General features: G+C 41.3%; 1 protein-coding gene across 1 annotated transcript; it reads right to left on the minus strand.

Moving 5' to 3' along the window:
- Positions 1–119,473: 119,473 nt before the first annotated feature.
- Positions 119,474–121,400, minus strand: LOC142991416 (SCAN domain-containing protein 3-like). The gene is made up of 3 exons (XM_076141548.1): positions 120,679–121,400; positions 119,694–120,460; positions 119,474–119,478 (listed from the first exon to the last, which is right to left on the minus strand). The coding sequence occupies exons 1-3, from the start codon at positions 121,398–121,400 to the stop codon at positions 119,474–119,476; spliced, it is 1,494 nt and encodes a 497-aa protein (XP_075997663.1).
- Between the last annotated feature and the right edge of the window lie 22,779 nt (positions 121,401–144,179).

Below are 144,179 nucleotides of genomic sequence, written 5' to 3' on the forward strand. Positions count from 1 at the left end.
GCTTCTTCCTTGTCCAAGATATGGGCTTTTTAAGGAATTGGAAATGGGACAAAATTGTCAAAATGACTCCAAACTTGCACCAAAGAATCCTGGAGCCATGGGGATGTTGTGTGTGAATTTGGGGCTTTTTATGTGTTTCCTATGCCAAGATATGGCCCATCCAAAAAAAAGTCAAAGTGGATAAGGGTCCCCCCTTACCTCCTCTGAAAAAAATGACCAAAATCTATATTTCTTCAAACGCATATCAATGAATCATCGTGCCCCCCAGAGTGTGTTTGTGTATTTTTTGAGCTCTTAAGCTTCCTCCTTGTCCAAGATATGGGCTTTTAAAGGAATTGGATTTCGGTCAAAATTGTCAAAATGACTCCAAACTTGCACCAAAGAATCCTGGTGCCATGGGGATGTTGTGTGTGAATTTGGGGCTTTTTATGTGTTTCCTATGCCAAGATATGGCCCATCCAAAAAAAAGTCAAAGTGGATAAGGGTCCCCCCTTACGTCCTCTGAAAAAAATGACCAAAGTTTAAATTTTCCTTAAACTCATACCAATGAATCATCTTGCCCCCCAGAGTGTGTGTGTGGATTTTTTGAGCTCTTTAGCTTCTTCCTTGTCCAAGATATGGGCTTTTCAAGGAATTGGATTTCGGTCATAATTGTCAAAATGACTCCAAACTTGCACCAAAGAATCCTGGTGCCATGGGGATGTTGTGTGTGAATTTGCGGCTTTTTATGTGTTTTCTATGCCGAGATTTGGCCCATCCAAAAAAAAGTCAAAGTGGATAAGGGTCCCCCCTTACCTCCTCTGAAAAAAATGACCAAAATTTAAATTTTCTTTAAACTCATGCCAATAAATCATCGTGCCCCCCAGAGTGTGTTTGTGTATTTTTTGAGCTCTTTAGTTTCTTCCTTTTCCAAGATATGGGCTTTTTAAGGAATTGGATTTCGGTCAAAATTGTCAAAATGACTCCAAACTTGTACAAAAGAATTCTGGTGCCATGGGGATGTTGTGTGTGAATTTGGGGCTTGTTGTGTGTTTCCTAGGCCAAGATATGGCCCTTCCATAAAAAAGTCAAAGTGGATAAGGGTCCCCCCTTATCTCCTCTGAAAAAAATTACCAAAATTTAAATTTTCTTTAAACTCATACCGATGAATCATCGTGCCCCCCAGAGTGTGTTTGTGGATTTTTGAGCTCTTTAGCTTCTTCCTTGTCCAAGATATGGGCTTTTAAAGGAATTGGATTTCAGTCAAAATTGTCAAAATGACTCCAAACTTGCACCAAAGAATCCTGGTGCCATGGGGATGTTGTGTGTGAATTTTGGGCTTTTTGTGTGTTCCCTAGGCCAAGATATGGCCCATCCAAAAAAAAGTCAAAGTGGATAAGGGTCCCCCCTTACCTCCTCTGAAAAAAATGACCAAAATTTAAATTTTCTTTAAAGGCATACCAATGAATCATCGTGCACCCCAGAGTGTGTGTGTGGATTTTTTGAGCTCTTTAGCTTCTTCCTTGTCCAAGATATGGGCTTTTAAAGGAATTGGATTTCGGTCAAAATTGTCAAAATGACTCCAAACTTGCACCAAAGAATCCTGGTGCCATGGGGATGTTGTGTGTGAATTTGCGGCTTTTTATGTGTTTTCTATGCCAAGATTTGGCCCATCCAAAAAAAAGTCAAAGTGGATAAGGGTCCCCCCTTACCTCCTCTGAAAAAAATGACCAAAATTTAAATTTTCTTTAAACTCATACCAATAAATCATCGTGCCCCCCAGAGTGTGTTTGTGTATTTTTTGAGCTCTTTAGTTTCTTCCTTGTCCAAGATATGGGCTTTTTAAGGAATTGGATTTCGGTCAAAATTGTCAAAATGACTCCAAACTTGTACAAAAGAATTCTGGTGCCATGGGGATGTTGTGTGTGAATTTGGGGCTTGTTGTGTGTTTCCTAGGCCAAGATATGGCCCATCCATAAAAAAGTCAAAGTGGATAAGGGTCCCCCCTTATCTCCTCTGAAAAAAATTACCAAAATTTAAATTTTCTTTAAACGCATACCAATGAATCATCGTGCCCCCCAGAGTGTGTTTGTGTATTTTTTGAGCTCTTTAGCTTCTTCCTTGTCCAAGATATGGGCTTTGTAAGGAATTGGAATTGGGACTAAATTGTCAAAATGACTCCAAACTTGCTCCAAAGAATCCTGGTGCCATGGGGATGTTTTGTGTGAATTTGGGGCTTTTTATGTGTTTCCTATGCCAAGATATGGCCCATCCAAAAAAAAGTCAAAGTGGATAAGGGTCCCCCCTTACCTCCTCTGAAAAAAATTACCAAAATTATAATTTTCTTTAAACTCATACCAATGAATCATCGTGCCCCCCAGAGTGTGTGTGGGTATTTTTTGAGCTCTTTAGTTTCTTCCTTGTCCAAGATTTGGGCTTTTAAATGAATTGGATTTCAGTCAAAATTGCCAAAATGACTCCAAACGTGCACTAAAGAATCCTGGTGCCATGGGGATGTTGTGTGTGAATTTGGGGCTTTTTGTGTGTTCCCTAGGCCAAGATATGGCCCATCCAAAAAAAAGTCAAAGTGGATAAGGGTCCCCCCTTACCTCCTCTGAAAAAGAAGACCAAAATTTAAATTTTCTTTAAGCTCATACCAATGAATCATCATGGCCCCCAGAGTGTGTGTGTGGATTTTTTGAGCTCTTTAGCTTCCTCCTTGTCCAAGATTTGGGCTTTTAAAGGAATTGGATATCGGGCAAAATTGTCAAAATGACTCCAAACTTGCACCAAAGAATCCTGGTGCCATGGGGATGTTGTGTGTGAATTTGGGGCTTTTTGTGTGTTCCCTAGGCAAAGATATGGCCCATCCAAAAAAAAGTCAAAGTGGATAAGGGTCCCCCCTTACCTCCCCTGAAAAAATGACCAAAATTTAAATCTTCTTTAAACACATAACAATGAATCATCGTGCCCCCCAGAGTGTGTGTGTGGATTTTTTGAGCTCTTTAGCTTCTTCCTTGTCCAAGATATGGGCTTTTTAAGGAATTGGATTTCGGTCAAAATTGTCAAAATGACTCCAAACTTGCACCAAAGAATCCTGGTGCCATGGGGATGTTGTGTATGAATTTGGGGCTTGTTGTGTGTGTCCTAGGCCAAGATATGGCCCATCCAAAAAAAAGTCAAAGTAGATAAGGGTCCCCCCTTACCTCCTCTGAAAAAAATGACCAAAATTTAAATTTTCTTTAAACTCATACCAATGAATAATCGTGCCCCCCAGAGTGTGTGTGTGGATTTTTTGAGCTCTTTAGCTTCTTCCTTGTCCAAGATATGGGCTTTTTAAGGAATTGGATTACGGTCAAAATTGTCCAAATGTCTCCAAACTTGCACCAAAGAATCCTGGTGCCATGGGGATGTTGTGTGTGAATTTGGGGCTTTTTGTGTGTTTCCTAGGCCAAGATATGGCCCATCCAAAAAAAGTCAAAGTGGATAAGGGTCCCCCCTTACCTCCTCTGAAAAAAATGACCAAAATTTACATTTTCTTTAAACTCATACCAATGAATCATCGTGCCCCACAGCGTGTGTGTGTGGATTTTTTGAGCTCTTTAGCTTCTTCCTTGTACATGATATGGGTTTTTAAAGAAATTGGATTTCAGTCAAAATTGTCAAAATGACTCCAAACTTGCACCAAAGAATCCTGGTGCCATGGGGATTTTGTGTGTGAATTTGGGGCTTTTTGTGTGTTCCCTAGGCAAAGATATGGCCCATCCAAAAAAAAAGTCAAAGTGGATAAGGGTCCCCCCTTACCCCCTCTGAAAAAATGACCAAAGTTTAAATTTTCTTTAAACTCATACCAATGAATAATCGTGCCCCCCAGAGTGTGTGTGTGGATTTTTTGAGCTCTTTAGCTTCTTCCTTGTCCAAGATATGGACTTTTAAAGGAATTGGAATTTGGACCAAAATTGTCAAAATGTCTCCAAACTTGCACCAAAGAATCCTGGTGCCATGGGGATATTGTGTGTGAATTTGGGGCTTTTTGTGTGTTCCCTAGGCAAAGATATGGCCCATCCAAAAAAAAGTCAAAGTGGATAAGGGTCCCCCCTTACCTCCTCTGAAAAAATGACCAAAATTTTAATTTTCTTTAAACTCATACCAATGAATAATCGTGCCCCCCAGAGTGTGTGTGTGGATTTTTTGAGCTCTAGATTCTTCCTTGTCCAAGATATGGGCTTTTTAAGGAATTGGATTTCGGTCAAAATAGTCAAAATGTCTCCAAACTTGCACCAAAGAATCCTGGTGCCATGGGGATGTTGTGTGTGAATTTGGGGCTTTTTGTGTGTTTCCTAGGCCAAGATATGGCCCATCCAAAAAAAGTCAATGTGGATAAGGGTCCCCCCTTACCTCCTCTGAAAAAAATGACCAAAATTTAAATTTTCTTTAAACTCATACCAATGAATCATCGTGCCCCCCAGAGTGTGTGTGTGGATTTTTTGAGCTCTTTAGCTTCTTCCTTGTCCAAGATATGGGCTTTTAAAGAAATTGGATTTCAGTCAAAATTGTCAAAATGACTCCAAACTTGCACCAAAGAATCCTGGTGCCATGGGGATGTTGTGTGTGAATTTGGGGCTTTTTGTGTGTTCCCTAGGCAAAGATATGGCCCATCCAAAAAAAAGTCAAAGTGGATAAGGGTCCCCCCTTACCTCATCTGAAAAAAAAGACCAAAATTTTAATTTTCTTTAAACTCATACTAATGAATCATCATGCCCCCCAGAGTGTGTGTGTGGATTTTTTGAGCTCTTTAGCTTCTTCCTTGTCCAAGATATGGACTTTTAAAGGAATTGAAATTTGGACCAAAATTGTCAAAATGTCTCCAAACTTGCACCAAAGAATCCTGGTGCCATGGGGATATTGTGTGTGAATTTGGGGCTTTTTGTGTGTTCCCTAGGCAAAGATATGGCCCATCCAAAAAAAAGTCAAAGTGGATAAGGATCCCCCCTTACCTCCTTTGAAAAAAATGACCAAAATTTAAATTTTCTTTAAACTCATACCAATGAATCATCGTGCCCCCCAGAGTGTGTGTGTGGATTTTTTGAGCTCTTTAGCTTCTTCCTTGTCCAAGATATGGGCTTTTAAAGGAATTGGAATTTGGACAAAATTGTCAAAATGACTCCAAACTTGCACCAAAGAATCCTGGTGCCATGGGGATGTTGTGTTTGAATTTGGGGCTTTTTGTGTGTTTCCTAGGCCAAGATATGGCCCATCCAAAAAAAGTCAAAGTGGATAAGGGTCCCCCCTTACCTCCTCTGAAAAAAATGACCAAAATTAAAATTTTCTTTAAACTCATACCAATGAATCATCGTGCCCCCCAGAGTGTGTGTGTGGATTTTTTGAGCTCTTTAGCTTCTTCCTTGTACATGATATGGGCTTTTAAAGAAATTGGATTTCAGTCAAAATTGTCAATATGTCTCCAAACTTGCACCAAAGAATCCTGGTGCCATGGGGATATTGTGTGTGAATTTGGGGCTTTTTGTGTGTTCCCTAGGCAAAGATATGGCCCATCCAAAAAAAAGTCAAAGTGGATAAGGGTCCCCCCTTACCCCCTCTGAAAAAATGACCAAAATTTAAATTTTCTTTAAACTCATACCAATGAATAATCGTGCCCCCCAGAGTGTGTGTGTGGATTTTTTGAGCTCTAGATTCTTCCTTGTCCAAGATATGGGCTTTTGAAGGAATTGGATTTCGGTCAAAATTGTCAAAATGTCTCCAAACTTGCACCAAAGAATCCTGGTGCCATGGGGATGTTGTGTGTGAATTTGGGGCTTTTTGTGTGTTTCCTAGGCCAAGATATGGCCCATCCAAAAAAAAGTCAAAGTGGATAAGGGTCCCCCCTTACCTCATCTGAAAAAAAAGACCAAAATTTTAATTTTCTTTAAACTCATACTAATGACTCATCATGCCCCCCAGAGTGTGTGTGTGGATTTTTTGAGCTCTTTAGCTTCTTCCTTGTCCAAGATATGGACTTTTAAAGGAATTGAAATTTGGACCAAAATTGTCAAAATGTCTCCAAACTTGCACCAAAGAATCCTGGTGCCATGGGGATATTGTGTGTGAATTTGGGGCTTTTTGTGTGTTCCCTAGGCAAAGATATGGCCCATCCAAAAAAAAGTCAAAGTGGATAAGGATCCCCCCTTACCTCCTTTGAAAAAAATGACCAAAATTAAAATTTTCTTTAAACTCATACCAATGAATCATCGTGCCCCCCAGAGTGTGTGTGTGGATTTTTTGAGCTCTTTAGCTTCTTCCTTGTCCAAGATATGGGCTTTTAAAGGAATTGGAATTTGGACAAAATTGTCAAAATGACTCCAAACTTGCACCAAAGAATCCTGGTGCCATGGGGATGTTGTGTTTGAATTTGGGGCTTTTTGTGTGTTTCCTAGGCCAAGATATGGCCCATCCAAAAAAAGTCAAAGTGGATAAGGGTCCCCCCTTACCTCCTCTGACAAAAATGACCAAAATTTAAATTTTCTTGAAACTCATACCAATGAATCATCGTGCCCCCCAGAGTGTGTGTGTGGATTTTTTGAGCTCTTTAGCTTCTTCCTTGTCCAAGATATGGGCTTTTAAAGGAATTGGATTTCGGTCAAAATTGTCAAAATGACTCCAAACTTGTACCAAAGAATCCTGGTGCCATGGGGATGTTGTGTGTGAATTTGGGGCTTTTTGTGTGTTCCCTAGGCAAAGATATGGCCCATCCAAAAAAAAAGTCAAAGTGGATAAGGGTCCCCCCTTACCCCCTCTGAAAAAATGACCAAAGTTTAAATTTTCTTTAAACTCATACCAATGAATAATCGTGCCCCCCAGAGTGTGTGTGTGGATTTTTTGAGCTCTTTAGCTTCTTCCTTGTCCAAGATATGGACTTTTAAAGGAATTGGAATTTGGACCAAAATTGTCAAAATGTCTCCAAACTTGCACCAAAGAATCCTGGTGCCATGGGGATGTTGTGTGTGAATTTGGGGCTTTTTGTGTGTTCCCTAGGCAAAGATATGGCCCATCCAAAAAAAAGTCAAAGTGGATAAGGGTCCCCCCTTACCTCCTCTGAAAAAATGACCAAAATTTAAATTTTCTTTAAACTCATACCAATGAATAATCGTGCCCCCCAGAGTGTCTGTGTGGATTTTTTGAGCTCTTTAGCTTCTTCCTTGTCCAAGATATGGGCTTTTTAAGGAATTGGATTACGGTCAAAATTGTCCAAATGTCTCCAAACTTGCACCAAAGAATCCTGGTGCCATGGGGATGTTGTGTGTGAATTTGGGGCTTTTTGTGTGTTTCCTAGGCCAAGATATGGCCCATCCTAAAAAAGTCAAAGTGGATAAGGGTCCCCCCTTACCTCCTCTGAAAAAAATGACCAAAATTTAAATTTTCTTCAAACTCATACCAATGAATCATCGTGCCCCCCAGAGTGTGTGTGTGGATTTTTTGAGCTCTTTAGCTTCTTCCTTGTACATGATATGGGCTTTAAAGAAATTGGATTTCAGTCAAAATTGTCAAAATGACTCCAAACTTGCACCAAAGAATCCTGGTGCCATGGCGATGTTGTGTGTGAATTTGGGGCTTTTTGTGTGTTCCCTAGGCCAAGATATGGCCCATCCAAACAAAAAATCAAAGTGGATAAGGGTCCCCCCTTACCTCCTCTGAAAAAAATGACCAAAATTTTAATTTTTTTAAACTCATACCAATGAATCATCGTGCCCCCCAGAGTGTGTGTGGGTATTTTTTGAGCTCTTTAGTTTCTTCCTTGTCCAAGATATGGGCTTTTTAAGGAATTGGAATTGGGACAAAATTGTCAAAATGACTCCAAACTTGCACCAAAGAATTCTGGTTCCATGGGGATGTTTTGTGTGAATTTGGGGCTTTTTGTGTGTTCCCTAGGCCAAGATATGGCCCATCCAAAAAAAAAATCAAAGTGGATAAGGGTCCCCCCTTACCTCCTCTGAAAAAAATGACCAAAATTGTAATTTTTTTTAAACTCATACCAATGAATCATCGTGCCCCCCAGAGTGTGTGTGGGTATTTTTTGAGCTCTTTAGTTTCTTCCTTGTCCAAGATTTGGGCTTTTTAAGGAATTGGATTTCAGTCAAAATTGCCAAAATGACTCCAAACATGCACCAAACAATCCTGGTGCCATGGGGATGTTGTGTGTGAATTTGGGGCTTTTTGTGTGTTCCCTAGGCCAAGATATGGCCCATCCAAAAAAAAGTCAAAGTGGATAAGGGTCCCCCCTTACCTCCCCTGAAAAAAATTACCAAAATTTAAATTTTTTTTAAACGCAAACCAATGAATCATCGTGCCCCCCAGAGTGTGTTTGTGGATTTTTTGAGCTCTTTAGCTTCTTCCTTGTCCAAGATATTGGCTTTTAAAGGAATTGAATTTCGGTCAAAATTGTCAAAATGACTCCAAACTTGCACCAAAGAATCCTGGTGCCATGGGGATGTTGTGTGTGAATTTGGGGCTTTTTGTGTGTTCCCTAGGCCAAGATATGGCCCATCCAAAAAAAAGTCAAAGTGGATAAGGGTCCCCCCTTACCTCCCCTGAGAAAAATTACCAAAATTTAAATTTTTTTTAAACGCAAACCAATGAATCATCGTGCCCCCCAGAGTGTGTTTGTGGATTTTTTGAGCTCTTTAGCTTCTTCCTTGTCCAAGATATGGGCTTTTAAAGGAATTGAATTTCGGTCAAAATTGTCAAAATGACTCCAAACTTGCACCAAAGAATCCTGGTGCCATGGGGATATTGTGTGTGAATTTGGGGCTTTTTGTGTGTTCCCTAGGCAAAGATATGGCCCATCCAAAAAAAAGTCAAAGTGGATAAGGATCCCCCCTTACCTCCTTTGAAAAAAATGACCAAAATTTAAATTTTCTTTAAACTCATACCAATGAATCATCGTGCCCCCCAGAGTGTGTGTGTGGATTTTTTGAGCTCTTTAGCTTCTTCCTTGTCCAAGATATGGGCTTTTAAAGGAATTGGAATTTGGACAAAATTGTCAAAATGACTCCAAACTTGCACCAAAGAATCCTGGTGCCATGGGGATGTTGTGTGTGAATTTGGGGCTTTTTGTGTGTTCCCTAGGCAAAGATATGGCCCATCCAAAAAAAAAGTCAAAGTGGATAAGGGTCCCCCCTTACCCCCTCTGAAAAAATGACCAAAGTTTAAATTTTCTTTAAACTCATACCAATGAATAATCGTGCCCCCCAGAGTGTGTGTGTGGATTTTTTGAGCTCTTTAGCTTCTTCCTTGTCCAAGATATGGACTTTTAAAGGAATTGGAATTTGGACCAAAATTGTCAAAATGTCTCCAAACTTGCACCAAAGAATCCTGGTGCCATGGGGATATTGTGTGTGAATTTGGGGCTTTTTGTGTGTTCCCTAGGCAAAGATATGGCCCATCCAAAAAAAAGTCAAAGTGGATAAGGGTCCCCCCTTACCCCCTCTGAAAAAATGACCAAAATTTAAATTTTCTTTAAACTCATACCAATGAATAATCGTGCCCCCCAGAGTGTGTGTGTGGATTTTTTGAGCTCTTTAGCTTCTTCCTTGTCCAAGATATGGGCTTTTTAAGGAATTGGATTTCAGTCAAAATTGCCAAAATGACTCCAAACATGCACCAAACAATCCTGGTGCCATGGGGATGTTGTGTGTGAATTTGGGGCTTTTTGTGTGTTCCCTAGGCCAAGATATGGCCCATCCAAAAAAAAGTCAAAGTGGATAAGGGTCCCCCCTTACCTCCCCTGAAAAAAATTACCAAAATTTAAATTTTTTTTAAACGCAAACCAATGAATCATCGTGCCCCCCAGAGTGTGTTTGTGGATTTTTTGAGCTCTTTAGCTTCTTCCTTGTCCAAGATATTGGCTTTTAAAGGAATTGAATTTCGGTCAAAATTGTCAAAATGACTCCAAACTTGCACCAAAGAATCCTGGTGCCATGGGGATGTTGTGTGTGAATTTGGGGCTTTTTGTGTGTTCCCTAGGCCAAGATATGGCCCATCCAAAAAAAAGTCAAAGTGGATAAGGGTCCCCCCTTACCTCCCCTGAAAAAAATTACCAAAATTTAAATTTTTTTTAAACGCAAACCAATGAATCATCGTGCCCCCCAGAGTGTGTTTGTGGATTTTTTGAGCTCTTTAGCTTCTTCCTTGTCCAAGATATGGGCTTTTAAAGGAATTGAATTTCGGTCAAAATTGTCAAAATGACTCCAAACTTGCACCAAAGAATCCTGGTGCCATGGGGATATTGTGTGTGAATTTGGGGCTTTTTGTGTGTTCCCTAGGCAAAGATATGGCCCATCCAAAAAAAAGTCAAAGTGGATAAGGATCCCCCCTTACCTCCTTTGAAAAAAATGACCAAAATTTAAATTTTCTTTAAACTCATACCAATGAATCATCGTGCCCCCCAGAGTGTGTGTGTGGATTTTTTGAGCTCTTTAGCTTCTTCCTTGTCCAAGATATGGGCTTTTAAAGGAATTGGAATTTGGACAAAATTGTCAAAATGACTCCAAACTTGCACCAAAGAATCCTGGTGCCATGGGGATGTTGTGTGTGAATTTGGGGCTTTTTGTGTGTTCCCTAGGCAAAGATATGGCCCATCCAAAAAAAAGTCAAAGTGGATAAGGGTCCCCCCTTACCTCATCTGAAAAAAAAGACCAAAATTTTAATTTTCTTTAAACTCATACCAATGAATCATCATGCCCCCCAGAGTGTGTGTGTGGATTTTTTGAGCTCTTTAGCTTCTTCCTTGTCCAAGATATGGACTTTTAAAGGAATTGAAATTTGGACCAAAATTGTCAAAATGTCTCCAAACTTGCACCAAAGAATCCTGGTGCCATGGGGATATTGTGTGTGAATTTGGGGCTTTTTGTGTGTTCCCTAGGCAAAGATATGGCCCATCCAAAAAAAAGTCAAAGTGGATAAGGATCCCCCCTTACCTCCTTTGAAAAAAATGACCAAAATTTAAATTTTCTTTAAACTCATACCAATGAATCATCGTGCCCCCCAGAGTGTGTGTGTGGATTTTTTGAGCTCTTTAGCTTCTTCCTTGTCCAAGATATGGGCTTTTAAAGGAATTGGAATTTGGACAAAATTGTCAAAATGACTCCAAACTTGCACCAAAGAATCCTGGTGCCATGGGGATGTTGTGTTTGAATTTGGGGCTTTTTGTGTGTTTCCTAGGCCAAGATATGGCCCATCCAAAAAAAGTCAAAGTGGATAAGGGTCCCCCCTTACCTCCTCTGAAAAAAATGACCAAAATTTAAATTTTCTTGAAACTCATACCAATGAATCATCGTGCCCCCCAGAGTGTGTGTGTGGATTTTTTGAGCTCTTTAGCTTCTTCCTTGTCCAAGATATGGACTTTTAAAGGAATTGAAATTTGGACCAAAATTGTCAAAATGTCTCCAAACTTGCACCAAAGAATCCTGGTGCCATGGGGATATTGTGTGTGAATTTGGGGCTTTTTGTGTGTTCCCTAGGCAAAGATATGGCCCATCCAAAAAAAAGTCAAAGTGGATAAGGATCCCCCCTTACCTCCTTTGAAAAAAATGACCAAAATTTAAATTTTCTTTAAACTCATACCAATGAATCATCGTGCCCCCCAGAGTGTGTGTGTGGATTTTTTGAGCTCTTTAGCTTCTTCCTTGTCCAAGATATGGGCTTTTAAAGGAATTGGAATTTGGACAAAATTGTCAAAATGACTCCAAACTTGCACCAAAGAATCCTGGTGCCATGGGGATGTTGTGTTTGAATTTGGGGCTTTTTGTGTGTTTCCTAGGCCAAGATATGGCCCATCCAAAAAAAGTCAAAGTGGATAAGGGTCCCCCCTTACCTCCTCTGAAAAAAATGACCAAAATTTAAATTTTCTTGAAACTCATACCAATGAATCATCGTGCCCCCCAGAGTGTGTGTGTGGATTTTTTGAGCTCTTTAGCTTCTTCCTTGTCCAAGATATGGGCTTTTAAAGGAATTGGATTTCTGTCAAAATTGTCAAAATGACTCCAAACTTGTACCAAAGAATCCTGGTGCCATGGGGATGTTGTGTGTGAATTTGGGGCTTTTTGTGTGTTCCCTAGGCAAAGATATGGCCCATCCAAAAAAAGTCAAAGTGGATAAGGGTCCCCCCTTACCTCCTCTGAAAAAATTACCAAAATTTAAATTTTCTTGAAACTCATACCAATGAATAATCGTGCCCCCCAGACTGTGTGTGTGGATTTTTTGAGCTCTTTAGCTTCTTCCTTGTCCAAGATTTGGGCTTTTAAAGAAATTGGATTTCAGTCAAAATTGTCAAAATGACTCCAAACTTGCACCAAAGAATCCTGGTGCCATGGGGATGTTGTGTGTGAATTTGGGGCTTTTTGTGTGTTCCCTAGGCAAAGATATGGCCCATCCAAAAAAAAGTCAAAGTGGATAAGGGTCCCCCCTTACCTCATCTGAAAAAAAAGACCAAAATTTAAATTTTCTTTAAACTCATACCAATGAATCATCTTGCCCCCCAGAGTGTGTTTGTGTATTTTTTGAGCTCTTTACCTTCTTCCTTGTCCAAGATATGGGCTTTTAAAGGAATTGAATTTCGGTCAAAATTGTCAAAATGACTCCAAACTTGCACCAAAGAATTCTGGTGCCATGGGGATGTTTTGTGTGAATTTGGGGCTTTTTGTGTGTTCCCTAGGCCAAGATATGGCCCATCCAAACAAAAAATCAAAGTGGATAAGGGTCCCCCCTTACCTCCTCTGAAAAAAATGACCAAAATTTTAATTTTTTTAAACTCATACCAATGAATCATCGTGCCCCCCAGAGTGTGTGTGGGTATTTTTTGAGCTCTTTAGTTTCTTCCTTGTCCAAGATATGGGCTTTTTAAGGAATTGGAATTGGGACAAAATTGTCAAAATGACTCCAAACTTGCACCAAAGAATTCTGGTTCCATGGGGATGTTTTGTGTGAATTTGGGGCTTTTTGTGTGTTCCCTAGGCCAAGATATGGCCCATCCAAAAAAAAAATCAAAGTGGATAAGGGTCCCCCCTGACCTCCTCTGAAAAAAATGACCAAAATTTGAATTTTCTTTAAACTCATACCAATGAATCATCGTGCACCCCAGAGTGTGTGTGTGGATTTTTTGAGCTCTTAAGTTTCCTCCTTGTCCAAGATATGGGCTTTTAAAGGAATTGGATTTCAGTCAAAATTGTCAAAATGACTCCAAACTTGCACCAAAGAATCCTGGTGCCATGGGGATGTTGTGTGTGAATTTGGGGCTTTTTGTGTGTTCCCTAGGCCAAGATATGGCCCATCCAAAAAAAAGTCAAAGGTGATAAGGGCCCCCCCTTACCTCCTCTGAAAAAATGACCAAAATTAAAATTTTCTTTAAACTCTAACCAATGAATCATCGTGCCCCCCAGAGTGTGTGTGTGGAATTTTTTGAGCTCTTTAGCTTCTTCCTTGTCCAAGATATGGGCTTTTAAATTAATTGGACTTCAGTCAAAATTGTCAAAATGACTCCAAACTTGCACCAAAGAATCCTGGTGCCATGGGGATGTTGTGTGTGAATTTGGGGCTTTTTGTGTGTTCCCTAGGCCAAGATATGGCCCATCCAAAAAAAAGTCAAAGTGGATAAGGGTCCCCCCTTACCTCCTCTGAAAAAAATGACCAAAATTTGAATTTTCTTTAAACTCATACCAATGAATCATCGTGCACCCCAGAGTGTGTGTGTGGATTTTTTGAGCTTTTAAGCTTCCTCCTTGTAAAGATATGGGCTTTTAAAGGAATTGGAATTGGGACAAAATTGTCAAAATGACTCCAAACTTGCACCAAAGAATCCTGGTGCCATGGGGATGTTTTGTGTGAATTTGGGGCTTTTTATGTGTTTCCTATGCCAAGATATGGCCCATCCAAAACAAAGTCGAAGTGGATAAGGGTCCCCCCTTACCTCCTCTGAAAAAAACGACCAAAATTTATATTTTTTTAAACGCATATCAATGAATCATCGTGCCCCCCAGAGTGTGTTTGTGTATTTTTTGAGCTCTTAAGCTTCCTCCTTGTCCAAGATATGGGCTTTTAAAGGAATTGAATTTCGGTCAAAATGTCAAAATGACTCCAAACTTGCACCAAAGAATCCTGGTGCCATGGGGATGTTGTGTGTGAATTTGGGGCTTTTTATGTGTTTCCTATGCCAAGATATGGCCCATCCAAAAAAAAGTCAAAGTGGATAAGGGTCCCCCCTTACCTCCTCTGAAAAAAATGACCAAAATTTAAATTTTCTTTAAACGCATACCAATGAATCATCGTGCACCCCAGAGTGTGAGTGTGGATTTTTTGAGCTCTTAAGCTTCCTCCTTGTCCAAGATATGGGCTGTAAAAGGAATTGGATTTCAGTCAAAATTGTCAAAATGACTCCAAACTTGCACCAAAGAATCCTGGTGCCATGGGGATGTTGTGTGTGAATTTGGGGCTTTTTGTGTGTTCCCTAGGCCAAGATATGGCCCATCCAAAAAAAAGTCAAAGTGGATAAGGGTCCCCCCTTACCTCCTCTGAAAAAAATGACCAAAATTTTAATTTTTTTTACACTCATACCAATGAATCATCGTGCACCCCAGAGTGTGTTTGTGTATTTTTTGAGCTCTTTAGCTTCTTCCTTGTCCAAGATATGGGCTTTTAAAGGAATTGGATTTCAGTCAAAATTGCCAAAATGACTCCAAACGTGCACCAAAGATACTGGTGCCATGGGGATGTTGTGTGTGAATTTGGGGCTTTTTGTGTGTTCCCTAGGCCAAGATATGGCCCATCCAAAAAAAAGTCAAAGTGGATAAGGGTCCCCCCTTACCTCCCCTGAAAAAAATGACCAAAATTTAAAAATTTCTTAAACTCATACCAATGAATCATCGTGCCCCCCAGAGTGTGTTTGTGTATTTTTTGAGCTCTTTAGCTTCTTCCTTGTCCAAGATATGGGCTTTTAAAGGAATTGAATTTCGGTCAAAATTGTCAAAATGACTCCAAACTTGCACCAAAGAATCCTGGTGCCATGGGGATGTTGTGTGTGAATTTGGGGCTTTTTATGTGTTTCCTATGCCAAGATATGGCCCATCCAAAAAAAAGTCAAAGGTGATAAGGGTCCCCCCTTACCTCCTCTGAAAAAATTACCAAAATTAAAATTTTCTTTAAACTCTAACCAATGAATCATCGTGCCCCCCAGAGTGTGTGTGTGGAATTTTTTGAGCTCTTTAGCTTCTTCCTTGTCCAAGATATGGGCTTTTAAAGGAATTGGACTTCAGTCAAAATTGTCAAAATGACTCCAAACTTGCACCAAAGAATCCTGGTGCCATGGGGATGTTGTGTGTGAATTTGGGGCTTTTTGTGTGTTTCCTAGGCCAAGATATGGCCCATCCAAAAAAAAGTCAAAGTGGATAAGGGTCCCCCCTTACCTCCTCTGAAAAAAATGACCAAAATTTGAATTTTCTTTAAACTCATACCAATGAATCATCGTGCACCCCAGAGTGTGTGTGTGGATTTTTTGAGCTTTTAAGCTTCCTCCTTGTAAAGATATGGGCTTTTAAAGGAATTGGAATTGGGACAAAATTGTCAAAATGACTCCAAACTTGCACCAAAGAATCCTGGTGCCATGGGGATGTTTTGTGTGAATTTGGGGCTTTTTATGTGTTTCCTATGCCAAGATATGGCCCATCCAAAAAAAAGTCGAAGTGGATAAGGGTCCCCCCTTACCTCCTCTGAAAAAAATGACCAAAATTTATATTTTTTTAAACGCATATCAATGAATCATCGTGCCCCCCAGAGTGTGTTTGTGTATTTTTTGAGCTCTTAAGCTTCCTCCTTGTCCAAGATATGGGCTTTTAAAGGAATTGAATTTCGGTCAAAATGTCAAAATGACTCCAAACTTGCACCAAAGAATCCTGGTGCCATGGGGATGTTGTGTGTGAATTTGGGGCTTTTTGTGTGTTCCCTAGGCCAAGATATGGCCCACCCAAAAAAAAGTCAAAGTGGATAAGGGTCCCCCCTTACCTCCTCTGAAAAAAATGACCAAAATTTTAATTTTTTTTACACTCATACCAATGAATCATCGTGCACCCCAGAGTGTGTTTGTGTATTTTTTGAGCTCTTTAGCTTCTTCCTTGTCCAAGATATGGGCTTTTAAAGGAATTGGATTTCAGTCAAAATTGCCAAAATGACTCCAAACGTGCACCAAAGATACTGGTGCCATGGGGATGTTGTGTGTGAATTTGGGGCTTTTTGTGTGTTCCCTAGGCCAAGATATGGCCCATCCAAAAAAAAGTCAAAGTGGATAAGGGTCCCCCCTTACCTCCCCTGAAAAAAATGACCAAAATTTAAAAATTTCTTAAACTCATACCAATGAATCATCGTGCCCCCCAGAGTGTGTTTGTGTATTTTTTGAGCTCTTTAGCTTCTTCCTTGTCCAAGATATGGGCTTTTAAAGGAATTGAATTTCGGTCAAAATTGTCAAAATGACTCCAAACTTGCACCAAAGAATCCTGGTGCCATGGGGATGTTGTGTGTGAATTTGGGGCTTTTTATGTGTTTCCTATGCCAAGATATGGCCCATCCAAAAAAAAGTCAAAGTGGATAAGGGTCCCCCCTTACCTCCTCTGAAAAAAATGAACACATTTTTTTTTTTTTTAAACTCATACCAATGAATCATCGTGCCCCCCAGAGTGTGTGTGTGGATTTTTTGAGCTCTTTAGCTTCTTCCTTGTCCAAGATATGGGCTTTTGAAGGAATTGGATTTTGGTCAAAATTGTCAAAATGACTCCAAACTTGTACCAAACAATCCTGGTGCCATGGGGATGTTGTGTGTGAATTTGGGGCTTGTTGTGTGTTTCCTAGGCCAAGATATGGCCCATCCAAAAAAAAGTCAAACTGGATAAGGGTCCCCCCTTACGTCCTCTGAAAAAAATGACCAAAATTTATATTTCTTTAAACGCATATCAATGAATCATCGTGCCCCTCAGAGTGTGTTTGTGTATTTTTTGAGCTCTTAAGCTTCCTCCTTGTCCAAGATATGGGCTTTTAAAGGAATTGGATTTCAGTCAAAATTGTCAAAATGACTCCAAACTTGTACCAAAGAATCCTGGTGCCATGGGGATGTTGTGTGTGAATTTGGGGCTTGTTGTGTGTTTCCTAGGCCAAGATATGGCCCATCCAAAAAAAAGTCAAAGTGGATAAGGGTCCCCCCTAACCTCCTCTGGAAAAAATTACCAAAATTTAAATTTTCTTTAAACTCATACCAATGAATCATCGTGCCCCCCAGAGTGTGTTTGTGGATTTTTTGAGCTCTTTAGCTTCTTCCTTGTCCAAGATATGGGCTTTTAAAGGAATTGGATTTCAGTCAAAATTGTCAAAATGACTCCAAACTTGCACCAAAAAATCCTGGTGCCATGGGGATGTTGTGTGTGAATTTGGGGCTTGTTGTGTGTTTCCTAGGCCAAGATATGGCCCATCCAAAAAAAAGTCAAAGTGGATAAGGGTCCCCCCTTACCTCCTCTGAAAAAAATGACCAAAATTTATATTTCTTCAAACGCATATCAATGAATCATCGTGCCCCCCAGAGTGTGTTTGTGTATTTTTTGAGCTCTTAAGCTTCCTCCTTGTCCAAGATATGGGCTTTTAAAGGAATTGGATTTCGGTCAAAATTGTCAAAATGACTCCAAACTTGCACCAAAGAATCCTGGTGCCATGGGGATGTTGTGTGTGAATTTGGGGCTTTTTATGTGTTTCCTATGCCAAGATATGGCCCATCCAAAAAAAAGTCAAAGTGGATAAGGGTCCCCCCTTACGTCCTCTGAAAAAAATGACCAAAGTTTAAATTTTCCTTAAACTCATACCAATGAATCATCGTGCCCCCCAGAGTGTGTGTGTGTGGATTTTTTGAGCTCTTTAGCTTCTTCCTTGTCCAAGATATGGGCTTTTAAAGGAATTGGACTTCAGTCAAAATTGTCAAAATGACTCCAAACTTGCACCAAAGAATCCTGGTGCCATGGGGATGTTGTGTGTGAATTTGGGGCTTTTTGTGTGTTTCCTAGGCCAAGATATGGCCCATCCAAAAAAAAGTCAAAGTGGATAAGGGTCCCCCCTTACCTCCTCTGAAAAAAATGACCAAAATTTGAATTTTCTTTAAACTCATACCAATGAATCATCGTGCACCCCAGAGTGTGTGTGTGGATTTTTTGAGCTTTTAAGCTTCCTCCTTGTAAAGATATGGGCTTTTAAAGGAATTGGAATTGGGACAAAATTGTCAAAATGACTCCAAACTTGCACCAAAGAATCCTGGTGCCATGGGGATGTTTTGTGTGAATTTGGGGCTTTTTATGTGTTTCCTATGCCAAGATATGGCCCATCCAAAAAAAAGTCGAAGTGGATAAGGGTCCCCCCTTACCTCCTCTGAAAAAAATGACCAAAATTTATATTTTTTTAAACGCATATCAATGAATCATCGTGCCCCCCAGAGTGTGTTTGTGTATTTTTTGAGCTCTTAAGCTTCCTCCTTGTCCAAGATATGGGCTTTTAAAGGAATTGAATTTCGGTCAAAATGTCAAAATGACTCCAAACTTGCACCAAAGAATCCTGGTGCCATGGGGATGTTGTGTGTGAATTTGGGGCTTTTTGTGTGTTCCCTAGGCCAAGATATGGCCCACCCAAAAAAAAGTCAAAGTGGATAAGGGTCCCCCCTTACCTCCTCTGAAAAAAATGACCAAAATTTTAATTTTTTTTACACTCATACCAATGAATCATCGTGCACCCCAGAGTGTGTTTGTGTATTTTTTGAGCTCTTTAGCTTCTTCCTTGTCCAAGATATGGGCTTTTAAAGGAATTGGATTTCAGTCAAAATTGCCAAAATGACTCCAAACGTGCACCAAAGATACTGGTGCCATGGGGATGTTGTGTGTGAATTTGGGGCTTTTTGTGTGTTCCCTAGGCCAAGATATGGCCCATCCAAAAAAAAGTCAAAGTGGATAAGGGTCCCCCCTTACCTCCCCTGAAAAAAATGACCAAAATTTAAAAATTTCTTAAACTCATACCAATGAATCATCGTGCCCCCCAGAGTGTGTTTGTGTATTTTTTGAGTTCTTTAGCTTCTTCCTTGTCCAAGATATGGGCTTTTAAAGGAATTGAATTTCGGTCAAAATTGTCAAAATGACTCCAAACTTGCACCAAAGAATCCTGGTGCCATGGGGATGTTGTGTGTGAATTTGGGGCTTTTTATGTGTTTCCTATGCCAAGATATGGCCCATCCAAAAAAAAGTCAAAGTGGATAAGGGTCCCCCCTTACCTCCTCTGAAAAAAATGAACACATTTTTTTTTTTTTTTAAACTCATACCAATGAATCATCGTGCCCCCCAGAGTGTGTGTGTGGATTTTTTGAGCTCTTTAGCTTCTTCCTTGTCCAAGATATGGGCTTTTGAAGGAATTGGATTTTGGTCAAAATTGTCAAAATGACTCCAAACTTGTACCAAACAATCCTGGTGCCATGGGGATGTTGTGTGTGAATTTGGGGCTTGTTGTGTGTTTCCTAGGCCAAGATATGGCCCATCCAAAAAAAAGTCAAACTGGATAAGGGTCCCCCCTTACGTCCTCTGAAAAAAATGACCAAAATTTATATTTCTTTAAACGCATATCAATGAATCATCGTGCCCCTCAGAGTGTGTTTGTGTATTTTTTGAGCTCTTAAGCTTCCTCCTTGTCCAAGATATGGGCTTTTAAAGGAATTGGATTTCAGTCAAAATTGTCAAAATGACTCCAAACTTGTACCAAAGAATCCTGGTGCCATGGGGATGTTGTGTGTGAATTTGGGGCTTGTTGTGTGTTTCCTAGGCCAAGATATGGCTCATCCAAAAAAAAGTCAAAGTGGATAAGGGTCCCCCCTAACCTCCTCTGGAAAAAATTACCAAAATTTAAATTTTCTTTAAACTCATACCAATGAATCATCGTGCCCCCCAGAGTGTGTTTGTGGATTTTTTGAGCTCTTTAGCTTCTTCCTTGTCCAAGATATGGGCTTTTAAAGGAATTGGATTTCAGTCAAAATTGTCAAAATGACTCCAAACTTGCACCAAAAAATCCTGGTGCCATGGGGATGTTGTGTGTGAATTTGGGGCTTGTTGTGTGTTTCCTAGGCCAAGATATGGCCCATCCAAAAAAAAGTCAAAGTGGATAAGGGTCCCCCCTTACCTCCTCTGAAAAAAATTACCAAAATTTATATTTCTTCAAACGCATATCAATGAATCATCGTGCCCCCCAGAGTGTGTTTGTGTATTTTTTGAGCTCTTAAGCTTCCTCCTTGTCCAAGATATGGGCTTTTAAAGGAATTGGATTTCGGTCAAAATTGTCAAAATGACTCCAAACTTGCACCAAAGAATCCTGGTGCCATGGGGATGTTGTGTGTGAATTTGGGGCTTTTTATGTGTTTCCTATGCCAAGATATGGCCCATCCAAAAAAAAGTCAAAGTGGATAAGGGTCCCCCCTTACGTCCTCTGAAAAAAATGACCAAAGTTTAAATTTTCCTTAAACTCATACCAATGAATCATCGTGCCCCCCAGAGTGTGTGTGTGTGGATTTTTTGAGCTCTTTAGCTTCTTCCTTGTCCAAGATATGGGCTTTTAAAGGAATTGGATTTCAGTCAAAATTGTCAAAATGACTCCAAACTTGCACCAAAGAATCCTGGTGCCATGGGGATGTTGTGTGTGAATTTGCGGCTTTTTATGTGTTTTCTATGCCAAGATTTGGCCCATCCAAAAAAAAGTCAAAGTGGATAAGGGTCCCCCCTTACCTCCTCTGAAAAAAATGACCAAAATTTAAATTTTCTTTAAACTCATACCAATAAATCATCGTGCCCCCCAGAGTGTGTTTGTGTTTTTTTTGAGCTCTTAAGTTTCTTCCTTGTCCAAGATATGGGCTTTTTAAGGAATTGGATTTCGGTCAAAATTGTCAAAATGACTCCAACCTTGTACAAAAGAATTCTGGTGCCATGGGGATGTTGTGTGTGAATTTGGGGCTTGTTGTGTGTTTCCTAGGCCAAGATATGGCCCATCCATAAAAAAGTCAAAGTGGATAAGGGTCCCCCCTTACCTCCTCTGAAAAAAATTACCAAAATTTAAATTTTTTTTTAAACTTATACCAACGAATCATCGTGCCCCCCAGAGTGTGTGTGTGGATTTTTTGAGCTCTTTAGCTTCTTCCTTGTCCAAGATATGGGCTTTTGAAGGAATTGGATTTCGGTCAAAATTGTCAAAATGACTCCAAACTTGTACAAAAGAATCCTGGTGCCATGGGGATGTTGTGTGTGAATTTGGGGCTTTTTGTGTGTTCCCTAGGCCAAGATATTGCCCATCCAAAAAAAAGTCAAAGTGGATAAGGGTCCCCCCTTAAGTCCTCTGAAAAAAATGACCAAAATTTAAATTTTCTTTAAACTCATACCAATGAATCATCGTGCCCCCCAGAGTGTGTGTGTGGATTTTTTGAGCTCTTTAGCTTCTTCCTTGTCCAAGATATGGGCTTTTGAAGGAATTGGATTTCGGTCAAAATTGTCAAAATGACTCCAAACTTGCACCAAAGAATCCTGGTGCCATGGGGATGTTGTGTGTGAATTTGGGGCTTGTTGTGTGTTTCCTAGGCCAAGATATGGCCCATCCAAAAAAAAGTCAAAGTGGATAAGGGTCCCCCCTTACCTCCTCTAAAAAAAATGACCAACATTTTAATTTTTTTTAATCTCATACCAATGAATCACTGGCCCCCCAGAGTGTGTGTGTGGATTTTTTGAGCTCTTTAGCTTCTTCCTTGTCCAAGATATGGGCTTTTTAAGGAATTGGAAATGGGACAAAATTGTCAAAATGACTCCAAACTTGCACCAAAGAATCCTGGAGCCATGGGGATGTTGTGTGTGAATTTGGGGCTTTTTATGTGTTTCCTATGCCAAGATATGGCCCATCCAAAAAAAAGTCAAAGTGGATAAGGGTCCCCCCTTACCTCCTCTGAAAAAAATGACCAAAATTTATATTTCTTCAAACGCATATCAATGAATCATCGTGCCCCCCAGAGTGTGTTTGTGTATTTTTTGAGCTCTTAAGCTTCCTCCTTGTCCAAGATATGGGCTTTTAAAGGAATTGGATTTCGGTCAAAATTGTCAAAATGACTCCAAACTTGCACCAAAGAATCCTGGTGCCATGGGGATGTTGTGTGTGAATTTGGGGCTTTTTATGTGTTTCCTATGCCAAGATATGGCCCATCCAAAAAAAAGTCAAAGTGGATAAGGGTCCCCCCTTACGTCCTCTGAAAAAAATGACCAAAGTTTAAATTTTCCTTAAACTCATACCAATGAATCATCGTGCCCCCCAGAGTGTGTGTGTGGATTTTTTGAGCTCTTTAGCTTCTTCCTTGTCCAAGATATGGGCTTTTAAAGGAATTGGATTTCGGTCAAAATTGTCAAAATGACTCCAAACTTGCACCAAAGAATCCTGGTGCCATGGGGATGTTGTGTGTGAATTTGCGGCTTTTTATGTGTTTTCTATGCCAAGATTTGGCCCATCCAAAAAAAAGTCAAAGTGGATAAGGGTCCCCCCTTACCTCCTCTGAAAAAAATGACCAAAATTTAAATTTTCTTTAAACTCATACCAATAAATCATCGTGCCCCCCAGAGTGTGTTTGTGTATTTTTTGAGCTCTTTAGTTTCTTCCTTGTCCAAGATATGGGCTTTTTAAGGAATTGGATTTCGGTCAAAATTGTCAAAATGACTCCAAACTTGTACAAAAGAATTCTGGTGCCATGGGGATGTTGTGTGTGAATTTGGGGCTTGTTGTGTGTTTCCTAGGCCAAGATATGGCCCATCCATAAAAAAGTCAAAGTGGATAAGGGTCCCCCCTTATCTCCTCTGAAAAAAATTACCAAAATTTAAATTTTCTTTAAACTCATACCGATGAATCATCGTGCCCCCCAGAGTGTGTTTGTGGATTTTTTGAGCTCTTTAGCTTCTTCCTTGTCCAAGATATGGGCTTTTAAAGGAATTGGATTTCAGTCAAAATTGTCAAAATGACTCCAAACTTGCACCAAAGAATCCTGGTGCCATGGGGATGTTGTGTGTGAATTTTGGGCTTTTTGTGTGTTCCCTAGGCCAAGATATGGCCCATCCAAAAAAAAGTCAAAGTGGATAAGGGTCCCCCCTTACCTCCTCATAAAAAAATGACCAAAATTCAAATTTTCTTTAAACGCATACCAATGAATCATCGTGCACCCCAGAGTGTATGTGTGGATTTTTTGAGCTCTTTAGCTTCTTCCTTGTCCAAGATATGGGCTTTTTAAGGAATTGGAATTTGGACAAAATTGTCAAAATGACTCCAAACTTGCACCAAAGAATCCTGGTGCCATGGGGATGTTGTGTGTGAATTTGGGGCTTTTTATGTGTTTCCTATGCCAAGATATGGCCCATCCAAAAAAAAGTCAAAGTGTATAAGGGTCCCCCCTTACCTCCTCTGAAAAAAATTACCAAAATTTTAATTTTTTTTAAACTCATACCAATGAATCATCGTGCCCCCCAGAGTGTGTTTGTGTATTTTTTTTAGCTCTTTAGCTTCTCGCTTGTCCAAGATATGGGCTTTTTAAGGAATTGGAATTTGGACTAAGTTGTCAAAATGACTCCAAACTTGCACCAAAGAATCCTGGTGCCATGGGGATGTTTTGTGTGAATTTGGGGCTTTTTGTGTGTTCCCTAGGCCAAGATATGGCCCATCCAAAAAAAAAATCAAAGTGGATAAGGGTCCCCCCTTCCCTCCTCTGAAAAAAATCACCAACATTTTAATTTTCTTTAAACTCATACCAATGAATCATCGTGCCCCCCAGAGTGTGTTTGGGGATTTTTTGAGCTCTTAAGCTTCTTCCTTGTCCAAGATATGGGCTTTTAAAGGAATTGGATTTCAGTCAAAATTGTCAAAATGACTCCAAACTTGCACCAAAGAATCCTGGTGCCATGGGGATGTTGTGTGTGAATTTGGGGCTTTTTATGTGTTTCCTATGCCAAGATATGGCCCATCCAAAAAAAAGTCAAAGTGGATAAGGGTCCCCCCTTACCTCCTCTGAAAAAAATGAACAAAATTTAAATTTTCTTTAAACGCATACCAATGAATCATCGTGCAACCCAGACTGTGTGTGTGGATTTTTTGAGCTCTTAAACTTCCTCCTTGTCCAAGATATGGGATTTTAAAGGAATTGGATTTCAGTCAAAATTGTCAAAATGACTCCAAACTTGCACCAAAGAATCCTGGTGCCATGGGGATGTTGTGTGTGAATTTGGGGCTTTTTATGTGTTTCCTATGCCAAGATATGGCCAATCCAAAAAAAAGTCAAAGTGGATAAGGGTCCCCCCTTACCTCCTCTGAAAAAAATGACCAAAATTTAAATTTTCTTTAAACGCATACCAATGAATCATCGTGCAACCCAGACTGTGTGTGTGGATTTTTTGAGCTCTTAAGCTTCCTCCTTGTCCAAGATATGGGATTTTAAAGGAATTGGATTTCAGTCAAAATTGTCAAAATGACTCCAAACTTGCACCAAAGAATCCTGGTGCCATGGGGATGTTTTGTGTGAATTTGGGGCTTTTTATGTGTTTCCTATGCCAAGATATGGCCCATCCAAAAAAAAGTCAAAGTGGATAAAGGTCCCCCCTTACCTCCTCTGAAAAAAATGACCAAAATTTAAATTTTCTTTAAACTCATACCAATGAATCATCATGCCCCCCAGAGTGTGTTTGTGTATTTTTTGAGCTCTTTAGCTTCTTCCTTGTCCAAGATATGGGCTTTTTAAGGAATTGGAATTGGGACTAAATTGTCAAAATGACTCCAAACTTGCACCAAAGAATCCTGGTGCCATGGGGATGTTTTGTGTGAATTTGGGGCTTTTTATGTGTTTCCTATGCCAAGATATGGCCCATCCAAAAAAAAGTCAAAGTGGATAAGGGTCCCCCCTTACCTCCTCTGAAAAAAATTACCAAAATTATAATTTTCTTTAAACTCATACCAATGAATCATCGTGCCCCCCAGAGTGTGTGTGGGTATTTTTTGAGCTCTTTAGTTTCTTCCTTGTCCAAGATTTGGGCTTTTAAAGGAATTGGATTTCAGTCAAAATTGCCAAAATGACTCCAAACGTGCACTAAAGAATCCTGGTGCCATGGGGATGTTGTGTGTGAATTTGGGGCTTTTTGTGTGTTCCCTAGGCCAAGATATGGCCCATCCAAAAAAGAGTCAAAGTTCCCCCCTTACCTCCTCTGAAAAAAATGACCAAAATTTAAATTCTCTTTAGACTCATACCAATGAATCATCGTGCCCCCCAGAGTGTGTGTGTGGATTTGTTGAGCTCTTTAGCTTCTTCCTTGTCCAAGATATGGGCTTTTTAAGGAATTGGAGTTCAGTCAAAATTGTCAAAATGACTCCAAACTTGTACAAAAGAATCCTGGTGCCATGGGGATGTTGTGTGTGAATTTGGGGCTTTTTGTGTGTTCCCTAGGCCAAGATATTGCCCATCCAAAAAAAAGTCAAAGTGGATAAGGGTCCCCCCTTAAGTCCTCTGAAAAAAATGACCAAAATTTAAATTTTCTTTAAACTCATACCAACGAATCATCGTGCCCCCCAGAGTGTGTGTGTGGATTTTTTGAGCTCTTTAGCTTCTTCCTTGTCCAAGATATGGGCTTTTGAAGGAATTGGATTTCGGTCAAAATTGTCAAAATGACTCCAAACTTGTACAAAAGAATGCTGGTGCCATGGGGATGTTGTGTGTGAATTTGGGGCTTGTTGTGTGTTTCCTAGGCCAAGATATGGCCCATCCATAAAAAAGTCAAAGTGGATAAGGGTCCCCCCTTATCTCCTCTGAAAAAAATTACCAAAATTTAAATTTTCTTTAAACTCATACCGATGAATCATCGTGCCCCCCAGAGTGTGTTTGTGGATTTTTTGAGCTCTTTAGCTTCTTCCTTGTCCAAGATATGGGCTTTTAAAGGAATTGGATTTCAGTCAAAATTGTCAAAATGACTCCAAACTTGCACCAAAGAATCCTGGTGCCATGGGGATGTTGTGTGTGAATTTTGGGCTTTTTGTGTGTTCCCTAGGCCAAGATATGGCCCATCCAAAAAAAAGTCAAAGTGGATAAGGGTCCCCCCTTACCTCCTCATAAAAAAATGACCAAAATTCAAATTTTCTTTAAACGCATACCAATGAATCATCGTGCACCCCAGAGTGTGTGTGTGGATTTTTTGAGCTCTTTAGCTTCTTCCTTGTCCAAGATATGGGCTTTTTAAGGAATTGGAATTTGGACAAAATTGTCAAAATGACTCCAAACTTGCACCAAAGAATCCTGGTGCCATGGGGATGTTGTGTGTGAATTTGGGGCTTTTTATGTGTTTCCTATGCCAAGATATGGCCCATCCAAAAAAAAGTCAAAGTGGATAAGGGTCCCCCCTTACCTCCTCTGAAAAAAATTACCAAAATTTTAATTTTTTTTAAACTCATACCAATGAATCATCGTGCCCCCCAGAGTGTGTTTGTGTATTTTTTTTAGCTCTTTAGCTTCTCGCTTGTCCAAGATATGGGCTTTTTAAGGAATTGGAATTTGGACTAAGTTGTCAAAATGACTCCAAACTTGCACCAAAGAATCCTGGTGCCATGGGGATGTTTTGTGTGAATTTGGGGCTTTTTGTGTGTTCCCTAGGCCAAGATATGGCCCATCCAAAAAAAAAATCAAAGTGGATAAGGGTCCCCCCTTCCCTCCTCTGAAAAAAATCACCAACATTTTAATTTTCTTTAAACTCATACCAATGAATCATCGTGCCCCCCAGAGTGTGTTTGGGGATTTTTTGAGCTCTTAAGCTTCTTCCTTGTCCAAGATATGGGCTTTTAAAGGAATTGGATTTCAGTCAAAATTGTCAAAATGACTCCAAACTTGCACCAAAGAATCCTGGTGCCATGGGGATGTTGTGTGTGAATTTGGGGCTTTTTATGTGTTTCCTATGCCAAGATATGGCCCATCCAAAAAAAAGTCAAAGTGGATAAGGGTCCCCCCTTACCTCCTCTGAAAAAAATGAACAAAATTTAAATTTTCTTTAAACGCATACCAATGAATCATCGTGCAACCCAGACTGTGTGTGTGGATTTTTTGAGCTCTTAAACTTCCTCCTTGTTCAAGATATGGGATTTTAAAGGAATTGGATTTCAGTCAAAATTGTCAAAATGACTCCAAACTTGCACCAAAGAATCCTGGTGCCATGGGGATGTTTTGTGTGAATTTGGGGCTTTTTATGTGTTTCCTATGCCAAGATATGGCCCATCCAAAAAAAAGTCAAAGTGGATAAAGGTCCCCCCTTACCTCCTCTGAAAAAAATGACCAAAATTTAAATTTTCTTTAAACTCATACCAATGAATCATCGTGCCCCCCAGAGTGTGTTTGTGTATTTTTTGAGCTCTTTAGCTTCTTCCTTGTCCAAGATATGGGCTTTTTAAGGAATTGGAAATGGGACTAAATTGTCAAAATGACTCCAAACTTGCACCAAAGAATCCTGGTGCCATGGGGATGTTTTGTGTGAATTTGGGGCTTTTTATGTGTTTCCTATGCCAAGATATGGCCCATCCAAAAAAAAGTCAAAGTGGATAAGGGTCCCCCCTTACCTCCTCTGAAAAAAATTACCAAAATTATAATTTTCTTTAAACTCATACCAATGAATCATCGTGCCCCCCAGAGTGTGTGTGGGTATTTTTTGAGCTCTTTAGTTTCTTCCTTGTCCAAGATTTGGGCTTTTAAAGGAATTGGATTTCAGTCAAAATTGCCAAAATGACTCCAAACGTGCACTAAAGAATCCTGGTGCCATGGGGATGTTGTGTGTGAATTTGGGGCTTTTTGTGTGTTCCCTAGGCCAAGATATGGCCCATCCAAAAAAGAGTCAAAGTTCCCCCCTTACCTCCTCTGAAAAAAATGACCAAAATTTAAATTCTCTTTAGACTCATACCAATGAATCATCGTGCCCCCCAGAGTGTGTGTGTGGATTTGTTGAGCTCTTTAGCTTCTTCCTTGTCCAAGATATGGGCTTTTTAAGGAATTGGAGTTCAGTCAAAATTGTCAAAATGACTCCAAACTTGTACAAAAGAATCCTGGTGCCATGGGGATGTTGTGTGTGAATTTGGGGCTTTTTGTGTGTTCCCTAGGCCAAGATATTGCCCATCCAAAAAAAAGTCAAAGTGGATAAGGGTCCCCCCTTAAGTCCTCTGAAAAAAATGACCAAAATTTAAATTTTCTTTAAACTCATACCAACGAATCATCGTGCCCCCCAGAGTGTGTGTGTGGATTTTTTGAGCTCTTTAGCTTCTTCCTTGTCCAAGATATGGGCTTTTGAAGGAATTGGATTTCGGTCAAAATTGTCAAAATGACTCCAAACTTGTACAAAAGAATGCTGGTGCCATGGGGATGTTGTGTGTGAATTTGGGGCTTGTTGTGTGTTTCCTAGGCCAAGATATGGCCCATCCATAAAAAAGTCAAAGTGGATAAGGGTCCCCCCTTATCTCCTCTGAAAAAAATTACCAAAATTTAAATTTTCTTTAAACTCATACCGATGAATCATCGTGCCCCCCAGAGTGTGTTTGTGGATTTTTTGAGCTCTTTAGCTTCTTCCTTGTCCAAGATATGGGCTTTTAAAGGAATTGGATTTCAGTCAAAATTGTCAAAATGACTCCAAACTTGCACCAAAGAATCCTGGTGCCATGGGGATGTTGTGTGTGAATTTTGGGCTTTTTGTGTGTTCCCTAGGCCAAGATATGGCCCATCCAAAAAAAAGTCAAAGTGGATAAGGGTCCCCCCTTACCTCCTCATAAAAAAATGACCAAAATTCAAATTTTCTTTAAACGCATACCAATGAATCATCGTGCCCCCCAGAGTGTGTGTGGGTATTTTTTGAGCTCTTTAGTTTCTTCCTTGTCCAAGATTTGGGCTTTTAAAGGAATTGGATTTCAGTCAAAATTGCCAAAATGACTCCAAACGTGCACTAAAGAATCCTGGTGCCATGGGGATGTTGTGTGTGAATTTGGGGCTTTTTGTGTGTTCCCTAGGCCAAGATATGGCCCATCCAAAAAAGAGTCAAAGTTCCCCCCTTACCTCCTCTGAAAAAAATGACCAAAATTTAAATTCTCTTTAGACTCATACCAATGAATCATCGTGCCCCCCAGAGTGTGTGTGTGGATTTGTTGAGCTCTTTAGCTTCTTCCTTGTCCAAGATATGGGCTTTTTAAGGAATTGGAGTTCAGTCAAAATTGTCAAAATGACTCCAAACTTGTACAAAAGAATCCTGGTGCCATGGGGATGTTGTGTGTGAATTTGGGGCTTTTTGTGTGTTCCCTAGGCCAAGATATTGCCCATCCAAAAAAAAGTCAAAGTGGATAAGGGTCCCCCCTTAAGTCCTCTGAAAAAAATGACCAAAATTTAAATTTTCTTTAAACTCATACCAACGAATCATCGTGCCCCCCAGAGTGTGTGTGTGGATTTTTTGAGCTCTTTAGCTTCTTCCTTGTCCAAGATATGGGCTTTTGAAGGAATTGGATTTCGGTCAAAATTGTCAAAATGACTCCAAACTTGTACAAAAGAATGCTGGTGCCATGGGGATGTTGTGTGTGAATTTGGGGCTTGTTGTGTGTTTCCTAGGCCAAGATATGGCCCATCCATAAAAAAGTCAAAGTGGATAAGGGTCCCCCCTTATCTCCTCTGAAAAAAATTACCAAAATTTAAATTTTCTTTAAACTCATACCGATGAATCATCGTGCCCCCCAGAGTGTGTTTGTGGATTTTTTGAGCTCTTTAGCTTCTTCCTTGTCCAAGATATGGGCTTTTAAAGGAATTGGATTTCAGTCAAAATTGTCAAAATGACTCCAAACTTGCACCAAAGAATCCTGGTGCCATGGGGATGTTGTGTGTGAATTTTGGGCTTTTTGTGTGTTCCCTAGGCCAAGATATGGCCCATCCAAAAAAAAGTCAAAGTGGATAAGGGTCCCCCCTTACCTCCTCATAAAAAAATGACCAAAATTCAAATTTTCTTTAAACGCATACCAATGAATCATCGTGCACCCCAGAGTGTGTGTGTGGATTTTTTGAGCTCTTTAGCTTCTTCCTTGTCCAAGATATGGGCTTTTTAAGGAATTGGAATTTGGACAAAATTGTCAAAATGACTCCAAACTTGCACCAAAGAATCCTGGTGCCATGGGGATGTTGTGTGTGAATTTGGGGCTTTTTATGTGTTTCCTATGCCAAGATATGGCCCATCCAAAAAAAAGTCAAAGTGGATAAGGGTCCCCCCTTACCTCCTCTGAAAAAAATTACCAAAATTTTTTTTTTTTTAAACTCATACCAATGAATCATCGTGCCCCCCAGAGTGTGTTTGTGTATTTTTTTTAGCTCTTTAGCTTCTCGCTTGTCCAAGATATGGGCTTTTAAAGGAATTGGATTTCAGTCAAAATTGTCAAAATGACTCCAAACTTGCACCAAAGAATCCTGGTGCCATGGGGATGTTGTGTGTGAATTTGGGGCTTTTTATGTGTTTCCTATGCCAAGATATGGCCCATCCAAAAAAAAGTCAAAGTGGATAAGGGTCCCCCCTTACCTCCTCTGAAAAAAATGAACAAAATTTAAATTTTCTTTAAACGCATACCAATGAATCATCGTGCAACCCAGACTGTGTGTGTGGATTTTTTGAGCTCTTAAACTTCCTCCTTGTCCAAGATATGGGATTTTAAAGGAATTGGATTTCAGTCAAAATTGTCAAAATGACTCCAAACTTGCACCAAAGAATCCTGGTGCCATGGGGATGTTGTGTGTGAATTTGGGGCTTTTTATGTGTTTCCTATGCCAAGATATGGCCAATCCAAAAAAAAGTCAAAGTGGATAAGGGTCCCCCCTTACCTCCTCTGAAAAAAATGACCAAAATTTAAATTTTCTTTAAACGCATACCAATGAATCATCGTGCAACCCAGACTGTGTGTGTGGATTTTTTGAGCTCTTAAGCTTCCTCCTTGTCCAAGATATGGGATTTTAAAGGAATTGGATTTCAGTCAAAATTGTCAAAATGACTCCAAACTTGCACCAAAGAATCCTGGTGCCATGGGGATGTTTTGTGTGAATTTGGGGCTTTTTATGTGTTTCCTATGCCAAGGTATGGCCCATCCAAAAAAAAGTCAAAGTGGATAAAGGTCCCCCCTTACCTCCTCTGAAAAAAATGACCAAAATTTAAATTTTCTTTAAACTCATACCAATGAATCATCGTGCCCCCCAGAGTGTGTTTGTGTATTTTTTGAGCTCTTTAGCTTCTTCCTTGTCCAAGATATGGGCTTTTTAAGGAATTGGAATTGGGACTAAATTGTCAAAATGACTCCAAACTTGCACCAAAGAATCCTGGTGCCATGGGGATGTTTTGTGTGAATTTGGGGCTTTTTATGTGTTTCCTATGCCAAGATATGGCCCATCCAAAAAAAAGTCAAAGTGGATAAGGGTCCCCCCTTACCTCCTCTGAAAAAAATTACCAAAATTATAATTTTCTTTAAACTCATACCAATGAATCATCGTGCCCCCCAGAGTGTGTGTGGGTATTTTTTGAGCTCTTTAGTTTCTTCCTTGTCCAAGATTTGGGCTTTTAAAGGAATTGGATTTCAGTCAAAATTGCCAAAATGACTCCAAACGTGCACTAAAGAATCCTGGTGCCATGGGGATGTTGTGTGTGAATTTGGGGCTTTTTGTGTGTTCCCTAGGCCAAGATATGGCCCATCCAAAAAAGAGTCAAAGTTCCCCCCTTACCTCCTCTGAAAAAAATGACCAAAATTTAAATTCTCTTTAGACTCATACCAATGAATCATCGTGCCCCCCAGAGTGTGTATGTGGATTTGTTGAGCTCTTTAGCTTCTTCCTTGTCCAAGATATGGGCTTTTTAAGGAATTGGAGTTCAGTCAAAATTGTCAAAATGACTCCAAACTTGTACAAAAGAATCCTGGTGCCATGGGGATGTTGTGTGTGAATTTGGGGCTTTTTGTGTGTTCCCTAGGCCAAGATATTGCCCATCCAAAAAAAAGTCAAAGTGGATAAGGGTCCCCCCTTAAGTCCTCTGAAAAAAATGACCAAAATTTAAATTTTCTTTAAACTCATACCAACGAATCATCGTGCCCCCCAGAGTGTGTGTGTGGATTTTTTGAGCTCTTTAGCTTCTTCCTTGTCCAAGATATGGGCTTTTGAAGGAATTGGATTTCGGTCAAAATTGTCAAAATGACTCCAAACTTGTACAAAAGAATCCTGGTGCCATGGGGATGTTGTGTGTGAATTTGGGGCTTTTTGTGTGTTCCCTAGGCCAAGATATTGCCCATCCAAAAAAAAGTCAAAGTGGATAAGGGTCCCCCCTTAAGTCCTCTGAAAAAAATGACCAAAATTTAAATTTTCTTTAAACTCATACCAATGAATCATCGTGCCCCCCAGAGTGTGTGTGTGGATTTTTTGAGCTCTTTAGCTTCTTCCTTGTCCAAGATATGGGCTTTTGAAGGAATTGGATTTCGGTCAAAATTGTCAAAATGACTCCAAACTTGCACCAAAGAATCCTGGTGCCATGGGGATGTTGTGTGTGAATTTGGGGCTTGTTGTGTGTTTCCTAGGCCAAGATATGGCCCATCCAAAAAAAAGTCAAAGTGGATAAGGGTCCCCCCTTACCTCCTCTAAAAAAAATGACCAAAATTTAAATTTTCTTTAAACTCATACCAATGAATCACTGGCCCCCCAGAGTGTGTGTGTGGATTTTTTGAGCTCTTTAGCTTCTTCCTTGTCCAAGATATGGGCTTTTTAAGGAATTGGAAATGGGACAAAATTGTCAAAATGACTCCAAACTTGCACCAAAGAATCCTGGAGCCATGGGGATGTTGTGTGTGAATTTGGGGCTTTTTATGTGTTTCCTATGCCAAGATATGGCCCATCCAAAAAAAAGTCAAAGTGGATAAGGGTCCCCCCTTACCTCCTCTGAAAAAAATGACCAAAATTTATATTTCTTCAAACGCATATCAATGAATCATCGTGCCCCCCAGAGTGTGTGTGTGGATTTTTTGAGCTCTTTAGCTTCTTCCTTGTCCAAGATATGGGCTTTTCAAGGAATTGGATTTCGGTCAAAATTGTCAAAATGACTCCAAACTTGCACCAAAGAATCCTGGTGCCATGGGGATGTTGTGTGTGAATTTGCGGCTTTTTATGTGTTTTCTATGCCAAGATTTGGCCCATCCAAAAAAAAGTCAAAGTGGATAAGGGTCCCCCCTTACCTCCTCTGAAAAAAATGACCAAAATTTAAATTTTCTTTAAACTCATACCAATAAATCATCGTGCCCCCCAGAGTGTGTTTGTGTATTTTTTGAGCTCTTTAGTTTCTTCCTTGTCCAAGATATGGGCTTTTTAAGGAATTGGATTTCGGTCAAAATTGTCAAAATGACTCCAAACTTGTACAAAAGAATTCTGGTGCCATGGGGATGTTGTGTGTGAATTTGGGGCTTTTTGTGTGTTTCCTAGGCCAAGATATGGCCCATCCATAAAAAAGTCAAAGTGGATAAGGGTCCCCCCTTATCTCCTCTGAAAAAAATTACCAAAATTTAAATTTTCTTTAAACTCATACCGATGAATCATCGTGCCCCCCAGAGTGTGTTTGTGGATTTTTTGAGCTCTTTAGCTTCTTCCTTGTCCAAGATATGGGCTTTTAAAGGAATTGGATTTCAGTCAAAATTGTCAAAATGACTCCAAACTTGCACCAAAGAATCCTGGTGCCATGGGGATGTTGTGTGTGAATTTTGGGCTTTTTGTGTGTTCCCTATGCCAAGATATGGCCCATCCAAAAAAAGTCAAAGTGGATAAGGGTCCCCCCTTACCTCCTCATAAAAAAATGACCAAAATTTAAATTTTCTTTAAACGCATACCAATGAATCATCGTGCACCCCAGAGTGTGTGTGTGGATTTTTTGAGCTCTTTAGCTTCTTCCTTGTCCAAGATATGGGCTTTTAAAGGAATTGGATTTCGGTCAAAATTGTCAAAATGACTCCAAACTTGCACCAAAGAATCCTGGTGCCATGGGGATGTTGTGTGTGAATTTGCGGCTTTTTATGTGTTTTCTATGCCAAGATTTGGCCCATCCAAAAAAAAGTCAAAGTGGATAAGGGTCCCCCCTTACCTCCTCTGAAAAAAATGACCAAAATTTAAATTTTCTTTAAACTCATACCAATAAATCATCGTGCCCCCCAGAGTGTGTTTGTGTATTTTTTGAGCTCTTTAGTTTCTTCCTTGTCCAAGATATGGGCTTTTTAAGGAATTGGATTTCGGTCAAAATTGTCAAAATGACTCCAAACTTGTACAAAAGAATGCTGGTGCCATGGGGATGTTGTGTGTGAATTTGGGGCTTGTTGTGTGTTTCCTAGGCCAAGATATGGCCCATCCATAAAAAAGTCAAAGTGGATAAGGGTCCCCCCTTATCTCCTCTGAAAAAAATTACCAAAATTTAAATTTTCTTTAAACTCATACCGATGAATCATCGTGCCCCCCAGAGTGTGTTTGTGGATTTTTTGAGCTCTTTAGCTTCTTCCTTGTCCAAGATATGGGCTTTCAAAGGAATTGGATTTCAGTCAAAATTGTCAAAATGACTCCAAACTTGCACCAAAGAATCCTGGTGCCATGGGGATGTTGTGTGTGAATTTTGGGCTTTTTGTGTGTTCCCTAGGCCAAGATATGGCCCATCCAAAAAAAAGTCAAAGTGGATAAGGGTCCCCCCTTACCTCCTCATAAAAAAATGACCAAAATTCAAATTTTCTTTAAACGCATACCAATGAATCATCGTGCACCCCAGAGTGTGTGTGTGGATTTTTTGAGCTCTTTAGCTTCTTCCTTGTCCAAGATATGGGCTTTTTAAGGAATTGGAATTTGGACAAAATTGTCAAAATGACTCCAAACTTGCACCAAAGAATCCTGGTGCCATGGGGATGTTGTGTGTGAATTTGGGGCTTTTTATGTGTTTCCTATGCCAAGATATGGCCCATCCAAAAAAAAGTCAAAGTGGATAAGGGTCCCCCCTTACCTCCTCTGAAAAAAATTACCAAAATTTTAATTTTTTTTAAACTCATACCAATGAATCATCGTGCCCCCCAGAGTGTGTTTGTGTATTTTTTTTAGCTCTTTAGCTTCTCGCTTGTCCAAGATATGGGCTTTTTAAGGAATTGGAATTTGGACTAAGTTGTCAAAATGACTCCAAACTTGCACCAAAGAATCCTGGTGCCATGGGGATGTTTTGTGTGAATTTGGGGCTTTTTGTGTGTTCCCTAGGCCAAGATATGGCCCATCCAAAAAAAAAATCAAAGTGGATAAGGGTCCCCCCTTCCCTCCTCTGAAAAAAATCACCAACATTTTAATTTTCTTTAAACTCATACCAATGAATCATCGTGCCCCCCAGAGTGTGTTTGGGGATTTTTTGAGCTCTTAAGCTTCTTCCTTGTCCAAGATATGGGCTTTTAAAGGAATTGGATTTCAGTCAAAATTGTCAAAATGACTCCAAACTTGCACCAAAGAATCCTGGTGCCATGGGGATGTTGTGTGTGAATTTGGGGCTTTTTATGTGTTTCCTATGCCAAGATATGGCCCATCCAAAAAAAAGTCAAAGTGGATAAGGGTCCCCCCTTACCTCCTCTGAAAAAAATGAACAAAATTTAAATTTTCTTTAAACGCATACCAATGAATCATCGTGCAACCCAGACTGTGTGTGTGGATTTTTTGAGCTCTTAAGCTTCCTCCTTGTCCAAGATATGGGATTTTAAAGGAATTGGATTTCAGTCAAAATTGTCAAAATGACTCCAAACTTGCACCAAAGAATCCTGGTGCCATGGGGATGTTGTGTGTGAATTTGGGGCTTTTTATGTGTTTCCTATGCCAAGATATGGCCAATCCAAAAAAAAGTCAAAGTGGATAAGGGTCCCCCCTTACCTCCTCTGAAAAAAATGACCAAAATTTAAATTTTCTTTAAACGCATACCAATGAATCATCGTGCAACCCAGACTGTGTGTGTGGATTTTTTGAGCTCTTTAGCTTCTTCCTTGTCCAAGATATGGGCTTTTGAAGGAATTGGATTTCGGTCAAAATTGTCAAAATGACTCCAAACTTGTACAATAGAATCCTGGTGCCATGGGGATGTTGTGTGTGAATTTGGGGCTTTTTGTGTGTTCCCTAGGCCAAGATATTGCCCATCCAAAAAAAAGTCAAAGTGGATAAGGGTCCCCCCTTAAGTCCTCTGAAAAAAATGACCAAAATTTAAATTTTCTTTAAACTCATACCAATGAATCATCGTGCCCCCCAGAGTGTGTGTGTGGATTTTTTGAGCTCTTTAGCTTCTTCCTTGTCCAAGATATGGGCTTTTGAAGGAATTGGATTTCGGTCAAAATTGTCAAAATGACTCCAAACTTGCACCAAAGAATCCTGGTGCCATGGGGATGTTGTGTGTGAATTTGGGGCTTGTTGTGTGTTTCCTAGGCCAAGATATGGCCCATCCAAAAAAAAGTCAAAGTGGATAAGGGTCCCCCCTTACCTCCTCTAAAAAAAATGACCAAAATTTAAATTTTCTTTAAACTCATACCAATGAATCACTGGCCCCCCAGAGTGTGTGTGTGGTTTTTTTGAGCTTTTTAGCTTCTTCCTTGTCCAAGATATGGGCTTTTTAAGGAATTGGAAATGGGACAAAATTGTCAAAATGACTCCAAACTTGCACCAAAGAATCCTGGAGCCATGGGGATGTTGTGTGTGAATTTGGGGCTTTTTATGTGTTTCCTATGCCAAGATTTGGCCCATCCAAAAAAAAGTCAAAGTGGATAAGGGTCCCCCCTTACCTCCTCTGAAAAAAATGACCAAAATTTAAATTTTCTTTAAACTCATACCAATAAATCATCGTGCCCCCCAGAGTGTGTTTGTGTATTTTTTGAGCTCTTTAGTTTCTTCCTTGTCCAAGATATGGGCTTTTTCAGGAATTGGATTTCGGTCAAAATTGTCAAAATGACTCCAAACTTGTACAAAAGAATTCTGGTGCCATGGGGATGTTGTGTGTGAATTTTGGGCTTTTTGTGTGTTCCCTAGGCAAAGATATGGCCCATCCAAAAAAAAGTCAAAGTGGATAAGGGTCCCCCCTTACCTCCTCTGAAAAAAATCACCAACATTTTAATTTTCTTTAAACTCATACCAATGAATCATCGTGCCCCCCAGAGTGTGTTTGGGGAGTTTTTGAGCTCTTAAGCTTCTTCCTTGTCCAAGATATGCCAAGATATGGGCTTTTAAAGGAATTGGATTTCAGTCAAAATTGTCAAAATGACTCCAAACTTGCACCAAAGAATCCTGGTGCCATGGGAATGTTGTGTGTGAATTTGGGGCTTTTTATGTGTTTCCAATGCCAAGATATGGCCCATCCAAAAAAAAGTCAAAGTGGATAAGGGTCCCCCCTTACCTCCTCTGAAAAAAATGACCAAAATTTAAATTTTCTTTAAACGCATACCAATGAATCATCGTGCAACCCAGACTGTGTGTGTGGATTTTTTGAGCTCTTAAGCTTCCTCCTTGTCCAAGATATGGGATTTTAAAGGAATTGGATTTCAGTCAAAATTGTCAAAATGACTCCAAACTTGCACCAAAGAATCCTGGTGCCATGGGGATGTTGTGTGTGAATTTGGGGCTTTTTATGTGTTTCCTATGCCAAGATATGGCCAATCCAAAAAAAAGTCAAAGTGGATAAGGGTCCCCCCTTACCTCCTCTGAAAAAAATGACCAAAATTTAAATTTTCTTTAAACGCATACCAATGAATCATCGTGCAACCCAGACTGTGTGTGTGGATTTTTTGAGCTCTTAAGCTTCCTCCTTGTCCAAGATATGGGATTTTAAAGGAATTGGATTTCAGTCAAAATTGTCAAAATGACTCCAAACTTGCACCAAAGAATCCTGGTGCCATGGGGATGTTGTGTGTGAATTTGGGGCTTTTTGTGTGTTCCCTAGGCAAAGATATGGCCCATCCAAAAAAAAGTCAAAGTGGATAAGGGTCCCCCCTTACCTCATCTGAAAAAAAAGACCAAAATTTTAATTTTCTTTAAACTCATACTAATGAATCATCATGCCCCCCAGAGTGTGTGTGTGGATTTTTTGAGCTCTTTAGCTTCTTCCTTGTCCAAGATATGGACTTTTAAAGGAATTGAAATTTGGACCAAAATTGTCAAAATGTCTCCAAACTTGCACCAAAGAATCCTGGTGCCATGGGGATATTGTGTGTGAATTTGGGGCTTTTTGTGTGTTCCCTAGGCAAAGATATGGCCCATCCAAAAAAAAGTCAAAGTGGATAAGGATCCCCCCTTACCTCCTTTGAAAAAAATGACCAAAATTTAAATTTTCTTTAAACTCATACCAATGAATCATCGTGCCCCCCAGAGTGTGTGTGTGGATTTTTTGAGCTCTTTAGCTTCTTCCTTGTCCAAGATATGGGCTTTTAAAGGAATTGGAATTTGGACAAAATTGTCAAAATGACTCCAAACTTGCACCAAAGAATCCTGGTGCCATGGGGATGTTGTGTGTGAATTTGGGGCTTTTTGTGTGTTTCCTAGGCCAAGATATGGCCCATCCAAAAAAAAAGTCAAAGTGGATAAGGGTCCCCCCTTACCCCCTCTGAAAAAATGACCAAAGTTTAAATTTTCTTTAAACTCATACCAATGAATAATCGTGCCCCCCAGAGTGTGTGTGTGGATTTTTTGAGCTCTTTAGCTTCTTCCTTGTCCAAGATATGGACTTTTAAAGGAATTGGAATTTGGACCAAAATTGTCAAAATGTCTCCAAACTTGCACCAAAGAATCCTGGTGCCATGGGGATATTGTGTGTGAATTTGGGGCTTTTTGTGTGTTCCCTAGGCAAAGATATGGCCCATCCAAAAAAAAGTCAAAGTGGATAAGGGTCCCCCCTTACCTCCTCTGAAAAAATGACCAAAATTTAAATTTTCTTTAAACTCATACCAATGAATAATCGTGCCCCCCAGAGTGTGTGTGTGGATTTTTTGAGCTCTTTAGCTTCTTCCTTGTCCAAGATATGGGCTTTTTAAGGAATTGGATTACGGTCAAAATTGTCCAAATGTCTCCAAACTTGCACCAAAGAATCCTGGTGCCATGGGGATGTTGTGTGTGAATTTGGGGCTTTTTGTGTGTTTCCTAGGCCAAGATATGGCCCATCCTAAAAAAGTCAAAGTGGATAAGGGTCCCCCCTTACCTCCTCTGAAAAAAATGACCAAAATTTAAATTTTCTTCAAACTCATACCAATGAATCATCATGCCCCCCAGAGTGTGTGTGTGGATTTTTTGAGCTCTTTAGCTTCTTCCTTGTCCAAGATATGGACTTTTAAAGGAATTGAAATTTGGACAAAATTGTCAAAATGTCTCCAAACTTGCACCAAAGAATCCTGGTGCCACGGGGATTTTGTGTGTGAATTTGGGGCTTTTTGTGTGTTCCCTAGGCAAAGATATGGCCCATCCAAAAAAAAGTCAAAGTGGATAAGGGTCCCCCCTTACCCCCTCTGAAAAAATGACCAAAATTTAAATTTTCTTTAAACTCATACCAATGAATAATCGTGCCCCCCAGAGTGTGTGTGTGGATTTTTTGAGCTCTTTAGCTTCTTCCTTGTCCAAGATATGGGCTTTTTAAGGAATTGGATTTCGGTCAAAATTGTCAAAATGTCTCCAAACTTGCACCAAAGAATCCTGGTGCCATGGGGATGTTGTGTGTGAATTTGGGGCTTTTTGTGTGTTCCCTAGGCCAAGATATGGCCCATCCAAAAAAAGTCAATGTGGATAAGGGTCCCCCCTTACCTCATCTGAAAAAAAAGACCAAAATTTTAATTTTCTTTAAACTCATACCAATGAATCATCATGCCCCCCAGAGTGTGTGTGTGGATTTTTTGAGCTCTTTAGCTTCTTCCTTGTCCAAGATATGGACTTTTAAAGGAATTGAAATTTGGACCAAAATTGTCAAAATGTCTCCAAACTTGCACCAAAGAATCCTGGTGCCATGGGGATATTGTGTGTGAATTTGGGGCTTTTTGTGTGTTCCCTAGGCAAAGATATGGCCCATCCAAAAAAAAGTCAAAGTGGATAAGGGTCCCCCCTTACCCCCTCTGAAAAAATGACCAAAATTTAAATTTTCTTTAAACTCATACCAATGAATAATCGTGCCCCCCAGAGTGTGTGTGTGGATTTTTTGAGCTCTAGATTCTTCCTTGTCCAAGATATGGGCTTTTAAAGGAATTGGATTTCGGTCAAAATTGTCAAAATGTCTCCAAACTTGCACCAAAGAATCCTGGTGCCATGGGGATGTTGTGTGTGAATTTGGGGCTTTTTGTGTGTTTCCTAGGCCAAGATATGGCCCATCCAAAAAAAGTCAATGTGGATAAGGGTCCCCCCTTACCTCCTCTGAAAAAAATGACCAAAATTTAAATTTTCTTTAAACTCATACCAATGAATCATCGTGCCCCCCAGAGTGTGTGTGTGGATTTTTTGAGCTCTTTAGCTTCTTCCTTGTCCAAGATATGGGCTTTTTAAGGAATTGGATTTCGGTCAAAATTGTCAAAATGTCTCCAAACTTGCACCAAAGAATCCTGGTGCCATGGGGATGTTGTGTGTGAATTTGGGGCTTTTTGTGTGTTTCCTAGGCCAAGATATGGCCCATCCAAAAAAAGTCAATGTGGATAAGGGTCCCCCCTTACCTCCTCTGAAAAAAATGACCAAAATTTAAATTTTCTTTAAACTCATACCAATGAATCATCGTGCCCCCCAGAGTGTGTGTGGGGATTTTTTGAGCTCTTTAGCTTCTTCCTTGTCCAAGATTTGGGCTTTTAAAGAAATTGGATTTCAGTCAAAATTGTCAAAATGACTCCAAACTTGCACCAAAGAATCCTGGTGCCATGGGGATGTTGTGTGTGAATTTGGGGCTTTTTGTGTGTTCCCTAGGCAAAGATATGGCCCATCCAAAAAAAAGTCAAAGTGGATAAGGGTCCCCCCTTACCTCATCTGAAAAAAAAGACCAAAATTTTAATTTTCTTTAAACTCATACCAATGAATCATCATGCCCCCCAGAGTGTGTGTGTGGATTTTTTGAGCTCTTTAGCTTCTTCCTTGTCCAAGATATGGACTTTTAAAGGAATTGAAATTTGGACCAAAATTGTCAAAATGTCTCCAAACTTGCACCAAAGAATCCTGGTGCCATGGGGATATTGTGTGTGAATTTGGGGCTTTTTGTGTGTTCCCTAGGCAAAGATATGGCCCATCCAAAAAAAAGTCAAAGTGGATAAGGATCCCCTCTTACCTCCTTTGAAAAAAATGACCAAAATTTAAATTTTCTTTAAACTCATACCAATGAATCATCGTGCCCCCCAGAGTGTGTGTGTGGATTTTTTGAGCTCTTTAGCTTCTTCCTTGTCCAAGATATGGGCTTTTAAAGGAATTGGAATTTGGACAAAATTGTCAAAATGACTCCAAACTTGCACCAAAGAATCCTGGTGCCATGGGGATATTGTGTGTGAATTTGGGGCTTTTTGTGTGTTCCCTAGGCAAAGATATGGCCCATCCAAAAAAAAGTCAAAGTGGATAAGGGTCCCCCCTTACCTCCTCTGAAAAAATGACCAAAATTTAAATTTTCTTTAAACTCATACCAATGAATAATCGTGCCCCCCAGAGTGTGTGTGTGGATTTTTTGAGCTCTTTAGCTTCTTCCTTGTCCAAGATATGGGCTTTTTAAGGAATTGGATTACGGTCAAAATTGTCCAAATGTCTCCAAACTTGCACCAAAGAATCCTGGTGCCATGGGGATGTTGTGTGTGAATTTGGGGCTTTTTGTGTGTTTCCTAGGCCAAGATATGGCCCATCCTAAAAAAGTCAAAGTGGATAAGGGTCCCCCCTTACCTCCTCTGAAAAAAATGACCAAAATTTAAATTTTCTTCAAACTCATACCAATGAATCATCATGCCCCCCAGAGTGTGTGTGTGGATTTTTTGAGCTCTTTAGCTTCTTCCTTGTCCAAGATATGGCCTTTTAAAGGAATTGAAATTTGGACCAAAATTGTCAAAATGTCTCCAAACTTGCACCAAAGAATCCTGGTGCCATGGGGATGTTGTGTGTGAATTTGGGGCTTTTTGTGTGTTCCCTAGGCAAAGATATGGCCCATCCAAAAAAAAGTCAAAGTGGATACCCCCTCTGAAAAAATGACCAAAATTTAAATTTTCTTTAAACTCATACCAATGAATAATCGTGCCCCCCAGAGTGTGTGTGTGGATTTTTTGAGCTCTTTAGCTTCTTCCTTGTCCAAGATATGGGCTTTTTAAGGAATTGGATTTCGGTCAAAATTGTCAAAATGTCTCCAAACTTGCACCAAAGAATCCTGGTGCCATGGGGATGTTGTGTGTGAATTTGGGGCTTTTTGTGTGTTCCCTAGGCCAAGATATGGCCCATCCAAAAAAAGTCAATGTGGATAAGGGTCCCCCCTTACCTCATCTGAAAAAAAAGACCAAAATTTTAATTTTCTTTAAACTCATACCAATGAATCATCATGCCCCCCAGAGTGTGTGTGTGGATTTTTTGAGCTCTTTAGCTTCTTCCTTGTCCAAGATATGAACTTTTAAAGGAATTGAAATTTGGACCAAAATTGTCAAAATGTCTCCAAACTTGCACCAAAGAATCCTGGTGCCATGGGGATATTGTGTGTGAATTTGGGGCTTTTTGTGTGTTCCCTAGGCAAAGATATGGCCCATCCAAAAAAAAGTCAAAGTGGATAAGGGTCCCCCCTTACCCCCTCTGAAAAAATGACCAAAATTTAAATTTTCTTTAAACTCATACCAATGAATAATCGTGCCCCCCAGAGTGTGTGTGTGGATTTTTTGAGCTCTAGATTCTTCCTTGTCCAAGATATGGGCTTTTAAAGGAATTGGATTTCGGTCAAAATTGTCAAAATGTCTCCAAACTTGCACCAAAGAATCCTGGTGCCATGGGGATGTTGTGTGTGAATTTGGGGCTTTTTGTGTGTTTCCTAGGCCAAGATATGGCCCATCCAAAAAAAGTCAATGTGGATAAGGGTCCCCCTTTACCTCCTCTGAAAAAAATGACCAAAATTTAAATTTTCTTTAAACTCATACCAATGAATCATCGTGCCCCCCAGAGTGTGTGTGTGGATTTTTTGAGCTCTTTAGCTTCTTCCTTGTCCAAGATATGGGCTTTTAAAGAAATTGGATTTCAGTCAAAATTGTCAAAATGACTCCAAACTTGCACCAAAGAATCCTGGTGCCATGGGGATGTTGTGTGTGAATTTGGGGCTTTTTGTGTGTTCCCTAGGCCAAGATATGGCCCATTCAAAAAAAAGTCAAAGTGGATAAGGGTCCCCCCTTACCTCCTCTGACAAAAATGACCAAAATTTAAATTTTCTTGAAACTCATACCAATGAATCACCGTGCCCCCCAGAGTGTGTGTGTGGATTTTTTGAGCTCTTTAGCTTCTTCCTTGTCCAAGATATGGGCTTTTAAAGGAATTGGATTTCGGTCAAAATTGTCAAAATGACTCCAAACTTGTACCAAAGAATCCTGGTGCCATGGGGATTTTGTGTGTGAATTTGGGGCTTGTTGTGTGTTCCCTAGGCCAAGATATGGCCCATTCAAAAAACAGTCAAAGTGGATAAGGGTCCCCCCTAACCTCCTCTGAAAAAAATGACCAAAATTTAAATTTTCTTGAAACTCATACCAATGAATCATTGTGCCCCCCAGAGTGTGTGTGGGGATTTTTTGAGCTCTTTAGCTTCTTCCTTGTCCAAGATTTGGGCTTTTAAAGGAATTGGAAGTTGGACAAAAATGTCAAAATGACTCCAAACTTGCACCAAAGAATCCTGGTGCCATGGGGATGTTGTGTGTGAATTTGGGGCTTTTTATGTGTTTCCTATGCCAAGATATGGCCCATCCAAAAAAAAGTCAAAGTGGATAAGGGTCCCCCCTTACCTCCTCTGACAAAAATGACCAAAATTTAAATTTTCTTGAAACTCATACCAATGAATCGTCGAGCCCCCCAGAGTGTGTGTGTGTGTATTTTTTGAGCTCTTTAGCTTCTTCCTTGTCAAACATATGGGCTTTTAAAGGTATTGGATTTCGGTCAAAATTGTCAAAATGACTCCAAACTTGCACCAAAGAATCCTGGTGCCATGGGGATGTTGTGTGTGAATTTGGGGCTTTTTCTCTGTTCCCTAGGCCAAGATATGGCCCATCCAAAAAAAAGTCAAAGTGGATAAGGGTCCCCCCTTACCTCCTCTGAAAAAAACTACAAAAAATTTAAATTTTCTTTAAACTCATACCAATAAATCATCGTGCCCCCCAGAGTGTGTGTGTGGATTTTTTGAGCTCTTTAGCTTCTTCCTTGTCCAAGATTTGGGCTTTTAAAGGAATTGGAATTTGGACAAAAATGTCAAAATGACTCCAAACTTGCACCAAAGAATCCTGGTGCCATGGGGATGTTGTGTGTGAATTTGGGGCTTTGTATGTGTTTCCTATGCCAAGATATGGCCCATCCAAAAAAAAGTCAAAGTGGATAAGGGTCCCCCCTTACCTCCTCTGACAAAAATGACCAACATTTAAATTTTCTTGAAACTCATACCAATGAATCATCGTGCCCCCCAGAGTGTGTGTATGTATTTTTTGAGCTCTTTAGCTTCTTCCTTGTCAAACATATGGGCTTTTAAAGGTATTGGATTTCGGTCAAAATTGTCAAAATGTCTCCAAACTTGCACCAAAGAATCCTGGTGCCATGGGGATATTGTGTGTGAATTTGGGGCTTTTTGTGTGTTCCCTAGGCAAAGATATGGCCCATCCAAAAAAAAGTCAAAGTGGATAAGGGTCCCCCCTTACCCCCTCTGAAAAAATGACCAAAATTTAAATTTTCTTTAAACTCATACCAATGAATAATCGTGCCCCCCAGAGTGTGTGTGTGGATTTTTTGAGCTCTAGATTCTTCCTTGTCCAAGATATGGGCTTTTAAAGGAATTGGATTTCGGTCAAAATTGTCAAAATGTCTCCAAACTTGCACCAAAGAATCCTGGTGCCATGGGGATGTTGTTTGTGAATTTGGGGCTTTTTGTGTGTTTCCTAGGCCAAGATATGGCCCATCCAAAAAAAGTCAATGTGGATAAGGGTCCCCCCTTACCTCCTCTGAAAAAAATGACCAAAATTTAAATTTTCTTTAAACTCATACCAATGAATCATCGTGCCCCCCAGAGTGTGTGTGTGGATTTTTTGAGCTCTTTAGCTTCTTCCTTGTCCAAGATATGGGCTTTAAAAGAAATTGGATTTCAGTCAAAATTGTCAAAATGACTCCAAACTTGCACCAAAGAATCCTGGTGCCATGGGGATGTTGTGTGTGAATTTGGGGCTTTTTGTGTGTTCCCTAGGCCAAGATATGGCCCATTCAAAAAAAAGTCAAAGTGGATAAGGGTCCCCCCTTACCTCCTCTGACAAAAATGACCAAAATTTAAATTTTCTTGAAACTCATACCAATGAATCACCGTGCCCCCCAGAGTGTGTGTGTGGATTTTTTGAGCTCTTTAGCTTCTTCCTTGTCCAAGATATGGGCTTTTAAAGGAATTGGATTTCGGTCAAAATTGTCAAAATGACTCCAAACTTGTACCAAAGAATCCTGGTGCCATGGGGATTTTGTGTGTGAATTTGGGGCTTTTTGTGTGTTCCCTAGGCCAAGATATGGCCCATTCAAAAAACAGTCAAAGTGGATAAGGGTCCCCCCTAACCTCCTCTGAAAAAAATGACCAAAATTTAAATTTTCTTGAAACTCATACCAATGAATCATTGTGCCCCCCAGAGTGTGTGTGGGGATTTTTTGAGCTCTTTAGCTTCTTCCTTGTCCAAGATTTGGGCTTTTAAAGGAATTGGAAGTTGGACAAAAATGTCAAAATGACTCCAAACTTGCACCAAAGAATCCTGGTGCCATGGGGATGTTGTGTGTGAATTTGGGGCTTTTTATGTGTTTCCTATGCCAAGATATGGCCCATCCAAAAAAAAGTCAAAGTGGATAAGGGTCCCCCCTTACCTCCTCTGAAAAAAACTACAAAAAATTTAAATTTTCTTTAAACTCATACCAATAAATCATCGTGCCCCCCAGAGTGTGTGTGTGGATTTTTTGAGCTCTTTAGCTTCTTCCTTGTCCAAGATTTGGGCTTTTAAAGGAATTGGAATTTGGACAAAAATGTCAAAATGACTCCAAACTTGCACCAAAGAATCCTGGTGCCATGGGGATTTTGTGTGTGAGTTGGGGCTTTTTGTGTGTTCCCTAGGCCAAGATATGGCCCATTCAAAAAAAAGTCAAAGTGGATAAGGGTCCCCCCTAACCTCCTCTGAAAAAAATGACCAAAATTTAAATTTTCTTGAAACTCATACCAATGAATCATCGTGCCCCCCAGAGTGTGTGTGGGGATTTTTTGAGCTCTTTAGCTTCTTCCTTGTCCAAGATTTGGGCTTTTAAAGGAATTGGAAGTTGGACAAAAATGTCAAAATGACTCCAAACTTGCACCAAAGAATCCTGGTGCCATGGGGATGTTGTGTGTGAATTTGGGGCTTTTTGTGTGTTCCCTAGGCCAAGATATGGCCCATCCAAAAAAAAGTCAAAGTGGATAAGGGTCCCCCCTTACCTCCTCTGACAAAAATGACCAAAATTTTAATTTTCTTGAAACTCATACCAATGAATCATCGTGCCCCCCAGAGTGTGTGTATGTATTTTTTGAGCTCTTTAGCTTCTTCCTTGTCAAACATATGGGCTTTTAAAGGTATTGGATTTCGGTCAAAATTGTCAAAATGACTCCAAACTTGCACCAAAGAATCCTGGTGCCATGGGGATGTTGTGTGTGAATTTGGGGCTTTTTGTGTGTTCCCTAGGCCAAGATATGGCCCATCCAAAAAAAAGTCAAAGTGGATAAGGGTCCCCCCTTACCTCCTCTGAAAAAAATGACCAAAATTTTAAATTTCTTTAAACTCATACCAATGAATCATCGTGCCCCCCAGAGTGTGTGTGGGGATTTTTTGAGCTCTTTAGCTTCTTCCTTGTCCAAGATATGGGCTTTTAAAGAAATTGGATTCCAGTCAAAATTGCCAAAATGACTCCAAATGTGCACCAAAGAATCCTGGTGCCATGGGGATGTTGTGTGTGAATTTGGGGCTTTTTGTGTGTTCCCTAGGCCAAGATATGGCCCATCCAAAAAAAAGTCAAAGTGGATAAGGGTCCCCCCTTACCTCCTCTGAAAAAATGACCGAAATTTAAATTTTCTTTAAACTCATACCAATGAATCATCGTGCCCCCCAGAGTGTGTGTGGGGATTTTTTGAGCTCTTTAGCTTCTTCCTTGTCCAAGATTTGGGCTTTTAAAGGAATTGGATTTCAGTCAAAATTGTCAAAACGACTCCAAACTTGCACCAAAGAATCCTGGTGCAATGGGGATGTTGTGTGTGAATTTGGGGCTTTTTGTGTGTTCCCTAGGCCAAGATATGGCCCATTCAAAAAAAAGTCAAAGTGGATAAGGGTCCCCCCTAACCTCCTCTGAAAAAAATGACCAAGATTTAAATTTTCTTGAAACTCATACCAATGAATCATCGTGCCCCCCAGAGTGTGTGTGGGGATTTTTTGAGCTCTTTAGCTTCTTCCTTGTCCAAGATTTGGGCTTTTAAAGGAATTGGAAGTTGGACAAAAATGTCAAAATGACTCCAAACTTGCACCAAAGAATCCTGGTGCCATGGGGATGTTGTGTGTGAATTTGGGGCATTTTATGTGTTTCCTATGCCAAGATATGGCCCATCCAAAAAAAAGTCAAAGTGGATAAGGGTCCCCCCTTACCTCCTCTGAAAAAATGACCAAAATTTTAATTTTCTTGAAACTCATACCAATGAATCATCGTGCCCCCCAGAGTGTGTGTGTGTGTATTTTTTGAGCTCTTTAGCTTCTTCCTTGTCAAACATATGGGCTTTTAAAGGTATTGGATTTCGGTCAAAATTGTCAAAATGACTCCAAACTTGCACCAAAGAATCCTGGTGCCATGGGGATGTTGTGTGTGAATTTGGGGCTTGTTGTGTGTTTCCTAGGCCAAGATATGGCCCATCCAAAAAAAAGTCAAAGTGGATAAGGGTCCCCCCTTACCTCCTCTAAAAAAAATGACAAAAAATTTAAATTTTCTTTAAACTCATACCAATGAATCATCGTGCCCCCCAGCGTGCGTGTGTGGATTTTTTGAGCTCTTTAGCTTCTTCCTTGTCCAAGATTTGGGCTTTTAAAGGAATTGGAATTTGGACAAAAATGTCAAAATGACTCCAAACTTGTACCAAAGAATCCTGGTGCCATGGGGATTTTGTGTGTGAATTTGGGGCTTTTTGTGTGTTCCCTAGGCCAAGATATGGCCCATTCAAAAAAAAGTCAACGTGGATAAGGGTCCCCCCTAACCTCCTCTGATAAAAATTACCAAAATTTAAATTTTCTTGAAACTCATACCAATGAATCATCGTGCCCCCCAGAGTGTGTGTGGGGATTTTTTGAGCTCTTTAGCTTCTTCCTTGTCCAAGATTTGGTTTTTCAAAGGAATTGGATTTCAGTCAAAATTGTCAAAATGACTCCAAACTTGCACTAAAGAATCCTGGTGCCATGGGGATGTTGTGTGTGAATTTGGGGCTTTTTGTGTGTTCCCTAGGCCAAGATATGGCCCATCCAAAAAAAAGTCAAAGTGGATAACCCTTACCTCCTCTGAAAAAATGACCAAATTTTTAAATTTTCTTGAAACTCATACCAATGAATCATCGTGCCCCCCAGAGTGTGTGTGTGTATTTTTTGAGCTCTTTAGCTTCTTCCTTGTCAAACATATGGGCTTTTAAAGGTATTGGATTTCGGTCAAAATTGTCAAAATGACTCCAAACTTGCATCAAAGAATCCTGGTGCCATGGGGATGTTGTGTGTGAATTTGGGGCTTTTTGTGTGTTCCCTAGGCCAAGATATGGCCCATCCAAATAAAAGTCAAAGTGGATAAGGGTCCCCCCTTACCTCCTCTGAAAAAAATTACAAAAAATTTAATTTTCTTTAAACTCATACCAATGAATCATCGTGCCCCCCAGAGTGTGTGTGTGGATTTTTTGAGCTCTTTAGCTTCTTCCTTGTCCAAGATTTGGGCTTTTAAAGGAATTGGAATTTGGACAAAAATGTCAAAATGACTCCAAACTTGCACCAAAGAATCCTGGTGCCATGGGGATGTTGTGTGTGAATTTGGGGCTTTGTATGTGTTTCCTATGCCAAGATATGGCCCATCCAAAAAAAAGTCAAAGTGGATAAGGGTCCCCCCTTACCTCCTCTGACAAAAATGACCTAATTTAAAATTTTCTTGAAACTCATACCAATGAATCATCGTGCCCCCCAGAGTGTGTGTGGGGATTTTTTGAGCTCTTTAGCTTCTTCCTTGTACAAGATATGGGCTTTTAAAGAAATTGGATTTCAGTCAAAATTGTCAAAATGACTCCAAACTTGCACCAAAGAATCCTGGTGCCATGGGGATGTTGTATGTGAATTTGGGGCTTTTTGTGTGTTCACTAGGCCAAGATATGGCCCATCCAAAAAAAAGTCAAAGTGGATAAGGGTCCCCCCTTACCTCCTCTGAAACAAATGACCAAAATTTAAATTTTCTTTAAACTCATACCAATGAATCGTCGTGCCCCCCAGAGTGTCTGTGTGGATTTTTTGAGCTCTTTAGCTTCTTCCTTGTCCAAGATATAGGCTTTTTAAGGAATTGGATTTCGGTCAAAATTGTCAAAATGACTCCAAACTTGCACCAAAGAATCCTGGTGCCATGGGGATGTTGTGTGTGAATTTGGGGCTTGTTGTGTGTGTCCCAGGCCAAGATATGGCCCATCCACAAAAAGTCAAAGTGGATAAGGGTCCCCCCTTACCTCCTCTGAAAAAAATGACCAAAATTTAAATTTTCTTTAAACTCATACCAATGAATCATCGTGCCCCCCAGAGTGTGAGTGTGGATTTTTTGAGCTCTTTAGCTTCTTCCTTGTTCAAGATATGGGCTTTTTAAGGAATTGGATTTCAGTCAAAATTGTCAAAATGACTCAAACGTGCACCAAAGAATCCTGGTGCCATGGGGATGTTGTGTGTGAATTTGGGGCTTTTTGTGTGTTCCCTAGGCCAAGATATGGCCCATCCAAAAAAAAGTCAAAGTGGATAAGGGTCCCCCCTTAAGTCCTCTTAAAAAAATGACCAAAATTTAAAATTTCTTTAAACTCATACCAATGAATCATCGTGCCCCCCCAGAGTGTGTGTGTGTGAATTTTTTGAGCTCTTTAGCTTCTTCCTTGTGCAAGATATGGGCTTTGTAAGGACTTGGAATTTGGACAAAATTGTCAAAATGACTCCAAACTTGCACCAAAGAATCCTGGTGCCATGGGGATGTTGTGTGTGAATTTGGGGCTTTTTGTGTGTTCCCTAGGCCAAGATATGGCCCATCCAAAAAAAAGTCAAAGTGGATAAGGGTCCCCCCTTACCTCCTCTGAAAAAAATGACCAAAATTTAAATTTTCTTTAAACTCATACCAATGAATCATCGTGCCCCCAAGAGTGTGTGTGTGGATTTTTTGAGCTCTTTAGCTTCTTCCTTGTCCAAGATATGGGCTTTTAAAGGAATTGGATTTCAGTCAAAATTGTCAAAATGACTCCAAACTTGTACCAAAGAATCCTGGTGCCATGGGGATGTTGTGTGTGAATTTGGGGCTTTTTGTGTGTTCCCTAGGCCAAGATATGGCCCATCCAAATAAAAGTCAAAGTGGATAAGGGTCCCCCCTTACCTCCTCTGAAAAAAATGACCAAAAAATTTAATTTTCTTTAAACTCATACCAATGAATCATCGTGCCCCCCAGAGTGTGTGTGTGGATTTTTTGAGCTCTTTAGCTTCTTCCTTGTCCAAGATTTGGGCTTTTAAAGGAATTGGAATTTGGACAAAACTGTCAAAATGACTCCAAACTTGCACCAAAGAATCCTGGTGCCATGGGGATGTTGTGTGTGAATTTGGGGCTTTTTGTGTGTTCCCTAGGCCAAGATATGGCCCATCCAAAAAAAAGTCAAAGTGGATAAGGGTCCCCCCTTACCTCCTCTGAAAAAAATTACAAAAAATTGAAATTTTCTTTAAACTCATACCAATGAATCATCGTGCCCCCCAGAGTGTGTGTGTGGATTTTTTGAGCTCTTTAGCTTCTTCCTTGTCCAAGATTTGGGCTTTTAAAGGAATTGGAATTTGGACAAAAATGTCAAAATGACTCCAAACTTGCACCAAAGAATCCTGGTGCCATGGGGATGTTGTGTGTGAATTTGGGGCTTTGTATGTGTTTCCTATGCCAAGATATGGCCCATCCAAAAAAAAGTCAAAGTGGATAAGGGTCCCCCCTTACCTCCTCTGACAAAAATGACCAAATTTAAAATTTTCTTGAAACTCATACCAATGAATCATCGTGCCCCCCAGAGTGTGTGTGGGGATTTTTTGAGCTCTTTAGCTTCTTCCTTGTACAAGATATGGGCTTTTAAAGAAATTGGATTTCAGTCAAAATTGTCAAAATGACTCCAAACGTGCACCAAAGAATCCTGGTGCCATGGGGATGTTGTGTGTGAATTTGGGGCTTTTTGTGTGTTCCCTAGGCCAAGATATGGCCCATCCAAAAAAAAGTCAAAGTGGATAAGGGTCCCCCCTTACCTCCTCTGAAAAAAATGACCAAAATTTAAATTTTCTTTAAACACATACCAATGAATCATCGTGCCCCCCAAAAGTGTGTGCAGGGATTTTTTGAGGTCTTTAGCTTCTTCCTTGTCCAAGATATGGGCTTTTAAAGAAATTGGATTTCAGTCAAAATTGTCAAAATGACTCCAAACTTGCACCAAACAATCCTGGTGCCATGGGGATGTTGTGTGTGAAATTGGGGCTTTTTGTGTGTTCCCTAGGCCAAGATATGGCCCATCCAAAAAAAAGTCAAAGTGGATAAAAAAAAGACCAAAATTGAAATTTTCTTGAAAGTCATGCCAATGAATCATCGTGCCCCCCAGAGTGTGTGTGTGGATTTTTTGAGCTCTTTAGCTTCTTCCTTGTCCAAGATATGGGCATTTAAAGGAATTGGATATTGGTCAAAATTGTCAAAATGACTCCAAACTTGCACCAAAGAATCCTGGTGCCATGGGGATGTTGTGTGTGAATTTGGGGCTTTTTATGTGTTTCCTATGCCAAGATATGGCCCATCCAAAAAAAAGTCAAAGTGGATAAGGGTCCCCCTTACCTCCTCTGAAAAAATGACCAAAATTTAAATTTTCTTTAAACTCAGACCAATGAATCATCGTGCCCCCCAGAGTGTGTGTAGGTATTTTTTGAGCTCTTTAGCTTCTTCCTTGTCCAAGATATGGGCTTTTAAAGAAATTGGATTCCAGTCAAAATTGCCAAAATGACTCCAAATGTGCACCAAAGAATCCTGGTGTTATGGGGATGTTGTGTGTGAATTTGGGGCTTTTTGTGTGTTTCCTAGGCCAAGATATGGCCCATCCAAAAAAAAGTCAAAGTGGATAAGACCAAAATTTAAATTTTCTTTAAACTCAAACCAATGAATCATCGTGCCCCCCAGAGTGTGTGTGTGGATTTTTTGAGCTCTTTAGCTTCTTCCTTGTCCAAGATATGGATTTTTAAAGGAATTGGAATTTGGACAAAATTGTCAAAATGACTCCAAACTTGCACCAAAGAATCCTGGTGCCATGGGGATGTTGTGTGTGAATTTGGGGCTTTTTGTGTGTTTCCTAGGCCAAGATATGGCCCATCCAAAAAAAAGTCAAGGTGGATAAGGGTCCCCCTTACCTCCTCTGAAAAAAATGACCAAAATTTAAATTTTCTTGAAACTCATACCAATGAATCATCGTGCCCCCCATAGTGCGTTTGTGGATTTTTTGAGCTCTTTAGCTTCTTCCTTGTCCAAGATATGGGCTTTTAAAGGAATTGGATTTCGGTCAGAATTGTCAAAATGACTCCAAACTTGCACCAAAGAATCCTGGTGCCATGGGGATGTTGTGTATGAATTTGGGGCTTGTTGTGTGTGTCCTAGGCCAAGATAAGGCCCATCCAAAAAAAAGTCAAAGTGGATAAGGGTCCCCCCTTACCTCCTCTGAAAAAAATGACCAAAATTTAAATTTTCTTTAAACTCAAACCAATGAATCATCGTGCCCCCCAGAGTGTGTGTGTGGATTTTTTGAGCTTCTTCCTTGTACAAGATATGGGCTTTTAAAGGAATTGGAATTTTGACAAAATTGTCAAAATGACTCCAAACTTGCCCAAAAAGAATCCTGGTGCCATGGGGATATTGTTTGTGAATTTTGGGCTTTTTGTGTGTTTCCTAGGCCAAGATATGGCCCATCCAAAAAAAAGTCAAAGTGGATAAGGGTCCCCCCTTACCTCCTCTGAAAAAAAAGACCAAAATTGAAATTTTCTTTAAACTCATGCCAATGAATCATCGTGCCCCCCAGAGTGTGTGTGTGGATTTTTTGAGCTCTTTAGCTTCTTCCTTGTCCAAGATATGGGCTTTTAAAGGAATTGGATTTCGCTCAAAATTGTCAAAATGACTCCAAACTTGCACCAAAGAATCCTGGTGCCATGGGGATGTTGTGTGTGAATTTGGGGCTTTTTATGTGTTTCCTATGCCAAGATATGGCCCATCCAAAAAAAGGTCAAAGTGGATAAGGGTCCCCCTTACCTCCTCTGAAAAAAATGACCAAAATTTAAATTTTCTTTAAACTCATACCAATGAATCATCGTGCCCCCCAGAGTGTGTGTGGGGATTTTTTGAGCTCTTTAGCTTCTTCCTTGTCCAAGATATGGGCTTTTAAAGAAATTGGATCTCAGTCTAAATTGTCAAAATGACTCCAAACTTGTACCAATGAATCCTGGTGCCATGGGGATGTTGTGTGTGAATTTGGGGCTTTTGTGTGTTTCCGAGGCCAAGATATGGCCCATCCAAAAAAAAGTCAAAGTGGATAAGGGTCCCCCCTTACCTCCTCTGAAAAAAATGACCAAAATTTAAATTTTCTTTAAACTCAAACCAATGAATCATCGTGCCCCCCAGAGTGTGTGTGTGGATTTTTTGAGCTCTTTAGCTTCTTCCTTGTCCAAGATATGGATTTTTAAAGGAATTGGAATTCAGTCAAAATTGTCAAAATGACTCCAAACTTGTACCAAATAATCCTGGTGCCATGGGGATGTTGTGTGTGAAATTGGGGCTTTTTGTGTGTTCCCTAGGCCAAGATATGGCCCATCCAAAAAAAAGTCAAAGTGGATAAGGGTCCCCCCTTACCTCCTCTGAAAAAAATGACCAAAATTTAAATTTTCTTTAAACTCATACCAATGAATCATCGTGCACCCCAGAGTGTGTTTGTGTATTTTTTGAGCTCTTAAGCTTCCTCCTTGTCCAAGATATGGGCTTTTAAAGGAATTGGATTTCAGTCAAAATTGCCAAAATGACTCCAAACGTGCACCAAAGAATCCTGGTGCCATGGGGATGTTGTGTGTGAATTTGAGGCTTTTTGTGTGTTCCCTAGGCCAAGAAATGGCCCATCCAAAAAAAAGTCAAAGTGGATAAGGGTCCCCCCTTACCTCCCCTGAAAAAAATGACCAAAATTTAAATTTTTTTTAAACTCATACCAATGAATCATCGTGCCCCCCAGAGTGTGTTTGTGGATTTTTTGAGCTCTTAAGCTTCCTCCTTGTCCAAGATATGGGCCTTCAAAGGAATTGGATTTCAGTCAAAATTGTCAAAATGACTCCAAACTTGCACGAAAGAATCCTGGTGCCATGGGGATGTTGGGTGTGAATTTGGGGCTTTTTATGTGTTTCCTATGCCAAGATATGGCCCATCCAAAAAAAAGTCAAAGTGGATAAGGGTCCCCCCTTACGTTCTCTGAAAAAAATGACCAAAATTTATATTTCTTTAAACGCATATCAATGAATCATCGTGCCCCTCAGAGTGTGTTTGTGTATTTTTTGAGCTCTTAAGCTTCCTCCTTGTCCAAGATATGGGCTTTTAAAGGAATTGGATTTCAGTCAAAATTGTCAAAATGACTCCAAACTTGCACCAAAGAATCCTGGTGCCATGGGGATGTTGGGAGTGAATTTGGGGCTTTTTATGTGTTTACTATGCCAAGATATGGCCCATCCAAAAAAAAGTCAAAGTGGATAAGGGTCCCCCCTTACGTCCTCTGAAAAAAATGACCAAAATTTATATTTCTTTAAACTCATACCAATGAATCATCGTGCCCCCCAGAGTGTTTGTGGATTTCTTGAGCTCTTTAGCATCCTCCTTGTCCAAGATATGGGCTTTTAAAGGAATTGGATTTCGGTCAAAATTGTCAAAATGCCTCCAAATTTGCACCAAAGAATCCTGGTGCCATGGGGATGTTGTGTATGAATTTGGGGCTTGTTGTGTGTTTCCTAGGCCAAGATATGGCCCATCCAAAAAAAAGTCAAAGTGGATAAGGGTCCCCCCTGACCTCCTCTGAAAAAAATGACAAAAATTTAAATTTTCTTTAAACTCATACCAATGAATCATCGTGCCCCCCAGAGTGTGTGTGTGGATTTTTTGAGCTCTTTAGCTTCTTCCTTGTCCAAGATATGGGCTTTTAAAGGAATTGGATTTCAGTCAAAATTGTCAAAATGACACCAAACTTGCACCGAAGAATCCCGGTGCCATGGGAATGTTGTGTGTGAATTTGGGGCTTTTTGTGTGTTGCCTAGGCCAAGATATGGCCCATCCAAAAAAAAGTCAAAGTGGATAAGGGTCCCCCCTGACCTCCTCTGAAAAAAATGACAAAAATTTAAATTTTCTTTAAACTCATACCAATGAATCATCGTGCCCCCCAGAGTGTGTGTGTGGATTTTTTGAGCTCTTTAGCTTCGTCCTTGTCCAAGATATGGGCTTTTTAAGGAATTGGAATTTGGACAAAATTGTCAAAATGACTCCAAACTTGCACCAAAGAATCCTGGCGCCATGGGGATGTTGTGTGTGAATTTGGGGCTTTTCATGTGTTTCCTATGCCAAGATATGGCCCATCCAAAAAAAAGTCAAAGTGGATAAGGGTCCCCCCTTACCTCCTCTGAAAAAAGTGACCAACATTTTATTTTTCTTTAAACTCATACCAATGAATCATCGTGCCCCCAAGAGTGTGTGTTGGTATTTTTTGAGCTCTTTAGTTTCTTCCTTGTCCAAGATTTGGGCTTTTAAAGGAATTGGATTTCAGTCAAAATTGCCAAAATGACTCCAAACGTGCACCAAGGAATCCTGGTGCCATGGGGATGTTGTGTGTGAATTTGGGGCTTTGTATGTGTTTCCTAGGACAAGATATGGCCCATCCAAAAAAAAGTCAAAGTGGATAAGGGTCCCCCCTTACCTCCTCTGAAAAAAATGACCAAAATTTAAATTTTCTTTAAACGCAAACCAATAAATCATCATGCACCCCAGAATGTGTGTGTGGATTTTTTGAGCTCTTAAGCTTCCTCCTTGTCCAAGATATGGGCTTTTAAAGGAATTGGATTTCAGTCAAAATTGTCAAAATGACTCCAAACTTGCAAGAAAGAATCCTGGTGCCATGGGGATGTTGTGTGTGAATTTGGGGCTTTTTATGTGTTTCCTATGCCAAGATATGGCCCATCCAAAAAAAAGTCAAAGTGGATAAGGGTCCCCCCTTACCTCCTCCGAAAAAAATGACCAAAATTTAAATTTTCTTTAAACGCATACCAATGAATCATCGTGCACCCCAGAGTGTGTGTGTGGATTTTTTGAGCTCTTTAGTTTCCTCCTTGTCCAAGATATGGGCTGTAAAAGGAATTGGATTTCAGTCAAAATTGTCAAAATGACTCCAAACTTGCACCAAAGAATCCTGGTGCCATGGGGATGTTGTGTGTGAATTTGGGGCTTTTTGTGTGTTCCCTAGGCCAAGATATGGCCCATCAAAAAAAAAGTCAAAGTGGATAAGGGTCCCCCCTTACCTCCTCTGAAAAAAATGACCAAAATTTATATTTCATTAAACGCATATCAATGAATCATCGTGCCCCCCAGAGTGTGTTTGTGTATTTTTTGAGCTCTTTAGCTTCTTCCTTGTCCAAGATATGGGTTTTTAAGGAATTGGATTTCGGTCAAAATTGTCAAAATGACTCCAAACTTGCACCAAAGAATCCTGGTGCCATGGGGATGTTGTGTGTGAATTTGGGGCTTTTATGTGTGTTCGCTAGGCCAAGATATGGCCCATCCAAAAAAAAGGCCAAAGTGGATAAGGGTCCCCCCTTACCTCCTCTGAAAAAAATGACCAAAATATTGATTTTCTTTAAACTCATACCAATGAATCATCGTGCACCCCAGAGTGTGTTTGTGTATTTTTTGAGCTCTTAAGCTTCCTCCTTGTCCAAGATATGGGCTTTTAAAGGAATTGGATTTCAGTCAAAATTGCCAAAATGACTCCAAACGTGCACCAAAGAATCCTGGTGCCATGGGGATGTTGTGTGTGAATTTGGGGCTTTTTGTGTGTTCCCTAGGCCAAGAAATGGCCCATCCAAAAAAAAGTCAAAGTGGATAAGGGTCCCCCCTTACCTCCTCCGAAAAAAATGACCAAAATTTAAATTTTCTTTAAACGCATACCAATGAATCATCGTGCACCCCAGAGTGTGTGTGTGGATTTTTTGAGCTCTTTAGTTTCCTCCTTGTCCAAGATATGGGCCTTCAAAGGAATTGGATTTCAGTCAAAATTGTCAAAATGACTCCAAACTTGCACCAAAGAATCCTGGTGCCATGGGGATGTTGGGTGTGAATTTGGGGCTTTTATGTGTTTCCTATGCCAAGATATGGCCCATCCAAAAAAAAGTCAAAGTGGATAAGGGTCCCCCCTTACGTCCTCTGAAAAAAATGACCAAAATTTATATTTCTTTAAACGCATATCAATGAATCATCGTGCCCCTCAGAGTGTGTTTGTGTATTTTTTGAGCTCTTAAGCTTCCTCCTTGTCCAAGATATGGGCTTTTAAAGGAATTGGATTTCAGTCAAAATTGTCAAAATGACTCCAAACTTGCACCAAAGAATCCTGGTGCCATGGGGATGTTGGGTGTGAATTTGGGGCTTTTTATGTGTTTCCTATGCCAAGATATGGCCCATCCAAAAAAAAGTCAAAGTGGATAAGGGTCCCCCCTTACGTCCTCTGAAAAAAATGACCAAAATTTATATTTCTTTAAACGCATATCAATGAATCATCGTGCCCCTCAGAGTGTGTGTGTATTTTTTGAGCTCTTAAGCTTCTTCCTTGTCCAAGATATGGGCTTTTAAAGGAATTGGATTTCGGTCAAAATTGTCAAAATGCCTCCAAACTTGCACCAAAGAATCCTGGTGCCATGGGGATGTTGTGTATGAATTTGGGGCTTGTTGTGTGTTTCCTAGGCCAAGATATGGCCCATCCAAAATAAAGTCAAAGTGGATAAGGGTCCCCCCTTACCTCCTCTGAGAAAAATGACCAAAATTTAAATTTTCTTTAAACTCATACCAATGGATCATCGTGCCCCCCAGAGTGTGTGTGTGGATTTTTTGAGCTCTTTAGCTTCCTTCTTGTCCAAGATATGGGCTTTTAAAGGAATTGGATTTCAGTCAAAATTGTCAAAATGACTCCAAACTTACACCAAAGAATCCTGGTGCCATGGGGATGTTGTGTGTGACTTTGGGGCTTTTTGTGTGTTCCCTAGGCCAAGATATGGCCCATCCAAAAAAAAGTCAAAGTGGCTAAGGGTCCCCACTTACCTCCTCTGAAAAAAAGGACCAAAATTTTAATTTTCTTTAAACTCATACCAATGAATCATCGTGCCCCCCAGAGTATGTTTGTGGATTTTTTGAGCTCTTTAGTTTCCTCCTTGTCCAAGATATGGGCTTTTAAAGGAATTGGATTTCGGTCAAAATTGTCAAAATGACTCCAAACTTGCACCAAAGAATCCTGGTGCCATGGGGATGTTGTGTGTGAATTTGGGGCTTTTTGTGTGTTTCCTATGCCAAGATATGGCCCATCCAAAATAAAGTCAAAGTGGATAAGGGTCCCCCCTTACCTCCTCTGAAAAAAATGACCAAAATTTAAATTTTCTTTAAACTCATACCAATGAATCATCGTGCCCCCCAGAGTGTGAGTGTGGATTTTTTGAGCTCTTTAGCTTCTTCCTTGTCCAAGATATGTGCTTTTAAAGGAATTGGATTTCGGTTAAAATTGTCAAAATGACTCCAAACTTGCACCGAAGAATCCTGGTGCCATGGGGATGTTGTGTGTGAATTTGGGGCTTTTTATGTGTTTCCTATGCCAAGATATGGCCCATCCAAAATAAAGTCAAAGTGGATAAGGGTCCCCCCTTACCTCCTCTGAAAAAATGACCAAAATTAAAATTTTCTTTTAACTCATACCAATGAATCATGGTGCTCCCCAGAGTGTGTGTGTGGATTGTTTTAGCTCTTTAGCTTCCTCCTTGTCCAAGATATGGGCTTTTAAAGGAATTGGATTGCAGTCAAAATTGTCAAAATGACTCTAAACTTACACCAAAGAATCCTGGTGCCATGGGGATGTTGTGTGTGTATTTGGGGCTTTTTGTGTGTTCGCTAGGCCAAGATATGGCCCATCCAAAAAAAAGTCAAAGTGGATAAGGGTCCCCCCTTACCTCCTCTGAAAAAAATGACCAAAATTTAAATTTTCTTTAAACTCATACCAATGAATCATCGTGCCCCCCAGAGTGTGTTTGTGGATTTTTTGAGCTCTTGAGGGTCCTCCTTGTCCAAGATATGGGCTTTTAAAGGAATTGGATTTCGGTCAAAATTGTCAAAATGCCTCCAAACTTGCACCAAAGAATCCTGGTGCCATGGGGATGTTGTGTATGAATTTGGGGCTTGTTGTGTGTTTCCTAGGCCAAGATATGGCCCATCCAAAATAAAGTCAAAGTGGATAAGGGTCCCCCCTTACCTCCTCTGAAAAAAATGACCAAAATTTAAATTTTCTTTAAACTCATACCAATGAATCATCGTGCCCCCCAGAGTGTGTTTGTGGATTTTTTGAGCTCTTGAGGGTCCTCCTTGTCCAAGATATGGGCTTTTAAAGGAATTGGATTTCGGTCAAAATTGTCGAAATGACTCCAAACTTGCACCAAAGAATCCTGGTCTCATGGGGATGTTGTGTATGAATTTGGGGCTTGTTGTGTGTTTCCTAGGCCAAGATATGGCCCATCCAAAATAAAGTCAAAGTGGATAAGGGTCCCCCCTTACCTCCTCTGAAAAAATGACCAAAATTAAAATTTTCTTTAAACTCATACCAATGAATCATCGTGCCCCCCAGAGCGTGTGTGTGTATTTTTTGAGCTCTTTAGCTTCTTCCTTGTCCAAGATATGGGCTTTTTATGGAATTGGATTTCGGTCAAAATTGTCGAAATGACTCCAAACTTGCACCAAAGAATCCTGGTGCCATGGGGATGTTGTGTATGAATTTGGGGCTTGTTGTGTGTTTCCTAGGCCAAGATATGGCCCATCCGAAATAAAGTCAAAGTGGATAAGGGTCCCCCCTTACCTCCTCTGAAAAAATGACCAAAATTAAAATTTTCTTTTAACTCATACCAATGAATCATCGTGCCCCCCAGAGCGTGTGTGTGTATTTTTTGAGCTCTTTAGCTTCTTCCTTGTCCAAGATATGGGCTTTTAAAGGAATTGGATTACAGTCAAAATTGCCAAAATGACTCCAAACTTGCACCAAAGAATCCTGGTGCCATGGGGATGTTGTGTGTGTATTTGGGGCTTTTTGTGTGTTCGCTAGGCCAAGATATGGCCCATCCAAAATAAAGTCAAAGTGGATAAGGGTCCCCCCTTACCTCCTCTGAAAAAAGTGACCAACATTTTATTTTTCTTTAAACTCATACCAATGAATCATCGTGCCCCCCAGAGTGTGTGTTGGTATTTTTTGAGCTCTTTAGTTTCTTCCTTGTCCAAGATTTGGGCTTTTAAAGGAATTGGATTTCAGTCAAAATTGCCAAAATGACTCCAAACGTGCACCAAGGAATCCTGGTGCCATGGGGATGTTGTGTGTGAATTTGGGGCTTTGTATGTGTTTCCTAGGACAAGATATGGCCCATCCAAAAAAAAGTCAAAGTGGATAAGGGTCCCCCCTTACCTCCTCTGAAAAAAATGACCAAAATTTAAATTTTCTTTAAACGCAAACCAATAAATCATCATGCACCCCAGAATGTGTGTGTGGATTTTTTGAGCTCTTAAGCTTCCTCCTTGTCCAAGATATGGGCTTTTAAAGGAATTGGATTTCAGTCAAAATTGTCAAAATGACTCCAAACTTGCAAGAAAGAATCCTGGTGCCATGGGGATGTTGTGTGTGAATTTGGGGCTTTTTATGTGTTTCCTATGCCAAGATATGGCCCATCCAAAAAAAAGTCAAAGTGGATAAGGGTCCCCCCTTACCTCCTCAGAAAAAAATGACCAAAATTTAAATTTTCTTTAAACGCATACCAATGAATCATCGTGCACCCCAGAGTGTGTGTGTGGATTTTTTGAGCTCTTTAGTTTCCTCCTTGTCCAAGATATGGGCTGTAAAAGGAATTGGATTTCAGTCAAAATTGTCAAAATGACTCCAAACTTGCACCAAAGAATCCTGGTGCCATGGGGATGTTGTGTGTGAATTTGGGGCTTTTTGTGTGTTCCCTAGGCCAAGATATGGCCCATCAAAAAAAAAGTCAAAGTGGATAAGGGTCCCCCCTTACCTCCTCTGAAAAAAATGACCAAAATTTATATTTCATTAAACGCATATCAATGAATCATCGTGCCCCCCAGAGTGTGTTTGTGTATTTTTTGAGCTCTTTAGCTTCTTCCTTGTCCAAGATATGGGTTTTTAAGGAATTGGATTTCGGTCAAAATTGTCAAAATGACTCCAAACTTGCACCAAAGAATCCCGGTGCCATGGGGATGTTGTGTGTGAATTTGGGGCTTTTATGTGTGTTCGCTAGGCCAAGATATGGCCCATCCAAAAAAAAGGCCAAAGTGGATAAGGGTCCCCCCTTACCTCCTCTGAAAAAAATGACCAAAATATTGATTTTCTTTAAACTCATACCAATGAATCATCGTGCACCCCAGAGTGTGTTTGTGTATTTTTTGAGCTCTTAAGCTTCCTCCTTGTCCAAGATATGGGCTTTTAAAGGAATTGGATTTCAGTCAAAATTGCCAAAATGACTCCAAACGTGCACCAAAGAATCCTGGTGCCATGGGGATGTTGTGTGTGAATTTGGGGCTTTTTGTGTGTTCCCTAGGCCAAGAAATGGCCCATCCAAAAAAAAGTCAAAGTGGATAAGGGTCCCCCCTTACCTCCCCTGAAAAAAATGACCAACATTTTATTTTTTTTAAACTCATACCAATGAATCATCGTGCCCCCCAGAGTGTGTTTGTGGATTTTTTGAGCTCTTAAGCTTCCTCCTTGTCCAAGATATGGGCCTTCAAAGGAATTGGATTTCAGTCAAAATTGTCAAAATGACTCCAAACTTGCACCAAAGAATCCTGGTGCCATGGGGATGTTGGGTGTGAATTTGGGGCTTTTTATGTGTTTCCTATGCCAAGATATGGCCCATCCAAAAAAAAGTCAAAGTGGATAAGGGTCCCCCCTTACGTCCTCTGAAAAAAATGACCAAAATTTATATTTCTTTAAACGCATATCAATGAATCATCGTGCCCCTCAGAGTGTGTTTGTGTATTTTTTGAGCTCTTAAGCTTCCTCCTTGTCCAAGATATGGGCTTTTAAAGGAATTGGATTTCAGTCAAAATTGTCAAAATGACTCCAAACTTGCACCAAAGAATCCTGGTGCCATGGGGATGTTGGGTGTGAATTTGGGGCTTTTTATGTGTTTCCTATGCCAAGATATGGCCCATCCAAAAAAAAGTCAAAGTGGATAAGGGTCCCCCCTTACGTCCTCTAAAAAAAATGACCAAAATTTATATTTCTTTAAACGCATATCAATGAATCATCGTGCCCCTCAGAGTGTGTGTGTATTTTTTGAGCTCTTAAGCTTCCTCCTTGTCCAAGATATGGGCTTTTAAAGGAATTGGATTTCAGTCAAAATTGTCAAAATGACTCCAAACTTGCACTAAAGAATCCTGGTGCCATGGGGATGTTGTGTGTGAATTTGGGGCTTTTTGTGTGTTTCCTATGCCAAGATATGGCCCATCCAAAAAAAAGTCAAAGTGGATAAGGGTCCCCCCTTACCTCCTCTGAGAAAAATGACCAAAATTTAAATTTTCTTTAAACTCATACCAATGGATCATCGTGCCCCCCAGAGTGTGTGTGTGGATTTTTTGAGCTCTTTAGCTTCCTTCTTGTCCAAGATATGGGCTTTTAAAGGAATTGGATTTCAGTCAAAATTGTCAAAATGACTCCAAACTTACACCAAAGAATCCTGGTGCCATGGGGATGTTGTGTGTGACTTTGGGGCTTTTTGTGTGTTCCCTAGGCCAAGATATGGCCCATCCAAAAAAAAGTCAAAGTGGCTAAGGGTCCCCACTTACCTCCTCTGAAAAAAAGGACCAAAATTTTAATTTTCTTTAAACTCATACCAATGAATCATCGTGCCCCCCAGAGTATGTTTGTGGATTTTTTGAGCTCTTTAGTTTCCTCCTTGTCCAAGATATGGGCTTTTAAAGGAATTGGATTTCGGTCAAAATTGTCAAAATGACTCCAAACTTGCACCAAAGAATCCTGGTGCCATGGGGATGTTGTGTGTGAATTTGGGGCTTTTTGTGTGTTTCCTATGCCAAGATATGGCCCATCCAAAATAAAGTCAAAGTGGATAAGGGTCCCCCCTTACCTCCTCTGAAAAAAATGACCAAAATTTAAATTTTCTTTAAACTCATACCAATGAATCATCGTGCCCCCCAGAGTGTGAGTGTGGATTTTTTGAGCTCTTTAGCTTCTTCCTTGTCCAAGATATGTGCTTTTAAAGGAATTGGATTTCGGTTAAAATTGTCAAAATGACTCCAAACTTGCACCGAAGAATCCTGGTGCCATGGGGATGTTGTGTGTGAATTTGGGGCTTTTTATGTGTTTCCTATGCCAAGATATGGCCCATCCAAAATAAAGTCAAAGTGGATAAGGGTCCCCCCTTACCTCCTCTGAAAAAATGACCAAAATTAAAATTTTCATTTAACTCATACCAATGAATCATGGTGCTCCCCAGAGTGTGTGTGTGGATTGTTTTAGCTCTTTAGCTTCCTCCTTGTCCAAGATATGGGCTTTTAAAGGAATTGGATTGCAGTCAAAATTGTCAAAATGACTCTAAACTTACACCAAAGAATCCTGGTGCCATGGGGATGTTGTGTGTGTATTTGGGGCTTTTTGTGTGTTCGCTAGGCCAAGATATGGCCCATCCAAAAAAAAGTCAAAGTGGATAAGGGTCCCCCCTTACCTCCTCTGAAAAAAATGACCAAAATTTAAATTTTCTTTAAACGCATATCAATGAATCATCGTGCCCCTCAGAGTGTGTGTGTATTTTTTGAGCTCTTAAGCTTCCTCCTTGTCCAAGATATGGGCTTTTAAAGGAATTGGATTTCAGTCAAAATTGTCAAAATGACTCCAAACTTGCACTAAAGAATCCTGGTGCCATGGGGATGTTGTGTGTGAATTTGGGGCTTTTTGTGTGTTTCCTATGCCAAGATATGGCCCATCCAAAAAAAAGTCAAAGTGGATAAGGGTCCCCCCTTACCTCCTCTGAGAAAAATGACCAAAATTTAAATTTTCTTTAAACTCATACCAATGGATCATCGTGCCCCCCAGAGTGTGTGTGTGGATTTTATGAGCTCTTTAGCTTCCTTCTTGTCCAAGATATGGGCTTTTAAAGGAATTGGATTTCAGTCAAAATTGTCAAAATGACTCCAAACTTACACCAAAGAATCCTGGTGCCATGGGGATGTTGTGTGTGACTTTGGGGCTTTTTGTGTGTTCCCTAGGCCAAGATATGGCCCATCCAAAAAAAAGTCAAAGTGGCTAAGGGTCCCCACTTACCTCCTCTGAAAAAAAGGACCAAAATTTTAATTTTCTTTAAACTCATACCAATGAATCATCGTGCCCCCCAGAGTATGTTTGTGGATTTTTTGAGCTCTTTAGTTTCCTCCTTGTCCAAGATATGGGCTTTTAAAGGAATTGGATTTCGGTCAAAATTGTCAAAATGACTCCAAACTTGCACCAAAGAATCCTGGTGCCATGGGGATGTTGTGTGTGAATTTGGGGCTTTTTGTGTGTTTCCTATGCCAAGATATGGCCCATCCAAAATAAAGTCAAAGTGGATAAGGGTCCCCCCTTACCTCCTCTGAAAAAAATGACCAAAATTTAAATTTTCTTTAAACTCATACCAATGAATCATCGTGCCCCCCAGAGTGTGAGTGTGGATTTTTTGAGCTCTTTAGCTTCTTCCTTGTCCAAGATATGTGCTTTTAAAGGAATTGGATTTCGGTTAAAATTGTCAAAATGACTCCAAACTTGCACCAAAGAATCCTGGTGCCATGGGGATGTTGTGTGTGAATTTGGGGCTTTTTATGTGTTTCCTATGCCAAGATATGGCCCATCCAAAATAAAGTCAAAGTGGATAAGGGTCCCCCCTTACCTCCTCTGAAAAAATGACCAAAATTAAAATTTTCATTTAACTCATACCAATGAATCATGGTGCTCCCCAGAGTGTGTGTGTGGATTGTTTTAGCTCTTTAGCTTCCTCCTTGTCCAAGATATGGGCTTTTAAAGGAATTGGATTGCAGTCAAAATTGTCAAAATGACTCTAAACTTACACCAAAGAATCCTGGTGCCATGGGGATGTTGTGTGTGTATTTGGGGCTTTTTGTGTGTTCGCTAGGCCAAGATATGGCCCATCCAAAAAAAAGTCAAAGTGGATAAGGGTCCCCCCTTACCTCCTCTGAAAAAAATGACCAAAATTTAAATTTTCTTTAAACTCATACCAATGAATCATCGTGCCCCCCAGAGTGTGTTTGTGGATTTTTTGAGCTCTTGAGGGTCCTCCTTGTCCAAGATATGGGCTTTTAAAGGAATTGGATTTCGGTCAAAATTGTCAAAATGCCTCCAAACTTGCACCAAAGAATCCTGGTGCCATGGGGATGTTGTGTATGAATTTGGGGCTTGTTGTGTGTTTCCTAGGCCAAGATATGGCCCATCCAAAATAAAGTCAAAGTGGATAAGGGTCCCCCCTTACCTCCTCTGAAAAAATGACCAAAATTAAAATTTTCTTTAAACTCATACCAATGAATCATCGTGCCCCCCAGAGTGTGTGTGTGGATTTTTTGAGCTCTTTAGTTTCTTCCTTGTCCAAGATATGGGCTTTTTATGGAATTGGATTTCGGTCAAAATTGTCGAAATGACTCCAAACTTGCACCAAAGAATCCTTGTCTCATGGGGATGTTGTGTATGAATTTGGGGCTTGTTGTGTGTTTCCTAGGCCAAGATATGGCCCATCCAAAATAAAGTCAAAGTGGATAAGGGTCCCCCCTTACCTCCTCTGAAAAAATGACCAAAATTAAAATTTTCTTTAAACTCATACCAATGAATCATCGTGCCCCCCAGAGCGTGTGTGTGTTTTTTTTGAGCTCTTTAGCTTCTTCCTTGTCCAAGATATGGGCTTTTTATGGAATTGGATTTCGGTCAAAATTGTCGAAATGACTCCAAACTTGCACCAAAGAATCCTGGTGCCATGGGGATGTTGTGTATGAATTTGGGGCTTGTTGTGTGTTTCCTAGGCCAAGATATGGCCCATCCAAAATAAAGTCAAAGTGGATAAGGGTCCCCCCTTACCTCCTCTGAAAAAATGACCAAAATTAAAATTTTCTTTTAACTCATACCAATGAATCATCGTGCCCCCCAGAGCGTGTGTGTGTATTTTTTGAGCTCTTTAGCTTCTTCCTTGTCCAAGATATGGGCTTTTAAAGGAATTGGATTACAGTCAAAATTGCCAAAATGACTCCAAACTTGCACCAAAGAATCCTGGCGCCATGGGGATGTTGTGTGTGTATTTGGGGCTTTTTGTGTGTTCGCTAGGCCAAGATATGGCCCATCCAAAATAAAGTCAAAGTGGATAAGGGTCCCCCCTTACCTCCTCTGAAAAAAGGACCAACATTTTAATTTTCTTTTAACTCATACCAATGAATCATGGTGCTCCCCAGAGTGTGTGTGTGGATTTTTTGAGCTCTTTAGCTTCCTCCTTGTCCAAGATATGTGCTTTTAAAGGAATTGGATTTCGGTCAAAATTGTCAAAATGACTCCAAACTTGCACCAAAGAATCCTGGTGCCATGGGGATGTTGTGTGTGAATTTGGGGCTTTTTGTGTGTTCGCTAGGCCAAGATATGGCCCATCCAAAAAAAAGTCAAAGTGGATAAGGGTCCCCCCTTACCTCCTCTGAAAAAAATTACCAAAATTTAAATTTTCTTTAAACTCATACCAATGAATCATCGTGCCCCCCAGAGTGTGTTTGTGTATTTTTTGAGCTCTTTAGCTTCTTCCTTGTCCAAGATATGGGCTTTTTAAGGAATTGGAATTGGGACAAAATTGTCAAAATGACTCCAAACTTGCACCAAAGAATCCTGGTGCCATGGGGATGTTGTGTGTGAATTTGGGGCTTGTTGTGTGTTCCCTAGGCCAAGATATGGCCCATCCAAAAAAAAGTCAAAGTGGATAAGGGTCCCCCCTTACCTCCTCTGAAAAAAATGACCAAAATTTAAATTTTCTTTAAACTCATACCAATGAATCATCGTGCCCCCCAGAGTGTGTGTGTGTATTTTTTGAGCTCTTTAGTTTCTTCCTTGTCCAAGATATGGGCTTTTGAAGGAATTGGATTTCGGTCAAAATTGTCAAAATGACTCCAAACTTGCACCGAAGAATCCTGGTGCCATGGGGATGTTGTGTATGAATTTGGGGCTTGTTGTGTGTTTCCTAGGCCAAGATATGGCCAATTCAAAAAAAAGTCAAAGTGGATAATGGTCCACCCTTACCTCCTCTGAAAAAAATGACAAAAATTTTAATTTTCTTTAAACTCATACCAATGAATCATCGTGCCCCCCAGAGTGTGTTTGTGGATTTTTTGAGCTCTTTAGCTTCTTCCTTGTCCAAGATATGGGTTTTTAAGGAATTGGATTTCGGTCAAAATTGTCAAAATGACTCCAAACTTGCACCAAAGAATCCTGGTGCCATGGGGATGTTGTGTGTGAATTTGGGGCTTTTTGTGTGTTCCCTAGGCCAAGATATGGCCCATCCAAAAAAAGTCAAAGTGGATAAGGTTCCCCCCGTACCTCCTCTGAAAAAAATGACCAAAATTTAAATTTTCTTTAAACTCATACCAATGAATCATCGTGCCCCCCAGAGTGTGTGTGGGGATTTTTTGAGCGCTTTAGTTTCTTCCTTGTCCAAGATATTGGCTTTTGAAGGAATTGGATTTCGGTCAAAATTGTCAAAATGACTCCAAACTTGCACCAAAGAATCCTGGTGCCATGGGGATGTTGTGTGTGAATTTGGGGCTTTTTGTGTGTTCCCTAGGCCAAGATATGGCCCATCCAAAAAAAGTCAAAGTGGATAAGGGTCCCCCCTTACCTCCCCTGAAAAAAATGACCAACATTTTAATTTTTTTTAAACTCATACCAATGAATCATCGTGCCCCCCAGAGTGTGTGTGGGGATTTTTTGAGCTCTTTAGCTTCTTCCTTGTCCAAGATATGGGCTTTTAAAGGAATTGAATTTCGGTCAAAATTGTCAAAATGACTCCAAACTTGCACCAAAGAATCCTGGTGCCATGGGGATGTTGTGTGTGAATTTGGGGCTTTTTATGTGTTTCCTATGCCAAGATATGGCCCATCCAAAAAAAAGTCAAAGTGGATAAGGGTCCCCCCTTACCTCCTCTGAAAAAAATGACCAAAATTTTAATTTTCTTTAAACTCATACCAATGAATCATCGTGCCCCCCAGAGTGTGTGTGGGTATTTTTTGAGCTCTTTAGTTTCTTCCTTGTCCAAGATTTGGGCTTTTAAAGGAATTGGATTTCAGTCAAAATTTCCAAAATGACTCCAAACGTGCACCAAAGAATCCTGGTGCCATGGGGATGTTGTGTGTGAATTTGGGGCTTTTTGTGTGTTCGCTAGGCCAAGATATGGCCCATCCAAAAAAAAGTCAAAGTGCACGAAGGTCCCCCCTTACCTCCTCTGAAAAAAATGACCAAAACCTTTTTTTTTTTTAAACTCATACCAATGAATCATCGTGCCCCCCAGAGTGTGTGTGGGTATTTTTTGAGCTCTTTAGTTTCTTCCTTGTCCAAGATTTGGGCTTTTAAAGGAATTGGATTTCAGTCAAAATTGCCATAATGACTCCAAACGTGCACCAAAGAATCATGGTGCCATGGGGATGTTGTATGTGAATTTGGGGCTTTTTGTGTGTTCGCTAGGCCAAGATATGGCCCATCCAAAAAAAAGTCAAAGTGCACGAGGGTCCCCACTTACCTCCTCTGAAAAAAATGACCAAAACCTTTTTTTTTTTTAAACTCATACCAATGAATCATCGTGCCCCTCAGAGTGTGTTTGTGTATTTTTTGAGCTCTTGAGGGTCCTCCTTGTCCAAGATATGGGCTTTTAAAGGAATTGGATTTCGGTCAAAATTGTCAAAATGCCTCCAAACTTGCACCAAAGAATCCTGGTGCCATGGGGATGTTGTGTATGAATTTGGGGCTTGTTGTGTGTTTCCTAGGCCAAGATATGGCCCATCCAAAATAAAGTCAAAGTGGATAAGGGTCCCCCCTTACCTCCTCTGAAAAAATGACCAAAATTTAAATTTTCTTTAAACTCATACCAATGAATCATCGTGCCCCCCAGAGTGTGTGTGTGTATTTTTTGAGCTCTTTAGTTTCTTCCTTGTCCAAGATATGGGCTTTTGAAGGAATTGGATTTCGGTCAAAATTGTCAAAATGACTCCAAACTTGCACCGAAGAATCCTGGTGCCATGGGGATGTTGTGTATGAATTTGGGGCTTGTTGTGTGTTTCCTAGGCCAAGATATGGCCAATTCAAAAAAAAGTCAAAGTGGATAATGGTCCACCCTTACCTCCTCTGAAAAAAATGACAAAAATTTTAATTTTCTTTAAACTCATACCAATGAATCATCGTGCCCCCCAGAGTGTGTTTGTGGATTTTTTGAGCTCTTTAGCTCCTTCCTTGTCCAAGATATGGGTTTTTAAGGAATTGGATTTCGGTCAAAATTGTCAAAATGACTCCAAACTTGCACCAAAGAATCCTGGTGCCATGGGGATGTTGTGTGTGAATTTGGGGCTTTTTGTGTGTTCCCTAGGCCAAGATATGGCCCATCCAAAAAAAGTCAAAGTGGATAAGGGTCCCCCCTTACCTCCCCTGAAAAAAATGACCAACATTTTAATTTTTTTTAAACTCATACCAATGAATCATCGTGCCCCCCAGAGTGTGTGTGGGTATTTTTTGAGCTCTTTAGTTTCTTCCTTGTCCAAGATTTGGGCTTTTAAAGGAATTGGATTTCAGTCAAAATTTCCAAAATGACTCCAAACGTGCACCAAAGAATCCTGGTGCCATGGGGATGTTGTATGTGAATTTGGGGCTTTTTGTGTGTTCGCTAGGCCAAGATATGGCCCATCCAAAAAAAAGTCAAAGTGCACGAGGGTCCCCCCTTACCTCCTCTGAAAAAAATGACCAAAACCTTTTTTTTTTTTTAAACTCATACCAATGAATCATCGTGCCCCCCAGAGTGTGTGTGGGTATTTTTTGAGCTCTTTAGTTTCTTCCTTGTCCAAGATTTGGGCTTTTAAAGGAATTGGATTTCAGTCAAAATTGCCATAATGACTCCAAACGTGCACCAAAGAATCCTGGTGCCATGGGGATGTTGTATGTGAATTTGGGGCTTTTTGTGTGTTCGCTAGGCCAAGATATGGCCCATCCAAAAAAAAGTCAAAGTGCACGAGGGTCCCCCCTTACCTCCTCTGAAAAAAATGACCAAAACCTTTTTTTTTTTAAAACTCATACCAATGAATCATCGTGCCCCCCAGAGTGTGTGTGTGGATTTTTTGAGCTCTTTAGTTTCTTTCTTGTCCAAGATATGGGCTTTTTATGGAATTGGATTTCGGTCAAAATTGTCGAAATGACTCCAAACTTGCACCAAAGAATCCTGGTGCCATGGGGATGTTGTGTATGAATTTGGGGCTTGTTGTGTGTTTCCTAGGCCAAGATATGGCCCATCCAAAATAAAGTCAAAGTGGATAAGGGTCCCCCCTTACCTCCTCTGAAAAAATGACCAAAATTAAAATTTTCTTTAAACTCATACCAATGAATCATCGTGCCCCCCAGAGCATGTGTGTGTATTTTTTGAGCTCTTTAGCTTCTTCCTTGTCCAAGATATGGGCTTTTTATGGAATTGGATTTCGGTCAAAATTGTCGAAATGACTCCAAACTTGCACCAAAGAATCCTGGTGCCATGGGGATGTTGTGTATGAATTTGGGGCTTGTTGTGTGTTTCCTAGGCCAAGATATGGCCCATCCAAAATAAAGTCAAAGTGGATAAGGGTCCCCCCTTACCTCCTCTGAAAAAATTACCAAAATTAAAATTTTCTTTTAACTCATACCAATGAATCATCGTGCCCCCCAGAGCGTGTGTGTGTATTTTTTGAGCTCTTTAGCTTCTTCCTTGTCCAAGATATGGGCTTTTAAAGGAATTGGATTACAGTCAAAATTGCCAAAATGACTCCAAACTTGCACCAAAGAATCCTGGTGCCATGGGGATGTTGTGTGTGAATTTGGGGCTTTTTGTGTGTTCGCTAGGCCAAGATAAGGCCCATCCAAAAAAAAGTCAAAGTGGATAAGGGTCCCCCCTTACCTCCCCTGAAAAAAATGACCAAAATTTAATTTTTTTTTAAACTCATACCAATGAATCATCGTGCCCCCCAGAGTGTGTGTGTGGATTTTTTGAGCTCTTTAGCTTCTTCCTTGTCCAAGATATGGGCTTTTAAAGGAATTGGATTACAGTCAAAATTGCCATAATGACTCCAAACGTGCACCAAAGAATCCTGGTGCCATGGGGATGTTGTATGTGAATTTGGGGCTTTTTGTGTGTTCGCTAGGCCAAGATATGGCCCATCCAAAAAAAAGTCAAAGTGCACGAGGGTCCCCCCTTACCTCCTCTGAAAAAAATGACCAAAACCTTTTTTTTTTTAAAACTCATACCAATGAATCATCGTGCCCCCCAGAGTGTGTTTGTGGATTTTTTGAGCTCTTTAGCTTCTTCCTTGTCCAAGATATGGGTTTTTAAGGAATTGGATTTCGGTCAAAATTGTCAAAATGACTCCAAACTTGCACCAAAGAATCCTGGTGCCATGGGGATGTTGTGTGTGAATTTGGGGCTTTTTGTGTGCTCCCTAGGCCAAGATATGGCCCATCCAAAATAAAGTCAAAGTGGATAAGGGCCCCCCCTTACCTCCTCTGAAAAAATGACCAAAATTAAAATTTTCTTTAAACTCATACCAATGAATCATCGTGCCCCCCAGAGCGTGTGTGTGTATTTTTTGAGCTCTTTAGCTTCTTCCTTGTCCAAGATATGGGCTTTTAAAGGAATTGGATTTCGGTCAAAATTGTCGAAATGACTCCAAACTTGCACCAAAGAATCCTGGTGCCATGGGGATGTTGTGTATGAATTTGGGGCTTGTTGTGTGTTTCCTAGGCCAAGATATGGCCCATCCAAAATAAAGTCAAAGTGGATAAGGGTCCCCCCTTACCTCCTCTGAAAAAATTACCAAAATTAAAATTTTCTTTTAACTCATACCAATGAATCATCGTGCCCCCCAGAGCGTGTGTGTGTATTTTTTGAGCTCTTTAGCTTCTTCCTTGTCCAAGATATGGGCTTTTAAAGGAATTGGATTACAGTCAAAATTGCCAAAATGACTCCAAACTTGCACCAAAGAATCCTGGTGCCATGGGGATGTTGTGTGTGAATTTGGGGCTTTTTGTGTGTTCCCTAGGCCAAGATATGGCCCATCCAAAAAAAAGTCAAAGTGGATAAGGGTCCCCACTTACCTCCTCTGAAAAAAAGGACCAAAATTTTAATTTTCTTTAAACTCATGCCAATGAATCATCGTGCTCCCCAGAGTGTGTGTGTGGATTTTTTGAGCTCTATAGCTTCTTCCTTGTCGAAGATATGGGCTTTTAAAGGAATTGGATTTCAGTCAAAATTGTCAAAATGACTCTAAACTTACACCAAAGAATCCTGGTGCCATGGGGATGTTGTGTGTGTATTTGCGGCTTTTTGTGTGTTCGCTAGGCCAAGATATGGCCCATCCAAAAAAAAGTCAAAGTGGATAAGGGTCCCCCCTTACCTCCTCTGAAAAAAGGACCAACATTTTAATTTTCTTTTAACTCATACCAATGAATCATGGTGCTCCCCAGAGTGTGTGTGTGGATTTTTTGAGCTCTTTAGCTTCCTCCTTGTCCAAGATATGTGCTTTTAAAGAAATTGGATTTCGGTCAAAACTGTCAAAATGACTCCAAACTTGCACCAAAGAATCCTGGTGCCATGGGGATGTTGTGTGTGAATTTGGGGCTTGTTGTGTGTTCGCTAGGCCAAGATATGGCCAATTCAAAAAAAAGTCAAAGTGGATAATGGTCCACCCTTACCTCCTCTGAAAAAAATGACCAAAATTTAAATTTTCTTTAAACTCATACCAATGAATCATCGTGCCCCCCAGAGTGTGTGTGGGGATTTTTTGAGCGCTTTAGTTTCTTCCTTGTCCAAGATATTGGCTTTTGAAGGAATTGGATTTCGGTCAAAATTGTCAAAATGACTCAAAACTTGCACCAAAGAATCCTGGTGCCATGGGGATGTTGTGTGTGAATTTGGGGCTTTTTGTGTGTTCCCTAGGCCAAGATATGGCCCACCCAAAAAAAAGTCAAAGTGGATAAGGGTCCCCCCTTACCTCCCCTGAAAAAAATGACCAACATTTTAATTTTTTTTAAACTCATACCAATGAATCATCGTGCCCCCCAGAGTGTTTGTGTATTTTTTGAGCTCTTTAGCTTCTTCCTTGTCCAAGATATGGGCTTTTAAAGGAATTGAATTTCGGTCAAAATTGTCAAAATGACTCCAAACTTGCACCAAAGAATCCTGGTGCCATGGGGATGTTGTGTGTGAATTTGGGGCTTTCTGTGTGTTTCCTAGGCCAAGATATGGCCCATCCAAAAAAAAGTCAAAGTGCACGAGGGTCCCCCCTTACCTCCTCTGAAAAAAATGACCAAAGTTTACTTTTTTTTTTTTTAAACTCATACCAATGAATCATCGTGCCCCCCAGAGTGTGTTTGGGTATTTTTTGAGCTCTTTAGTTTCTTCCTTGTCCAAGATATGGGCTTTTGAAGGAATTGGATTTCGGTCAAAATTGTCAAAATGACTCCAAACTTGCACCGAAGAATCCTGGTGCCATGGGGATGTTGTGTATGAATTTGGGGCTTGTTGTGTGTTTCCTAGGCCAAGATATGGCCAATTCAAAAAAAAGTCAAAGTGGATAATGGTCCACCCTTACCTCCTCTGAAAAAAATGACAAAAATTTTAATTTTCTTTAAACTCATGCCAATGAATCATCGTGCCCCCCAGAGTGTGTTTGTGGATTTTTTGAGCTCTTTAGCTTCTTCCTTGTCCAAGATATGGGTTTTTAAGGAATTGGATTTCGGTCAAAATTGTCAAAATGACTCCAAACTTGCACCAAAGAATCCTGGTGCCATGGGGATGTTGTGTGTGAATTTGGGGCTTTTTGTGTGTTCCCTAGGCCAAGATATGGCCCATCCAAAAAAAGTCAAAGTGGATAAGGGTCCCCCCTTACCTCCTCTGAAAAAAATGACCAAAATTTAAATTTTCTTTAAACTCATACCAATGAATCATCGTGCCCCCCAGAATGTGTGTGGGGATTTTTTGAGCGCTTTAGTTTCTTCCTTGTCCAAGATATTGGCTTTTGAAGGAATTGGATTTCGGTCAAAATTGTCAAAATGACTCCAAACTTGCACCAAAGAATCCTGGTGCCATGGGGATGTTGTGTGTGAATTTGGGGCTTTTTGTGTGTTCCCTAGGCCAAGATATGGCCCATCCAAAAAAAAGTCAAAGTGGATAAGGGTCCCCACTTACCTCCTCTGAAAAAAAGGACCAAAATTTTAATTTTCTTTAAACTCATGCCAATGAATCATCGTGCTCCCCAGAGTGTGTGTGTGGATTTTTTGAGCTCTTTAGCTTCTTCCTTGTCGAAGATATGGGCTTTTAAAGGAATTGGATTTCAGTCAAAATTGTCAAAATGACTCTAAACTTACACCAAAGAATCCTGGTGCCATGGGGATGTTGTGTGTGTATTTGGGGCTTTTTGTGTGTTCGCTAGGCCAAGATATGGCCCATCCAAAAAAAAGTCAAAGTGGATAAGGGTCCCCCCTTACCTCCTCTGAAAAAAGGACCAACATTTTAATTTTCTTTTAACTCATACCAATGAATCATGGTGCTCCCCAGAGTGTGTGTGTGGATTTTTTGAGCTCTTTAGCTTCCTCCTTGTCCAAGATATGTGCTTTTAAAGAAATTGGATTTCGGTCAAAATTGTCAAAATGACTCCAAACTTGCACCAAAGAATCCTGGTGCCATGGGGATGTTGTGTGTGAATTTGGGGCTTTTTGTGTGTTCGCTAGGCCAAGATATGGCCCATCCAAAAAAAAGTCAAAGTGGATAAGGGTCCCCCCTTACCTCCTCTGAAAAAAATGACCAAAATTTAAATTTTCTTTAAACTCATACCAATGAATCATCGTGCCCCCCAGAGTGTGTTTGGGTATTTTTTGAGCTCTTTAGTTTCTTCCTTGTCCAAGATATGGGCTTTTGAAGGAATTGGATTTCGGTCAAAATTGTCAAAATGACTCCAAACTTGCACCGAAGAATCCTGGTGCCATGGGGATGTTGTGTATGAATTTGGGGCTTGTTGTGTGTTTCCTAGGCCAAGATATGGCCAATTCAAAAAAAAGTCAAAGTGGATAATGGTCCACCCTTACCTCCTCTGAAAAAAATGACAAAAATTTTAATTTTCTTTAAACTCATACCAATGAATCATCGTGCCCCCCAGAGTGTGTTTGTGGATTTTTTGAGCTCTTTAGCTTCTTCCTTGTCCAAGATATGGGTTTTTAAGGAATTGGATTTCGGTCAAAATTGTCAAAATGACTCCAAACTTGCACCAAAGAATCCTGGTGCCATGGGGATGTTGTGTGTGAATTTGGGGCTTTTTGTGTGTTCCCTAGGCCAAGATATGGCCCATCCAAAAAAAGTCCAAGTGGATAAGGGTCCCCCCTTACCTCCTCTGAAAAAAATGACCAAAATTTAAATTTTCTTTAAACTCATACCAATGAATCATCGTGCCCCCCAGAGTGATTGTGGGGATTTTTTGAGCGCTTTAGTTTCTTCCTTGTCCAAGATATTGGCTTTTTAAGGAATTGGATTCCGGTCAAAATTGTCAAAATGACTCAAAACTTGCACCAAAGAATCCTGGTGCCATGGGGATGTTGTGTGTGAATTTGGGGCTTTTGATGTGTTTCCTATGCCAAGATATGGCCCATCCAAAAAAAAGTCAAAGTGGATAAGGGTCCCCCCTTACCTCCTCTGAAAAAAATGACCAAAATTTTAATTTTCTTTAAACTCATACCAATGAATCATCGTGCCCCCCAGAGTGTGTGTGGGTATTTTTTGAGCTCTTTAGTTTCTTCCTTGTCCAAGATATGGGCTTTTAAAGGAATTGGATTTCAGTCAAAATTTTCAAAATGACTCCAAACGTGCACCAAAGAATCCTGGTGCCATGGGGATGTTGTATGTGAATTTGGGGCTTTTTGTGTGTTCGCTAGGCCAAGATATGGCCCATCCAAAAAAAAGTCAAAGTGCACGAGGGTCCCCCCTTACCTCCTCTGAAAAAAATGACCAAAACCTTTTTTTTTTTTTAAACTCATACCAATGAATCATCGTGCCCCCCAGAGTGTGTGTGGGTATTTTTTGAGCTCTTTAGTTTCTTCCTTGTCCAAGATATGGGCTTTTGAAGGAATTGGATTTCGGTCAAAATTGTCAAAATGACTCCAAACTTGCACCGAAGAATCCTGGTGCCATGGGGATGTTGTGTATGAATTTGGGGCTTGTTGTGTGTTTCCTAGGCCAAGATATGGCCAATTCAAAAAAAAGTCAAAGTGGATAATGGTCCACCCTTACCTCCTCTGAAAAAAAGGACCAAAATTTTAATTTTCTTTAAACTCATGCCAATGAATCATTGTGCCCCCCAGAGTGTGTTTGTGGATTTTTTGAGCTCTTTAGCTTCTTCCTTGTCCAAGATATGGGTTTTTAAGGAATTGGATTTCGGTCAAAATTGTCAAAATGACTCCAAACTTGCACCAAAGAATCCTGGTGCCATGGGGATGTTGTGTGTGAATTTGGGGCTTTTTGTGTGTTCCTTAGGCCAAGATATGGCCAATCCAAAAAAAAAGTCAAAGTGGATAAGGGTCCCCCCTTACCTCCTCTGAAAAAAATGACAAAAATTTTAATTTTCTTTAAACTCATACCAATGAATCATCGTGCCCCCCAGAGTGTGTTTGTGGACTTTTTGAGCTCTTTAGCTTCTTCCTTGTCCAAGATATGGGCTTTTAAAGGAATTGGATTTCGGTCAAAATTGTCAAAATGACTCTAAACTTGCACTAAAGATTCCTGGTGCCATGGGGATGTTGTGTGTGAATTTGGGGCTTTTTGTGTGTTCCCTAGGCCAAGATATGGCCCATCTAAAAAAAAGTCAAAGTCGATAAGGGTCCCCACTGAACTCCTCTGAAAAAAATGACCGAAGTTTAAATTTTCTTTAAACTCATACCAATGAATCATTGTGCCCCCCAGGGTGTGTGTGTGGATTTTTTGAGCTCTTTAGCTTCTTCCTTGTCCAAGATATGGCTTTTAAAGGAATTGGATTTTGGTCAAAATTGTCAAAATGACTCCAAACTTGCACCAAAGAATCCTGGTGCCATGGGGATGTTGTGTATGAATTTGGGGCTTGTTGTGTGTTCGCTAGGCCAAGATATGGCCCATCTAAAAAAAAGTCAAAGTCGATAAGGGTCCCCACTTAACTCCTCTGAAAAAAATGACCGAAGTTTAAATTTTCTTTAAACTCATACCAATGAATCATTGTGCCCCCCAGAGTGTGTTTGTGGATTTTTTGAGCTCTTTAGCTTCTTCCTTGTCCAAGATATGGGCTTTTTAAGGAATTGGATTTCGGTCAAAATTGTCAAAATGACTCCAAACGTGCACCAAAGAATCCTGGTGCCATGGGGATGTTGTGTGTGAATTTGGGGCTTTTTGTGTGTTCCCTAGGCCAAGATATGGCCCATCCAAAAAAAAGTCAAAGTCGATAAGGGTCCCCACTTACCTCCTCTGAAAAAAATGACCGAAGTTTTAATTTTCTTTAAACTCATACCAATGAATCATCGTGCCCCCCAGAGTGTGTTTGTGGACTTTTTGAGCTCTTTAGCTTCTTCCTTGTCCAAGATATGGGCTTTTAAAGGAATTGGATTTCGGTCAAAATTGTCAAAATGACTCTAAACTTGCACTAAAAAATCCTGGTGCCATGGGGATGTTGTGTGTGAATTTGGGGCTTTTTGTGTGTTCGCTAGGCCAAGATATGGCCCATCCGAAAAAAAGTCAAAGTGGATAAGGGTCCCCCCTTAACTCCTCTGAAAAAAATTACCAAAATTTTAATTTTCTTTAAACCCATACCAATGAATCATTGTGCCCCCCAGAGTGTGTTTGTGGATTTTTTGAGCTCTTTAGCTTCTTCCTTGTCCAAGATATGGGCTTTTTAAGGAATTGGATTTCGGTCAAAATTGTCAAAATGACTCCAAACGTGCACCAAAGAATCCTGGTGCCATGGGGATGTTGTGTGTGAATTTGGGGCTTTTTGTGTGTTCCCTAGGCCAAGATATGGCCCATCCAAAAAAAAAGTCAAAGTGGATAAGGGTCCCCCCTTACCTCCTCTGAAAAAAATGACCAAAATTTTAATTTTCTTTAAACTCATACCAATGAATCATCGTGCCCCCCAGAGTGTGTGTGGGGATTTTTTGAGCTATTTAGCTTCTTCCTTGTCCAAGATATGGGCTTTTAAAGGAATTGGAATTTGGTCAAAATTGTCAAAATGACTCCAAACTTGCACCAAAGAATCCTGGTGCCATGGGGATGTTGTGTGTGAATTTGGGGCTTTTTGTGTGTTCCCTAGGCCAAGATATGGCCAATCCCAAAAAAAGTCAAAGTGGATAAGGGTCCCCCCTTACCTCCTCTGAAAAAAATGACAAAAATTTAAATTTTCTTTAAACTCATACCAATGAATCACCGTGCCCCCCAGAGTGTGTGTGTGGATTTTTTGAGCTCTTTAGCTTCTTCCTTGTCCAAGATATTGGCTTTTTAAGGAATTGGATTCCGGTCAAAACTGTCAAAATGACTCCAAACTTGCACCAAAGAATCCTGGTGCCATGGGGATGTTGTGTGTGAATTTGGGGCTTTTTGTGTGTTTCCTAGGCCAAGATATGGCCCATCCAAAAAAAAGTCAAAGTGGATAAGGGTCCCCCCTTACCTCCTCTGAAAAAAAAGACCAAAATTTAAATTTTCTTTAAACTCATACCAATGAATCATCGTGCCTCCCAGAGTGTGTGTGTGGTTTTTTTGAGCTCTTTAGCTTCTTTCCTTGTCCAAGATATGGGCTTTTAAAGAAATTGGAATTTGGTCAAAATTGTCAAAATGACTCCAAACTTGCACCAAAGAATCCTGGTGCCATGGGGATGTTGTGTGTGAATTGGGGGCTTTTAGTGTGTTTCCTAGGCCAAGATATGGCCCATCCAAAAAAAGTCAAAGTGGATAAGGGTCCCCCCTTACCTCCTCTGAAAAAATGACCAAAATTAAAATTTTCTTTAAACTCATACCAATGAATCATCGTGCCCCCCAGAGTGTGTGTGTGTATTTTTTGAGCTCTTTAGCTTCTTCCTTGTCCAAGATATGGGCTTTTTAAGGAATTGGATTTCGGTCAAAATTGTCAAAATGACTCCAAACTTGCACCAAAGAATCCTGGTGCCATGGGGATGTTGTGTGTGAATTTGGGGCTTTTTGTGTGTTTCCTAGGCCAAGATATGGCCCATCCAAAAAAAAGTCAAAGTGGATAAGGGTCCCCCCTTACCTCCTCTGAAAAAAAAGACCAAAATTTAAATTTTCTTTAAACTCATACAAATGAATCATCGTGCCCCCCAGAGTGTGTGTGTGGTTTTTTTGAGCTCTTTAGCTTCTTTCCTTGTCCAAGATATGGGCTTTTAAAGAAATTGGAATTTGGTCAAATTTGTCAAAATGACTCCAAACTTGCACCAAAGAATCCTGGTGCCATGGGGATGTTGTGTGTGAATTTGGGGCTTTTTGTGTGTTCCCTAGGCCAAGATATGGCCAATCCCAAAAAAAGTCAAAGTGGATAAGGGTCCCCCCTTACCTCCTCTGAAAAAAATGACCAAAATTTAAATTTTCTTTAAACTCATACCAATGAATCATCGTGCCCCCCAGAGTGTGTGTGTGGATTTTTTGAGCTCTTTAGCTTCTTCCTTGTCCAAGATATTGGCTTTTTAAGGAATTGGATTCCGGTCAAAATTGTCAAAATGACTCCAAACTTGCACCAAATAATCCTGGTGCCATGGGGATGTTGTGTGTGAATTTGGGGCTTTTTGTGTGTTTCCTAGGCCAAGATATGGCCCATCCAAAAAAAAGTCAAAGTGGATAAGGGTCCCCCCTTACCTCCTCTGAAAAAAATGACCAAAATTTAAATTTTCTTTAAACTCATACCAATGAATCATCGTGCCTCCCAGAGTGTGTGTGTGGTTTTTTTGAGCTCTTTAGCTTCTTTCCTTGTCCAAGATATGGGCTTTTAAAGAAATTGGAATTTGGTCAAAATTGTCAAAATGACTCCAAACTTGCACCAAAGAATCCTGGTGCCATGGGGATGTTGTGTGTGAATTGGGGGCTTTTAGTGTGTTTCCTAGGCCAAGATATGGCCCATCCAAAAAAAGTCAAAGTGGATAAGGGTCCCCCCTTACCTCCTCTGAAAAAAATGACCAAAATTTAAATTTTCTTTAAACTCATACCAATGAATCATCGTGCCCCCCAGAGTGTGTGTGTGTATTTTTTGAGCTCTTTAGCTTCTTCCTTGTCCAAGATATGGGCTTTTTAAGGAATTGGATTTCGGTCAAAATTGTCAAAATGACTCCAAACTTGCACCAAAGAATCCTGGTGCCATGGGGATGTTGTGTGTGAATTTGGGGCTTTTTGTGTGTTTCCTAGGCCAAGATATGGCCCATCCAAAAAAAAGCCAAAGTGGATAAGGGTCCCCCCTTACCTCCTCTGAAAAAAAAGACCAAAATTTAAATTTTCTTTAAACCCATTGAATTGAATCATCGTGCCCCCCAGAGTGTGTGTGTGTTTTTTTTGAGCTCTTTAGCTTCTTTCCTTGTCCAAGATATGGGCTTTTAAAGAAATTGGAATTTGGTCAAAATTGTCAAAATGACTCCAAACTTGCACCAAAGAATCCTGGTGCCATGGGGATGTTGTGTGTGAATTTGGGGCTTTTTGTGTGTTCCCTAGGCCAAGATATGGCCAATCCCAAAAAAAGTCAAAGTGGATAAGGGTCCCCCCTTACCTCCTCTGAAAAAAATGACCAAAATTTAAATTTTCTTTAAACTCATACCAATGAATCATCGTGCCCCCCAGAGTGTGTGTGTGGATTTTTTGAGCTCTTTAGCTTCTTCCTTGTCCAAGATATTGGCTTTTTAAGGAATTGGATTCCGGTCAAAATTGTCAAAATGACTCCAAACTTGCACCAAAGAATCCTGGTGCCATGGGGATGTTGTGTGTGAATTTGGGGCTTTTTGTGTGTTTCCTAGGCCAAGATATGGCCCATCCAAAAAAAAGTCAAAGTGGATAAGGGTCCCCCCTTACCTCCTCTGAAAAAAAAGACCAAAATTTAAATTTTCTTTAAACTCATACCAATGAATCATCGTGCCTCCCAGAGTGTGTGTGTGGTTTTTTTGAGCTCTTTAGCTTCTTTCCTTGTCCAAGATATGGGCTTTTAAAGAAATTGGAATTTGGTCAAAATTGTCAAAATGACTCCAAACTTGCACCAAAGAATCCTGGTGCCATGGGGATGTTGTGTGTGAATTTGGGGCTTTTAGTGTGTTTCCTAGGCCAAGATATGGCCCATCCAAAAAAAGTCAAAGTGGATAAGGGTCCCCCCTTACCTCCTCTGAAAAAAAAGACCAAAATTTAAATTTTCTTTAAACTCATACAAATGAATCATCGTGCCCCCCAGAGTGTGTGTGTGGTTTTTTTGAGCTCTTTAGCTTCTTTCCTTGTCCAAGATATGGGCTTTTAAAGAAATTGGAATTTGGTCAAAATTGTCAAAATGACTCCAAACTTGCACCAAAGAATCCTGGTGCCATGGGGATGTTGTGTGTGAATTTGGGGCTTTTTGTGTGTTCCCTAGGCCAAGATATGGCCAATCCCAAAAAAAGTCAAAGTGGATAAGGGTCCCCCCTTACCTCCTCTGAAAAAAATGACCAAAATTTAAATTTTCTTTAAACTCATACCAATGAATCATCGTGCCTCCCAGAGTGTGTGTGTGGTTTTTTTGAGCTCTTTAGCTTCTTTCCTTGTCCAAGATATGGGCTTTTAAAGAAATTGGAATTTGGTCAAAATTGTCAAAATGACTCCAAACTTGCACCAAAGAATCCTGGTGCCATGGGGATGTTGTGTGTGAATTGGGGGCTTTTAGTGTGTTTCCTAGGCCAAGATATGGCCCATCCAAAAAAAGTCAAAGTGGATAAGGGTCCCCCCTTACCTCCTCTGAAAAAAATGACCAAAATTTAAATTTTCTTTAAACTCATACCAATGAATCATCGTGCCCCCCAGAGTGTGTGTGTGTATTTTTTGAGCTCTTTAGCTTCTTCCTTGTCCAAGATATGGGCTTTTTAAGGAATTGGATTTCGGTCAAAATTGTCAAAATGACTCCAAACTTGCACCAAAGAATCCTGGTGCCATGGGGATGTTGTGTGTGAATTTGGGGCTTTTTGTGTGTTTCCTAGGCCAAGATATGGCCCATCCAAAAAAAAGTCAAAGTGGATATGGGTCCCCCCTTACCTCCTCTGAAAAAAAAGACCAAAATTTAAATTTTCTTTAAACTCATACAAATGAATCATCGTGCCCCCCAGAGTGTGTGTGTGGTTTTTTTGAGCTCTTTAGCTTCTTTCCTTGTCCAAGATATGGGCTTTTAAAGAAATTGGAATTTGGTCAAAATTGTCAAAATGACTCCAAACTTGCACCAAAGAATCCTGGTGCCATGGGGATGTTGTGTGTGAATTTGGGGCTTTTTGTGTGTTCCCTAGGCCAAGATATGGCCAATCCCAAAAAAAGTCAAGGTGGATAAGGGTCCCCCCTTACCTCCTCTGAAAAAAATGACCAAAATTTAAATTTTCTTTAAACTCATACCAATGAATCATCGTGCCTCCCAGAGTGTGTGTGTGGTTTTTTTGAGCTCTTTAGCTTCTTTCCTTGTCCAAGATATGGGCTTTTAAAGAAATTGGAATTTGGTCAAAATTGTCAAAATGACTCCAAACTTGCACCAAAGAATCCTGGTGCCATGGGGATGTTGTGTGTGAATTTGGGGCTTTTAGTGTGTTTCCTAGGCCAAGATATGGCCCATCCAAAAAAAGTCAAAGTGGATAAGGGTCCCCCCTTACCTCCTCTGAAAAAAAAGACCAAAATTTAAATTTTCTTTAAACTCATACAAATGAATCATCGTGCCCCCCAGAGTGTGTGTGTGGTTTTTTGAGCTCTTTAGCTTCTTTCCTTGTCCAAGATATGGGCTTTTAAAGAAATTGGAATTTGGTCAAAATTGTCAAAATGACTCCAAACTTGCACCAAAGAATCCTGGTGCCATGGGGATGTTGTGTGTGAATTTGGGGCTTTTTGTGTGTTCCCTAGGCCAAGATATGGCCAATCCCAAAAAAAGTCAAAGTGGATAAGGGTCCCCCCTTACCTCCTCTGAAAAAAATGACCAAAATTTAAATTTTCTTTAAACTCATACCAATGAATCATCGTGCCCCCCAGAGTGTGTGTGTGGATTTTTTGAGCTCTTTAGCTTCTTCCTTGTCCAAGATATTGGCTTTTTAAGGAATTGGATTCCGGTCAAAATTGTCAAAATGACTCCAAACTTGCACCAAAGAATCCTGGTGCCATGGGGATGTTGTGTGTGAATTTGGGGCTTTTTGTGTGTTTCCTAGGCCAAGATATGGCCCATCCAAAAAAAAGTCAAAGTGGATAAGGGTCCCCCCTTACCTCCTCTGAAAAAAAAGACCAAAATTTAAATTTTCTTTAAACTCATACCAATGAATCATCGTGCCTCCCAGAGTGTGTGTGTGGTTTTTTTGAGCTCTTTAGCTTCTTTCCTTGTCCAAGATATGGGCTTTTAAAGATATTGGAATTTGGTCAAAATTGTCAAAATGACTCCAAACTTGCACCAAAGAATCCTGGTGCCATGGGGATGTTGTGTGTGAATTTGGGGCTTTTAGTGTGTTTCCTAGGCCAAGATATGGCCCATCCAAAAAAAGTCAAAGTGGATAAGGGTCCCCCCTTTCCTCCTCTGAAAAAAATGACCAAAATTTAAATTTTCTTTAAACTCATACAAATGAATCATCGTGCCCCCCAGAGTGTGTGTGTGGTTTTTTTGAGCTCTTTAGCTTCTTTCCTTGTCCAAGATATGGGCTTTTAAAGAAATTGGAATTTGGTCAAAATTGTCAAAATGACTCCAAACTTGCACCAAAGAATCCTGGTGCCATGGGGATGTTGTGTGTGAATTTGGGGCTTTTTGTGTGTTCCCTAGGCCAAGATATGGCCAATCCCAAAAAAAGTCAAAGTGGATAAGGGTCCCCCCTTACCTCCTCTGAAAAAAATGACCAAAATTTAAATTTTCTTTAAACTCATACCAATGAATCATCGTGCCTCCCAGAGTGTGTGTGTGGTTTTTTTGAGCTCTTTAGCTTCTTTCCTTGTCCAAGATATGGGCTTTTAAAGAAATTGGAATTTGGTCAAAATTGACAAAATGACTCCAAACTTGCACCAAAGAATCCTGGTGCCATGGGGATGTTGTGTGTGAATTGGGGGCTTTTAGTGTGTTTCCTAGGCCAAGATATGGCCCATCCAAAAAAAGTCAAAGTGGATAAGGGTCCCCCCTTACCTCCTCTGAAAAAAATGACCAAAATTTAAATTTTCTTTAAACTCATACCAATGAATCATCGTGCCCTCCAGAGTGTGTGTGTGTATTTTTTGAGCTCTTTAGCTTCTTCCTTGTCCAAGATATGGGCTTTTTAAGGAATTGGATTTCGGTCAAAATTGTCAAAATGACTCCAAACTTGCACCAAAGAATCCTGGTGCCATGGGGATGTTGTGTGTGAATTTGGGGCTTTTTGTGTGTTTCCTAGGCCAAGATATGGCCCATCCAAAAAAAAGTCAAAGTGGATAAGGGTCCCCCCTTACCTCCTCTGAAAAAAAAGACCAAAATTTAAATTTTCTTTAAACTCATACAAATGAATCACCGTGCCCCCCAGAGTGTGTGTGTGGTTTTTTTGAGCTCTTTAGCTTCTTTCCTTGTCCAAGATATGGGCTTCTAAAGAAATTGGAATTTGGTCAAAATTGTCAAAATGACTCCAAACTTGCACCAAAGAATCCTGGTGCCATGGGGATGTTGTGTGTGAATTTGGGGCTTTTTGTGTGTTCCCTAGGCCAAGATATGGCCAATCCCAAAAAAAGTCAAGGTGGATAAGGGTCCCCCCTTACCTCCTCTGAAAAAAATGACCAAAATTTAAATTTTCTTTAAACTCATACCAATGAATCATCGTGCCCCCCAGAGTGTGTGTGTGTATTTTTTGAGCTCTTTAGCTTCTTCCTTGTCCAAGATATGGGCTTTTTAAGGAATTGGATTTCGGTCAAAATTGTCAAAATGACTCCAAACTTGCACCAAAGAATCCTGGTGCCATGGGGATGTTGTGTGTGAATTTGGGGCTTTTTGTGTGTTTCCTAGGCCAAGATATGGCCCATCCAAAAAAAAGTCAAAGTGGATAAGGGTCCCCCCTTACCTCCTCTGAAAAAAAAAACCAAAATTTAAATTTTCTTTAAACTCATACAAATGAATCATCGTGCCCCCCAGAGTGTGTGTGTGGTTTTTTTGAGCTCTTTAGCTTCTTTCCTTGTCCAAGATATGGGCTTTTAAAGAAATTGGAATTTGGTCAAAATTGTCAAAATGACTCCAAACTTGCACCAAAGAATCCTGGTGCCATGGGGATGTTGCGTGTGAATTTGGGGCTTTTTGTGTGTTTCCTAGGCCAAGATATGGCCCATCCAAAAAAAGTCAAAGTGGATAAGGGTCCCCCCTTACCTCCTCTGAAAAAAATGACCAAAATTTAAATTTTCTTTAAACTCATACCAATGAATCATCGTGCCCCCCAGAGTGTGTGTGTGGTTTTTTTGAGCTCTTTAGCTTCTTTCCTTGTCCAAGATATGGGCTTTTAAAGAAATTGGAATTTGGTCAAAATTGTCAAAATGACTCCAAACTTGCACCAAAGAATCCTGGTGCCATGGGGATGTTGTGTGTGAATTTGGGGCTTTTTGTGTGTTCCCTAGGCCAAGATATGGCCAATCCCAAAAAAAGTCAAAGTGGATAAGGGTCCCCCCTTACCTCCTCTGAAAAAAAAAACCAAAATTTAAATTTTCTTTAAACTCATACCAATGAATCATCGTGCCCCCCAGAGTGTGTGTGTGGATTTTTTGAGCTCTTTAGCTTCTTCCTTGTCCAAGATATGGGCTTTTAAAGGAATTGGAATTTGGACAAAATTGACAAAATGACTCCAAACTTGCACCAAAGAATCCTGGTGCCATGGGGATGTTGTGTGTGAATTTGGGGCTTTTAGTGTGTTTCCTAGGCCAAGATATGGCCCATCCAAAAAAAGTCAAAGTGGATAAGGGTCCCCCCTTACCTCCTCTGAAAAAAATCACCAAAATTTAAATTTTATTTAAACTCATACCAATGAATCATCGTGCCCCCATGAGTGTGTGTGTGGATTTTTTTGAGCTCTCTATCTCCTTCCTTGTCACAGATATGGGCTTTTCAAGTTTTCTCCAGTTTCAAAAATCGATGACCCGCGGGTCAACATTTTTAGAAAATTAGCAATATTCCCCAATTCGCCCCAAATTTACACACATCGATGGCATTTCTGCCTAGATGCTGTGTCTGACATTTCAGCTCTCTATCTCCTTCCTTGTCACAGATATGGGCTTTTCAAGTTTTCTCCAGTTTCAAAAATCGACACAATTTTCAATATTCCCCAATGTGCCCCAAATTTACACACATCGATGGCATTTCTGCCTGGATGCTGCGTCTGAAATGTTAGCTCTCTATCTCCTTCCTTGTCACAGATATGGGCTTTTCAAGTTATCTCCAGTTTCATAAATCGATGATTCGCGGGTCAACATTTTTGGAAAATTTTCAATATTCCCTTATTTGCCCCAAATTTACACACATCGATGGCATTTCTGCCTAGTTGCTGTGTCTGCAATTTTAGCTCTCTATCTCCTTCCTTGTCACAGATATGGGCTTTTCAAGTTTTCTCCAGTTTCAAAAATCGACAAAATTTTCAATATTCCCCAATTTGCCCCAAATTTACACACATCGATGGCATTTCTGCCTGGATGCTGCGTCTGAAATGTTAGCTCTCTATCTCCTTCCTTGTCACAGATATGGGCTTTTCAAGTTATCTCCAGTTTCATAAATCGATGATTCGCGGGTCAACATTTTTGGAAAATTTTCAATATTCCCCAATTTGCCCCAAATTTACACAAATTGATGGCATTTCTGCCTGATGATGCATCTGAAATTTTAGCTCTCTATCTCCTTCCTTGTCGCAGATATGGGCTTTTCAAGATTTCTCCAGTTTCAAAAATCGATGACCCGCGGGTCAACGTTTTTCGAAAATTTTCAATATTCCCCAATTTGCCCCAAATTTACACACATTGATGGCATTTCTGCCTGGATGCCGCGTCTGAAATTTTAGCTCTCTATCTCCTTCTGTTACGAAGTAAAGGCTTCTGGAATCATGATGGAGGCTGATAAGTCATCTCTTTATGCTGTTGTTCACACTTTATTGAACAAAAAATACTCCCAAATACTCCCGCCCGATGAACAACTGTTCATCCGTATTGGTTTGAAATTCCATTTAACATACCTCCAAGGGATACAATAACTGAACAGGCCTCCTTAACAAACTACCTTTGGAAGTACGACAGAACATGACTGTATGAGACCATCCCTGCCAGGAAAGACCTCTTCAACTCTACCCATTTTCCAAGTCTGTCTGGGTGTGTTGTCTTCCCCAATTAGGACAACATCTCCCACTTTAAGCGCTGTTGGTGTAGGAGTGTCCACCTTGTGAGCTGATCTCAGGTCCATAGTGTTCCAATAGCTGGTCAAAAGTCTCTGCCGGTATTTCCACCTCCTACATAGCTGCTCACGGTTTGCGGTGAGTACCTGAGTTGGTGAAATCTTCGGTGGTAAGGAAGTCAGGCGTTTGCCAACCAGGAAGTGAGAAGGGGTAAGTGGCTGGGGCTCTAATGCATCACTAAGTACATAAGACAGAGGCCTAGAATTCAACACTGCCTCGACCTCAGTAAGTACAGTCGTAAGTTCCTCAAAGTTCAAAGATGCCTTCCCCAGTACCCTTTTTAAGCATGTTTTTACCGATCTCACAAGTCTTTCCCAGAAGCCCCCCCACCAAGCTGCCCGCTCAGCAATGAACTTCCAAGTAATCCCTTTGTCAGTAAAAAACTCAGTGAGCTCTGACCCTTTAATAGTCTGCCATAACTCCTTTAATTCCTTGTCTGCTCTTTTGAAAGTTCTAGCATTGTCTGAGTAAATGATCCTACATAGCCCTCGTCTAGCAATGAATCTTTTTAAGGCCAATAGGAAGTTCTCTGTTGTCTGATCTGAAACTAACTCCAAATGTACTGCTCTGGTTACTGCACATGTAGACAGTGCAATGTATGCTTTTACTGGCTGACCTTTAGCTTTAACATACAAAGGTCCTGCAAAATCAACACCGGTAACTTCAAAGGGAGGTGACTCAGTTACCCTGTCTCGTGGTAAAGGAGCAGTAATCTGCTGTGCTGCTTTAACCTTTAGTTTTCTGCAAATGTAACAACCTGAAACAATGCGTTTTACAAGCTGTATTCTGCCCTCACTGTTGAACTGCGTACAGCTATGCAGATAGATAAACTCTTCAACAACTGACAGGTGGAATGTCTTCTTAAATGACGATGCCTTCAGTTATCAACAGAGTGAAACTACAACGGAAAGGAAATAAACAGCATTTAGACTATATTGAAATGTATTAACGCACACGTGATAGATTAAATCTAGCTGGCATTGAGCAAAACCTAATGCAACAAAGTATACAACGCAGTCATAAATATGCACAAATTCTAACAAATGTAGTGCATAGCATTCTCATTTAACATAATATACTTACAAGCAATGCTTTCTGTGAGGCAACAAGGAAGGATGGATGTAAATTACACCAGGAAAACATGCTCTCAGCCATTGCTTGAAGGTGTGCTGCTGGATTTCTAACTCTACAGCAATTTACACTCAATATTGGCATGAACTAAGCACAGAGCCCCCTGCTGGCGGAGGGGAAAACAATAACCAGCACACTCCCCGTCTGACATCTATAGCATGTCACCTTTACTTCTCGGGAATAATTACTTTGTTAGCATTACGCAGGAGGAGTACAGTCTCTGTTACTGGCCTCAAGAAGGTCTTGCAAGGTCCTCCAGATGCAATCTTAACTTCAACCTTTCTGACCCATCCATCTTGACTAGGAAAGGTCTCTGCCACGACGCCCATGGGCCAGTGGTTTCTTTTGACTTGATTGTTCTTAAGCAGAACAAGATCTCCCCTTTGTAGATTTTGAGTCTCTGACTGCCATTTCCTTCGTTCTTGAAGTGTTGGGAGATATTGTGTTCTCCACCGATGCCAGAAAACGTTCGTGAGGTGTTGCACCTGCCTCCACTGATGTCCAAACAAGTCGTTCTTGTCGAAGTTTCCGGGAGGTGTAGGTGGCAATCCGGTTTTCTGCGTGAGGAGGGTAGCAGGTGTGAGAATGTATGGACAGACCAGATCTGATGAGACTGGAATGAGCGGTCGAGAGTTCACGATGGCAGTTACCTCTGCTAGAAGGGTAACAAGGACTTCGTAAGTCAACATGCGGACGGGGTTGGTAGCAAGCATAGAGTCCAGTATGCGTTTCACAATTCCGATCATGTGCTCCCAACTTCCTCCCATATGCGAGCCATGAGGAGGGTTGAAGATCCACGTGCATTCATTCTTTGACAAGAAATCTTGCACCTCCTGGTTGTTGCAGTGTTTGGAAGTTATTCCAAGTTGTTGCATGCTCCCAAGAAGTTGGTTCCACAATCGGACTTAAGCTGCTTAACGGGTCCGCAAATGGAAATGAATCGGCATAAGGCATTGATAAAACTGGAAGACTCCATGGACTCGATGAGCTCCACATGAATGGCCCTGGTGCCCAGGCAGGTAAAGATGACGGCCCAGCGTTTACTGTTGGCAAGACCTCCACGTGTTCTGCGAGAGCTTACAGTCCAGGGTCCAAAGACATCGACTCCGACGTAAGTAAATGGTGGGCAGATTGTTACACGGTCGATGGGCAAGTCTGACATTTTTTGTGTTTCAGTGTTCCACCTGAGTTTACGACAGGTGATGCAGTGGTGAATGACCGAGCTGATCCTGCGCTTCCCACCGACGATCCAGAGGCCAGCCGACCTCACAGCGCCCTCTGTGAAGTGGCGCCCTTGGTGATGCACTTGTTGGTGGTGGTGTCGTATAAGTAAAGTAGTTAGATGGTGGTTGCCAGGGATGATGACAGGATGTGCTTCATCACTTTGCATTTTGGCTTGTGACAGACGGCCGCCGACTCTGAGGCAGTCTGCTTCATCTATGAAAAGAGATAGTTTTCTTAAAGGATTTTGTTTTGGAATCTCCTTTTGAGCCTTGAGACATGTGAAGATGTCGGGATATGACTTGGGTTGAAGACTGCTCAGAATAACGTCTCTTGCCTTACTGTAATCTTCTGGGGTGAGACCTTTGCAGATATGCCAGCCTTGACACTTGTCCCAATAAGTGTTAGCCTTGAAGCTCCTGGCAATGTGAACAAGTCTTGCTACGGTTCTGAGCAGCGATGCCCATGTAGAGAATGACTCGAGGTGTCTTGAATCAAGGAACGTTTCTGTGATGTGAGTAGCAAAGGTTGCCACTGTTGTACGGATCTCTTGGTCGGATTCAGGGTTGACAAGATCAAAAAAGGATTCTGTCTTATCTGTGTTTGACTTCAACAAGAAATCTGGTCCTTTGAGCCACAGGCTTGAACCAAGTGCGCTTGCAGGGATGGATCTTGAAGCTATGTCAGCTGGATAAAGATCCGTCGGAACGTAGTTCCACTGTTCTGGACAGGATGATTTCCGGATTCTTTGTACTCGATTACACACGTAGATGTAGAACCGTCTTGATTAGTTTTGTATGTATCCAAGTACTACTGTGCTGTCAGTGAAGAATTTTGTTTAATGGAATGATACATCAATCTCTTCTGAAATGATGTCTGCGATCTCAACGGCAAGAACGGCTGCACACAGTTCGAGTCTGGGAATCGTTATTTCTTGTTGAGGAGCAAGTTTCGCTTTGCCGATCATGAATCCCAGTTTCCTCTTCCCTTCTGAGTCTGTGAGCTTGACGTAGGCTACTGCAGCAATCGCTTTGGTCGAGGCGTCGCAGAATATACAGAGATTCCTTTTATCTGCACCACAGAAGGATATACATTCTTGGTATCTTGACCTCTTCCAGAAGTTTCAGGGACTCCTTCCATGTGCTCCACTCTTCAAGCAGCTTTTCTGGAAGTGGTTCATCCCATTCGCATGTGTCTGTGGAGAGTTCCCTTAGAAGGCCTCTACCCTTGATGCTAACCGGGGCTGCGAAGCCGAGAGGATCGTATAGACTGTTGACAATGGACAGCACCCCTCTGCGAGTGTATGGTTTCTCGATTGTAGATACTTGAAAGGTGAACTCGTCTGTGGCGATATCCCAGCTTATTCCGAGACTCCTTTGCATGGGTGGAGGATCTGCACCCAGGTCGAGATCTTTCAGACCTTTGGCTAGGTCATCTTTGGGGAATGCCCTCATGACTTGAATATCGTTGGAGGCAATCTTGTGCAACCTCAGATTGGAGGCGGCCAGAGTTTCTTGAGCCCTTTGAATGATCGAGATTGCTTTGGTCCTTGTTGGTAAAGAGACGAGACTGTCATCCACGTAGAAATGGCGTTCCACGAGATGTTGTGTGGTACTGTCCTCCTTTTCTTGGTCTTTCGATGCCCTTCTGAGTCCATAAGTTGCAACTGCAGGTGATGGACTGTTGCCAAAGACATGTACTGTCATGCGGTACTCAACTATTGGCTGGTCCATGTCGTTATTCTGATGCCAGAGGAATCGCAGAAAGTTCCGGTGGTCCTCCCTAACCACAAAGCAATGGAACATCTGCTTGATATCAATGGTGACAGCTACTTTTTCTTCACGGAGTCGCATCAGCACGCCCAGCAGGCTGTTGTTGAGGTTGGGCCCAGTCAGAAGAACATCGTTGAGAGACACCCCGTTGTGTTGGGCACTTGAGTCAAAGACAATCCGTATTTGATCCGGCTTGCGAGGGTGGAACACGCTGAAGAAGGGAAGGTACCAGCGCTCTTCTCCTTCGCTGAGAGGTGGTGCTATCTCTGCATGGCCATTATCAAATAAGGTTTGCATAAAGTCCTGAAACTGACCTTTCATCTGAAGACGTTTGTTCAGCATGCGACGTACTGAGGTGAGGCGTTGGATAGCTTGAAGCCTGTTGTTTGGGAGGTGTGGCCTTGGTGAACGAAAGGGTAATGGAGCAACCCAACTGTTTGTGCTGTCCTGATAGACTTCCTTTCCATTATCTGCAGGAAGGCTCTTTCTTCTTGAGAGTAACCGAGTGTCTCTTGTTTGCTGAAAAACAGTGTCTCCGATGGAGGGGTATTGAGCGTTGAAGTATTCTTTAACTTGGAGCGTGTTTTCACAAGGTAGGAAGTGACTGGGTCGACCATTTTCCAAAATGTTCGTTTTGAAAACGCTTGCACGTGCAGGTTTGTGTGCTCCGCCCAAGCAAACATTCCCGACAATCACCCATCCTAGAGACAGCTTCTGTGCAAAGGGTGCGTTAGTTGGTCCGTTGCGTTGGTCGAGAACTTTGTGTGCCTGGATGACGTCTCTTCCATTGAGAAGCAAGATGTGTGCATCAGGGTCGAGAGCTGGGATTTCGGTTGCGATTTCTTGAAGGTGGGAGTGGTTTTGAGCAGCTTCACAGGTGGGAATCTCATTGCGGTTGTCAGGCAGCATGTCGCACTCGATAAGTGTTTTGAGTTCTAGACGTGACTTGCTATCTGCAGATTCCACAATGAAGTTGTAAGCTCTCCTTCCTTTTGCTTCCTCTAACCCAGCACAGGTTCTCAGTTTATATGGGAATAAGTTCTTGGTTGTGCCGAAGGTGTCAAAAACGGATGATCTGGCGAGCGACCTGTTGCTTTGGTCGTCCAGGATGGCATAGGCTTTGAGTTTCTTCTCAGGCGAACTTTTTGGATAAATGAACACAAGGCAGATCTTGGCACATGAGTGACTTTCGACTTTGCTTCCACAGACTTGTGTGCATTTGGACGTGGCTGTGGGCAATGGCACGTTGCTCTCCCCGCCGTTGACTGAGGCGGATTGTGCTGTGGGCACCATTGTAGGCTCTGTAGCATTAACCGGGGATGCAGGTCCTGGATGAAGAGCCGTAATGTGCGAGTTGGAGCCACATTCTATACATGAAATCTCTGCTTTACATGCCTTGGCCTGGTGGTTTGTGGAGGCACAACATCTGAAGCATATGAAATTCATCTTCGGGTAATCTTTTCTCTCGTCAAGGTGCATCTCTCTGAATGCTCTGCATTTTTTGAGTGCTTGAGGTTTTTTGTGGATAGGACATTCTTTATTTGGGTCCTCAATGCTTGTTTGACTTTGTTTTAGCTCAGTACTGACTACTTCTGTCCTAATGACTGAGATGGGTTCTTTTCTTGTTTGACGTTCCTGATATTTACTCATCTTGGAGGGAACAGTAGGTGATTGCGGAGAATGGCGAAAGCTGGGGTCATTGCGCATTTTTGATTCCCTACTGATGAATGCCACAAATGCGGAGAATGGTGGAAACGACACACCATGATCTTCCTTGTATTTCGATTTCATTCACTTCTCTTGCATTCCAAAAGGCAGTTTTTCCACCACTGGATAAATGCCTCTTGCTGTGTCAAGGTACAGTAAACCTGGGATGTACCCTTCGCCTTTAGCAGCGTTTATCTCTAAGAGCAGATCCTCTAGTTCTCTTAGGATGTGTGGCTCTTTGTTTGAGATTCTTGGAAAACGCTCCAATTTGTCAAGCAGTGACCTTTCTAGAGCTTCGGGAGAGCCGTAGCACTCGTTGAGTCTTTCCCACACTTTAAAGAGTCCTTCGGAGGGATTGTTGACATACACTGCTCTCAAACGGTTTGCATATTGGACTGATTCAGATCCGAGCCATTTGATCAACAAGTCGAGCTCTTCGCTGGCACTTAGATTCAGGTTACATATTGCATTTTCAAAGGACGATTTCCATCCCCAGTAATCTCCTGCCCTATCAGTGAACTTGCGGAGACCACCCGTGAGCAGCTCACGTCTGGCGAGAAATCTGACTATGTCGGATATGTCGTCTTTTTGTGTGTGTACCTTGCGTTGAAATCTTGGTGACGATCCTTGTGACTTTCTCTGCGTGGGAATGCTTTTGGGAGACTGGTGAGTGTTGCCATGTGTGCTTGCTCCGTGGGGGGGAAGGACGTATTCTTTTAGAGAGTCCGAGGATGAGGCTTGTTCTTGTTTTGGTTGGTGTGGGACGTTTGGTGCTGGCATTGCATTGTAATCTATGTTGTCAAACGGACTTATACTATCCTTGAGGATGAATTGGTCTGTTACGTAATTACAGGTGCGCTCCTTTGTGTGGACGTTGAGAGGCACCCATTCACGTTCCTCTTGGAGCTCACTAGCTGCTGTCTGAATTAGGATTGCCCCTGCGTTAGCTGCTTCTGCATCACGTTCCTGTTGGAGAGCTTGTAGCGTGGCCTCTAGGCGTGTTTCTTCCACTTTAAGCTCTGCTTTTCTCACTTGCATTTCAATTTCCCTTTTTGCATATTCTGCTCTTTTGCGGGCTGCTTCGGCTTTGGCTCGAGCATTTAGGGCGGCCATGTTAGCAGATGACCTACTTGAACCTTTAGATAAATGCGTTTTCTCTGAGTGGACAGATGACGCTTTGTCGTTTCTTCCCTCAGACATGTTTGATGAAGCTTGAGGCTGATGTAACGTCCGGTTGTCCCGTAGTAAGGTGCTTTTCACTATTCTGCCCTCACTGTTGAACTGCGTACAGCTATGCAGATAGATAAATTCTTCAACAACTGACAGGTGGAATGTCTTCTTTAATGACGATGCCTTCAGTTATCAACAGAGTGAAACTACAACGGAAAGGAAATAAACAGCATTTAGACTATATTGAAATGTATTAACGCACACGTGATAGATTAAATCTAGCTGGCATTGAGCAAAACTAAATGCAACAAAGTATACAACGCAGTCATAAATATGCACAAATTCTAACAAATGTAGTGCATAGCATTCTCATTTAACATAATATACTTACAAGCAATGCTTTCTGTGATGCAACAAGGAAGGATGGATGTAAATTACACCAGGAAAACATGCTCTCAGCCATTGCTTGAAGGTGTGCTGCTGGATTTCTAACTCTACAGCAATTTACACTCAATATTGGCATGAACTAAGCACAGAGCCCCCTGCTGGCGGAGGGGAAAACAACAACCAGCACAAGCTGTCTCCTTCTCAAAATCCAGTATTGTTCTCTCACTTGAATCAATGTGTCTCTTACCCCAGAATGCATCACCTTCTCATGAAATGACTGAACTAATAGCTCAGAGTACTTGTGATTTGTTGGTAGTACCCAGGGGTGTTGTTCTCTGAAACTAAATTCAGAGTTCTGTAGTCTTCCCCCAACACTGAGTAGACCATTTTTGTCTAAGAATGGTTTCAAGTCCTTGATCTTAGAGTCTCTTTTGACATTTTGCTTTGACCTTAGTTGAGCTATTTCAGAGCTAAAACAACTCTCCTGCGTAACCTTTACCCAATACATTTCAGCTGCAGTGAGGTCCTCAACAGTTAACTCTCCCTGAACCTTCTGACGAGACCTTGTGTTGATTACAAACCGTTTTACCCATGCAGTGATTCTTAACACAGTCTTAAGCCTGCTGTACCTTTCTAAGTTTAACAGAGGGTCAGATTGTTCAGTGCCAGTGAGTTGTACAACAGTCTGATACTTAGATTTCAGTTCAGTGTTCACCTCATTCACTACATAGTCATTATCAATGTCTAGTCCCTTTTCGGCTGTGGACAGTGAAATGGGTCCATTCCACCACAGCTGGCTCTCAACAAGGCTCTGTGCATGCTGACCTCGTGTGGGCAGGTCGGCAGGGTTCATTTTGCCAGCACAGTGGGACCACAACTCGGGGTTTGTGAGACCTTGTATTTCTGTCACTCTGTTGGCCACAAATGGCTTCCACCGCTGGGCTGAGCTGCGGATCCAGTGAAGAGTGATCATCGAGTCTGTCCACATGTTGAGCTGGTTCTTCTCCATGTTGAGTGGTTTGAGAAGACTATGTCCTAATCTTGCTCCAATAAGTGCCCCCATAAGCTCCAAGCGAGGTAATGTCATTTTCTTTAGTGGTGCAACTCGTGACTTAGAGGCCACAAAACTGGTAACTGTCTCTCCTCGTTTGTTTTGTCCTTGTAGATATGCCACAGCACTGTAGGCCTTTTCACTTGCATCACAGTAGACATGCAACTTTACAGTGTGTGACTCTTGGTGAATCTCAATGAGATACCACCTGGGAATAACCACCAGGTGGAGCAGTGGCAGCTCCATACACCACTGTTCCCATTTCTCAGTCAAATCAGCGGGTAATGGTTCATCCCAACTGAGCCCTCTCTCCCACATTTCTTGAAAAAGGCACTTCACTCGGACAGTAAAGGGAGTGAGAAAACCGATTGGGTCAAATATGCGAGCTGATGTCTGTAGTACACTTCTCTTCGTATTTTCCTTGTCCTTTAAAATGTCCATTATCCCCCTTTGATCAAACACAAAATCATCGCTCTCTGATCTCCAGACGAGTCCTAGCACCTTGAGCACATTTCCACAGGACTCTGTATCTCCAGTGAAGTCTCCAGTATCTTTCCACATAGCTCTTAGATCAGGTGAGTTGGTAGCCCATTTGCAGAGGTTCGTGCCTGCCTGAGAGAGAATGTCCTTTGCTGTGGTTGTCACATGAAGAGCTTCCTGCACAGAAGGTGAGCTTGAAATAAAGTCATCTACATACAAAGAGTCCCTGAGAGTCTGTACTACCTTTGGCTGTTCTGTTTCAAATTGTTTGAGATGGTTTCTAACGGTGGCAGCAAGCAGGAATGGGCTGGGAGAGACTCCAAAAACAACTCTGTTCATTCTTAAGACACGTACCTCATTTTTACAGTCCTTAGCTAGAGGTCTATGCATCCACAGAAACCTAACAGCGTCGTTGTCTTTATCTCGTGCAATCTGAATTTCACGAGCACATCTAGCAAATTTCGGTTTAGGTTAGGCCCAGTATGTAAACAGTCATTGAGGGATGGGCTGTCTTCATCATGTGAGGATGCATCAAATACCACTCTGAGTTTAGTTGTGGCTTTGTCCTCTCTCACAACAGCATGTAGCATGTAATATTTTACAGTCTCTTCATTCCCTGCCACAGTTTTGCCCTCTGAAACCTCTTCACAGGTTCCTTGCTGCAGGTAGTCCTGTATTACGTTGTTGTACCTGGCAAACAAGGTTGCGTCGGTTTTCAGTTTTCTCATAAGGCTCTCAAAGCGTTTCTTTGCTACCCTAAAGTTGTCCGGAAGCTGATCTTTGTTAGATCGCCATGGTAACTCAACTTGGTAGCGTCCATTTTCAAATGTTGTAGTCTGTTCAAAGCTTTGTAGGATGTCTGAGTCCTCTGGGCTCTCTACCTGGTTGTTTACAATGCCCAGGGACTCCACCTCCCAGAATGCATGTAACTGCTTAGATATTTGGGTGTCTTCAGTCAAACTAATGTGCATGCAAGTGGGGTCGGTAACACTGGATGTAGTCACTGGTCCTTTTAAAGCCCATCCAAAAATGCTTTCAACTGCCACTAATGATTTAGTGACCTTTTTGACCTTTCCAGTAACTGCTTGCCAGTAATAGTCTGCACCTATTAACAGTTGCAACTCTTGCTCATTAGCACCCTCTAGTGGAAAGTCTGCAAGTTGCAGCCCTCTTTTCTTTATCTCTGCTTGAATGGGCTCGGTTGGCACTTTTATTACAGCAGTACATACCTGAGAGGTCTCTACAGCTTCTATCTCAAGTCTCTGTTCAGTGTTCCACATATTTTCAAGCTCAACTCTCACAACATTGCGTTTCTCTGTTACGGGAGTGGTGGAACCAAAAACATGGAGGTTAAGTGTCTCTTGCCTTACAACTGCCCTAAGGCTCTGACAACGCTTCAGTGAATGAAACTACGCTGGCTGCCTCCATCTAACAGACAGCGAGTTATCTTTCTCCCCTTTGGTCCTACAGTCCATGTCTTAACTGTCTGAAGCAATACTGTGTTCTGAGTGTTTGTCTTCACCTTTACAGGGCTTGTCACTGAAGACAACACAGCATCCGTATTTCTGCCATTATTGGTAGTGTCAATATCTGGCTTAGCTTCAGACTGCTCACAAACTGACAAGTGGTGTTTCCGGTGGCATAAGCTGCACAAAACCTTAACTCTGCAGTATTTTGCAATGTGTTTTGGGCCTAAACAGACATAACACCGTCCAAGTTTTCTCAGTTTATCTTTGCGCGCACTTACTGTATGTTCAGGACAGTTCTCTGGTTTGTGGTCACTACTGTCACAATATACACAGGTCCGAGGCACGGCGTTAGCTGTGTGCAATGCGGTCGCTGAAGGGACGCTCCACTTTCTGGGTTTATCGCAGGCGTAGGACGGCTTACCCACACGCTCGTGTTGCGGGCTTGGGTCCTTCGATGTGTGGCCTGGTCTGGTAAAGTGAAGCGCCCGTTCTCTGCTTTGCAGGGAGGCAGTGGCTCAGTGGGTAGTGCTTCCGCTTGGGAACCGGAGGGTTGCCGGTTCGAGCCCCTGCCGAGGTGCCCCTGAGCAAGGCACCGAACCCTCAATTGCTCCCCTCTGCGTAGGGTGGTAATGTAATGTAAGTCGCTTTGGATAACAGCGTCTGCCAAATGCTCGTAATGTAATGTAATGCACCTCGTTTTGCAGAAACTTAATCAACTCTGGTACCTTCCATTCGTTGGTTGAGTTTGGTTGGCGGGTGTAGGCAAGTGCTATGTCCTCCGGAATGAGCTGTAGGAGCACTGGACATAGCAGGCAGCCATACGTGTCACTCTGCACTCCAAGAGACTCCAAGCTGCGTATCTGGATCTCACATTCATCATATAAGTGCCTCAAAGCTGCAACATCAGAAGATCTTTTAACAGGTGTTAAGTTCAGTAGTTTGGACATATGGGCACTTATCACAACCTCCTTCCTCCCAAAGCGGCTCTGGAGTAACTCTTTTGCAGCATCATAGTTGGCATCCGTCATTTGAAAGCCTGCGATAGCTCTGGCAGCTGCTCCAGTCAGGTAAGATCTGAGGTAAGTAAACTTCTCCGCCTTGCATAGTGCATCATTTCCATGGATAGCTGTTGCATACTGTGACCAGAATTCCTGCCACTGGCTTAGTTCACCATCGTACTTTGTTATCATTAGTTTGGGAAGTTTAACAGTTTGTCTGGACTGTGATGTAAATAAAACGCTGCTTACATCGTTCACACGGTCTCTCTTGGTGTCTCTGGCGGTCTCCTGTAACCCGATGACGGTGGTGGCGCGAACCTTCCAAGTGAGAACGCGGTCCATGTAATCCTGTGTGTTTATTAGCTCAGCATCCAGATCGTCCGTGGGCGTCTCATCTTCTATTCCCTTGTCCAAGTCCAATAAACATTCCTCCTTTGATGATAAAACTGCTAGCAATTCACGCATTTTGTTAATATCTGGTCTCTCCTTGCCCACCTCCTTCTCTAGGCGGGTTAACAGCCTGGTCGTAGTGGCGCGAATAGTCGCCCGCATCCGCTCCAGTTTCTCCGTCATGGCAGCTGCTAAACTGAGCCGTTAGCTATTCACTTTGTTCCAAAAAGTTCAGTAATTCCTTACTTCCCGGGTTTCGGCACCAAAATGTTACGAAGTAAAGGCTTCTGGAATCATGACAGATGCTGAAAAGTCATCTCTTTACGCTGTTGTTCACATTTTATGGAACAAAATGAATCGACCTGGAACTTGCCGTTCCAAATACAACAGTCAAGAATAGTAATCAAAAAAGAACAATTCCGGTTAAGCACCTTAGAATAAAAAACTTCCGGTTTTCCAAATAAAACGATTCTTAACCAACAATACATTTCTCTGTACCATTTAAATGAATATACAATCATAGATATTTCAATCATGTAAATTGTATTAACTGTGATGTAAATAAGACACAACACCTTCCTTGTCACAGATACATTTTTCGAAAATTTTCAATATTCCCCAATTTGCCCCAAAGTTACACAAATTGATGGCATTTCTGCCTGGATGCTGCGTCTGAAATTTCAGCTCTCTATCTCCTTCCTTGTCACAGATATGGGCTTTTCAAGTTTTCTCCAGTTTCAAAAATTGATGACCCGCTGGTCAACGTTTTTAGAAAATTTTCAATATTCCCCAATTTGCCCCAAATTTACACAAATCGATGGCATTTCTGCCTGGATGCTGCGTCTGAAATTTTAGCTCTCTATCTTCTTCCTTGTCACAGATATGGGCTTTTCAAGTTTTCTCTAGTTACAAAAATCGATGATCCGCGGGTCAACATTTTTAGAAAATTTTCAATATTCCCCAATTTGCTCAAAATTCATGGCATTTCTGCCTGGATGTTGCGTCTGAAATTTTAGCTCTCTATCTCCTTCCTTGTCACAGTATGGGCTTTTCAAGTTTTCTCCAGTTTCAAAAATCGATGACACGCGGGTCAACATTTTTAGAAAATTTTCAATATTCCCCGAATTTGCCCCAAATACAAACAAATTGATACCATTTCTGTCTGGATGATGTGTCTGAAAATGTAGCTCTCTATCTCTTTCCATGTCCAAGATATGGGCTTTTCAAGTTTTCTCTAGTTTCAAAAAACGATGACCCGCTGGTCATATTTTCAATATTCCCCAATTTGCCCCAAATACACACAAATTGATGGCATTTCTGCCTCGATACTGCGTCTGAAAATGTAGCTCTCTATCTCCTTCCTTGTCCAATATATGGGCTTTTCACGTTTCCTCTAGTTTCAAAAAACGATGACCCGGAATTTGGAATTTGGTCAAAATTGTCTGAATGACTCCAAACTTGCACCAAAGAATCCTGGTGCCATGGGAATGTTGTGTGTGAATGGCCAAGATATGGCCCGTTCAGAAAACATTAAATTTGGAAAAGGGTCTGAAAAAATGACCAAATTTAAATTTTCTTCAAACTCATGCAAATCAATCCTTGTGCCCCCCAGAGGCTGTGTGTGGTTTTTTGTAGCTTTCTAGCTTCTTCTATGTCCAAAATATGGGCTTTTAATGGAATTGGAATTTGATCAAAATTGCCAAACTTCCTTCAAAGAATCCTGTTGCCATGGGGATGTTGTGGGTCAATTTTGGGCTTTTTGTGTGTTTCCTATGCCAAGATATGGCACATCCCAAAATATTCAAATTCGACAAGGGTTTTGCCTTACCTCCTCTGAAAAAAAACAAAATTAAAATCTTCTTAAAACTCATACCGAAGAATCCTTGTGTCACCAAGAGGCTGTGTGTTGGTTTTTTAAGATCTCTAGCTTCTTCCTTGTCCAAGATATTGGCTTTTAAAGAAAGTGGAATTTGGTCAAAATTGTCAAAATTACTCCAAACTTGCACCAAAGAATCCTAGTGCCATGGGGATGTTGTGTGTGAATTTTGGGCTTTTTGTGTGTTTTCTAGGCCAAGATATGGCCGGTCAAGAAAACTTCAAATTGGATAAGGGTCCCCCCTTACCTCCTCTGGAAAAACTGACCAAAATTTTAATTTTCTTCAAGGGTACCCCCTTACCTCCTCTGAAAAAATGACCAAAATAAAAATTTTCTTTAAACTCATACCAATGAATCCTTGTGCCACCAAGAGGCTGTGTGTTGGTTTTTAAAGATCCCTAGCTTCTTCCTTGTCCGAGATTTTGGCTTTTAAAGGAACTGGAATTTGGTCCAAATTGTCAAAATTTCTCCAAACTTGCACTAAAGAATTCTAGTGCCATGGGGATGTTGTTTGTGAATTTGGGACTTTTGTGTGTTTCCTAGGCCAAGATATGGCCTGTCCAGAAAACATCAAATTGGATAAGGGTCCCCCCTTACCTCCTCTGAAACAGACCAAAATTAAAAATTTTTTCAAACTCATGCCAATGAATCCTCATGCCCCCCAGAGGCTGTGTTTGGATTTTTTAATCTCACTAGCTTCTTCCTTTTCCAAGATATGGGCTTTTAAAGGAATTGGGATTCGGTCAAAGTTGTCAAAATTACTCCAAACTTGCACCAAAGAATCCTGGTGCCATGGGGATGTTGTGTGTGAATTTGGGGCTTTTTGTAAAATTGGATAAAATTAAAATTTTCTTCAAACTCATACCAATGAATCCTCGTGCCCCCCAAAGGTTGTGTGTGGATATTTTAAGCTCTCTATCTTTTTCCATGTCCAAGATATGGGCTTTTAAAGGAATTGGAATTTGGGCTAAATTGTCAAAAATACTCCAAACTTGCACCAAAGAATCATGGTGCAATGGGGATGTTGTGTGTGAATTTTTGCATTTTTGTGTGTTTCCTAGGCCAAGATATGGCCCATCCAAAAAAAAGTCAAATTGGATAAGGGTCTTCCCTTAGCTCTTCAGAAAAAATGACCAAACTTAAAATTTTCTTCAAACTCATGCCAATGAATCCTCGTGCCCCTCACAGAGGCTGTGTGTGGATTTTTTAAGCTCTCTAGCTTCTTCCTTGTCCAAGATATAAGATAAGATAAGATGAAATTTTATTATCCCGAGGGAAATTACTGTGCAACAGTTACAGTACAGCATGAAAAAAACAAGACCCAGAAATCGGAAATCCCCCAACTAGTGCAATAATGAATAAAAAGTGCAAGAATGCAAGTAGATAATTAGTACAAGATAAGTACAAACAATAAGGGGGTACGAAGTACATACAATGGGGGGAACAGTACATGACAGCATAAGTACATAAGGAAGTGCAAGTGCAATGTGCATCTGACTGAGGTATGTGTAATGACAATCTACAACTACAGCATACACATGTGTATATGTGACATACAGCATCGTTTAGTGCAATATACTATAAGAGTCAGTGAAGCAGGTTGGGAGGGGGGGAGCGGGCTCAGATTCCTATGTCCCCACCTTCCCACCTCGACCCGAGGTAGCTTTATTAAAGAGTCCAATGGCCACAGGGAGAAAGGATTTCCTATGGCGCTCAGTAGTACACCTGGGGGGAATGAGTCTGTTACTGAAGGTGCTCTTGTATGAGGCCAGCACCTGGTGGAGAGGGTGAGAGTCATTGTTCATGATTCTCCGTAGCTTGCGCAGCATTCTCCTCTCCGACACACACTCCAACGAATCAAGTTCAGTCCCCAGGACGGAGCCAGCCTTCCTGACGATCTTGTTGATCCTGTTGGCGTCAGCTGACCTCGCCCTATTTCCCCTTCACACGACCGCGAAGAAGATGGCACTGGCAACCACAGACTGGTAGAACATCTTCAGCATGGTATTAGACATTGAAGGATCGAAGCCTCCTCAGGAAATAGAGTCGACTCTGTCCCTTCTTGTAAACAGCCTCAGCGTTCTTAGACCAGTCCAGTTTGTTGTCCAAATGGACTCCCAGTGTCAAGTTCTGTGTGTTTTATGTGACCACAATTCTGCCCAAACTTGAAAAACTGCTTGATCAATCTTTGAAGGATGCAAAGGACAACTCAATTCTTCTTATTCTGTGATTTTATTTTCCTGAAGATGTTTTGTTTTGTTTTGATAGTTTCAAAGACATAAACAGAATAGTGGAATAGGTTGATAACCTTAGAGATAAACAGAAAAGACATGCATTAGTTTCCACTACCTCAAATAAACACCAATAAACACTTTTCTTTACAGTATTTCTAAAAAATAAATGTATGCTAATGTGTACTTGACTCTCGAAGCAAACGAGGTCATTCAAATTAACATAGGATTTCAAACTAGTTAATGATTAAAGTAACAATATACATACTTAACTAAAGTTTCAATAAAGTACATAGCTTCAATTAGCATAAGCAAAATTAAATTCAATCAATCCAACTCAAATTGCATGTGACTTACTAATTCAATCAAAAGGGCATGGAGAAGCATGACATCAATACATCATCCACATTCAAAGTTGTTTTATCCTACCAGTTGCATCTGATCAGAAGCTGTGGTCGTGTTCTGTGTCCAGGAGCAGGTGAGAGAGCTCTCTGAGCTACTACCAAACATTTCATGCCATGCTTTCCCATGGGTGCGCAGGCAAATATGGTCCACCTAAGAGCACATCCTGAGAGTTGAGTTCCACCAACGAGGGCGTGTGGTTGCCCCCTGCAGGACTGGAGTGCACCTGAGTGCATCTTCTGAATGGGCTCAATGCAATGGGACTTGACACAACACCTCCCACTTGACCTCCTGGTTCTTCAACCCAAGGAGGTCACACCAGTTTCATGATGTACTGGACTCAGTTGTTCTTCCGTTGTTCCATTTCTAATTTTGTTGCTGCTCCTCAACTGGAAGCAGGACAACGATCCGTCTGACATCGCTGTGAAGAACTATTGCAGGTATTTTGGTTGAGTGCTTTTTCACCTTTTGAGTGGGCTTCACAGTTGAGACTGGGTAGCTGGGGAAGGTTCTGACATGCACATCCCTTACAATTCCTTCCTTGTCAGGGTTGACATTGACGACTCTGGCAAGCCTGAATTGACCTCTCAGGGCGTTTTGGTCAGCCAGCCAGACGACATCTCCAATGGCCACGTTCCTGTGTGCTGTGTGCCACTTGGTCCTGACAAACAGGTTTGGTCCTGCTAACTGGCTCCATTTCCTCCAGAACCGGTCAACTTTTGTTTGGATGGCTCTTAATCTCTTGTAAGAGTAGCCATCAAAGTCAAAGGCCCCTGGATCTCCTCTGGGTCCAGTTCTTACAAGCAGAAGTGAATTTGGACTGATGTATTCTAAACAGTCCTCCCGGCTTTGAGTCCTGGCATCAATCGGTCGTTTATTGGCGAGGTTGAAACTCACCCCATGTGAAGACTCCATTACCTCCCAGATTGTGCAAAGCCCGCTTCACAGTGCGGACAGCAGCTTCAGCGGCTCCATTCCTGTGAGGCGAGTCTGCTGGATGGATTCTCCAGCTCCATTCTGTGCCATGCTTGGAGGCTTGATTTTCAAGCGTTGACTTTTCCAGTCGGTCCAGAAACATGTAGAGCTCTTTGAGGGCAGGTCTGGCTCCGACAAAGTTCTTTCCAGGATCCGACCACAGTTTCCTTGGATGCCCTCTCAATGCCGTGAAACGTTGGTAGGCTAACAGGAAGCCTTCAGCTGACTGGTCACTGACAAGGGGAGGCAGTGGCTCAGTGGGTAGTGCTTCCGCTGGGGAACCGGAGGGTCGCCGGTTCGAGCCCCTGCCGAGGTGCCCCTGAGCAAGGCACCGAACCCTCAATTGCTCCCCCCTCTGCGAAGGGTGGTAATGTAATGTAAGTCGCTTTGGATAAAGCGTCTGCCAAAATGATCGTAATGTAATGTAATGCAATGTACAGACAAGGTCTGTGTGCATAGCTCTGGATACCATGCAGCAGAAGACAATTACCCACACTTTGAGTTTCACCTTCTTTCTCACTTCATCCTTCACTTCGTAAGGTCCAACCAAGTCCACTGTTGTGTACTTGAATGGATTGGCTGGTGTTATTCGCTCCAACAGAAGGTCACTCATGATCTTCTGGCCTTGGCCTTCCTGCACGTCACACAGTTGTCAACAATCTTTTGAGCTAGTTTCCGGCCTTTTACCACCCAGGCTTTCCTTCTCATCCGGAGGAATGTACCTGCAATCTCTTCATGAGCGCGTTGTGGGCTTCTTGAGCTAGGAGAGTGGCTGTCCATGATGTGCAAGGTAAGATTGCTACTGCAGTTTCTTCGTCATTAAAGATTTGGAATCTTCCTCCACAGAGCCAAAGTCCAGTGTTTTCATCCCTTACCACAGCAAGTCTGTTGAGTGTGGAGTCTGGAAAGGTTACCTCCTCTTGAGCCGCAAGGAAGAGATCCCTGAGCGCATCTTCACATTCCCTGACGGTAAGTGCAGCTTCTTTGGCTTTGGATTTGATCTCTTGGGCTGAGGGAATTCCCTCCCTCTTTGGCTTCCTTGTGGCTGAGGTTCTGGCCAGCATGTTCCTCCACTTTGTGGCCTCTCTACACACCCAGGCAATGACTCTGGTCAGCTTGGTTAAACTGCTGAACTTGCTGATGTCAAGGATTTTTCCCACTGCAGAACCAGCAGGTGGTCTCCGGACTTGGATTTGGTGTTCTTCTCCATTGGGGCTGCTTTGCAGGTCCTTGCCTTGGTCAGTTTTACCCGCAGCAGTGGTTTGAGACATTTGCATCGCAGTAGCAGATGGAGCATGCTGGTTTCTCTTCACCTGGGCTCGGGTCAGTGCTGCTGTAAAACATTTTTTTTGGAGCTTGTTTATACCTTCTTTGGCGTATGCAGCGACATCTTTGGCTGACTTTGTCGGCCACTCTTTCACAGGTCGTTTCAGAAACTCTGGGCCATTTTGCCAAACAGAGTCCTCTTTGAGGTCTTCTGGGGTTGCTCCTCTTGTTATGATGTCAGCAATGTTCTGCTCACCTGGAATCCACCTCCACTCTTCAACTGATGTGGACTTCTGAATCTCTCCCACTCTGTTTGCGAAAAAGGTCTGGTACCCATAGCTGTCTCTTTGGATTGCACCCAGCATGGTTTGACTGTCCAGCAGATGGAGCCAACATTCAACCTGCATTCGACTGTGCTTTTAGATGTATCTTCTGAGTCTTGCAGCGAAGACAGCACCACAGACCTCAGCCTTCACTGGTTCTCCCTTTTGGTCAAGTGGTGTGAGCTTTGCTTTGGACTCAATAAGCCGGACCAGGATGCCTTGCTCAGTCTCCCATCTGAAGTATGCAACAGCTCCATAGCTCTGGTCGCTTCCATCGGAGAACGTTATCCCCCAGGGTACTCCAATCCTCTTGCCTGGTGTGAGGCTCCTGTGGAAGGTGATTTGGTTGAGGCGTGCGTATTCCTCAAACAGGTGGATGGCTTCTTCTCTTAATCTTTCGGAGAGAGGTTTGTCCCATGTGTCTCGTGTGAGAGTTTTACCTCCAGCTTCTTGAAATGCTTTTCTGACTAGAATGGCTCCCTTCTGTTTGGCAGGTGTCGCAAGGCCTATTGGGTCATACAAGCTAGCCACTTGGCTAAGCAGTTGTCTTCTAGTCAGTGGGTTTGGAGATTTTTCTCTCACCTCTTCTCCAAGGAGATTTTGGCTCATTCTTATCTTCTTTTTTCTCTTTGAGAAGTTGATCGAGGTCATGAGGTACAGTTTGTCTGATTCGACCAGGTACCCGACTCCAAGGGCTTTGTTGTCTCCTTCTCTCATTTGGTTGGGGAGAGTGAAGACTTGATCTGACGATGCTGGATGTTCTGATGCATATGTCTGCCTCCCACTTTGGCCTGACTGGACCCACGGCTTGAGGAAGAATCCACCTGCCTTCAGGATTTCTTCGACTGTCTTGGTGGTTTTGTCTAGCTTCTCCAGGTCATTATGGGATGTCATGATGTCATCCACATAGGAATCCTCTTCAAGGATCCTACGCTCCTCCTCCAGGTGAGTGAACATGGGCAGCTTTGCTGTCTCTCTCATGGCCAGTTGGGTGATGCACCCAGCTGGTCGATCGCCAATGTTGACTCTGGTGATGGCGTACTCCTCAATTTCTCCATCCTCACTGTCCCTCCAGAAAAATCTGTGGAGGTGCATCTCCAGGTCTTCAAGCCACACAGAATTGTACATCTTTTTGATGTCGCCTAGTGCAGCATGAACTCCTCTTCTGAATCTTAGTAGCACTGCTCGGATGGGATTGAGGACATCAGGCCCTTTCAGGAGAAGGTCATTCATGCTGAGCCCTTTAAACTTCTGGCTGCTGTTCCATACAAGCCGCACAGGTGTTGTGACAGAGTGTGGGTTTGGCGCCACCAAGTGGCTGACATACCATACTGGGCCTCTCCAGTCAGCAATGGTCTCTTTGGTGAGTCTCTTTGCTGCTTTTCTTTCCACCATCTCATGGACTTGAGTTGTGTATGCCACACGCCACTCTGGTTCTTTCTTGAGCTGCCTCTCTGTCCTCAGAAAAGTGGCCTCCACTGCGTTTCTGTTGTTGGGCAGGGAACTTGGATCTTCAATCCAGGGGTATTTTGTGTCATAGTGAGACTCCTGACTGTGAGCATCTGCTTTCACATAGGTGAGCCCTTGCCTGATAATCTCCAGCTCTCTCTCCTCGCTCAGAGTCATGTCTTTTCCTTCAGGTTCGCAGTTACCACACCGGCATCCTCCACACATGGGTTCGCAGGCTGCTCCAATGCTGTCCCATCTCCACCAGTCTAAGAACTCTCTCCCAGCAACGGTGCTCTTGGTTTCAGCTCTGGATTCTTGAATCTCTGCAATTTCCTGATACTTCACTGCTGTGGTTCTCATCGATCGTGCAAAGTGAGTCTCAGAATTGTACAGGGCCATGTCCACTACTTCACAGAGGTCTGGATGTGCTCCGCCAACTGTCTTTCCTAAAGGGCTGTCCCAAAGGACAAGATCTCCTACTACCTTTTCTCTTTGCGGAGCGAGTCTTCCTTCACGATGGCTGATGAGAAGCTCAACATGCTCTCCCCTGTGAAGGTCTTCCAGGTTGGTGTCAGGGAAGAACTTCTTGAGTTGTTGTGCTTTGATTACTCTGTAAACTTTAGCAATTTCATCCAAGCCATAGCAGATCAGCTCATGAGCTCTCTCCGTGCCTCTAGGTGTCTTGACTCTCACCTTGAGTAAGTATCTTTTGGTCTTTACCTTCATGGCCATGCCTCCAACTCCATGGACAATAAGCGTGATCTTCTCACTTCGTAGTTTCAGTCTTCTGGCAGCTCTGTGAGTGATGTAGTTGGTGTCTGATGCTAAGTCAATGAGGGTTCCAATTCTATGTCCTGCATTGGTAGTTTCTTCCAGAAGCATCAGAATAACTGGTAACTCACATGTGTTTGAGTCCATCACTCCAGGTGGGTTCCTTCCAGTGCAGCGTGATTTTGCAGCCATGTTGTGAAAGCTCTCCTGAATCTTTTTACCATGTCCGGGGTGAGCTCAGATATCAACTCCTCTTGCTCCTCTGTGAATGTTTGCTTTCTGGTGCTGGGCTTTCCCACTTTCTCAGATTCTTTCCCTTTGAAGCCTCCTTTCAGACAAAGGAGGAAATGGTGGTCCGAGGAGCCTTCTCTCTTGCAATCTTTGTTCCTGCAAAGGTAAGTATCTGTACATTCATCATCTTCTGCATGACATCTTCTGCATGCTCCCAGCTTTTCAACAGCATTTAGCTTCTCACCAGGCTTTAGTTCTTTGAACCGCTTGCAAAAGAAGATCCTCTCACGGTGCCTTTCATCTCCACAGACTTTGTGGAGGCATACTTATTCTCCAGGTAAGTAGGCTTCTTTTCCGATTTTTCGCTCACACCCAGTTGGTCTAGTTTCTCTAGAATGTCCTCCTGAGTTTTCAAGTATGTAAGAAGGATGTCAAAGTGATTGTCAGGTGTGACATTGTTCCTTGGATTGACCATGAATGCGAGCCAGTCTCTCTTCATATTGTCTGGCAGTTTGCTCTCTATGAATCTGATCATCAGGAGATTATTGATTGCTCCAGTGCTTTCAAGTTCAGTAAGATCATTCAGGTTTCTCTACAGCTTGAATCAGGTCAATTACCTTCCTCGGTTGGGTTGACTTTAGAGGGGATCTTCTCCAGGTCCTCAATTATTTCCAAGGCAATTCTTGGCTTGTTTCCATACCTGTTTTCAAGCACTCTAAGTACATCTTCAGCACTGTTGTATGTTGACAGTCGCAGGTCTCTGCAAATCCTCTCGTCCACACTGTCAAGAAGTTGGAACTTCTGCACTTCCACTGAGCCGGTCGGCTCTGCCTGCCTTTGCAGGTTCCCCCAGTCCCTCTTCCATCTGTGGAAGTTCCTCTTGAACCCAGTGAACCTAGGTAGACTGGTTGGCTTTATTCTCACCACTGCTTGTGGAACCACCGGTTGTGGTACCACCGGTTGTGGTACGGCCACAGGTTGAGGCACTCCTCTTCTTCGTTCCTCTTCTGCAATTCTTTGTGCGGTGAGGAATTCTGCCCTTCTGGCCTCGAGGTTGTTGCCGAGTTCTCTCAGTTTCTCTACTCTGCCTTTCAGGCGTGTCGTCTGATCATGTGGGATCCATTTTTCCCAGTCTTTCAGGCTTGACATTGCCTCATGGATAAACCTCTTCACTATTTGTATACCTGCACAGAGTCCACAGTCACCCCATTGATGGTCACAGGTGTGGGGGGTGACTTCTTCTTGCGGAGGTCCACCACCAGCTCCTTGGTTTTGTCAGTGTTGAGCTGCAGGTGATTCAGCTCACACCACTCGACGAAGGAGTCCTCGACACCCCTGTACTCCTTATCCTTCCCCTCGGTGATGCAGCCTACTATTGCAGAGTCATCTGAGAACTTCTGCAGGTGGCAGTACTCCGGGCAGAATTGGAAGTCGGATGTGTACAGGGTGAACAGGAATGGTGAAAGGACCGTACCCTGAGGGGCCCCAGTGTTGCACACCACAGTGTCAGACACGCATCCCTGCAGTCTGACAAACTGCGGCCGACCAGTAAGATAGTCCACTTCTTCCTTGTCCAAGATATGGGCTTTTAAAGGAATTGGATTTCGGTCAAAATTACTCCAAACTTGAACCAAAGAATCCTGAGAATCCTGGTGCCATGGGGATGTTGTGTGTGAATTTGGGGGCTTTTTGTGTGTGTGAATGGCCAAGATATGGCCCGTCCAAAAAAAAGTCAAATTGGTTAAGGGTACCTCCTCTGAAAAAATGACCAAAATTTAGATTTTCTTCAAACTCATGCCAATGAATCCCCGTTACCCCCCGGAGGCTGTTTTTGGATTTTTTAAGCTCTCTAGCTTCTTCCTTGTCCAAGATTTTGGCTTTTAAAGGAATTGGAATTCGGTCAAAATTGTCAAAATTACTCCAAACTTGCCAAAAAAAATCCTGGTGCCATGGGGATGTTGTGTGTGAATTTGGGGCTTTTTGTGTGTTTCCTAGGCCAAGATATGGCCCGTCCAAAAAAAAGTCAAATTGGTTAAGGGTCCCCCCTTACCTCCTCTGAAAAAATGAACAAAATTTAGATTTTCTTCAAACTCATACCAATGAAACCTCGTGCCCCCCTGAGGCTGTGTGTGGATTTTCTTGAGCTCTCTAGCTTCTTCCATGTACAAGATTTTGGCCTTTAAAGGAATTGGAATTCGGTCAAAATTGTCAAAATTACTCCAAACTTGCAAAAAAAAATCCTGGTGCCATGGGGATGTTGTGTGTGAATTTGGGGCTTGTTGTGTGTTTCCTAGGCCAAGATATGGCCCGTCCAAAAAAACGTCAAATTGGATAAGGGTCCCCCCTTACCTCCTCTGAAAAAATGAACAAAATTTAGATTTTCTTCAAACTCATACCAATGAAACCTCGTTCCCCCCGGAGGCTGTGTGTGGATTTTTTTGAGCTCTCTAGCTTCTTCCATGTACAAGATTTTGGCTTTTAAAGGAATTGGAATTCGGTCAAAATTGTCAAAATTACTCCAAACTTGCAACAAAAAATCCTGGTGCCATGGGGATGTTGAGTGTGAATTTGGGGCTTTTTATGTGTTTCCTAGGCCAAAATATGGCCCATACAGAAAAAGTGAAATTGGATAAGGGTCCCCCCTTACCTCCTCTGAAAAAATGACCAAAATTTAAATTTTCTTCAAACTCATACCAATGAATCCTCATGCCCCCCAGATGCTGTGTATGGATTCTTTGAGCTCTCTAGCATCTTCCTTGTCCAAGATATGGGCATTTACAGGAATTGGAATTTGGTCAAAATTGTCAACATTACTCCAACCTTGCACCAAAGAATCCTGGTGCCATGGGGATGTTGTGTGTGAATTTTGGGCTTTTTGTGTGTTTCCTAGGCCAAAATATGGCCCGAGCAGAAAACGTCAAATTGGATAAGGGTCTCCCCTTACCTCCTCTGAAAAAAATGACCAAAATTTAAATTTTCTACAAACTCATGCCAATGAATCCTTGTGCCCACGAGAGGCTGTGTGTAGATTTTTAAGCTGTTTAGCTTCCTCCTTGTCCAAGATATGGGCTTTTAAATGATTTGGAATTCGGTCAAAATTGTCAAAATTACTTCAGACGGTTGCTGTCTTAAATGTGCGTTATATAAGTGTACAGTCCTCTAAATACCTTTGATACGATACAGCGTAGAGATGAAAGTTGCTTTGACCGCTGACCAAGTCCTCCCCCTTGTGGTGATAAACTAAGTTGCATATAAGACGTAATTCATGTGTTAGTAAGAAATATTTAAAAAAATCCATTCAAAAGGAATTTTTGAATGGATTTTTGTAGTTCATAAAAAAAAAAAATAATAAATAAGATTCCATACCGATATTGTTCATGTGACACTAAATTGATGCAGGTTTTATTTATTTATAATCAAACTTCTATCAGTTGGTCCCAAAGTATTGTGTATACTATTATCAATAGTTTAAAGATGAATTAATGATGGATTGTCATTTCACATCCTTGTTGAACAACTGTTGCGATTTATGGGATTTCTTTAATGAATTCTTTATTTGTATTACAACCATAGGGAGCGAGCTGAGGGATGCAAACCAAAGAAGGGGGAGGGACCATCTAAATATTTACATTCACACGGCGGATTGTAGAAAAGCAATGAAGCTCTGGTAACTCTTCCTGAACCTGCTGTGGAGGAGGCGCCACGCCGTACTTTAATCTCTCCATCTTCCTGTTTCTTTGTTATGCATCAGGTCTTTACCTTCATATGAGGTGAGTATGTGTGACTGGTGAGTATGTGTGACTGTTTGTCTACGTGTGTGTGAGTGTGTGTTGTTTTAAATGTTTCCACATCAGATTGCTGGATGTTTGCTGCATTTATCAAGCTTTGGTATTTCCAAGTGAATTCATCGCTCGATCCTAAGTGGAGCTGAAGTCCAATCTCCATGGTAACGCTTCGTGTTTAGGTCTGTGTGTGTGGGACGTCAATCTGATGTAATAAACATTAGAGTTTTGTATGAGTCACTGTGTTCCGACCGGGTCCATTATCATGACGTCATCTTCTAACAAAACACTGGGCAGCATGTGGGGATGCCTGAAGAGGAAGAAGGAGATGAGGTAAAATGAAGGAACATTATGTTGAACTAATTTGCCTATCTTTTATCCTTGTGTTTCTCTGTTATCAGGATGCTTCACAGAGCGCCTAGCACCAAGCCACGCCCACAAGGAAGAGGGAGGACTGGGAGCACTTTTGTTCCTTTAGAAAAGAATTCATTCGTTCAATAAATTAGTTAAATGCAACTTTATATGTTATCTTGTTATGTTGTATGGGCTTATTCAGCTATGGTAGGCATGGTGTGACCCATGTCCTGTTTTCTTGTTTTCTTTTTGTCTTTGTTTACTGTAACTGACCTCAAAATGAGCCAGAAACAGGGACTTAGCAGCTGGTCCTCCATATAAAAACTATATAGACCACAGGCCATGTATTATGTTTTGTGCCCTTCAGTGAAGGTATTTTGTTTAGATTAAGGCAATAGATGCCTCCCTATATTACCACAGATTAACTGTTCCTGTTGCCATATCTCTTTAAATGAAACTGCAGAACACAAATATATATAAAAAAGAATGGGGAGAAGATCAAATCAAATTCAATGTATTGCCTAAAGACTAAAAGAAAAGAAAAAATGGGATTAATTTTACCGGGATTTTTGCAAAGTTAGTGTGAAGGTTGGGACTTGAACTCACAACCCCTTGTGATCACCAACCATCAGCTCTACTCTCTGAGCTAAGGAGAAATGAGTTTCTTTGATCCTTCCTTTCGTTCCTTCTTTGGTCCTTATGCTAGTTTCCTACAGGTGGCAACTTTCAACTTGATATGTGAATGGCATCAACAAAGAAAACCAAAGTGCACAAGTAGTCTGTAGCTCAATTAGTTAAGCTTCAGCCTCATGACCACCAGGTTATGAGTTCAAACCATGTCTCTGCTCACAGTTTCTTTTCAAAATGCTGCTCCAAATCAAAGAGAGAGAAGCCCACAGAGTGCATGCGTTGGTATACACATCTGTGGTGCGCATGATTAGTGCAATACTGTTGACTATCATGGTGATGTTTCCGGTGCCCCGGTTCAATTCTGACTGAAGCAGGTTGTTCTCAGAGCAGTGTAGTAAAAGTATTATGATACTGAACACCACAAACAGCAGGACTCTTGTCATGATTTTAAATTAAAATGTACCCCCTCTAGCACACGTGCGCCCCCTCCTGAACGCACACACACTTGGAGGGGGTACAGGTGCCTGGGCATTGACTCGATGCAAACTGTCAACTGCTCCAGGTGGAGAGTTGCTGCAACTCCCGTGAGGCAGTTACATCACGTGAAGGGACTGACTCTTGAAGCGTGGATTGGAGTTGAACGGGCACTGCAATGTGATGTGCCGATTCCCAAGGCACGCCGCGTCCTCAATGGACTGAGCCACTGCCACGCCCAAGATGAAGTGAGGCCAGAGTGAGACTGATCAGTGAGATCAATCAAGTGGATACAAAGACATAGCTGCTCTTACCTTGGCAAAGGAAAGAGCTAAAGCTAGAGCTCTAGAATTTCAAACACATCATCTAGATGGCATCAGGATAAATTGATGCAAGTTTGGGGAAATGTTAGCCTCCTAAGACCTTGTGTCCTCATATATGGACATTATACTTAATCCACCCTACACCTTATACACCATTGGGTTTAACTTGAACCTGTTGTCCTCATGTCTAAACATTTTCGACAGTCATTAGTAGTCTAAAGATCACTTTGGGTCCATAAATCCAAAACAGCAAGGATAAATTATAAATGCATGCAAAATAAATCCAGTGGAGCTCTCAGGAGGTTAATTTTTTACTCAAATTCTCACAAAATGTCAGTGTAACCATGGACCATATTGGTAATTTCTGTGAAAAGCCCATGACTTGGCAAAGAAAACTTGGCCTCAGTGAGGTGTGTTGCCATGTTTAAAACCGCCCTCTGGGACCTAGTTACTTGTCTCTGGAAAAACTGTTAGTAAAAATACAAAATTGATGAACTGATTGATGTGTGATGGCGGATAGTGATTAAACCTTTAACCAGTTATTAAAACACAATGACAAAGTCATGTAACGAATCAGAATCAGAATCAGAATTGCTTTATTTGCCAATTAAGTATACACTTAACAGGAATTTGCTGTGGTTCTAGTTGCGAACGTATAACATGTAGAAAAGACAACAAAAAACAAAATATAAAACAACATAAAACAACATGTACAAACAGCAGCTCGGCGAATACTTAAATTAAAAACACACTGAATTAATTAAGTCAACTAAGTGAATGCTGATGAATAGAGTGTTAAAAAACGTGCAGGGGATTATTGTAATAAATTAACTTAAGAATACTGCTAAATAAAGTGAATGTGCAGGGGTTTATTATGAGTCAGTGGAAGACCCAGGCCTTGTTGATAAGGCCCACTGCAGAGGGGAAGACACTCGATTTGTGGCGTGAGGTTTTGGTCCTGATGGACCTCAGCCTCCTGCACGAGGGGAGGGTTAAAAACAGTTTGCGTCCAGGGTGGGAGGGGTCGGCCAGAATCTTGCCTGCCCGCTTCAGGGTCCAGGAGGCGTACAGGTCCTGGAGGGACGGCACGTTGCAGCCGATCACCTTCTCCGCACAGCGTTTGATACGCTGCAGCCGGCCCTTGTCCTTGGCAGTGGCTGCAGCGAACCAGACGGTGATGGAGGAGGTGAGGATGGACTCAATGATGGCAGAGTAGAAGTGTACCATCAATGTCTTTGGCAGGCTGAACTTCTTCAGCTGCCGCAGGAAGAACATCCTTTGCTGGGCTTTTTTGCTGAGGGAGCTGATGTTGAGCTCCCACTTGAGGTCCTGGGAGATGATGGCTCCCAGGAAACGAAAGGACTCCACAGTGGAGCTCAAGATTGTTCTGCCCGCACCAATTCACCAGACGGTCAATCTCCTGCCTGTAGGTGGACTCGTCCCCATCAGAGATGAGTCCAATGAGGGTGGTGTCGTCCGCAAACTTCAGGAGCTGGACTGATTGATGACTGGAGGTGCAGTTGTTTGTATACAAGGAGAAGAGTAGAGGGGAAAGAACGTAGCCTTGAGGGGAACCGGTGCTGATGGAGCGTGAAGCAGAGACGTGTTTCCCCAGCTTCACGCGCTGCTTCCTGTCAGTCAGGAAGTCTCTGATCCACCTGCAGGTGGAGTCGGGCACGTGGAGCTGGGAGAGCTTGTCTTGCAACAGTGAGGGGATGATGGTGTTAAAGGCAGAGCTGAAGTCAACAAACAGGATCCTGGCGTAGGTTAAAAGGGTAGGGTAAAAGCCCCTATCTTGGTCAATTTAAGAGCTAGAACTCTACATTGTTCAAACGCAGCATCTACAGGACACGAGGATCATTCAATTACATTTTTGGTCAAATTTCCCACATGGACCAAATCGTTCGATTGTGTGAAAAGCCCATATCTTGGACAAGGAAAGAGCTAGAGCAGGGGTGTCAAACCCAGTGAACAGTCCTCAAAGTCTTTGTGTCACTTCCCTCCCCAACAGCAAACGAGCAGACTGTCCCAGTAACTCAGCTCAGCTGTGCTCTGGTGGCCTGCAGACACACAGCTGGTCCTTGTATGCAGGAGAATCTAAAGAGTCTCAGAAGAGTCTACTGCCTACAAGGACCTGCAGCAGCAGTTGTGCCAGACTTTCACGAAGTCATGAATCGGAAGCATGAGCGTCTGGTACAACTGGACAGACTCTGCGGAGTCTAGTGGCTACAAGGGCCTGCTGTGCACTACTACAGTCCAGCTGCTCGACTCAGAATAAATACAAATTATTTACATTGTAGTTTCCGAAAAACACATCCTCAACTTGTACTCCTTGTGATCAGCAACTTGTTTCTCTTTATCTGTTTTCTGAAGAGCTGCTGAGAATGCAGTATTCCATTTAACCACAAGAGGGCGACATATACATATTCAACTTCAAAGTTGACGTAGTTTAAAATTGATATCATAATAGCTTTATATACATTAAAGAATCAATATTTACAATATTGATTATTATTGTTATTATTATTATTATTATTATTATTATTTCTTATCCACACATTATTCAACGCTATTGAAATCTGAATAGAGCATAGGTCGGCAATAGGCGACCTATGTTTTTGCTCGTGAGCAAAAACATCTGGCCCGCGAGGTTGTTTGAACTAGATTAGATAATGAAAATGAAAAAACATGAAATCGGACTGCCAGTCTGATGGAGCGGGAGATCGGCAAACGGATCGGTGCGGCGTCGGCAGTGAAGCGGACTCTACTACGTTCCCACCCTCACCTATGGTCACGAACTGTGGGTAGTGACCGAAAGAACGAGATCGCGGGTACAAGCGGCCAAAATGATTTTCCTCCGTAGGGTGGCTGGGCTCTCCCTTAGAGATAGGGTGAGAAGCTCAGTCATCCGGGAGGAGCTCAGAGTTGAGCCGCTGCTCCTTTGCATTGAGAGGAGCCAGTTGAGGTGGCTCGGGCATCTGATCAGGATGCCTCCCAAACGCCTCGCTGGTGAGGTGTTCAGGGCACGTCCCACCGGAAGGAGGCCTCGAGGAAGACCCAGGACACGCTGGGGAGACTATGTCTCCCAGCTGGCCTGCGAACGCCTTGGGATCCCCCGGGAAGAGCTGGACGAAGTGGCCGGGGAGAGGGAGGTCTGGGTCTCCCTGCTAAGGCTGCTGCCACCGCGACCCGACCCCGGATAAGCGAATGAAGACGAGGCGAGACTGCCACTCTCAAAAATGCTCTTTATTTACAAACTTCATTTTCCAAAACAGAAAAATATCCTCAGTCTAACAATAATGCTTATTTGTTTCTTTTGGATACAAGGGTGAATAAGCACATCAGCGAGGTGCAGCGTGAACGCTCAACATGCAAAAAAAAAATTAAGTCAGTGGACAGTGCCCTGGTGCAGACAGACTGTGAAAAGTAAAACACGAGTTTCAAACATAGCGTAGCCTACTCAAGTTATTACACCAAAAATGTAAACTGATAACAATACAATAGGGAGGCAGTAGTCGAGTGGGTAGAGCTTCCGCTTAAGAACCGGAGGGTTGCCGGTTCGAGTCCCTGCTGAGGTGCCCCTGAGCAAGGCACCGAACCCTCAATTGCTCCCCCCTCTGCGAAGGGTGATAATGTAATGTAAGTCGCTTTGGATAAAAGCGTCCGCCAAATGATCGTAATGTAATGTAATACACTTGCCCTGTCAAATCGGAACAAATCAGTGCAAAAAAGAGGCTCGACCATGGGCTGGAGTGCTCGAAGCTCCTGTTACGACAGAGCAGAAGTGTTACATTTACTGTATGCTTCGTAAGAATTAGGCCTAGCCTACGAGACATTCATTAAAAATTCAGTTCAGATTAGACACTGGTATAGATTACTTACCTAGTGTGAAAAGTGGCATCTCCCGCTTGTCACTATTTTCTGGATATCTGGTGAAATAGACGTCACTTTAATCCTCAGGCAGTTATCCAGATTTTTGTGAGTCAGTCTATTCCTCTCGTGCGTTTTTATTGCATTCATGGCTGAAAATGAGGACTCACACACGTAGGTGGAAGGGAACATTGTCAGAATGTAGTGTGCGACTTTCTTGAGGTTGCTGTATTCCTCGGAGCATAGTCGGCCAACCCAAAAGGCACACAGAGACTCCGCACTTCTCAGCGGATCTCGCACAACTGAGGTGGTTCGGAAATCAATCATTTCAATTTCCAGCGCAGCCTGATCTAAAGAGGGGATCGTTGCTTTTGCCAGGGAGGAGAAGTTGTCGGCTATTTTTACTGCAGGGTCACGTATAAAGTCAATGATGTCTTTGGGGATGGAGTAGTCATCAAACCGAGAGTTGAAGTTGGCTCGTAGCTTCTTGATGAAGTCAACCATCAGCTCCGTCACCTCTCCCGCTGTCCTCTTTAAGGTGCTGAAATGTAGGAGCCTGCCGGTGGATATGTCTGCCTCAAACATCTCAAGCATCCTCGTGAATGACTCCAGTTTTTCAACCATGTCCACGAGTGTTTTGTCTCTCCCCTGTGGCTGAAGGTTCAGCTGGTTTAGGTGGCCAAATATGTCAGATAAAAACGCTACATTGGACATGAACTTTTCATCTTCCAGCAGGATAAGGTGGTCAGCTGCTGCTATGCTCTTGCTCATTCCAAGGAACGCCTTGATCTCATTCAATAGCACGCAGAAGCGATCCAGCGCTTTCCCCTTGCTTAACCAGCGCACATCATTATGAAGTAGCAAGTCATCGTCGGTGGCATCTTCTGACTCTGCCACAAGTTGTCGGAAAAGCCTATGCTGGGTGCTTGATGTACCTCTGACAAAATTAATGACTTTCATGACTTTGTCCATGATATCCCTTAGTTCGCCACTCAGTCTGGCACAAAGGACACTTTGGTGGATGAGGCAGTGCAGCCCATGGATTTGGGGGGCGATTTTTTTCAGCCTAGTCACCAGACCTCTGTGCTTTCCCACCATAGCAGGATTAGGATTAGGTTAACCCTCTCAAATGATAATGAATGCAACTGAAGCAACTCTTCCAGTTTCTCAAATACAACATCTCCAGTGGTGTGCCCTTCTAATGGAATTAGAGACAGCAGCTCTTCCTTGAAATCCTTCCCATCATAATATCTAACATAAACGCACAACTGTGCTACATCTGTTTTGTCAGTGCTCTCGTCTATGGCTAAGGAGAAGTAGTTTGCGCGACTGACACCGTCGATAATTGCACCCTGCACTGCGTCGGACAGCACTTCTATGCGGCGGGCAGCGGTCCTCGCAGAGAGGGACATCTGTTTCACTGACCCGATCACACCATCCATCGACTTGCCGGTATCAAGTTCCTCCAAAACTTTCACCATCATCTCCTTAAAGACCTCTGCATCAACAAACGGCTTGTTGTGCTTTGCGAGTACCCACGACGCTTTCAGCGATGCACTCGTTACCTTCTGTTGGGATGTGAGGCCTCGCACCAGGATCCTGCTGCTGTATGCATAACTTCCTTTCAGTGCTTCGATTTTGCGCTGTCGTGCCTCTGTCTTCGGAGGGAATGCAACCTTGAAATTAGCATGCTTCGTTTCGTGGTGCCGTCTAATATAATACTCTTTGCATACAGAGACACCCTCGTTACATATCAGGCATGTGGGCTTTGCATTTATAAAGCTGGGGAGGATGAAAGCATATTTCTCTGTCCATTCTTCATGAAATATCTTATTTTCGTTGTCAGTTTTGCTCTTCAGATTTTTTGATACAGCCATTTTTTGACACTTATCCACTTTGACTTTTTTTTGGATGGGCCATATCTTGGCCTAGGAAACACACAAAAAGCCCCAAATTCAATCACAACATCCCCATGGCACCAGGATTCTTTGGTGCAAGTTTGGAGTCATTTTGACAATTTTGTCCAAATTCCAATTCCTTTAAAAGCCCATATCTTGGACAAGGAGGAAGCTAAAGAGCTCAAAAAATCCACACACACACTCTGGGGGGCACGATGATTCATTGGTATGAGTTTAAAGAAAATTTAAACTTTGGTCATTTTTTTCAGAGGAGGTAAGTGGGGACCCTTATCCACTTTGACTTTTTTTTGGATGGGCCATATCTTGGCCTAGGGAACACACAAAAAGCCCCAAATTCACACACAACATCCCCATGGCACCAGGATTCTTTGGTGCAAGTTTGGAGTCATTTTGACAATTTTGACCGAAATCCAATTTCTTTAAAAGCCCAAATTTTTGGACAAGGAAGAAACTAAAGAGCTCAAAAAATCCCCACACACACTCTTGGAGGCACGATGATTCATTGGTATGAGTTTAAAGAAAATTTAAATTTTGGACATTTTTTTCAGAGGAGGTAAGGGGGACCCTTATCCACTTTGACTTTTTTTGGATGGGCCATATGTTGGCCTAGGAAACACACAAAAAGCTCCAAATTCACACACAACATCCCCATGGCACCAGGATTCTTTGGTGCAAGTTTGGTGTCATTTTGACAATTTTGGCCCGAAATCCAATTCCTCGAAAAGCCCATATCTGTGACAAGGAAGGAGATAGAGAGCTAAAATTTCAGACGCAGCATCCAGGCAGGAATGGTATGAATTTGTGTAAATTTGGGGCAAATTGGGGAATATTGAAAATTTTCTAAAAATGTTGACCCGGGACATCAATTTTTGAAACTGGAGAAAACTTGAAAAGCCCATATCTGTGACAAGGAAGGAGATAGAGAGCTAAAATTTCAGACGCAGCATCCAGGTAGAAATGCCATCAATGTGTGTAAATTTGGGGCAAATTGGGGAATATTGAAAATTTTCTAAAAATGTTGACCCGCGGGTCATCGATTCTTGAAACTAGAGAAAACTTGAAAAGCCCATATCTGTGACAAGGAAGGAGATAGAGAGCTACAATTTCAGACGCAGCATCCAGGCAGAAATCCCATCAATGTGTGTATATTTGGGGCAAATTGGGGAATATTGAAAATTTTCTAAAAATGTTGACCCGGGTCATCAATTTTTGAAACTGGAGAAAACTTGAAAAGCCCATATCTGTGACAAGAAAGGAGAAAGAGAGCTACAATTTCAGACGCAGCATCCAGGCAGAAATGCCATCAACGTGTGTAAATTTGGGGCAAATTGAGGAATATTGAAAATTTTGGAAAAAAGTTGACCCCCGGGTCATCGATTTTTGAAACTGGAGAAAACTTTAAAAGCCCATATCTGTGACAAGGAAGGAGATAGAGAGCTAAAATTTCAGACTCAGCATCCAGACAGAAATGCCATCAATGTGTGTAAATTTGGGGCAAATTGGGGAATATTGAAAATTTTCTAAAAATGTTGACCCGCGGGTCATCGATTCTTGAAATTAGAGAAAACTTGAAAAGCCCATATCTGTGACAAGGAAGGAGATAGAGAGCTCCAATTTCAGACGCAGCATCCAGGCAGAAATGCCATCAATGTGTGTAAATTTGGGGCAAATTGGGGAATATTGAAAATTTTCTAAAAATGTTGACCCGGGTCATCAATTTTTGAAACTGGAGAAAACTTGAAAAGCCCATATCTGTGACAAGGAAGGAGATAGAGAGCTAAAATTTCAGACGCAGCATCCAGGCAGAAATGCCATCAATGTGTGGAAATTTGGGGCATATTGGGGAATATTGAAAATTTTCTAAAAATGTTGACCCGGGTCATCAATTTTTGAAACTGGAGAAAACTTGAAAAGCCCATATCTGTGACAAGGAAGGAGATAGAGAGCTAAAATTTCAGGCGCAGCATCCAGGCAGAAATGCCATCAATGTGTGTAAATTTGGGGCAAATTGGGGAATATTGAAAATTTTCTTAAAATGTTGACCCGGGTCATCAATTTTTGAAACTGGAGAAAACTTGAAAAGCCCATATCTGTGACAAGGAAGGAGATAGAGAGCTAAAATTTCAGGCGCAGCATCCAGGCAGAAATGCCATCAATGTGTGTAAATTTAGGTCAAATTGGGGAATATTGAAAATTTTCTAAAAATGTTGACCCGCGGGTCATCGATTCTTGAAACTAGAGAAAACTTGAAAAGCCCATATCTGTGACAAGGAAGGAGATAGAGAGCTAAAATTTCAGACGCAGCATCCAGGCAGAAATGCCATCAATGTGTGTAAATTTGGGGCAAATTGGGGAATATTGAAAATTTTCTAAAAATGTTGACCCGGGTCATCGATTCTTGTAACTAGAGAAAACTTGAAAAGCCCATGTCTGTGACAAGGAAGGAGATAGAGAGCTACAATTTCAGACGCAGCATCCAGGCAGAAATGCCATCAATGTGTGTAAATTTGGGGCAAATTGGGGAATATTGAAAATTTGGGAAAAAAGTTGACCCAGGTCATCGATTCTTGTAACAAGAGAAAACTTGAGAAGCCCATGTCTGTGACAAGGACGGAGATAGAGAGCTACAATTCCAGACGCAGCATCCAGGCAGAAATGCCATCAATGTGTGTAAATTTGGGGCAAATTGGGGAATATAAAAAAATTTCTAAAAATGTTGACCCGGGTCATCAATTTTTGAAACTGAAGAAAACTTTTAAAGCCCATATCTGTGACAAGGAAGGAGATAGAGAGCTAAAATTTCAGGCGCAGCATCCAGGCAGAAATGCCATCAATGTGTGTAAATATGGGGCAAATTGGGTAATATTGAAAGTTTTGGAAAAAAGTTGATCCCCGGGTCATCGATTTTTGGAACTGGAGAAAACTTTAAAAGCCCATATCTGTGACAAGGAAGGAGATATAGAGCTAAAATTTCAGACGCAGCATCCAGGCAGAAATGCCATCAATGTGTGTAAATTTGGGGCAAATTGGGGAATATTGAAAATTTTCTAAAAATGTTGACCCGGGTCATCGATTCTTGTAAATAGAGAAAACTTGAAAAGCCCATGTCTGTGACAAGGAAGGAGATAAAGAGCTACAATTTCAGACGCAGCATCCAGGCAGAAATGCCATCAATGTGTGTAAATTTGGGGCAAATTGGGGAATATTGAAAATTTTCTTAAAAATGTTGACCCGCGGGTCATCGATTCTTGTAACTAGACAAAACTTGAAAAGCCCATATCTGTGACAAGGAAGGAGATAGAGAGCTAAAATTTCAGACGCAGCATCCAGGCAGAAATGCCATCAATGTGTGTAAATTTGGGGCAAATTGGGGAATATTGAAAATGTTCTATAAATGTTGACCCGCGCGGGTCATCGATTCTTGAAATTAGAGAAAACTTGAAAAGCCCATATCTGTGACAAGGAAGGAGATAGAGAGCTACAATTTCAGACGCAGCATCCAGGCAGAAATGCCATCAATGTGTGTAAATTTGGGGCACATTGGGGAATATTGAAAATTTTCTAAAAATGTTGACCCGGTTCATCAATTTTTGAAACTGGAGAAAACTTGAAAAGCCCATATCTGTGACAAGAAAGGAGATAGAGAGCTAAAATTTCAGACGCAGCATCCAGGCAGAAATGCCATCAACGTGTGTAAATTTGGGGCAAATTGGGGAATATTGAAAATTTTGGAAAAAAGTTGACCCCCGGGTCATCGATTTTTGAAACTGGAGAAAACTTTAAAAGCCCATATCTGTGACAAGGAAGGAGATAGAGAGCTACAATTTCAGACTCAGCATCCAGACAGAAATGCCATCAATGTGTGTAAATTTGGGGCAAATTGGGGAATATTGAAAATTTTCTTAAAAATGTTGACCCGCGGGTCATCGATTCTTGAAATTAGAGAAAACTTGAAAAGCCCATATCTGTGACAAGGAAGGAGATAGAGAGCTGCAATTTCAGACGCAGCATCCAGGCAGAAATGCCATCAATGTGTGTAAATTTGGGGCAAATTGGGGAATATTGAAAATTTTCTAAAAATGTTGACCCGGGTCATCAATTTTTGAAACTGGAGAAAACTTGAAAAGCCCATATCTGTGACAAGGAAGGAGATAGAGAGCTAAAATTTCAGGCGCAGCATCCAGGCAGAAATGCCATCAATGTGTGTAAATTTGGGGCAAATTGGGGAATATTGAAAATTTTCTTAAAATGTTGACCCGGGTCATCAATTTTTGAAACTGGAGAAAACTTGAAAAGCCCATATCTGTGACAAGGAAGGAGATAGAGAGCTAAAATTTCAGACGCAGCATCCAGGCAGAAATGCCATCAATGTGTGTAAATTTGGGGCAAATTGGGGAATATTGAAAATTTTCTTAAAATGTTGACCCGTGGGTCATCAATTTTTCAAACTGGAGAAAACTTGAAAAGCCCATATCTGTGACAAGGAAGGAGATAGAGAGCTAAAATTTCAGGCGCAGCATCCAGGCAGAAATGCCATCAATGTGTGTAAATTTGGGGCAAATTGGGGAATATTGAAAATTTTGGAAAAAAGTTGACCCGGGTCATCGATTCTTGTAACTAGAGAAAACTTGAAAAGCCCATATCTGTGACAAGGAAGGAGATAGAGAGCTAAAATTTCAGACGCAGCATCCAGGCAGAAATGCCATCAATGTGTGTAAATTTGGGGCAAATTGGGGAATATTGAAAATTTTCTATAAATGTTGACCCGCGCGGGTCATCGATTCTTGAAATTAGAGAAAACTTGAAAAGCCCATATCTGTGACAAGGAAGGAGATAGAGAGCTACAATTTCAGACGCAGCATCCAGGCAGAAATGCCATCAATGTGTGTAAATTTGGGGCAAATTGGGGAATATTGAAAATTTTCTAAAAATGTTGACCCGGTTCATCAATTTTTGAAACTGGAGAAAACTTGAAAAGCCCATATCTGTGACAAGAAAGGAGATAGAGAGCTAAAATTTCAGACGCAGCATCCAGGCAGAAATGCCATCAACGTGTGTAAATTTGGGGCAAATTGGGGAATATTGAACATTTTGGAAAAAAGTTGACCCCCGGGTCATCGATTTTTGAAACTGGAGAAAACTTTAAAAGCCCATATCTGTGACAAGGAAGGAGATAGAGAGCTACAATTTCAGACTCAGCATCCAGACAGAAATGCCATCAATGTGTGTAAATTTGGGGCAAATTGGGGAATATTGAAAATTTTCTTAAAAATGTTGACCCGCGGGTCATCGATTCTTGAAATTAGAGAAAACTTGAAAAGCCCATATCTGTGACAAGGAAGGAGATAGAGAGCTGCAATTTCAGACGCAGCATCCAGGCAGAAATGCCATCAATGTGTGTAAATTTGGGGCAAATTGGGGAATATTGAAAATTTTCTAAAAATGTTGACCCGGGTCATCAATTTTTGAAACTGGAGAAAACTTGAAAAGCCCATATCTGTGACAAGGAAGGAGATAGAGAGCTAAAATTTCAGGCGCAGCATCCAGGCAGAAATGCCATCAATGTGTGTAAATTTGGGGCAAATTGGGGAATATTGAAAATTTTCTTAAAATGTTGACCCGGGTCATCAATTTTTGAAACTGGAGAAAACTTGAAAAGCCCATATCTGTGACAAGGAAGGAGATAGAGAGCTAAAATTTCAGACGCAGCATCCAGGCAGAAATGCCATCAATGTGTGTAAATTTGGGGCAAATTGGGGAATATTGAAAATTTTCTTAAAATGTTGACCCGGGTCATCAATTTTTGAAACTGGAGAAAACTTGAAAAGCCCATATCTGTGACAAGGAAGGAGATAGAGAGCTAAAATTTCAGACGCAGCATCCAGGCAGAAATGCCATCAATGTGTGTAAATTTGGGGCAAATTGGGGAATATTGAAAATTTTCTTAAAATGTTGACCCGTGGGTCATCAATTTTTCAAACTGGAGAAAACTTTAAAAGCCCATATCTGTGACAAGGAAGGAGATAGAGAGCTAAAATTTCAGACTCAGCATCCAGACAGAAATGCCATCAATGTGTGTAAATTTGGGGCAAATTGGGGAATATTGAAAATTTTCTAAAAATGTTGACCCTGGTCATCAATTTTTGAAACTGGAGAAAACTTGAAAAGCCCATATCTGTGACAAGGAAGGAGATAGAGAGCTAAAATTTCAGGCGCAGCATCCAGGCAGAAATGCCATCAATGTGTGTAAATTTGGGGCAAATTGGGGAATATTGAAAATTTTCTAATAATGTTGACCCGGGTCATCAATTTTTGAAACTGGAGAAAACTTGAAAAGCCCATATCTGTGACAAGAAAGGAGATAGAGAGCTAAAATTTCAGACGCAGCATCCAGGCAGAAATGCCATCAACGTGTGTAAATTTGGGGCAAATTGGGGAATATTGAAAATTTTGGAAAAAAGTTGACCCCCGGGTCATCGATTTTTGAAACTGGAGAAAACTTTAAAAGCCCATATCTGTGACAAGGAAGGAGATAGAGAGCTAAAATTTCAGACTCAGCATCCAGACAGAAATGCCATCAATGTGTGTAAATTTGGGGCAAATTGGGGAATATTGAAAATTTTCTTAAAAATGTTGACCCGCGGGTCATCGATTCTTGTAACTAGAGAAAACTTTAAAAGCCCATATCTGTGACAAGGAAGGAGATATAGAGCTAAAATTTCAGACGCAGCATCCAGGCAGAAATGCCATCAATGTGTGTAAATTTGGGGCAAATTGGGGAATATTGAAAATTTTCTAAAAATGTTGACCCGGGTCATCGATTCTTGTAACTAGAGAAAACTTGAAAAGCCCATGTCTGTGACAAGGAAGGAGATAGAGAGCTACAATTTCAGACGCAGAATCCAGGCAGAAATGCCATCAATGTGTGTAAATTTGGGGAAAATTGGGGAATATTGAAAATTTCCTAAAAATGTTGACCCGGGTCATCGATTCTTGTAAGTAGAGAAAACTTGAAAAACCCATGTCTGTGACAAAGAAGGAGATAGAGATCTACAATTTCAGGCGCAGCATCCAGGCAGAAATGCCATCAATGTGTGTAAATTTGGGGCAAATTGGGGAATATTGAAAATTTTCTAAAAATGTTGACCCGGGTCATCAATTTTTGAAACTGGAGAAAACTTTAAAAGCCCATATCTGTGACAAGGAAGGAGATAGAGAGCTAAAATTTCAGACGCAGCATCCAGGCAGAAATGCCATCAATGTGTGTAAATTTGGGGCAAATTGGGGAATATTGAAAATTTTCTAAAAATGTTGACCCGGGTCATCAATTTTTGAAACTGGAGAAAACTTGAAAAGCCCATATCTGTGACAAGGAAGGAGATAGAGAGCCAAAATTTCAGGCGCAGCATCCAGGCCGAAATGCCATCAATGTGTGTAAATTTGGGGCAAATTGGGGAATATTGAAAATTTTCTAATAATGTTGACCCGGGTCATCAATTTTTGAAACTGGAGTAAACTTGAAAAGCCCATATCTGTGACAAGAAAGGAGATAGAGAGCTAAAATTTCAGACGCAGCATCCAGGCAGAAATGCCATCAATGTGTGTAAATTTGGGGCAAATTGGGTAATATTGAAAGTTTTGGAAAAAAGTTGATCCCCGGGTCATCGATTTTTGAAACTGGAGAAAACTTGAAAAGCCCATATCTGTGACAAGAAAGGAGATAGAGAGCTAAAATTTCAGACGCAGCATCCAGGCAGAAATGCCATCAATGTGTGTAAATTTGGGGCAAATTGGGGAATATTGAAAATTTTCTAAAAATGTTGACCCGGGTCATCAATTTTTGAAACTGGAGAAAACTTGAAAAGCCCATATCTGTGACAAGGAAGGAGATAGAGAGCTAAAATTTCAGGCGCAGCATCCAGGCAGAAATGCCATCAATGTGTGTAAATTTGGGGCAAATTGGGGAATATTGAAAATTTTGGAAAAAAGTTGACCCGGGTCATCGATTCTTGTAAGTAGAGAAAACTTGAAAAGCCCATGTCTGTGACAAGGAAGGAGATAGAGAGCTACAATTTCAGGCGCAGCATCCAGGCAGAAATGCCATCAATGTGTGTAAATTTGGGGCAAATTGGGGAATATCGAAAATTTTCCACAAATGTTGACCCGGGTCATCAATTTTTGAAACTGGAGAAAACTTGAAAAGCCCATGTCTGTGACAAGGAAGGAGATAGAGAGCTAAAATTTCAGGCGCAGCATCCAGGCAGAAATGCCATCAATGTGTGTAAATTTGGGGAAATTGGGGAATATTGAAAATTTTGGAAAAAAGTTGACCCCCGGGTCATCGATTTTTGAAACTGGAGAAAACTTGAAAAGCCCATATCTGTGACAAGGAAGGAGATAGAGAGCTACAATTTCAGACGCAGCATCCAGGCAGAAATGCCATCAATTTGTGTAAATTTGGGACAAATTGGGGAATATTGAAAATTTTCTAAAAATGTTGACCCGCGGGTCATCGATTCTTGTAACTACAGAAAACTTGAAAAGCCCATGTCTGTGACAAGGAAGGAGATAGAGAGCTAAAATTTCAGGCGCAGCATCCAGACAGAAATGCCATCAATTTGTGGAAATTTGGGGCAAATTGGGGAATATTGAAAATTTTCTAAAAATGTTGACCCGGGTCATCAATTTTTGAAACTGGAGAAAACTTTAAAAGCCCATATCTGTGACAAGGAAGGAGATAGAGAGCTAAAATTTCAGACGCAGCATCCAGGCAGAAATGCCATCAATGTGTGTAAATTTGGGGCAAATTGGGGAATATTGAAAATTTTCTAAAAATGTTGACCCGGGTCATCGATTCTTGTAAGTAGAGAAAACTTGAAAAGCCCATGTCTGTGACAAGGAAGGAGATAGAGAGCTAAAATTTCAGGCGCAGCATCCAGGCAGAAATGCCATCAATGTGTGTAAATTTGGGGCAAATTGGGGAATATTGAAAATTTTGGAAAAAAGTTGACCCGGGTCATCGATTCTTGTAACTAGAGAAAACTTGAAAAGCCCATGTCTGTGACAAGGAAGGAGATAGAGAGCTAAAATTTCAGACGCAGCATCCAGGCAGAAATGCCATCAACGTGTGTAAATTTGGGGCAAATTGGGGAATATTGAAAATTTTGGAAAAAAGTTGACCCCCGGGTCATCGATTTTTGAAACTGGAGAAAACTTTAAAAGCCCATATCTGTGACAAGGAAGGAGATAGAGAGCTAAAATTTCAGACTCAGCATCCAGACAGAAATGCCATCAATGTGTGTAAATTTGGGGCAAATTGGGGAATATTGAAAATTTTCTAAAAATGTTGACCCTGGTCATCAATTTTTGAAACTGGAGAAAACTTGAAAAGCCCATATCTGTGACAAGGAAGGAGATAGAGAGCTAAAATTTCAGGCGCAGCATCCAGGCAGAAATGCCATCAATGTGTGTAAATTTGGGGCAAATTGGGGAATATTGAAAATTTTCTAATAATGTTGACCCGGGTCATCAATTTTTGAAACTGGAGAAAACTTGAAAAGCCCATATCTGTGACAAGAAAGGAGATAGAGAGCTAAAATTTCAGACGCAGCATCCAGGCAGAAATGCCATCAACGTGTGTAAATTTGGGGCAAATTGGGGAATATTGAAAATTTTGGAAAAAAGTTGACCCCCGGGTCATCGATTTTTGAAACTGGAGAAAACTTTAAAAGCCCATATCTGTGACAAGGAAGGAGATAGAGAGCTAAAATTTCAGACTCAGCATCCAGACAGAAATGCCATCAATGTGTGTAAATTTGGGGCAAATTGGGGAATATTGAAAATTTTCTTAAAAATGTTGACCCGCGGGTCATCGATTCTTGTAACTAGAGAAAACTTTAAAAGCCCATATCTGTGACAAGGAAGGAGATATAGAGCTAAAATTTCAGACGCAGCATCCAGGCAGAAATGCCATCAATGTGTGTAAATTTGGGGCAAATTGGGGAATATTGAAAATTTTCTAAAAATGTTGACCCGGGTCATCGATTCTTGTAACTAGAGAAAACTTGAAAAGCCCATGTCTGTGACAAGGAAGGAGATAGAGAGCTACAATTTCAGACGCAGAATCCAGGCAGAAATGCCATCAATGTGTGTAAATTTGGGGAAAATTGGGGAATATTGAAAATTTCCTAAAAATGTTGACCCGGGTCATCGATTCTTGTAAGTAGAGAAAACTTGAAAAACCCATGTCTGTGACAAAGAAGGAGATAGAGATCTACAATTTCAGGCGCAGCATCCAGGCAGAAATGCCATCAATGTGTGTAAATTTGGGGCAAATTGGGGAATATTGAAAATTTTCTAAAAATGTTGACCCGGGTCATCAATTTTTGAAACTGGAGAAAACTTTAAAAGCCCATATCTGTGACAAGGAAGGAGATAGAGAGCTAAAATTTCAGACGCAGCATCCAGGCAGAAATGCCATCAATGTGTGTAAATTTGGGGCAAATTGGGGAATATTGAAAATTTTCTAAAAATGTTGACCCGGGTCATCAATTTTTGAAACTGGAGAAAACTTGAAAAGCCCATATCTGTGACAAGGAAGGAGATAGAGAGCCAAAATTTCAGGCGCAGCATCCAGGCCGAAATGCCATCAATGTGTGTAAATTTGGGGCAAATTGGGGAATATTGAAAATTTTCTAATAATGTTGACCCGGGTCATCAATTTTTGAAACTGGAGTAAACTTGAAAAGCCCATATCTGTGACAAGAAAGGAGATAGAGAGCTAAAATTTCAGACGCAGCATCCAGGCAGAAATGCCATCAATGTGTGTAAATTTGGGGCAAATTGGGTAATATTGAAAGTTTTGGAAAAAAGTTGATCCCCGGGTCATCGATTTTTGAAACTGGAGAAAACTTGAAAAGCCCATATCTGTGACAAGAAAGGAGATAGAGAGCTAAAATTTCAGACGCAGCATCCAGGCAGAAATGCCATCAATGTGTGTAAATTTGGGGCAAATTGGGGAATATTGAAAATTTTCTAAAAATGTTGACCCGGGTCATCAATTTTTGAAACTGGAGAAAACTTGAAAAGCCCATATCTGTGACAAGGAAGGAGATAGAGAGCTAAAATTTCAGGCGCAGCATCCAGGCAGAAATGCCATCAATGTGTGTAAATTTGGGGCAAATTGGGGAATATTGAAAATTTTGGAAAAAAGTTGACCCGGGTCATCGATTCTTGTAAGTAGAGAAAACTTGAAAAGCCCATGTCTGTGACAAGGAAGGAGATAGAGAGCTACAATTTCAGGCGCAGCATCCAGGCAGAAATGCCATCAATGTGTGTAAATTTGGGGCAAATTGGGGAATATCGAAAATTTTCCACAAATGTTGACCCGGGTCATCAATTTTTGAAACTGGAGAAAACTTGAAAAGCCCATGTCTGTGACAAGGAAGGAGATAGAGAGCTAAAATTTCAGGCGCAGCATCCAGGCAGAAATGCCATCAATGTGTGTAAATTTGGGGAAATTGGGGAATATTGAAAATTTTGGAAAAAAGTTGACCCCCGGGTCATCGATTTTTGAAACTGGAGAAAACTTGAAAAGCCCATATCTGTGACAAGGAAGGAGATAGAGAGCTACAATTTCAGACGCAGCATCCAGGCAGAAATGCCATCAATTTGTGTAAATTTGGGACAAATTGGGGAATATTGAAAATTTTCTAAAAATGTTGACCCGCGGGTCATCGATTCTTGTAACTACAGAAAACTTGAAAAGCCCATGTCTGTGACAAGGAAGGAGATAGAGAGCTAAAATTTCAGGCGCAGCATCCAGACAGAAATGCCATCAATTTGTGGAAATTTGGGGCAAATTGGGGAATATTGAAAATTTTCTAAAAATGTTGACCCGGGTCATCAATTTTTGAAACTGGAGAAAACTTTAAAAGCCCATATCTGTGACAAGGAAGGAGATAGAGAGCTAAAATTTCAGACGCAGCATCCAGGCAGAAATGCCATCAATGTGTGTAAATTTGGGGCAAATTGGGGAATATTGAAAATTTTCTAAAAATGTTGACCCGGGTCATCGATTCTTGTAAGTAGAGAAAACTTGAAAAGCCCATGTCTGTGACAAGGAAGGAGATAGAGAGCTAAAATTTCAGGCGCAGCATCCAGGCAGAAATGCCATCAATGTGTGTAAATTTGGGGCAAATTGGGGAATATTGAAAATTTTGGAAAAAAGTTGACCCGGGTCATCGATTCTTGTAACTAGAGAAAACTTGAAAAGCCCATGTCTGTGACAAGGAAGGAGATAGAGAGCTAAAATTTCAGACGCAGCATCCAGGCAGAAATGCCATCAACGTGTGTAAATTTGGGGCAAATTGGGGAATATTGAAAATTTTGGAAAAAAGTTGACCCCCGGGTCATCGATTTTTGAAACTGGAGAAAACTTTAAAAGCCCATATCTGTGACAAGGAAGGAGATAGAGAGCTAAAATTTCAGACTCAGCATCCAGACAGAAATGCCATCAATGTGTGTAAATTTGGGGCAAATTGGGGAATATTGAAAATTTTCTAAAAATGTTGACCCTGGTCATCAATTTTTGAAACTGGAGAAAACTTGAAAAGCCCATATCTGTGACAAGGAAGGAGATAGAGAGCTAAAATTTCAGGCGCAGCATCCAGGCAGAAATGCCATCAATGTGTGTAAATTTGGGGCAAATTGGGGAATATTGAAAATTTTCTAATAATGTTGACCCGGGTCATCAATTTTTGAAACTGGAGAAAACTTGAAAAGCCCATATCTGTGACAAGAAAGGAGATAGAGAGCTAAAATTTCAGACGCAGCATCCAGGCAGAAATGCCATCAACGTGTGTAAATTTGGGGCAAATTGGGGAATATTGAAAATTTTGGAAAAAAGTTGACCCCCGGGTCATCGATTTTTGAAACTGGAGAAAACTTTAAAAGCCCATATCTGTGACAAGGAAGGAGATAGAGAGCTAAAATTTCAGACTCAGCATCCAGACAGAAATGCCATCAATGTGTGTAAATTTGGGGCAAATTGGGGAATATTGAAAATTTTCTTAAAAATGTTGACCCGCGGGTCATCGATTCTTGTAACTAGAGAAAACTTTAAAAGCCCATATCTGTGACAAGGAAGGAGATATAGAGCTAAAATTTCAGACGCAGCATCCAGGCAGAAATGCCATCAATGTGTGTAAATTTGGGGCAAATTGGGGAATATTGAAAATTTTCTAAAAATGTTGACCCGGGTCATCGATTCTTGTAACTAGAGAAAACTTGAAAAGCCCATGTCTGTGACAAGGAAGGAGATAGAGAGCTACAATTTCAGACGCAGAATCCAGGCAGAAATGCCATCAATGTGTGTAAATTTGGGGAAAATTGGGGAATATTGAAAATTTCCTAAAAATGTTGACCCGGGTCATCGATTCTTGTAAGTAGAGAAAACTTGAAAAACCCATGTCTGTGACAAAGAAGGAGATAGAGATCTACAATTTCAGGCGCAGCATCCAGGCAGAAATGCCATCAATGTGTGTAAATTTGGGGCAAATTGGGGAATATTGAAAATTTTCTAAAAATGTTGACCCGGGTCATCAATTTTTGAAACTGGAGAAAACTTGAAAAGCCCATATCTGTGACAAGGAAGGAGATAGAGAGCTAAAAATTCAGACGCAGCATCCAGGCAGAAATGCCATCAATGTGTGTAAATTTGGGGCAAATTGGGGAATATTGAAAATTTTCTAAAAATGTTGACCCGGGTCATCAATTTTTGAAACTGGAGAAAACTTGAAAAGCCCATATCTGTGACAAGGAAGGAGATAGAGAGCCAAAATTTCAGGCGCAGCATCCAGGCCGAAATGCCATCAATGTGTGTAAATTTGGGGCAAATTGGGGAATATTGAAAATTTTCTAATAATGTTGACCCGGGTCATCAATTTTTGAAACTGGAGTAAACTTGAAAAGCCCATATCTGTGACAAGAAAGGAGATAGAGAGCTAAAATTTCAGACGCAGCATCCAGGCAGAAATGCCATCAATGTGTGTAAATTTGGGGCAAATTGGGTAATATTGAAAGTTTTGGAAAAAAGTTGATCCCCGGGTCATCGATTTTTGAAACTGGAGAAAACTTGAAAAGCCCATATCTGTGACAAGAAAGGAGATAGAGAGCTAAAATTTCAGACGCAGCATCCAGGCAGAAATGCCATCAATGTGTGTAAATTTGGGGCAAATTGGGGAATATTGAAAATTTTCTAAAAATGTTGACCCGGGTCATCAATTTTTGAAACTGGAGAAAACTTGAAAAGCCCATATCTGTGACAAGGAAGGAGATAGAGAGCTAAAATTTCAGGCGCAGCATCCAGGCAGAAATGCCATCAATGTGTGTAAATTTGGGGCAAATTGGGGAATATTGAAAATTTTGGAAAAAAGTTGACCCGGGTCATCGATTCTTGTAAGTAGAGAAAACTTGAAAAGCCCATGTCTGTGACAAGGAAGGAGATAGAGAGCTACAATTTCAGGCGCAGCATCCAGGCAGAAATGCCATCAATGTGTGTAAATTTGGGGCAAATTGGGGAATATCGAAAATTTTCCACAAATGTTGACCCGGGTCATCAATTTTTGAAACTGGAGAAAACTTGAAAAGCCCATGTCTGTGACAAGGAAGGAGATAGAGAGCTAAAATTTCAGGCGCAGCATCCAGGCAGAAATGCCATCAATGTGTGTAAATTTGGGGCAAATTGGGGAATATTGAAAATTTTGGAAAAAAGTTGACCCCCGGGTCATCGATTTTTGAAACTGGAGAAAACTTGAAAAGCCCATATCTGTGACAAGGAAGGAGATAGAGAGCTACAATTTCAGACGCAGCATCCAGGCAGAAATGCCATCAATTTGTGTAAATTTGGGACAAATTGGGGAATATTGAAAATTTTCTAAAAATGTTGACCCGCGGGTCATCGATTCTTGTAACTACAGAAAACTTGAAAAGCCCATGTCTGTGACAAGGAAGGAGATAGAGAGCCAAAATTTCAGGCGCAGCATCCAGACAGAAATGCCATCAATTTGTGGAAATTTGGGGCAAATTGGGGAATATTGAAAATTTTCTAAAAATGTTGACCCGGGTCATCAATTTTTGAAACTGGAGAAAACTTTAAAAGCCCATATCTGTGACAAGGAAGGAGATAGAGAGCTAAAATTTCAGACGCAGCATCCAGGCAGAAATGCCATCAATGTGTGTAAATTTGGGGCAAATTGGGGAATATTGAAAATTTTCTAAAAATGTTGACCCGGGTCATCGATTCTTGTAAGTAGAGAAAACTTGAAAAGCCCATGTCTGTGACAAGGAAGGAGATAGAGAGCTACAATTTCAGACGCAGCATCCAGGCAGAAATGCCATCAATGTGTGTAAATTTGGGGCAAATTTGGGAATATTGAAAATTTTCGAAAAAAGTTGACCCGGGTCATCAATTTTTGAAACTGGAGAAAACTTGAAAAGCCCATATCTGTGACAAGGAAGGAGATAGAGAGCTACAATTTCAGACGCAGCATCCAGGCAGAAATGCCATCAATTTGTGTAAATTTGGGACAAATTGGGGGATATTGAAAATTTTCTAAAAATGTTGACCCGCGGGTCATCGATTCTTGTAACTACAGAAAACTTGAAAAGCCCATGTCTGTGACAAGGAAGGAGATAGAGAGCTACGATTTCAGACGCAGCATCCAGGCAGAAATGCCATCAATGTGTGTATATTTGGGGCAAATTGGGTAATATTGAAAGTTTTGGAAAAAAGTTGATCCGGGTCATCGATTTTTGAAACTGGAGAAAACTTTGAAAGCCCATATCTGTGACAAGGAAGGAGATAGAGAGCTAAAATTTCAGACGCAGCATCCAGGCAGAAATGCCATCAATTTGTGTAAATTTGGGGCAAATTGGGGAATATTGAAAATTTTCTTAAAATGTTGACCCGGGACATCAATTTTTGAAACTGGAGAAAACTTGAAAAGCCCATATCTGTGACAAGGAAGGAGATAGAGAGCTAAAATTTCAGGCGCAGCATCCAGGCAGAAATGCCATCAATGTGTGTAAATTTGGGGCAAATTGGGTAATATTGAAAGTTTTGGAAAAAAGTTGATCACCGGGTCATCGATTTTTGAAACTGGAGAAAACTTTAAAAGCCCATATCTGTGACAAGGAAGGAGATAGAGAGCTAAAATTTCAGACGCAGCATCCAGGCAGAAATGCCATCAATGTGTGTAAATTTGGGGCAAATTGGGTAATATTGAAAGTTTCTGGAAAAAAGTTGATCCCCGGGTCATCGATTTTTGAAACTGGAGAAAACTTTAAAAGCCCATATCTGTGACAAGGAAGGAGATAGAGAGCTAAAATTTCAGAAGCAGCATCCAGGCAGAAATGCCATCAATGTGTGTAAATTTGGGGCAAATTGGGGAATATTGAAAATTTTCTACAAATGTTGACCCGGGTCATCAATTTTTGAAACTGGAGAAAACTTGAAAAGCCCATATCTGTGACAAGGAAGGAGATAGAGAGCTACAATTTCAGACGCACCATCCAGACAGAAATGCCATCAATGTGTGTAAATTTGGGGCAAATTGGGTAATATTGAAAATTTTCTTAAAAATGTTGACCCGCGGGTCATCGATTCTTGTAACTAGAGAAAACTTGAAAAGCCCATGTCTGTGACAAGGAAGGAGATAGAGAGCTAAAATTTCAGACGCAGCATCCAGACATAAATGCCATCAATTTGTGTAAATTTGGGACAAATTGGGGAATATTGAAAATTTTCTAAAAATGTTGACCCGCCGGTCATCGATTCTTGAAACTAGAGAAAACTTGAAAAGCCCATATCTGTGACAAGGAAGGAGATAGAGAGCTAAAATTTCAGACGCAGCATCCAGGCAGAAATGCCATCAATGTGTGTAAATTTGGGGCAAATTGGGGAATATTGAAAATTTTCTAAAAATGTTGACCCGGGTCATCGATTCTTGTAAGTAGAGAAAACTTGAAAAGCCCATGTCTGTGACAAGGAAGGAGATAGAGAGCTACAATTTCAGACGCAGCATCCAGGCAGAAATGCCATCAATGTGTGTAAATTTGGGGCAAATTGGGGAATATTGAAAATTTTCTAAAAATGTTGACCCGGGTCATCGATTCTTGTAAGTAGAGAAAATTGAAAAGCCCATGTCTGTGACAAGGAAGGAGATAGAGAGCTACAATTTCAGACGCAGCATCCAGACAGAAATGCCATCAATGTGTGTAAATTTGGGGCAAATTGGGGAATATTGAAAATTTTTGAAAAAAGTTGACCCGGGTCATCAATTTTTGAAACTGGAGAAAACTTGAAAAGCCCATATCTGTGACAAGGAAGGAGATAGAGAGCTACAATTTCAGACGCAGCATCCAGGCAGAAATGCCATCAATTTGTGTAAATTTGGGACGAATTGGGGGATATTGAAAATTTTCTACAAATGTTGACCCGGGTCATCAATTTTTGAAACTGGAGTAAACTTGAAAAGCCCATATCTGTGACAAGGAAGGAGATAGAGAGCTACAATTTCAGACGCAGCATCCAGACAGAAATGCCATCAATGTGTGTAAATTTGGGGCAAATTGGGGAATATTGAAAATTTTCTTAAAAATGTTGACCCGCGGGTCATCGATTCTTGTAACTAGAGAAAACTTGAAAAGCCCATGTCTGTGACAAGGAAGGAGATAGAGAGCTAAAATTTCAGACGCAGCATCCAGGCAGAAATGCCATCAATGTGTGTAAATTTGGGGCAAATTGGGGAATATTGAAAATTTTCTAAAAATGTTGACCCCCGGGTCATCGATTCTTGAAACTAGAGAAAACTTGAAAAGCCCATATCTGTGACAAGGAAGGAGATAGAGAGCTACAATTTCAGACGCAGCATCCAGACAGAGATGCCATCAATTTGTGTATATTTGGGGCAAATTGGGGAATATTGAAAGTTTTGGAAAAAAGTTGATCCGGGTCATCGATTTTTGAAACTGGAGAAAACTTTGAAAGCCCATATCTGTGACAAGGAAGGAGATAGAGAGCTACAATTTCAGACGCAGCATCCAGGCAGAAATGCCATCAATGTGAGTAAATTCGGGGCAAATTGGGTAATATTGAAAGTTTTGGAAAAAAGTTGATCCCCGGGTCATCGATTTTTGAAACTGGAGAAAACTTTGAAAGCCCATATCTGTGACAAGGAAGGAGATAGAGAGCTACAATTTCAGACGCAGCATCCAGGCAGAAATGCCATCAATGTGTGTAAATTTGGGACAAATTGGGGAATGTTGAAAATTTTGGAAAAAAGTTGACCCCCGGGTCATCGATTTTTGAAACTGGCGAAAACTTGAAAAGCCCATATCTGTGACAAGGAAGGAGATAGAGAGCTAAAATTTCAGACGCAGCATCCAGACATAAATGCCATCAATTTGTGTAAATTTGGGACAAATTGGGGAATATTGAAAATTTTCTAAAAATGTTGACCCGCGGGTCATCGATTCTTGAAACTAGAGAAAACTTGAAAAGCCCATATCTGTGACAAGGAAGGAGATAGAGAGCTAAAATTTCAGGCGCAGCATCCAGGCAGAAATGCAATCAATGTGTGTAAATTTGGGGCAAATTGGGGAATATTGAAAATTTTCTAAAAATGTTGACCCGGGTCATCGATTTTTGAAACTGGAGAAAACTTTAAAAGCCCATGTCTGTGACAAGGAAGGAGATAGAGAGCTACAATTTCAGACGCAGCATCCAGGCAGAAATGCCATCAATCTGTGTAAATTTGGGGCAAATTGGGGAATATTGGAATTTTTGGATAAAAGTTGACCCCCGGGTCATCGATTTTTGAAACTGGACAAAACTTGAAAAGCCCATATCTGTGACAAGGAAGGAGATAGAGAGCTACAATTTCAGACGCAGCATCCAGGCAGAAATGCCATCAATGTGTGTAAATTTGGGGCAAATTGGGGAATATTGAAAATTTTCTAAAAATGTTGACCCGCGTCATCGATTTTTGAAACTGGAGAAAACTTGAAAAGCCCATATCTGTGACAAGGAAGGAGATAGAGAGCTACAATTTCAGACGCAGCATCCAGGCAGAAATGCCATCAATGTGTGTAAATTTGGGGCAAATTGGGGAATGTTGAAAATTTTGGAAAAAAGTTGACCCCCGGGTCATCGATTTTTGAAACTGGAGAAAACTTTAAAAGCCCAAATCTGTGACAAGGAAGGAGATAGAGAGCTACAATTTCAGACGCAGCATCCAGGCAGAAATGCCATCAATGTGTGTAAATTTGGGGCAAATTGGGGAATATTGAAAATTTAAGAAAAAAGTTGACCCCCGGGTCATCGATTTTTGAAACTGGAGAAAACTTGAAAAGCCCATATCTGTGACAAGGAAGGAGATACAGAGCTAAAATTTCAGACGCAGCATCCAGGCAGAAATGCCATCAATGTGTGTAAATTTGGGGCAAATTGGGGAATATTGAAAATTTTCTAAAAATGTTGACCCGGGTCATCAATTTTTGAAACTGGAGAAAACTTGAAAAGCCCATATCTGTGACAAGGAAGGAGATAGAGAGCTAAAATTTCAGACGCAGCATCCAGACAGAGATGCCATCAATTTGTGTAAATTTGGGGCAAATTGGGGAATATTGGAAATTTTCTAAAAATGTTGACCCGGGTCATCAATTTTTGAAACTGGAGAGAACTTGAAAAGCCCATATCTGTGACAAGGAAGGAGATAGAGAGCTAAAATTTCAGACGCAGCATCCAGGCAGAAATGCCATCAATCTGTGTAAATTTGGGGCAAATTGGGGAATATTGGAATTTTTGGATAAAAGTTGACCCCCGGGTCATCGATTTTTGAAACTGGACAAAACTTGAAAAGCCCATATCTGTGACAAGGAAGGAGATAGAGAGCTACAATTTCAGACGCAGCATCCAGGCAGAAATGCCATCAATGTGTGTAAATTTGGGGCAAATTGGGGAATATTGAAAATTTTCTAAAAATGTTGACCCGGGTCATCGATTTTTGAAACTGGAGAAAACTTGAAAAGCCCATATCTGTGACAAGGAAGGAGATAGAGAGCTACAATTTCAGACGCAGCATCCAGGCAGAAATGCCATCAATGTGTGTAAATTTGGGGCAAATTGGGGAATGTCGAAAATTTTGGAAAAAAGTTGACCCCCGGGTCATCGATTTTTGAAACTGGAGAAAACTTTAAAAGCCCAAATCTGTGACAAGGAAGGAGATAGAGAGCTACAATTTCAGACGCAGCATCCAGGCAGAAATGCCATCAATGTGTGTAAATTTGGGGCAAATTGGGGAATATTGAAAATTTAAGAAAAAAGTTGACCCCCGGGTCATCGATTTTTGAAACTGGAGAAAACTTGAAAAGCCCATATCTGTGACAAGGAAGGAGATACAGAGCTAAAATTTCAGACGCAGCATCCGGGCAGAAATGCCATCAATGTGTGTAAATTTGGGACAAATTGGGGAATATTGAAAATTTTCTAAAAATGTTGACCCGCGGGTCATCAATTCTTGTAACTAGAGAAAACTTGAACAGCCCATGTCTGTGACAAGGAAGGAGATAGAGAGCAAAAATTTCAGACGCAGCATCCAGGCAGAAATGCCATCAATGTGTGTAAATTTGGGGCAAATTGGGGAATATTGAAAATTTTCTAAAAATGTTGACCCGGGTCATCAATTTTTGAAACTGGAGAAAACTTGAAAAGCCCATATCTGTGACAAGGAAGGAGATAGAGAGCTAAAATTTCAGACGCAGCATCCAGACAGAGATGCCATCAATTTGTGTAAATTTGGGGCAAATTGGGGAATATTGGAAATTTTCTAAAAATGTTGACCCGGGTCATCAATTTTTGAAACTGGAGAGAACTTGAAAAGCCCATATCTGTGACAAGGAAGGAGATAGAGAGCTAAAATTTCAGACGCAGCATCCAGACAGAGATGCCATCAATTTGTGTAAATTTGGGGCAAATTGGGGAATATTGAAAATTTTCTAAAAATGTTGACCCGGGTCATCGATTTTTGAAACTGGAGAAAACTTTAAAAGCCCATATCTGTGACAAGGAAGGAGATAGAGAGCTAAAATTTCAGACGCAGCATCCAGACAGAAATGCCATCAATTTGTGTAAATTTGGGGTAAAAATTGGGGAATATTGAAAATTTTCTAAAAATGTTGACCCGCGGGTCATCGATTCTAGTAACTAGAGAAAACTTGAAAAGCCCATGTCTGTGACAAGGAAGGAGATAGAGAGCTAAAATTTCAGACGCAGCATCCAGACAGAAATGCCATCAATTTGTGTAAATTTGGGGCAAATTGGGTAATATTGAAAATTTTCAAAAAAATTTGACACGGGTCATCGATTTTTGAAACTGGAGAAAACTTTAAAAGCCCATATCTGTGACAAGGAAGGAGATAGAGAGCTACAATTTCAGACGCAGCATCCAGGCAGAAATGCCATCAATGTGTGTAAATTTGGGGCAAATTGGGGAATATTGAAAATTTTCTAAAAATGTTGACCCGGGTCATCAATTTTTGAAACTGGAGAAAACTTGAAAAGCCCATATCTGTGACAAGGAAGGAAATAGAGAGCTAAAATTTCAGACGCAGCATCCAGACAGAAATGCCATCAATTTGTGTAAATTTGGGACAAATTGGGGAATATTGAAAATTTGTTAAAAATGTTGACCTGGGTCATAAATTTTTGAAACTGGAGAAAACTTGAAAAGCCCATATCTGTGACAAGGAAGGAGATAGAGAGCTACAATTTCAGACGCAGCATCCAGGCAGAAATGCCATCAATGTTTGTAAATTTGGGACAAATTGGGGAATATTGAAAATTTTCTAAAAATGTTGACCCGCGGGTCATCAAGTCTTGTAACTAGAGAAAACTTGAAAAGCCCATATCTGTGACAAGGAAGGAGATAGAGAGCTACAATTTCAGACGCAGCATCCAGGCAGAAATGCAATCAATGTGTGTAAATTTGGGGCAAATTGGGGAATATTGAAAATTTTCTAAAAATGTTGACCCGCGGGTCATCGATTCTTCAAACTAGAGAAAACTTGAAAAGCCCATATCTGTGACAAGGAAGGAGATAGAGAGCTACAATTTCAGACGCAGCATCCAGGCAGAAATGCCATCAATGTGTGTAAATTTGGGGCAAATTGGGGAATATTGAAAATTTTCTAAAAATGTTGATCCGGGTCATAAATTTTTGAAACTGGAGAAAACTTGAAAAGCCCATATCTGTGACAAGGAAGGAGATAGAGAGCTACAATTTCAGACGCAGCATCCAGGCAGAAATGCCATCAATGTGTGTAAATTTGGGGCAAATTGGGGAATATTGAAAATTTTCTAAAAATGTTGACCCGGGTCATCGATTTTTGAAACTGGAGAAAACTTGAAAAGCCCATATCTGTGACAAGGAAGGAGATAGAGAGCTACAATTTCAGATGCAGAATCCAGGCAGAAATGCCATCAATGTGTGTAAATTTGGGTCAAATTGGGGAATATTGAAAATTTTGGAAAAATGTTGACCCCCGGGTCATTGATTTTTGAAACTGGAGAAAACTTGAAAAGCCCATATCTGTGACAAGGAAGGAGATAGAGAGCTACAATTTCAGACGCAGCATCCAGGCAGAAATGCCATCAATGTGTGTAAATTTGGGGCAAAT

Source organism: Genypterus blacodes, unplaced genomic scaffold (genome assembly GCF_046128005.1).
Source record: "Genypterus blacodes isolate CSIRO-AG114 ecotype Tasmania unplaced genomic scaffold, CSIRO-AGI_Gbla_v1 ptg000019l_1, whole genome shotgun sequence".
Classification (NCBI taxonomy): Eukaryota; Metazoa; Chordata; class Actinopteri; order Ophidiiformes; family Ophidiidae; genus Genypterus; species Genypterus blacodes.

Excerpts from the sequence above, each read along its gene's own strand:
- LOC142991416 (XM_076141548.1), bottom strand. The coding sequence starts at position 121,400 with ATGGCTGTATCAAAAAATCTGAAGAGCAAAACTGACAACGAAAATAAG. Across the intron at positions 120,461-120,678 it reads GTATTTGAGAAACTGGAAGA|AGGTACATCAAGCACCCAGC; the intron begins GTTGCTTCAGTT and ends TAATTTTGTCAG.